The sequence below is a fragment of the Orcinus orca genome, chromosome 15 (assembly GCF_937001465.1).
Source record: "Orcinus orca chromosome 15, mOrcOrc1.1, whole genome shotgun sequence".
In the NCBI taxonomy this organism is placed as follows: Eukaryota; Metazoa; Chordata; class Mammalia; order Artiodactyla; family Delphinidae; genus Orcinus; species Orcinus orca.
The window spans coordinates 65,151,566-65,289,313 of record NC_064573.1 but is presented as its reverse complement, the minus strand read 5'-3'; the positions used below and the strand labels follow the sequence as shown (position 1 = coordinate 65,289,313).

At 47.6% G+C, this 137,748-nt stretch overlaps 3 protein-coding genes, 1 non-coding gene, 2 pseudogenes and 4 gene segments (V, D, J or C); 7 read left to right on the top strand and 3 right to left on the bottom strand.

The window, feature by feature from the left end:
* Window positions 1-17,878: 17,878 nt before the first annotated feature.
* On the top strand, window positions 17,879-18,986 carry LOC101274560 (probable non-functional immunoglobulin lambda variable 5-48). The segment is given in 2 exon segments: window positions 17,879-17,966; window positions 18,083-18,986. Coding segments are annotated over 2 exon segments (576 nt in total).
* Window positions 18,987-20,379: 1,393 nt separating this feature from the next.
* LOC101274311 (immunoglobulin lambda variable 1-40-like) lies at window positions 20,380-21,166 on the top strand. The segment is given in 2 exon segments: window positions 20,380-20,413; window positions 20,832-21,166. Coding segments are annotated over 2 exon segments (369 nt in total).
* Window positions 21,167-24,938: 3,772 nt separating this feature from the next.
* Window positions 24,939-25,978, top strand: LOC101274078 (immunoglobulin lambda variable 5-39-like; annotated as a pseudogene).
* A 9,614-nt stretch (window positions 25,979-35,592) lies between these two features.
* On the top strand, window positions 35,593-37,360 carry LOC101289368 (microspherule protein 1-like; annotated as a pseudogene).
* A 28,859-nt stretch (window positions 37,361-66,219) lies between these two features.
* ZNF280B (zinc finger protein 280B) lies at window positions 66,220-80,580 on the bottom strand. Of its 3 annotated transcripts, none has more exons than XM_049698052.1 (3): window positions 79,575-80,580; window positions 79,304-79,363; window positions 66,220-68,029 (listed from the first exon to the last, which is right to left on the bottom strand). In XM_049698052.1, exon 3 carries the CDS (start codon window positions 67,958-67,960, stop codon window positions 66,329-66,331), a length of 1,632 nt encoding a protein of 543 aa, XP_049554009.1. In that variant the 5' UTR covers window positions 67,961-68,029; window positions 79,304-79,363; window positions 79,575-80,580; the 3' UTR covers window positions 66,220-66,328. The 3 variants fall into 3 exon arrangements, with proteins under 3 accessions (XP_049554009.1, XP_012393680.2, XP_033268680.1); XM_012538226.3 differs by having other exon boundaries at window positions 79,914-80,580; XM_033412789.2 differs by having other exon boundaries at window positions 80,073-80,580.
* Window positions 78,021-78,093, top strand: TRNAQ-CUG (transfer RNA glutamine (anticodon CUG)). The gene has a single exon. It is a non-coding gene; the product is annotated as a tRNA-Gln (tRNA).
* Window positions 80,581-85,422: 4,842 nt separating the features above from the next.
* On the bottom strand, window positions 85,423-90,974 carry LOC101273075 (zinc finger protein 280A). Of its 2 annotated transcripts, none has more exons than XM_033412797.2 (2): window positions 90,781-90,974; window positions 85,423-87,615 (listed from the first exon to the last, which is right to left on the bottom strand). In XM_033412797.2, exon 2 carries the CDS (start codon window positions 87,549-87,551, stop codon window positions 85,863-85,865), a length of 1,689 nt encoding a protein of 562 aa, XP_033268688.1. In that variant the 5' UTR covers window positions 87,552-87,615; window positions 90,781-90,974; the 3' UTR covers window positions 85,423-85,862. The 2 variants fall into 2 exon arrangements, with proteins under 2 accessions (XP_033268688.1, XP_033268687.1); XM_033412796.2 differs by having other exon boundaries at window positions 90,798-90,974.
* Window positions 90,975-103,324: 12,350 nt separating this feature from the next.
* On the bottom strand, window positions 103,325-106,976 carry LOC125961205 (melanoma antigen preferentially expressed in tumors-like). The gene is made up of 4 exons (XM_049697693.1): window positions 106,884-106,976; window positions 106,459-106,778; window positions 105,506-106,114; window positions 103,325-104,023 (listed from the first exon to the last, which is right to left on the bottom strand). Exons 1-4 carry the CDS (start codon window positions 106,974-106,976, stop codon window positions 103,447-103,449), a joined length of 1,599 nt encoding a protein of 532 aa, XP_049553650.1. The 3' UTR covers window positions 103,325-103,446.
* Window positions 106,977-120,303: 13,327 nt separating this feature from the next.
* LOC125960285 (immunoglobulin lambda variable 2-18-like) lies at window positions 120,304-136,832 on the top strand. The segment is given in 3 exon segments: window positions 120,304-120,416; window positions 120,520-120,686; window positions 136,587-136,832. Coding segments are annotated over 3 exon segments (444 nt in total).
* Window positions 126,126-126,767, top strand: LOC125960284 (immunoglobulin lambda variable 2-18-like). The segment is given in 2 exon segments: window positions 126,126-126,237; window positions 126,355-126,767. Coding segments are annotated over 2 exon segments (444 nt in total).
* Window positions 136,833-137,748: the final 916 nt, after the last annotated feature.

Below are 137,748 nucleotides of genomic sequence, written 5' to 3'. Positions count from 1 at the left end.
TGAACAAGGGGTAAAATATTTTCTTACAGGAAAACACTGAGTAAGAATGTCAGAAGTGAGTAGATGGGTTATACAAGCACTTCTATTATTTATATTATTGCTTATTTATACATGTTTTCCCTTGAGAAGGTGCGTGGGTGGGTGTAAGCAGAGGTGACAGTGCAGAGCCCTCCGATGTCAGAAGGAGGGATGGGTAAGTGATCAATGTCAGTAACTGACACCACACAGGGGTTACTGTACCTTCTGGAATGTAAGTCCTAATAAAATTTTATTGTTTTTTAAAATTTATATTTTGTATGAATAATTATTGATTATCATCTTGTATACGGAAAATCTTTTCAAACATAATAACTTTATCAAATTCAAAAACTCTAAGTTTAACTTAGAGGGAAGATCCACCCTCATTACTCAGGACCGAAGGGTGTCCTGGGACATGGGACTTCCAGTGGTGAAACCAGGAACACCCAGGGTAAACAGGGATGAGTTATTTACCATATTATAATTGAACATGTGTAATAGATCTTCAAAATGCTTTTCCAGAAATTTCACTTCTGGATGGTGGAATAACTTATCTGATGAGAATGATAAGGTAGGTGACATATTACAAGTTACAATTAGTAAGTTATAATTCAAATTACACGATCATCTTTATAGGACATGAGAAAGATGCCAATATAATGGAAACTGAATTGGGCTAGTGCTCTGTGGGGAGAGCTATTATGCTCATCTCTGCAGGTGCTTATGCACGATGAGAATTTCCTGAATGAAAACTTTGCACCATCAGAGAGCCACTGTCCAGGTCTGAGAAAAGAGCAGAGATGTGGTAGATTAGATGGATTATGGAAGCCAAGTGAGTAACTAGAATAGACCTTAGGAATTTTAATTAAAAATGTGTAGGATGCCTGAGTTTTAACCTGGCAGAGTGGAGAGACCCTGTATAGCACATGGACTAAACTAGTAATAGAGCTAAACTAGTCATTTAGTAACTCTCATTCATTTCTGGTAGTCATGGAAAATGGTATTGGCCAACTATGGAAGACAGACGAGATTTTTTAGAAAGCTAAGCATACTCTCACCGTACGATCCAGCAGTTGAATTAGGTGTTTATCTACATGAGTTGAAAAGGTGTGTCCACGCAAGAAGCTGCACACAAATGTTTACAGCAGCTTTATTCATAGTTGTTACAATCTGGAATCAAGCAAAAGGGCCTCCAATAGCTGAAGGGATAAATAAACTGTGGTACATCCACCCAATGGGACATTATTCAGTGATTAAAAATAAATGAGTTATTGGGCCACAAAAAGAAAGGGCGATACAAAAAGTAAATGTATATTACTAAGTGAAAGAAGCCAAATCTGTAAAAAGTAAAATACAGTTACTGTGTGATTCCAACAATATGATACTACGGAAAAGGCACATTTACTGTCTAGAGACAGTAAAATGATCTAGAGTTGCCAGGAGTTCGGGGATAGGAAAAGGCTGAACAGGTGGAGCAAAAGGGATGTTTAGGGCAGCGAAAATATTCTGTATGTTAATGGGATAGTGGTTAGGTGACATTACGCACTTGGTAAAACCCATAAAACTGTGTGACACCAAGAGCGAACTCCAATGGAGTTTAGTTGATAATAATGTATCAGTATTGGTTTATGCAGTTTTACCAGTTGCCCGAAACCAATGCAAGATGTTAAAATGGTGGAAATGTGGAGGGAGTAGGAGGAATATGTGGGAATGCTCTATAGAACTGGATTTGTATCTGAAGGAATTACACATCTCCTTGTAATTAAAACCCAGACCAAAATTATGTCAACTGTGTATTTACAGCTCTAACCCTGCTCTTGGTTTCCAGCCCCGGAAGAGGTGAAAAACTAAAGAGTGAGGCGGGGCAGGGGCGGGGAGTTGGGCTAAAGAGGCCTAATCAATAGGAGCTGCATCTCATTTGGGATTTTCAAAATCCGAAAGGACTGAGACCGATGAGATGGTAGGAGTAGGGGGGAGGGACTGTAAGAGGTAAGAATTCAAAGAAGGAGATATTGGCCATTCAAGTAACTGAGAACAGTTGCTTTTAGCCTGTGCTGTGGGTTGTTGGGGGTAGGGAAGGCTCCTAGGAGGAGCTCCTTGGAAAGTGGCCAGAGAGCAGGAGAGGCAGGTAGAGACCAGACCACTGTAGTGACCTCAGGGGACGTAGGGTCATTGTTGGACTGTAAGGTGGGGGTGACACGCTCCCGTTGGCCTTTCTACACTAACTCTCCAGCTGCAATGGGGATAAAACACACAAGTCAGGGAGGTGGGTTTGTGGGTCTCATCCTGGGAGGAGAAGGTGGTGGCCAGAATCCAGGTTAGTTTGGGTGGAAACCGGGGTGTGTGAGGCGGGTCTAAAGGTGGTCTCACCCGCTGGGCTCAGCTCGGGAATGTCCATCCCAATCCTAAGGGAGCCTGGGTGTGGACCGCAGGGGACGCTGTGCATCTGTCCCTGAGGGTCTGTGGGGGGACTCTCAGCTGGGAATCCAGGCCCTGGAGTCCTGCCTTGTGCACTCTGCTCTGTGCTTACCGGTCGAGCCGCTGTGACCACGCAGGGCCCAGGGGAGGCTCCCCAGCCCCACTCCATGCTCAGGTCTCACCCAATTTCGGTCCAGTGTCCCCAGGGGAGGGGTCATTTGCATGGAGGGGTTCTCTGCTCTCCCATGAGGGACAAGGTAAGAGAGATTCTGTGCAGGTTCCCTGTGGGCTCAGAAGCAGAGCTGGGGTGTCTCCACCATGGCCTGGACCCTTCTCCTTCTCGGCCTCCTCGCTCACTGCACAGGTGAGAGGCGGTGGAAGCCGGGAGAAGGGATTCGGGGACACCTGGGCCGCTTTATTCCTTCTTGTGGAGAACATGCTGTGGACAATGGCCCAGACTCACTTCTCTGTGTGTCCCCTCCTCTGTTCCAGGGTCCTGGGCGCAGTCCAGGCTGACGCAGGAAGGCTCCATGTCAGGTTCTGTGGGACAGACGGTCACCCACTCCTGCACCGGAAATGGCAACAACGTTGGAGCTAATATCGTGAACTGGTACCAACAGATTTTTCACGGGGCCCCCAAAACGGCGATGCTCGCAGGTTCTCTACCCTCAGGGATCCCAGACCTGTGCTCTGGCTCAACGTCTGTCAACACGGCCTCTCTGACCATCTCCAGGCTCCAGCCTGAGGACAAGGCTGATTATTACTGTTCAACGTGGGATGACAGCATCAGTGGTAACACAGCGCATCTGACCCACCGGGAACTGAGACAAAAACCCACCCCCTCCCCCCGTGATCACCCCCGTGACTGCCTGTGACAAATAAGGAGGTGACCGTGGCCCATCTTACAGCGTGAGGGTCTGACTGTCCAGCACCCACCCACTTTAAAGGGTCAGTGACACAGGCTCCGTCTCACTGTTTTCATCATAGTTCCATTGAGATATACTGTGCATGCCAACAGGTTCACTGGTTTAATGTGCACAGTACAAGGGTGTTTAGCATATTCACAGAGTTGTGTAACTATCACTATATTCTATATTCTTTTTTTTGGCCTTGCAGCGCGGCATGCAGGATCTTAGTTCCCAAAGCAGGGATTGAACCCATACCCCCTGCAGTGGAAGCTCAGAGTCCTAACCACTGGACCACCAAGGAAGTTCCGGATCACCATATTCTAATTTTAGAACCTGCCCACATTCCTCAGAGAACGTCCCCACCCATTCGTGATCACACCTCATCACACCTCTGCTCAGTCCTAGGGAACCACTGCTCCACTTTCTGTCTTTACAGATTTGCCTATTCTGGACATTTCATATAGATGGAACCAGAAAATAGGTGTCCTTTGTGACTGTCTTAGTTCAGTTAATTCTTTTGCATAACATTTTGAAGTTCCAACCGTGTGAGTCAATATCCATTTTTTTATTGCCAAATAATACTCCATTGTATGAGCTGACCACCGTTTGTTTACCCTTCAGGGACATTTGAGTTGTTTTTTTCTTCTCTTGGCTATTATGCAAAATGCTGCCAGAAATATTTGTGTACAAGTAGTTAGGTGTTTTGTTTTTGGTGGAAGTATGTTTTCACTTCTCTTGGGTAGATACCTAGGAGTGGCATAGCTGAGTCCTATGGTAACTACGCTAACAGTACATTTTGAGATTTGAGGAACTGTCAGATGTTTTCCAACACGGCTGCCCTGGTTCGCATCTCTACCAGCAATGTATGTGGGTTCCAATTTCTCCCCGCCTTCACCAGCAACTGTTATTATCTCTCACTTTATTTTATAGCCCTTCTAGTCTGGGTGAAGCAATATGTCATTGTAGTTTGCATTCCCCTAATGACCCCTGATGCTGAGTCCCTTTTCATGCTCTGTAGGAGGCTCTGAGGCCCTCCCCAATGGATCACTGACCTTAAGAACCTTTAAAATGAGTCAGTGCTGAAATCACACGCTCAGCTTGTTCCCCTGGACTCAGCAGAAAGCCCTTGTTCAGGGATAGAATCGCTCTCAGAGACCAGGGAATGGGCGGCATGAGGCCCCCTCCCATGTGAGGACCACTAGGCAGGAGTGTTCTGGGATCTGCCTGGGGGGCACTGCAACTTCAGGCTCACACTTTCCACAGGGCTGTTCTGGAGCCTCCCCTCTGAGCACGACTCTCCCTGTCACCACTTCAGGAAAACACCAGCCCAGCAGGCGACTCCCTGAAGCCTCAACAGAGGCCCCTCCCCTGGGAACCAGGACTTGGACGCAGCTTGGATGCCCCTCACCTCCCCCACACAAGACCATTGTCAGGAGCCACTCAGTCCACACGGACTCCGACAACCTCCTGACAAAGAAAACGTACAGACATCCCAGAAAGATGAACATTCCATACAGGGGATAAAACAAGACTTGCATACATGTAGAAACAGATCCATTGATGCTTAGGATGGATTGCAATGAAAAAATCTGAAAATTATGCTTATTTAGCTTATCAATAGTTTCTATTTATTTTTAAAAATACCTGTCAGAATTTTGGAGAAATGAGACCTTTTTTCTAATATTTGTGTGAAAAAATTTAAATCCAGGAATAGTCTAGGACATTTTACAAATGAACAAAAATGAAGAGAGATATACATGACTAGATAGTGACACATATTTACAGCAAAAATAATTTAAAGATTGTGAGGCTACTATAGAAACCACACACAACAAACAGACAAACAAAAATCAATGTACACTGTGTGGGAATCCCAGGAACTGGGAACCACCCTGGATGTGTGAAAGGAGACAGGGACCAGGTGAGCTGCAGAACCTGCTGAGCCCTCAGGTCCTCAGGTCACCGCGAAGTTGTGCTCTGTGACCCGCAGGGGGCGCCATGGGACTGCCCTGGGGTCCCTGCACAGCTGCTCAGGGAGGACCTTTCGCTTCAGGAGCTGGGCCTGGGGGCGGGACCTGTGCTCCCTGTTGAGGACTCAGCAGTGTGTTCTCTCTGGCTGGCAGAGGCCCCTGAGCAGGGACCTGCGTGGTCTCAGCAGGTGCTTCCTCCCAGGGGGTCCCAAGGGGGAAGCCGCCCTCCATCGCCCTGAGTCTGGGCTGTGAGCTGAGCTCCAGCACCAGGGCTCAGGGAGGGGCTGGGTGGGCCCTGGGTGGACACCCATTTGCACGGGAGCCCCTCCTCTGGCAGAGGCTGGGGGAGAAAAGGAGGCCTGGGGCAGCCCAGCCCCACTGTGGGGACCGGGGGGCTGTGAGCACCATGGCCTAGACTCGTCTCCTGCTCGTGTTCCTCTCTCACTGCACAGGGAGGGCCAGGCCGCGGGGACCAGGTCTCAGTTCCCAGCCTGCATCAGCCCGTGTGGCTCAGACTCCTGGAATCTTTCCTCCAGCTCCTGCCCCATCTCCCCGCTGTGTCTGTGTCTGCAGGTTCCGTCTCCCAGCCTGTGCTGACTCAGCCTCCCTCCCTCTCTGCATCTCTGGGAGCATCAGCCAGCCTCACCAGGACCCTGAGCAGTGGGTACATTGTTGGCGGCTACCACATATCTGGTACCAGCAGAAGCCAGGGAGCTCTCCCCGGTACCTCCTGAGGTTCAAGTCAGACTCTAATAAGCACCAGGGCTCCGGGGTCCCCAGCCGCTTCTCTGGATCCAAAGAGGCCTCGGCCAATGCAGGCCTTCTGCTCATCGAGGAAGTGAGACAAAAACCCCTGGGCGCACAGACCTTGGCTCTGAGCCTCTTTTCAGTGAGAAGCTTCTGTGGAGGGATCTGCAAGGGAGGCTTCTCTGCACTGAGATCTCTGTGAATGGAGAGAGGAGAAACACAGGGTCGTGCCTGTGACCCAAGACAGCGCAGGTGTCCCAGGAACCCGCACAGAGCCCACCTGCCCCTCCTTCAGCGTCTGGAGTAAATTCACCAGAGTAGGTGCTGTGTCTGGACCCAGAAATGCTCCCAGCACAGCGACGTCCCTCCTCATTTCCTTCATCTCATCCCACAAATTGTGAGTCCCGGGCTGTACGGATGTCCCCACAGCTCAAATACTGACACGAGCTCTGCTTTCTGCTCCCTCCTCCCCCCTCAATCTCTTTACTGTGCTGTAAACAGGGCTGCATTTTCCTAAAACTCAGGGGTCATCCAGCCTCTGAGTAATTGCGTGGGGAAGCTATGGATTATTTCTTCCTTCAGAATTAACAGACCCCACACGAGGTGAGTCCTGAGGATTTAGCAGAGGAAGCCCTGGCTCCATCTCTCAAGACAGGCTGTGTTTTCTTCTGCCCCAGGTGATGTTTCCATGAATTCTCCGAAAGCACCTCAACTGCAGAAACATTTTCCTCAGGTCCCTGAAGTCCGAATCCTCCTCTCTTTTCCGAAATCAAACTAGACAATCTCCCCTGGTCCCCCAGCTGCAGACACCTGGACCCAGCAGGGCCCGCGAGCCTTGGCTCTGGTGAGGGCGCAGGAAGATGGGGCTGTGGCCCCCCTGCCCTGTGCTTCCTGGGCCTGCAGACCCACAGCTGTGGTGTCAGGGCTCCATCCTTCCCAGTCCTGCAGGGAGGACAAGGGACAGGCGTCTACACTCCACGTGACCCAGGCTTCTGTTCTGTGGAGTTGCTAACAGAAGTGTCACCCTGATTCCTCCTTCCATCTGAAGGAGATCCTGCTCCAGGGACGTGGCTTCCGGCCCATGTGGCTTCCTTCCTCAGCCCCAGCCCTGGAGCCTGGAGGCTCGTACAGAGAAGCCACCCCAGGGATGGGTTTGCTTGGAGATGCAACCTCAGGGGTGGAGAAGCCACAAGAGGGACAGGGGCCACTGGGGCTCAGGGTGGACTTTGAGGGAATGGCTTTCTGAGGACACACGGGCACAGCCTCTGTCTCTCACACACACACACACACACACACACACTGTCCTGGATTCTGCAGGTTCCAGGCTTCTCTGTCCCTCCAGGAATCAGGGGTCAGTCTGTGCTCACCCAGCCTTCTTTAGAGTCAGGCTCCCCAGGAGTCAGGATGTCCCTCCACAGAGAACCCCAGTGACAGTGACAGTGACAGAACCGGGTCCTGGGTCAGGGATAGCCAGGATGCCCGACCCCCTTCTCTGCTGGGATGAGTCTGACCCTCAGGATCCCAGGGCGAGTCTCTGCTCCCTGTCGGCCACTCACCCCCTGGACAGTCTCTGGGGTCCAGACGGTGCCTGAGGCTGATTGGGACAATTATTCTGGGACGGCGGCCTCAGAGCTGTGCTTCAGGCCCGAGGGGACATGAGGCACAACCCTCGCACCCTGTGCTGTCCAGCCCGGACGCTCACTCAGTCACCACCCCTGACACTCCCACCCAGGCGGAATCCCTGCTCACAAGGCTCCTGTCCCAGCCCAGAGTCACAGGGCCTGTCACCTCAGGGACATTGTCCACATTGTCTCCACTCCCCACGACTCAGACCTGGGACATCTGACAGAAATTCCTGGGTCCAGTGCGAGTGGGAAATAGAAATCCGTTCCTCTAGGGATCGGGTGTTTGGAGAAGGGAGTTCTGTCTCCCTCCTGACAGAGCTGGACACAGGGAGCAGGTGTCACAGATAAGAACAAACACAGTTCCATGCTGGATCTGGTCCTTTCGCTCGAAGGTCTGTGCTGTGTGGTCTGAGCATAGTCAGGCTGGCTCTGCATCTTGAAAAGGAATGCCACCTGCAGCCTAAAATATGCAGAATAGCCCTTTGTCAGGGCTCTGCCTCCCAGGCTTCACATGCGAGGTCAAGGTCTAACACTCTTCGTTCATATAGATACAGAAAGGTGCAGAACCAAGAATAACCTTTGTCTTGTTGGAGGTTTCCAGGAACATCCTGACCGGACCTGCGTGGACAGCTGCACAAAGGGTCATCGCATCGCCTCCGGGGTCTGGTCTCCACCAAGAAGTTTGCAACAAGCAGCCACACCCTCTCCCCTTTCAGTTTAAAAGAAGCCTGAATTTTAACTCGGGTAAATGTCTTTGGGGCACTAGACCGCCATCTCCTCTGTCTGCTGGCTTTCTAAGTAAAGTCATTATTCCTGGTCCCAAGACCTCGTCTCTCCATTCGTTGGCCTGTCCTGGGGTGAGCAGTATGAGTTTGACTGGGCACCAGTGCAAACAGAATCACCGGGTGCCCAGCTACGAACTATCCCTTGCCTGGTTGGTGGGATGACAGGGAAGTGGACATCCAGCACCTGTGACTGGGAGGCCCGCTGGTCCTCCAACTGCTCCCTGCAGGCCTCCTGCCCCTGGTCCAGAGTCTCTGATCTGTCCCTGATCTTGAAGGCTTAAGTGAGCTGAGCTGCTCTGTTTCTCTTGAGCTCTTGAGAAGCTCCTGATCTCCAGGCCCGGGAGACCCTCCTCAGTAAGGACGTGGCCTTCAGATCCTTCGCTTGCTACTTTCTCCAGTTTAACCCCACGACTTCAAATGCCATTCCCACTCTGTTGGGGATGATATTGGATAAATACCAGTTGTCCTGGCCTTGGACCTTATAAATCCAAACCACCATTAAATCCATGAAGCTTTAACAAAAATCATTGATCAGGGACTTCCCTGGTGGTCCAGTGGTTAAGAATACACCTTCCAATGCCAGGGACACAAGTTTGATCCCTAGTTGGGGAACTAAGATCCCACATGCCGCGGGGCAAACAAGCCCGCGCACTGCAACTACTGAGCAAGTGGGTCACAACCAGAGGGCCGTGCGCTACAACTAAGACCTGATGCAGCCAAAAATAATATAAATAAATGAATACACATTAAAAAAAATAATTGATCAGAGGATGACGCAGATTAGGGAGCGGATCATGAGGGTTCCTTAGGTCAGAAATGCAGGAAGAACTTCTTAAAAAGGGTGAGAGTTGCATTTACAATAATATTCTTTTTATGTCAACCTCTTCTTGACAGAAATTGTAAATAAATGTCTATAAATTGGAAATGTATACATTTAGTACATTAGAGAGTCAAAAGAAATTAAGTACTGCCAGAATAACAGTCACAGGCCAAGGAGAACCCACAGATGTAATAAAGAACAATAGACATTGTTCCCCTAACATTTTGATATTCTCTGGGCAAAGACATAAATAAAAGTCAAAGAATGTACAGTGGGGACTGGGTGACCAAAACAGGGAACTGTATAACAACAACAAACAAACAAACGTGCAATTGTGACCCACGTAGATTTCCTACCAGGTAGCTCCAGGCCTGCGGGAACTGAGACCAGGACTCCTTTCTCATCTGCAGAAGGTGGGGCCACCAGCAGCTTCCTGCTCAGGCTCTGGCTGGAGCTTCTGTTGCTGCTTCTGCTGCCACCCTGGGTCCACGTTCATCCCTGGGGGCCTGCTGGGGTGTGGAGGCTCCTCTTTCCCCTCTGTCCTCAAAGTCCCTTCAGCAGCCCATTCCTAGGAGAGGGTCTCAAAGGAAACAGAAAGACCATGTGCCCATCGCTGGGGATGCAGCATTCTTTGCCCTGAAGCTCAGGGGCTGAGGTGGGGGGTCGGTGGAGGTCATCTCCGACCTGAACTCTGACTCGGGAACCCTGAGCCTCCATCATTGGGGTCATCTGCCAATTCCCAGGAGTTTCTAGGGCTATGACCCCCTCTCATCAGCCCTCAGGATGAACGGCTGTGCTTTGCTCACAGGGGAGATTTCTTCGGACACTTTTGCACTGACACCAGAGCATCTAAGGTGCATCACACATTTGGGTCTTTTGGAACAACTACCTCTCCATGCCCCTCAGTGATCCAACCATTGATTCTTCCTGTTTAATTGCGGTGTCTAACACTTGCTGAATGGTGCTGAATAACAATGGAGCTAAAAGTCACATTGGCTGCTCCTGATTTGTGGCGTTTCCACAACTTATCACCATCAGGCACCAATCGGAGGATAGTGGGTGCTCTTACCATGTATGTTTCACAAATCACTACATAAGTTCTTGATACATTCATGATGTTTTTCTCAAACTGAAAAGAAAAAGTGTTTTATGCTTTTCCTTTCCCCCATAATTAGTGGAGGCAGCGCTGGGCCATTTCAGTTCCTTAGATGGTCACACGTCCAGGGCCGCCCCTTTGTGTGGCTCATCTTACTGTCCACGGGCGGCAGACCCCACCTCAATATTCCCTCCTCTCCATTGTTTGTTACCTGCCCTACAAAAAGGAGAAGAAACACTTATCACAAACCCTAACCGGACTCTATCTAGGGTCTCTCACAGGATTAAGAGGAGTAATGCCCTATAAAAAGCTGTTGGCTTTCTAGTTACTAAAAATGAAGAAGCACAAAGGATATTTTAAAAAATTCCATTCATGAGGGCATCAAAAAGAATAAAATACTTAGGACTAGGATTAGCTGAGTAGGTGAGAGGCTTACAAACTGAAAACTACAAAACATTGCTGAGAAAAATTAAAGCAGATGTAAATAAGTGAAAGGAGACCTGTTCATGGATTGGAGGACTTCATCCTGTGGAGGTGTTGATCAATCCTGCCCAATTGATCTGCGCGTTCAAAGCAACCCCATCATGTGCTTACTTCTCCCAGTTTAATCCCCAAAGGTCCACAGATCACCCCGCTCTGGTTCTTTGGGAGGAAGGTGGAAAAATGTTTGTTCTTTTGGACCTAGATATTAGATACCCAACCCCTGGAATTCTACTCCATGGCAAAGACAGGCATCAGAAGGCCTGTGCCGCCCTACAAATGACAGAAATATAGAGATCCACAGGCAGACACACTCCCAGTAGGGTGAAGAGCAGTCATGTCAAATTGGAGTAGCTGGTAGCCCTCCACCTCTGCACACACTTGGTGAGAGAAAGAGTTACCATGCTCACCCAGCCACATCTCCAGACCCCACCCATCCCCTTGGAGAAGTAAGTGTCCCAGGTGACTGACTACATTCACTAGGAACAGAAAGCCCCCAGACCCAGAAGAAAAACTGGTATACTCCCCCCAGCAACACAGCCTAGCCTCTCACAATCGCTGGGGTCTGGCTGCAGTAAAACACTTCAGCATTCACATAATATTAACAGCTAGTATTTATTAATAACAAACACTGCATTATTCTCATAACATTAAAAGCTAATACTCATTGAGTGCTAGGGATGGGTAATATGGTAGGCTGCATTCCAAAACTTGGCACATGTTAGCCATTTAAAAAAAAAAAGGCCTGTGCCAGGTGGGCTGAGGGGACCCAACAGGAGAATCTACAACAACCACCACAGTGACAACGTCAAACTGTAAGAGAACCACGGAGAATTAGGATGAGGTCTGAGCCACTTTGATACTCACAACCTTACACCTTTGACATGCCTTAAGGTGAAGGTGGACCCGTAATGACCCCAGACCCCCGGTAGGGGCAAACTCACCTGTCAGGTGATCCTGAAATATCTGAGAACAATCACTGTGCAATTATTCCTTCTAATTCTCCCTTTTTCTCTTACGTGTTAAATCCTCCTTATCTTCAAATCTAATGCACACAAAATTATATATCTTTCCCACTGTAGCAGAGGAACTTTGTTTAATAGGCATCAAAGCATCTAGTGTGGATCTCTGTCTGACAGGATTTGAGGCCTCAGACACAGATAATGAGAAAGGAACACAATTACCACGCACATTGTGTGAAACAGACACTGTAGCAGCAACTCTGAAATGAATATGAAATCACATTTCATATCACACTGTGAGAACAAGAATTTTGTGGCCGTACTTCAAAACTTAACTGGAGAATTTTTCTCTTCCCACACTCCTCTTTCATCCCAACCCCCCTCGCCTGCTCTTACCAGCCCTTCTGCTCCATATCAGACCGTTTAGGGAAATTCAGATAAAAAATGCTCCATGATGTTCACACCAACGTGTTCAGATACAGTATAATTTTAATTTCTGATTATGAGTCATATGTTTTCCTATTTTTATCTGATGTTTTGGAAGAATCTCAAACTTTAATGGTTGTATTATTACTTTTCTTCTAAAAAACTGCAGGTACATTGAAGCCACCCTAGTTCCTTGATGGCTTCTCAGAGAAAAGGGGAGCTGCCCCCCACGTCTGGTGCTGGTCTGGGTGTCAGCATGCCCAGCCTGGATGCACTGGACTGTTGTGACCAGCAATGGTGTCAAAGACTGTGTCGGCGGAGACCCCAGTCCCTCCACAGACCACACAGGACTCTGCGGGTCTGCACTGGGTTTCCTGCTGGAGGAAGCAGTGCTCACTGATCCTCCACAAGGAGCAAGAAGTGATTTCACTGGGGAGGGAGCGAAGGTCACAGTCACGGGATGAATGTGACGTTTGGGATGAACTAGATCCCTGGGGCCAGGAGGTGGAGAGCACATCCATTTATAACTCAGCCTTCAGGCTCTGCAGAGAAGAATTCAGGTTTGAGAAACGTAGGATGTGGGGGAGCTGATTAGGGGAAGGATGTCAAGCTCATCACTCAGTGTCTCATCCCTGTGCTGTCCCCGGTCTCTGTGAAGCCCCAGCATCTGCCTCCTTCGAGACCTCCCCCAGGGGACATCAGGTGACGCTGGTCACAGAGAGGCAGGAAGCTGATTTGCATGAGGCCCCTCCTCCTCCTAACAGGTCTGGGAGGTGTGAAAAGGCCCGAGGACCCCACACTCCAGCCCAGGAGGCTGAGGAGGCCGTGTCCTTGGAGTGTCCCCACCATGGCCTGGCCAGCGCTTCTGCTCGGGCTCCTCACTTATGGCTTAGGTCAGGCGCTGGGACTCTGCATCCTTGGGGGCACCTACAAGCAGGGCCTCAGGGGATACTGTCTCCATAACAAGCCCTGTCTCTCTCCTGTCAATTTTAGGGGTGGATTCTCAGACTGTCGTCCAGGAGCCGTCAGTGTCAGTGTCTTCAGGAGGGACGATCACTCTCACCTGTGGCCTTAGCTCCGGGTCAGTCACTACTGGTTACTATCCCACCTGGTACCAGCAGACCCCAGGCCAGGCTCCCAAAACTGTTATCTACAACACAAACAGCCGCCCCTCTGGGGTCCCTGGTCGCTTCTCTGGATCCATCATTGGGAACAAAGGCGCCCTCACCATCACAGGGGCCCAGCCTGAGGACGAGGCTGACTATTACTGTAATCTCTATGTGGGTGGTGGTAATTACTATTGCACAGTGATATAAACCCATGGGGAAGTGCTGCCAAAACCGACTCATGTGCTCAGAGGGCTCAGCCCTTAGAGGCAGGAGAGGCAGAGAGAGGGTGGAAATGGTCAGCACCCCGTGGGGAGTGAGGCTCTGGGGCCCCATCTCCTGTCCAGTGGTTCGTGGCCACATGCCTCCTCCAGTCTCTCCCAGGTGTGTCCATCTCTCCAAGGGGACCCCTCTCTGACTATAGATGGGGAGGGGGCCCAGCTCCCAATCATATCAACCAACAATGACACTGAGAGACCCCAGTATGACCAGCACGACTATTCTTGTCCAAAGAGAATTAACAGACATACCCAACTTCATTAATTTGATGATGCAGAATAAATTAATATTTATGATTTTTTCATATATGTGCAACAGCTAGATCCACAGCACATTTGCTGATCTGTTTATATGCCACATGCTTACAGTCATTGCATCGTGAAGCTAATGATGGAAAATAAGCATTTAAAAAATTCCATGTTCTGGGCTTCCCTGGTGGCGCAGTGGTTGAGAGTCCGCCTGCCGATACAGGGGACGCGGGTTCGTGCCCCGGTCCGGGAAGATCCCACATGCCGCGGAGTGGCTGGGCCCGTGAGCCATGGCCGCTGAGCCTGCGCGTCCGGAGCCTGTGCTCCGCAACGGGGGAGGCCACAACAGTGAGAGGCCCACGTACAGCAAAAAAAAAAAAAAAAAAAAAAAAAAAAAAAATTCCATGTTCGATGGTGTCCTAGAGACAGTTCCTGCTCTTTTATAGCCTTTTCCCACACTTTTTAGCTTTTCTGATTTTGAGCATCACTTAATTAAAGCTGACATAGTTTTATACGTAATTTTATATATAGTTCTATATTTTGTAATGTAATATTAAAATTCTTTTACATTTTACTGATGACTACATTGGTAGATTTTTAAATATGTGTATGTTTCATTTTGGAAAGTGTTGCTTTCTGAGAAATTGAACAATTAGTGTCTATCACTAACTGTGCTCACAGTACAGGGCGTGGTCGTGGATGTTCATGGACTGACAGTGACCAGTCATCAGCCCAGGGCCCCAGCATCACTTCCACCCAGAGCTGGACTTTGACCAGGAGCAGCAGGGGGCGCTGTTGGTCTCCCCAGGGGCTGCAAAATGGGCGCCCCCTGCTGTGTGACCCCCCCAAACTCCCAGGTCTGGGGCGTTGGGGCCTGTGTGTGTGATGGGGACTCAGCAGTGTGTCCTCTCTCTGCTGGGCAGGGTTCCCGCTTACAGGTCACTGTGGGTTCCGGTCACTGCTTCCTCCTGCTTCCTCCCAGGGGTCAAACTCTGAGTCTCACCCATCTCACCCCAATTTCCTAAACTCACCCATCAAAGGAAGGGAGTCGAAAGAGATCCTGTCGGTACGTTAGAAAAGCAATGACCACAACACAACAGGACTGAAAAAGGGGCTCTGAGGCCATGAGGGACAGTGTGGGACAATCCTGAGATGGCCCCTCCCCACTGGAAAACTGCTCAGGACTCCAGGGGGTCCGGCCACCCGTGTGCTCACTGGGCCACGCTGACCTGCCAGGAACCAGGGGTCACCAGGAGCCAGGCACCTCCCCCCGGTCCCTCCTTCTCCCTGTGGGCACCCAGGGCAGGGAGGCCAGGAGCACAGACAGCAGGTCTATGTGCAGATGTGACTCTGCCGCATGTGGATCTGGGGGATAGAAAGGGACTTCGGGGAGCACGGTCCCTACACCAGCGCTGAGGGCTCCGTGTCTGAGGCTTCACCGTGACCTGGGCGCCCCTCCTGCTCACCTCCTCTCTCCCCACATGGGGGGGACGACGTCACCTGGGGGTGGGCCGGGGACCCCCAGCTCTGCTCCTCAGCCCTCTCTCCTGCACAGGGAGCAGGGTCCTGCTCTCAGCCTCCTCTCTGTCCCCTCACAGCGACCGCGTCCCCGGGACAGATGGCCACACTCTCCTGCCCTGGAAACAGCAACAACGTTGGCAGCGAGGGGGCAGCTTGTGCAACAACAACCTGGCTGGGTCCCCAAAGTCCTGACCCACAGGAATCACAACCAGCGCCCAGGGTCTCAGAGAGGTTCTTGGGCTCCAGGTCAGGCGGCGGGGCCTCCCTGAGCATCTCTGGGCTCCAGGCCGAGGCTGAGGCTGATTATTCCTGCTCAGCCTGGGACGGCAGGCCGGCTCCTCACCCGGTGCTTCACGCCAGGTGGGCGGTGAGCCCCGAGCCCTGAGCTCCCGGCTTCACCGGGCACGTGGGGCTCACAGAGCACCAGTTACTGTCCCCGGACAAGACCGGGCTGGGTTCCCACGGACACTGATGGGTGCGATGCCGGTTATTAAAAGTAATAATGTCAGTGAATGGAGCTGAGGCTGTATAAACATATGCATCTTCACATGCACTAAGGCTTAGCAAAAACAGGATTTCAGGGTTTAATTAAGGGGATAATCTTTTCCCTGACTTTTCTTTCTGTTCCATTTGAAGGAGCTGGAGTCACAAGCTCAGAGGGTCCACTTCCCTGACCTCGAGTGAGCGTTCACCAGCCTCACCAGGAGCCACCCTCTCCCTTCTTCTGACCTTGGCACATGCCCTGACCTCTGGCCCGAGGGCTCTCCCTGTCTCTGCAGGGGGATCACCTGACTCCTCCCTCACATTCCTGCTGACCCATTACAGCTTTGTTCAGGCTCCTTTGTCCCCACCCCTGAGCACACCCCAACCTGCACACAGGACACGTCACCATGTGTGTGGCCTGCTGCTCCCTGTCACTGTCCTTTCATACACACGCGCCGTGTTTGCACAGCAGGCAGGGCTGGGCTGTGGGGCTACAGTTCACAGAGATGCACATTTTGGAAATATGGTCAGTTTCCATGGAGATGAGAGTCCCAGGGTGAGAGTATTCCTGTCTCCAGGGTGGACCTGGAAAGGCCCCGTCACCCGACTCTCCTGGGAGTAACATCAGCAAAGCCTGCTGTACAATGGGACACTCTTCAAGGGGGCTGGGACATCCCAGTGGCTGGAGGAGGTGCCTGTGGCCAGCAGGGGACGCAGTGCAGAGTCCCAGAGAGGGGGCTGGGCCAGACAGCGGGGAAACCACTCAGGGCTCCAGAGCGCTGGGCAAACTGTCCTCCCTGATGTGGGACCCTCCTTCCTGTGAGGCCCGGTCACCCAGGAGCTCCTGGTGGCCTCCCTGACCACAGGGTTCAGATTCGGGTCACCTCCTCCGAGTCCTCTGTGGGGTCTTTGCCACGTCTGGGTCAGAGAGGGGCTGTTAGAAGGTGAGGAGTCAGAAGGTGTCTCCAAGGAGGAGCGGGGCTCCTGGGAGCGCCTGTGCCGACGGTGAGACAAGCGTGGGGGGCAGAGGCCCCATAGGGTAACCTGTGTGCACTTAAGCATGTGTGAAGAGTGTGTATTAGCATATTACAAATGTGTTGTTTGATTCTATTTTATGTGGATTTGCTATTATTGGTGTTAAATTTATTTTTTAATGTCTTAATATAAAACACAAGTTGTATATTTGAAAAAATGACATTTAGATTCAGTATCGATTTACTAAACCAGTATAAATATTTCTTCGTTGACATTTTTTTTGGAACATTCGGATCGATATTCATTGATAGTGGTTTGTCAGTGTTCCTCTTTGGTGTTCAATTTATGTGCTGTATGTATAACTGTTTTAACTGCTATCTCAAAAGAACTAAGAAATTTTACATCTTTTTCAATGTTTTGTAATAAATACACAAAGCAAATCTATTGGAACCATATGATTGCTGAAGATTTCTTAGCTATTCCCAATAAAATGTATATATCATATCTTTCAGCAGAAGTTCAATAATAATTTTTTTACTTTGGAAAGTAGTGCATTTACGTATTTTCTCAAATAGAGCCAATGTTGTATCTTCATTGAAAAGCATGCATTTTAATCTCTTCTTTCCTACCAGTTATGTGTTATTTTTTCCATTTTCCACATGTTACAGCTGGCGGCACTGTGGGACTGCCCTGGGGTCCCTCACAGCTCAGGGAGGACCTTTCACTCCAGGAGCTGGGCCTGGGGGCGGGACCTGTGCTCCCTGTTGAGGACTCAGCAGTGTGTCCTCTCTGGCTGGCAGAGGCCCCTGAGCAGGGACCTGCGTGGTCTCAGCAGGTGCTTCCTCCCAGGGGGTCCCAAGGGGGAAGCTGCCCTCCATCCCCTTGAGTCTGGGCTGTGAGCTGAGCTCCAGCACCAGGGCTCATGGAGGGGCTGGGTGGGCCCTGGGTAGACACCCATTTGCATGGGAGCCCCTCCTCTGGCAGAGGCTAGGGGAGAAAAGGAGGCCTGGGGCAGCCCAGCCCCACTGTGGGGACCGGGGGGCTGTGAGCACCATGGCCTGGACTCCTCTCCTGCTCGTGTTCCTCTCTCTCTGCACAGGTAAGATAGGCCTCAGAGACCAGGGCCCATCCCAGCCTGAGGAATTCCTTCTGGCTCAGGTCCCCAAGTAGCTGCCTCCTGTCCCTTCTCCTCATCTGATGTGTCTGTGTCTGCAGGGTGCCTCTCCCAGCCTGTGCTGACTCAGCCTCCCTCCCTCTCTGCATCTCCTGGAGCATCAGCCAGACTCACCTGCACCCTGAGCAGTGGGTACATTGTTGGTGGCTACCACATAGTCTGGTACCAGCAGAAGCCAGGGAGCTCTCCCCGGTACCTCCTGAGGTTCAAGTCAGACTCTGATAAGCACCAGGGCTCCGGGGTCCCCAGCCGCTTCTCTGGATCCAAAGATGCCTCGGCCAACTCAGGGCTCCTGCTCATCTCTGCGCTGCAGCCCGAGGACGAGGCTGACTATTACTGTGCTACAGTTCACGGCAACACTGGTACTTACACTGTGCTCCAGACCCACAGGGAAGTGAGACTAAAAGCTCCCCTGTGCCCTCCCCCTGAGACAGTCACTGCTGCTCTGCCTGGACCACGTCTAACTCAGGGTGACCTTCTGTTGTCACTTCTGAATTTCCTGAGAATGACAAATCTGACCCTGTCATATGCTTTTCCTCCCCTCAAATCTGAGACTGACCCATTGCTCTGATACCTCAGCCGGCTCATGTTTTCACAGACAAAACTTCCATGCTCAGAGATAAAAATCTCCAAGTGGGGACTTCCCTGGTGGTGCAGTGGTTGAGAATCTGCCTGCCAATGCAGGGGACACGGGTTTGAGCCCTGTTCTTGGTAGATCCCACATGCCATGGAGCAACTAAGCCCGTGCGCCACAACTATTGAGCCTGTGCTTTAGAGCCTGTGAGCCACAACTACTGAGCCCACGGGCCACAACTACTGAGGCCCACGTGCCTAGAGCCCATGCTCTGCAACAAGAGAAGCCACCGCAATGAGAAGCCCGTGCACCGCAATGAAGAGTAGCCCCCGCTTGCCACAACTAGAGAAAGCCCACGCACAGCAACGAAGACCCAACAACGAAGACCCAATGCAGCCAAAAAAAAAAAAAAAAAAAAAAAATCTTCCAGTGGAGATGTTATGAGTGGCAGAGAGAGGTTGGTTCTGGCCCTGCCTCACTCAGACTCCTTTTTCACTTGATAATAAATAAAATTTCATAGGATACCTGTGTGTCATTTTATTAAAATGTCCTTGATAAAAATACAGTATTTACAAAGATAAATATAGTATTTCAGAAATGTTACACTTGTCAATGCAAAATTAAAATAGAACACAGGTTTTCCTTCAGTTAAATTCATGCACTAGGGCTTCCCTGGTGGTGCAGTGGTTGAGTCCGCCTGCCGATTGAGGGGACACGGGTTCATGCCCCGGTCCCACATGCCGCGGAGCGGGTAGGCCCGTGAGCCATGGCCGCTGAGCCTGCACGTCCGGAGCCTGTGCTCCGCAATGGGAGAGACCACAGCAGTGAGAGGCCCGTGTACCGCAAAAAAAAAAAAATCTTGCACTAATTTTAAGTAATGACCTTACATTTTGGCAACACATTTTGGTAAATTGAAAATCTCACAGTCACACACCATCTGTGTAACACACACACGCAGTGCTGGGCAAACTTCAGTCAGGCTGTTCTCTTCCAACCAAACACTCCCCTAACTATGTCTTTTCAAACCCACTATTGGGGCTCTGTTGATCCTAACAGCCCCACGTATCAGGCTCCCTGGGAACAGATGCTGCTCAAAGCCCTTCAGAGTCTCAATAAAAACTGCCAAGAACATCACTAGGCCCTGTTCACTGCAGCCTGTGACGTGTGCCTGCAAGAGAGATTCCCAGGAGGGAGTCACTTCGTAAGACACGACACGGGGGACGGTGGGTCTCGTGTGTGGAGAGCTTCACACACAATAAAGACTGAGGCATTTAGGAATTCAGGGTCACCCCCAGGCTTCTCCCCACACCCTCACCCCCTCCACAGAGAGGAGCTCCCTCCTCCTCAGGGCTGAGGGGACACACAGAGGAAGGGGGGCTCTGGCCACCAGGGACAAGTCACACAGAGGAGAGGACCCGCTGCCCTGCACAGAAGGGGACGGGCCTCCACGGGGCCAGCACTGCTCTCACTTGATCCTGATCTAAGAGGAATTTGGGTCACATACGCCCCCTCAATCCTGACCCCTGGGCAGCCAAGGGCGCTGTGGACACTCACCCTGAGGGGTCGGAGGGGAGCCCACAGATGGCTCTGAGGTCACGGGGGACACTGAAGGGGCACCTGGAATGGCCCTAAGGAGGGGACAGTGCACAGAGCAGGGGGCAGGAGCTGACCCTGAGGGGCTCTGGTCACCAGGGCACATGGTGTGTGTTTCAGGGCCTGGACACCAGGGGGCGCGCGGGGGCCATTCCTGAGGGTCTGGGGGGGATGAGAGCTGGGACCAGCCCCCCAGCACTGCCTGGTGGTCTCTGTTCAGGGCTGCCTGCTGTGACCTCCCACCCCTGGGCCCCACCCAGCCCCGCCCCTGCCCACCCCCTGGCCACGCTCAGCACGGAGACCTGACCCAGGGCTCAGGGAGGGACCAGAGAGCTGGTGGGGGGGGGGTGTCATTTGCATGAATGGACCCTCCCTCTCTCAGAGTATGAAGAGGGGAAGGAGAGACTTGGGGACGCTCTGCTTCAGCTGTGGGGACACAGAAGGCAGGACCCCGTTACCATGTCCACCATGGCCTGGTCCCCTCTGCTCCTCACCCTGGTCGCTCACTGCACAGATGACTGGATGTGGGGACAGGGGAAGGGACCCCGGGAAGACCATGGGCCCTGCTTCCTGCTCTTGTGTCTGGACCCCAGAATCACCATCTCTGTCTCTTCCACTTGCAGGATCCTGGGCCCAGGCTGTGCTGACTCAGCCGTGCTCTGTGTCTGGGGCCCTGGGCCAGAGGGTCACCATCTCTTGCACTGGAAGCAGCAGCAACATCGGGAGCAATTATGTGAGCTGGTACCAGCAGGACCCAGGAATGGCCCCCAGACTCCTGATCTATGACAATAGCAAACGACCCTCGGGGGTCCTGGATCGCTTCTCTGGCTCCAAGTCTGGCAACTCGGGTTCCCTGACCATCACTGGGCTCCAGGCTGAGGACGAGGCTGATTATTACTGCCAGTCTTATGATGACAGCCTGGATGGTCACACAGTGTGCAAGCCAGGGGGGAAGTGAGACAAAAACCTGCTGTCCCCCCAGCACTGGGGCTCCCGGGGCAGAACCATCCTCTACCAAGTCAGCTGCTTCCGTTGTTTGTTTGGCCTAAAACTGGGGTCTGAGACCCACACCAGAGAACTTGGTCCAGAAAATCTGTTTACATCTTAATTCTGTACCCCGCCCCCTCTGCCGCCCAGGCTTTTCCTAGGCAGCAAAACTGTCCAATTTTTCTCAAATTGAGCAGAATCCCTGGATGCCAGGGTAAGGTGCCCTGGGGACAGAGTCCATGATGGGTTAGGTCAGAACCAGGGGCCAGAGTCCAGCTGTGTCTGAATCAGGACACATCAGACTGTCCAGTACGTATCCTGGGACCAGCAGCTCCCAGGATTGGGCCCCAAGCTCCTCATCTCTGATGCTAGTGGGGGACAGACAGTGGTCCCTGATCAGTTCCCTGGTCCCAAGTCTGGCATTTGGCCTCCTTAGCCATCACTGGGCTGAGCTGATACCAGCCTGCTTCTCCCGCCTTTCCTGTGACAGCCTCTCAGGCTCACCCAGAGCTCCAGGTGAGCAGTAACCGAGACCAGGACTCCTTTCTCATCTGCGGGAGGTGGGGCCACCCAGCAGCTTCCTGCTCAGGCTCTGGCTGGAGCTTCTGTTGCTGCTTCTGCTGCCGCCCTGGGTCCACGTTCATCCCTGGGGGCCTGCTGGGGTGTGGAGGCTCCTCTTTCCCCTCTGTCCTCAAAGTCCCTTCAGCAGCCCATTCCTAGGAGGGGTCTCAAAGGAAACAGAAAGGCCATGTGCCCATCGCTGGGGATGCAGCATTCTTTGCCCTGAAGCTCAGGGGCTGAGGTGGGGGGTCGGTGGAGGTCATCTCCGACCTGAACTCTGACTCAGAAACCCTGAGCCTCCATCATTGGGGTCATCTGCCAATTCCCAGGAGTTTCTAGGGCTATGACCCCCTCTCATCAGCCCTCAGGATGAACGGCTGTGCTTTGCTCACAGGGGAGATTTCTTCGGACACTTTTGCACTGACACCAGAGCATCTAAGGTGCATCACACATTTGGGTCTTTTGGAACAACTACCTCTCCATGCCCCTCAGTGATCCAACCATTGATTCTTCCTGTTTAATTGCAGTGTCTAACACTTGCTGAACGGTGCTGAATAATAATGGAGCTAAAAGTCACATTGGCTGCTCCTGATTTGTGGCGTTTCCACAAATTATCATCATCAGGCCCAATCAGAGGACAGTGGGTGCTCTTACCATGTATGTTTCACAAATCACTACATAAGTTCTTGATACATTAATGATGTTTTTCTCAAACTGAAAAGAAAAAGTGTTTTATGCTTTTCCTTTCCCCCATAATTAGTGGAAGCAGCGCTGGGCCATTTCAGTTCCTTAGATGGTCACACCAGGGCCGCCCTTTTGTGTGGCTCATCTTACTGTCTACGGACGGCAGACCCCACCTCAATATTCCCACCTGCTCCATTGCTTGTTACCTGCCCTACAAACAGGAAAAACAACTCTTATCACAACCCCATACCGGGCTCTAACTAGAATCTTCCACAGTGTTATGAGGAGTAATGACCTACAAAAATTTCTTGGTTTTCTAGTTACTAAAAATGAAGAAGCAAAAGGATATTTTTAAAAATGCCATTCATGAGGGCATCAAAAAGAATAAAATACTTAGGACTAGGATTAGCCGAGTAGGTGAGAGGCTTACAAACTGAGCCAGAAGGAGTTCCTCAGGCTGGGATGGGCCCTGGTCTCTGAGGCCTGTCTTACCTGTGCAGAGAGAGGAGCATGAGGAGAGCAGGGGTCCAGGCCATGGTGCTCACAGCCGCTGCTCACGACACAGAGCTGGGGCTGGGCTGCCCCACTCCTCTCTTATGCCTCCCCACTGGCGCCACAGAGGAGGGGCTGTCACGCAAATGTGTCCCCACCCACTGCCTCTCCCGCATGACCCCTGACAGGGTCTGGGGCCCTTGCAATTTTTCTTTTTGCAGAGAAAAATTAAAGCAGATGAAGATAAGGGAAAGGAGACCCGTGTTCATAGATTGGATGACTTCTTACTGTGAAGGTGTCGATCAATCCTGCCCAGTTGATCTGCGCGTTCAAAGCAACCCCATCATATGTCCGCGGACACTCGGGGATGTGGCCTGTCCTGTGGGGTGATGTACTCTAGGCGTCATGAACGTTGGGAGATCTTGGAGTCTCTGACCTGTGCTTCCTTAACACTCTGACACCTCAGGGTCTTTGCGGGGACCCGGGGTTCAGACCCTAGCGTGTCCTCCGGGATCACCTTCACCCCTGCTGGCCTGGCTCCCCCGCTCCAGGGACCCGGCCCCTGTCCTCGATCCCCATCCTCCCCCTGTGTCTGGTACATGGGAGACAGTCCTTAAATATCCTCTAGAGAATGAATGGCTGGCTGGCTGGATGAATGAATGATGCAGCTAAGTCCCCCATCGGGTGGTGACTTACAGCCCCTGTGTCCTTCCTCTAGCGGAGGACATGAGTCCCTTGTCCTGAGTTTTACTAACATGTTTCCAGGCTTTCCTACCATGGGTCTTTATGTGACAAATGTGCACACACCCACCCCCCAGTCCCAACCCCTGCCCTTGCAGCTGCCCTCACCTGTGTCAGTCGGGCATCCACCTGACATCTGGACCACCCGTTTCTGTCCCACGGCCTGGGGTCAGCTGGTCACCACCCTGTGTCCCTCCTCAGGCCACGTGCCATGTCACCCCTTCCTGTTTCCTCTGTGTCCTGTTCGTCCAGTCTTCCCAAATGTCCCCTGGCTGGGTCTCTCTGTCCCAAGTTCTGTCCTAGAGTTTTACTCAGAGCTCGGTCTCTATCTGGCCCCACTGAGGACCAGCACCGCCGGGATTGAAGATCTCCCAGCACACGGGGAGGTGGCAGGACGGCCTGAGGGGGTCCCTGCTGGGTGCCCAGGCCCTGCTCCATCCCCAGCCCTGAGCCCCAGGGTGTGTGCAGTCTCCTCCCTGACTTGCTCTGGAAGGACCAGCGTCCCCTCCTTCTGGGTCCTCCTCTGTGAGCGTCCTTGTCCCCTGGAGCTCCTGCTCACAGCACCAGGGCCAGCCCGCCTCCTCTGAGCCCCCGCGTGGGCAGATCCGCTGTGCTCCCTGTTCCCTGAGTCCGGTCCTCAGCTCCGCAGCTGTTCCCACGCCCTCCTGGATCAGGATGTCGCGTGTGCCTCCCGCTAGACCGCCGCCCGCAGAGCAGGGACCCGAATCAGTGAGGCTACACCAGGACCACACCTGCCTCGTGCCCCGTAGGGAGGAGTCACGTGTGGGAAACGCAGGGGTCAGGGACACAGGTGACCGTGAGATTGTGGACCAGAGCGAGAGGAGGAGAGGTTGGCCCTGGGACCAGCAGGGGGCGCTGTGCGGCCATCTCTGGTGGATTGGGCAGGACAGGGGCGCCCAGCTGGGCAGACCTCCTCTGCTGGAGGCCCAGGGCAGGGCCCTCTGCTTCCTTTGGGGAGGGGGCAGCTGTGTCCTCTCTGGGCCTGGCCGAGTCCCCTGCACGTGGCCCGTGTGTGGTCCTGGAAGCTGCCTCCTCCCCGCCCCGACTCATGGGGGAAACTAGTGCATCAGGCAGGTTCCCTGGGTCCAAGGGCCCCAGACCTGTCAGGTGTCATGGGGGAGAGGCAGTGGGTGGGGACACATTTGCGTGACAGCCCCTCCTCTGTGGCGCCAGTGGGGAGGCATAAGAGAGGAGTTGGGCAGCCCAGCCCCAGCTCTGTGTCGTGAGCAGTGGCTGTGATCACCATGGCCTGGACCCCTGCCCTCCTCATGCTCCCCTCTCTCTGCACAGGTAAGACAGGCCTCAGAGACCAGGGCCCATCCCAGCCTGAGGAATTCCTTCTGGCTCAGGTCACCGAGTAGCTGCCTCCTGTCCCTTCTCCTCATCTGATGTGTCTGTGTCTGCAGGGTGCCTCTCCCAGCCTGTGCTGACTCAGCTGCCCTCCCTCTCTGCATCTCTGGGAGCATCAGCCAGCCTCACCTGCACCCTGAGCAGTGGGTACATTGTTGGCGGCTACCACATATTCTGGTACCAGCAGAAGCCAGGGAGCTCTCCCCGGTACCTCCTGAGGTTCAAGTCAGACTCTGATAAGCACCAGGGTCCCCAGATGCTTCTCTGGGTCCAAAGATGCCTCGGCCAACGCAGGGCTCCTGCTCATCTCTGGGCTGCAGCCCGAGGACGAGGCTGACTCTTACTGTCAAGTGTATACAAGTGGTGCTGAGCACCGTGACAGAGACAGATGGCGAATGGGACAAAAACCCTGGGCCCCTCGTTTCCAAGCTTTGACACGTTTATTGAGGTAGTTAATAGCTTTACTGATAAGATCAACAGAACATTTCTGATGTAGACCGGTGCCACACTAGAACTCTCTACTGTCTATGGAAAATGTCCGTGACAACTCTAGAAAGTTTAAACGAACATACTAAAATTTATACCAAAACTGATAATTGAAAAATGACAGTCACTTACATGCAGAATTCAGGACATGTTTCCAATAGTAAAGAGCAATGGAACAGAAGGTGAAACCCATCCAGAGGGCAATCCATGGTACCACACATTTCCTAGGAAAGATGTGTGTGTGTGTGTGTGTGTGTGTGTGTGTGTGTGTGTGTGTGTGTGTGTGTGTGTAGAGAGAGAGAGACAGAGAGACAGAGACAGAGAGAGACAGAGAGAGACAGAGAGTAACCCCGTGCTCATCCTGGCCCCCAGGCTGTGCTTTCAGCCTCCAAATGAGAAGGCCAACTGCAAACATAAGGCGTTTGACATGTCTCTACTGCAAGAGTGAGATTTCACCAGATATCAGTGTCAGCGCTGCAGGAACCAGCAATGAACCTGAATGTAGAGACTGCGTGGTGTGAATGTGTGGCTTTGAAAATAAAATGGCATCAATGGGTCAAACATGGATGTAGCCTTGGGACCTCTGTAGACGGGCACTCAGACATTTTTTTAAGTGTTGTATTCCTTCATTTTTTCAGAGTCCAGCAAAGTATCCGTGTTGGTAACAGAATTTTGATGGTTCACCCCAGTTGGAAATGTATGTATTTCTTGTAAAGAAATATTAGAAGGATTTTTAAGAGGCTTTTTTTGGACATTGCATCACTCTGGATCCCAAAATAAGTCTCCTTGTCCCTTATGAGAGCTTTCTGAATCATGATGTTAATTTCAAAATAAACTGTGCCAAAAACCTTAGAACGGGAGAAGAATAAAGTTTTATAAAATTTCTCGGTACCATAAAATGTGCTTGAAATGTTACACTCCTTTTAAAAGTTTTCCAGCTTAGTAATTCCAGAATCTTCCCTTGTGTTGAATTTAAAGGTGAGAGAGTTTGCGTGGCCGTTTCACCCTTTTTGAAGTGATTTTCCTTCAATAATCAGTATATAAACGTCATGATGCAGTGACCCACAGCGTGGCTCTAGCCAACTGTCAAAAAGATGCTCACTGAACGTGCATCTTTCAATCTGTGTTACTGCAGTTTCACATTCTGACTCCTATTTTGTTTCAAACAATTCACCAGTGTAGATGTACGACCCATGGAGGGAAATGGATTCAGTATTTGTTTATTTTCATACCAACACCACCATGGGAAATTACCCGTCGGGTATTTTTTTCACTTACTAGAATTTCATTTTAGCCACGCCCATAGATACGTAGGGGCATTTCATTGTTGTTGTAATACACATTCCCTAATGAGAAACAATGCTGAGCCTCCTTTCCTGTGCTGATTTGCCACCTGCATATTTGGTTGGCTGAACTATCCAATCTTGAGAGGCTGACTTCCTTTCCCCGCTCCCTCTGCTCATAGACAGAGGTGGGGACCAGTCTCATACACCAGGTCTGACACGGACCCCTCTTTCACTGTCTATTTCTCCACCACAGGCATCCTTCAGACCCTCAGGTGCTCTTGTTGGCTGATCTGATTCCAGGTTAGTCCTGAGACTGAAACCGTGTACAAGCCCCTGTGTCCATGTCTTTTGAAGTAAAATGCTGACTCAGGAGTGAATGATTGGGAAACGTGAAGATGGAGAGACAAAGAATAGCTGTTGGGCTGGGGAACTGGTATCAATTTAGACTATAATTCTGCCACATCACAGAATCACCAAACTCCCAGTTCCTGCAGAATCACCGAAATCCCAGTTCCCTGAAAGATGAAGGTAGATAAAGGCCTGACACACATTCCTAAGTTGTTTGTACAGGAAGCAGACCCCCACCAGATGAAAACTGCTGACCACAAGCACATAGACCCTAGACTGGTTGGAACCAGAAGGTTGATGATGCTTGAAACGTCACCTTGATGCCAACCAATCCGAGAATTGTCCACGAGCTGATTATGCCCTGATCCTTGAACACTATAAAACTCTTCACTATCCGCTCCAGGGTGGGTCACACAGTCTTGAGGGCATTAGCCCGCTGTGGCCTCCTTGCCTGGCAAAGCAATAAAAGCGACTCTTTTTTACTTCACCCAAAACTCTGTCTCCGCGTCTCTATTTGTCACTGGTGAACAGAGGCTGAGTTTCAGCAGCAAGACGTTGGCTCAAGACAAGTCGTCTGCTGTGTGTCACAGACCTTGTCTCCAGGGTCCAGAGTCCTGCACGGGGCAGAGTGAATCCCCAGCCTCTCCCCAGCGCCCCCGTCCATAGCCCCCCTGGGCCCATCACACCAGATGCCTCTTCTGGGGTCCTCGCTTTTCTGCGTCTGCAGAGATGTTCTCATTCTCTTCCCCCTTGAGGACCCCCCATAAAGTGAGGATTGACGTGACTCAGGATGCAGCCTGAGTGGGAGGCAAACTATGCTTCTCACCTTCCAAGGCTCTCTTCACCCTGGGCAGGTGGCCCAGACTCCCCTCTGCCCCCCTGGCTCCACCATCTCTACTTGGTCACCAGCTGTTACCTGTACTAGTCACAGTCGGCAGCTAGTCCCTCAGTGGGGAGACCTCTGCCATCACTTCTGCACCAGCACTGGCCTGTCTGAGGCTGAAATGTCCTTTTGGATCTTTAGGAAGAACTGCTGGTCCTTCCCATCAATGCTACGTCCTCACCATTGACATCATTTCATTCACTGACTTTCTACTATTTGCAGAATAATTGAATAATAATGGAGCTAAAGGTCACCCTCGCCTGTTCCTGATCTTTAACCACCCTAAAATCCTGGCTTAGGGACTATGTTATCTGTGTGTGTGTGAGATAGTGTGTATTATCATATTATAAAGGTATCTGTCTGTTTGTATTTTTATGTGGATTTTTTTAGGAATTGCTGTTAGGTTGGGTCAAAGTTTCTTTCGTGATCATTTAAGACAATAATATATTGTATTATTATTGGTATTATATTAAAGCATTTCATAATAGGGAACCCAACTTGTATCATGGGAGTAAAAGTATCAATTGATTAATCTAGTAAGAAATCTCTGTTCATATTTTATTTAGAACATTTTCATCAATATTTAATGTTACTATTCTGTAATAGTTTTGTGTAAGGAGTCAGGTGCTTTCATCACTGTTATATGTTTTCTATAAGAACTAGGAAATTGTATATTTTTTCAAACTTTGAGAAAAAATATGAAGCAAATAAGTCGGAACCATCTGATCTCTGAAGTTCTGTTCAATGTTTCCTGTGAAACTATCTGTATCTTATGTCATTCTTTGGAGCAGTTCCATAAAATTTTCTATTTTCTAAGGAAATCGGTCAGTTACTCATGTTATATCTGATATAGACAATGTTGTACCTTACTAGGCAATGATGCATTTTATAGGTGTTTTTACTTTACATTTTCTGGGATTCTTTTTCCCACATAAAACCAGCAGGGTGAGCTGTGGGACTGCCCTGGATCCCTGCACAGCTGCTCAGGGAGGATCTTTCACTCCAGGAGCTGGGTCTGGGGGCGGGGCTCTGGGTCTGCCCCCAGACAGAGCCCCTACCTCTGTGACCCAGGACACAGGTGAGTGACACTGGGGGTTCAGCGCTATTCTCTGGCTCCTGGCTTGTCCACACGGCCTCCTTGGTCACCTCTGGGCCCCGTCCTGATGAGGAGGCCGATTATCACATATCTAATCACTACCCACCACCACAAGGGACTCCTGTGCTCTGGGGAAGTGAGATAAAAATCTGCCCTCCACACCCCTGTCTGACCCTGACTGTGACCGACGCCAGCTCAGCTTTGGCCTCTGCTGTCACTTGTGCTGTTGAATCCCGAGACTCATGCTTTCATCCTGTCCATCTTTATGGCGTCAGTGAAAATGTCTCTATTCCTTACTGGTCTCTCAGTACAAACACAATGACTGTGGGCCCAGATACGAATGATCCACCACAGGTACGGGGCAGGATGACGAGGAAGCAGAGGTCCAGCATCTGTGCCCTGGGAGACCCAGGGGGCCTCTGCCAACCCCCTGCATGTCCCTCTCCTGGTCCAGGCTCTGTGCTCCTGCCCTGAACCCTGACACCTAAGCAAGCTGGGTTCCCCCCTTTCCTGGAGCTTTCACTCTGAGGAGCTCCTCGTCTCCAGGTCCTGGGAGACCCTCCGCATTAAGGACACGGCTTTCAGACCCGTCACTTGCTTACTTTCTCCTCTTTCGCTTCATGACCTGTCATACCTCTCCCCCTCTGGTCCTTTGTTTGGGGTGATATTGGATAAATATCACTATTTTGGACACAGACCTTATATACCCACCCCTATTAAATCTATGGAGTTTAACAAATGAACTTGACCCGGATCCAATAAGTTCAGGTAACAGGACATAAGGGTTTCTAAGTCCAGCAATGCAGGGGGAAGCCCTGGAAAGGATGAGAGTGCCATTTATAGTCACAATCTTTTTTTGGTTTTTTTGCGGTACGCGGGCCTCTCACTGCTGTGGCCTCTCCTGTTGCAGAGCACAGGCTCTGGACGCGCAGGCTCAGCGGTCATGGCTCACGGGCCCAGCCGCTCCACGGCATGTGGGATCTTCCCGGAGAAGGGCACGAACCTGTGTCCCCTGCATTGGCAGGCGGACTCTCAACCACTGCGCCACCAGGGAAGCCCTATAGTCACAATCTTTATATCAAACATTTTACTGAGAAAGATTATGAAACTAGACTAAAAATATCTTAAATACATCAGAGTCCCAAATAAATACTGTCAGTATCATTCAGCGGTTAACGAGACCCATGGAAGTAATCAAGAAAAAGACACGTTTTCCGCGAGAACATCATATTCTCACAGCAAAGGCAGAAATGAGAACAGAGACGTGCAATCAGGGCTGGGACGCTACCTGGAGACCTTACAAACACAACAGCAACCACATATCAACCTGGGAAGGTGATTCAGACAGAATCATGACCAGGTATGACCCACGGGTACTCTGGGAATTTTAAGCCTGACACTTGATTCAAGGTGGTTATGTTCTGGTAATGAATCCGGGAGCAGGTCAGATCAAACTCAGACATCAGGGAATCCTGAAATTCCTGGCACATCAGGATTCCATTTAGGGGTATGGAGGTCATTAGTGACCTGGAGAAATTAATATCTCAGCCCCAAACTACACAGAGGGGACACATTCTACTGCCCTGAAAGGTGACATCAGAAAGATCCAGCTGCCAGTGTCAGAAAGCCCTTCCAGGAGGCCGCATGTGTGAACTGGGGAGGATGTGGGTCTGAGTCCAGCAGCGGGCACTGCGGGCCTGGTCCTGAGAGCTCAGGGTCCTGGGCCAGGCAGGCTGGGAACACCCTCCACTGGCTCTTGCCCATGTGGGCAGCAGTGTCCTCACTGGAGGGTGACTTTCTTGCACCTGGGCCCCAAGGGGACATGAGGGCTCTCAGCTCTGAGTAACACGCTGGCCTCTTATTTCCTCCTCCTCCGTCATGCAGTCAGTGCCCAGACCTGACGTTCAGGCAAAGACAGACGGACAGTCACACAACAAAATAAACTTGACCTCCAGTGATACCTGGACAGAGGCTAAGAGACCCCTCGGGAGGGAACTGTCTCCGTGACAACATGACCCCCAGGGTGTTCACGGCAAAAGTGTGATGAACGCAGGGGCCCTTTGTCACTATTTATGTTTTTTTTTCATTTTTTCACTGTTGTGTTATTTTCAACATCTTAAGTGAATTTTGGAAACTGAAACTATTTGTGTTTTTGTTCCTAATTCTTTGTTTTTCTTTTGTGTTAATACTCCGCCTCTTTTAAAAAACATGATAGATATGAATTGCCTATTTTCCCTACGCTATCATCAATACATTGGTATAATAGCAAGATAATTTAGTATGAATATTTTTCTCCTCTATGAGTTGAGGTTCTCAAACACATGTGAAAACAAATCATGTGAATTTTATTAAACAGCTAATTTACCAGCAAACCTAATACGAATACCAAATAATAATTTTATTAACAGTGAGTTAAACATGATTTTTACATTCTCTTCCCCAAATACTTAAGAAATTTGAACTCCCTGTTCATCCTTCTTACATCCCAAATCGCTTCTCCACCCTTCCTAGTCCTTTGGCTCCACAGCAGAATGTAAAGGGAAGGGAGTTTTAAAACATCCCATGGTGCTCACACATACTTGTTCACACACAGCGTTATTTTTAGTTCTGGTTACGTGACATGTATTTCAACTCTGTTTTCTATCATGTTGTGAGTTATCTTAATTTCTATGTGACATTGTGAATTTTTCTCCTAAAATTGGCAGTTACATTGAAGGGATGTCATATAATATATGCTTCTTCAAAAAAGGAGGCTGTCATCCCAAACCTGGCTGTGCAGCTCTACGTGTTGGCCCTCCCAGCCCTGGTCCCCACACCACTGCTGCTAGGACAGGGTCCAGGGCTGAGTCAAGGGAGTCCCCTGTCCCCTCACACCCCAGACATGGGCTCTGTGATGTCACAGTGGACTCACTACTGGAGGAGGAGTGACTGCTAAGCTCCTCCAAAGAAGACAAGAAGGGGTTTCACTGAGGAAGGAAGAAATGACCCAGGAATGGGGTGAGATTTGGGATGGACTAGATTCTGGGCAGGACGTGAGGACACCACATCTCCTCCTTTAGCTCTCAGGCTCTCCAGGGAAGACATGGAGGACCAAGGTCACCAGGGTCTTGCGGAGAACATTTGGTGAAAGACGTCACCCCTATCACTCAGTGTCTCATCCCCACTCTGTCCCCGGTCTCTGTGAAGCCCCAGCATTTGCCTCCTTCGAGACCTCCCCCAGGGGACATCAGGGGACGCTGGGCATAGAGAGACAGGAAGCTGATTTGCATGAGGCCCCTCCTCCTCCTAATGGGTCGCAGAGGCATATAAAGGCCCGAGGACCCCACACTCCAGCCCAGGAAGCTGAAGAGCTGGCGTCCTGGGAGTGTCCCCACTATGGTCTGGATGATGTTTCTGCTCGGGCTCCTCACTTACAGCTCAGGTCAGGGGCCAGGGCTATGCATCCTTGGGGGCACCTACAAGTAGGGGCTCAGGGGACCTTGTCTCCATAACAAGCCCTGTCTCTCTCCTGTCAGTTTTAGGGGTGGATTCTCAGACTGTGGTCCAGGAGCCGTCACTTTCAGTGTCTCCAGGAGGGACAGTCACCCTCACCTGTGGCCATAGCTCTGGGTCAGTCTCTACCAGTTACCACCCCAGCTGGTACCAGCAGACCCCAGGCCAGGCTCCCCAAACTGTTATCTACAACACAAACAGCCACTCCTCTGGGGTCCCTGGTCACTTCTCTGGATCCGTCATTGGGAATAAAGCTGCCCTCACCATCACGGGGGTCCAGCCCAAGGACAAGAACAAGTATTATTGTGCTCTATATGTGGGTAGTATGTTCATGTAGTGATTTATATCCATGGGGAAGTGCGAAAAAAAATCCACATATGCTCATAGGGCTCAGCCCTTAGAGACAGGAGAGTTACGGATTAGAAAAAAAAAGAACAAACTAAACCCAAAGCTAACAGAAGGAAGGAAATAATAAATTTTAGGGCAGAGAAAAACCAAATAGAGAATACAAAAACAATAGAAAATCAAAACAAAACTGAGTAGGTTCCCTGAAAAGATTTTTTAAAAATTAGACAAACCTTTAGTCAAATTGACTAAGAAAAAATATAGATGACTCATATAACTAAAATCATAAAGAGTAAGCATTACTGCCAATTAAACAGAAATAAAAAGTGTTACATGAGAGTTCTATGAACAACTGTACACAAACAAATTAGATTCTGTAGATGAAATGGACAAAATTCCTAGAAATGTACAATCTACCAAGACTAAGTTATGAAGAAATAGAAAATGTGAATAGGCCTCAAACAGGTAGAGAGGTTAAATCAGTAATCAAAAACTTCCTAGGAAAGAAGAAACCAGAACAAGATGGCTTCACTGGTGAATTATACCAAAGATTTAAAAAAGAATTAACAAGTTCCTTCTTAGTGCAGTAAGCAGTGCATCAGTCTCATAAAAAAAGAATTAACAAAAATCCTTCAAAAACTCTTCCAAAAAGTTGAAGAAAAGTCCAAAACTACCTAGCTTAATCTATGAGACCAGCATTATCCTGATACCAAAGACCCTGCAAGAAAAGAAAACTACAGACCAATATACCTTATGAAAACTGATGTGCAAATTCTCAACAAAATACCAGCAAACTGAATTCAGTAGCATATTTAAAGGATTCTACCCCATCACCAAGTGAAATTTAGTCCTGGAATACAAGGATGGTTCAACACACAAAAATCAATCAATGCAATACACCATATTAACACAATACAGGAAAAAAAAAACCCCATAATCATCTCAATTGATGCAAAAAATCACTAACAAAATTCAATACCCTTGCATGATATAAACACTCAACAAACTATGAATAGAATAAGCTTACCTTAACATAACAAAGGCTACATATGAAAAACCTATAGCTAACCTTATATTCAATGGCGAAAGACAAAAAGCTTTTCCTGTACTCTCAGGAATAAGACAAGGATGCCAACTTAGAAATGAAGAAGTAAAATTATCTGTCTGCGGACAATACAATCTTATATGGAGAAAACCTTAATAATTCCACCAAAAAAAGTTAAAATATAATTCAGCAAAGTTGCAATGTACAAAACTTACAGACAAAAATCTGTTGCCTTTCTGTACACAAACAACAAATGTAACCAGAAAAGGAAATGAAGAAAGTAATTCAATTTACAACAGCATCAAAAGAATAAAATACTTAGGAATAAATTTAACCAAGTTGGTGAAAGACTTTTTCATGGAAAACTACACCACACTGCTGAAAGAAATTAAAGAACACACAAATAAATGGAAAGACATCCCATGTTCATGGACTGGAAGACTTAATATTGTTAAGATGTCAATATTACTCAAAGTAATATACAGATTACTTGCAATTCCTATCAAAATCCCAACAATGCATTTTGAAATGATAGAAATATGTGTCATAAAATTCATATACGATCTCAAGGGACACCTCAAATAGCCAAAACAATCTGGTAAAAGAAGAACAAAATTGGAGTTCTCGCATTTTCTGATTTCAAAATGTACTACAAAGCTACAGTAGTCAGGGGACTTCCTTGGCAGTCCAGTGGTTAAGACTCCATGCTTCCACTGCAGGGGGCACTTAGTTCCTGGTCTGGGAACTAAGATCCCGCATGCAGCACAGCACAGTCAAAAAAAAAAAAAATTTATAGTAGTAGGCCTATAGATAAATAGAATCAAATAAAGAGCCTGGAAATAAACCCTTACGTACATGGTCAAATGATTGTCAACAAGGGTGCTGAGGCCATTCAATCAGAATACGACAGTCTTTTCAACAAATTGTATTGGGAAAACTGGATATCTACATGCAAGAGAATGAAGTTAGACCCTTACCTTACACCAGATACAAAAAACTCAAAAGAAGATCAAAGACCTAAGATCTAAGAGCTAAAACAATAAAAATCTTAGGAAAAAAAATAGGAAAAGTTGTCACGATATTGGATTTGGCAATGGCTTCTTGGGTATGGAACCAAAAGCACAGGCAAAATTTAAAAATTAAAAATAGATAAATTGGGCTTCCCTGATGGCACAGTGGTTAAGAATCCGCCTGCCAATGCAGGGGACATGGGTTCGAGCCCTGGTCCGGGAAGATTCCACATGCCGCGGAGCAACTAAGCCCCTGTGCCACAACTACTAAGCCCCTGCACCATAACTACTGAGCCTGCGCTCTAGAGCCCTCGAGCCACAACTACTGAGCCTGAGGGCCACAACTACTGAAGCCCGCGTGCCAAGAGACCGTGCTCTGCAACAAGAGAAGTCACCCAATTAGACGCCCGGGCACCACAATGAAGAGTAGCGCCCGCTCGCTGCTTACCCTGCGCCCAGCAACAAAGACACAACACAGCCAAATAAATAAATAAATTTATTTTTAAAAAAATAGATAAATTGAACTTCATTAAAATTAAAAATGTATGTCAGGCCCTGCGGCTGCTGCCGTCGCCACAGAGAAACTGTTGGAGCTGGCGGCCTAGGAATGAATCTCTTCTCAGCCTCTAAGCTCACCTGGTCAGAATCCTTGGATGAGCCTGTGGGACCCTTCCCTCTAGCCCTGTGGTTTGGAACCAGTGGCTTTGGGACTGTAAGAGGATGGACAAAGACTTTCGGGGGCTGCTAGATTCATCCCTGATGGCATCAGGCACTGCCAGCCGCTCAGAGGATGAGGAGTCACTGGCAGGGCAGAAGCAGGCCTCCTCACAGGCTTTGGGCACCATCCCTAAATGGAGAAGCTCCTCCAGGTTCATCAAGAGAAAGAAGTTTGACGATGAGCTGGTGGAGAGCAGCCTGACTAAGTCCTCTACCCGGGCGAAGGGGGCCAGTGGGATGGAACCAGGGCACTGTTCGGGGAGTGAACCCTCCTCCAGTGAGAAGAAGGTGTCCAAGGCCCCCAGAACCCCTGTGCCACCCAGCCCAGCCCCAGCCCCTGGACTCATGAAGCGTGTGAAGAAGAGCAAACAGCCACTCCAGGTGGACGACCTCCTGCTCATCAATGCCGTGTTGCAGACCAATGACCTGACATCTGTCCACCTGGGCGTGAAGTTCAGCTGCCCCTTCATCCTGTGGGAAGTCTGGGAGTGCTGGTACACCCTGCTCTATGATCCTGTCATCTCCAAGCTGGCCTGCCAGGCCATGAGACAGCTGCACCCAGAGGCCATTGCCACCTTCCAGAGCAAGGCCCTGTTTAGCAAGGCTGAAGAGCAGCTGCTGAGCAAAGTGGGATCGACCAGCCAGCACACCTTGGAGACCTTCCAGGACCTGCTGCACAGACACCCTGATGCCTTCTACCTGGCCCATACTGCCAAGGCTCTGCAGGCCCACTGGCAGCTCGTGAAGCAGTATTACCTGTTGGAGGACCAGACAGTGCAGCCGCTGCCCAAGGGGGACCAAGTGCTGAACTTCTCCAATGCAGAGGACTTAATTGATGACAGTAAGCTCCAGGACATGTGAGATGAAGTCCTAGAACATGAGCTGACAGTGGCTGACCGGTGCCAGAAATGAGAGATTCGGCAGCTGGAACAGGAACTGCGTAAGTGGCAGGTGCTAGTAGATAGCATCACAGGCATGAGCTCTCCGGACTTTGACAACCAGACCCTGGCAGTGCTGCGGGGCTGCATGTTGCAGTACCTGTTGTGCTCAAGAGAGATCACCGTAGGCAGAGCAACCAAGGGTAATCAGACTGACATGGACCTGTCTCTGGAGGGTCCAGCCTGGAAGGTCTCCCAGAAACAAGATGTCATCAAGTTGAAGAACAACGGTAATTTCTTCATTGTCAGTGAGGGCCGGCGACCCATCTACATTGATGGATGGCCTGTGCTGTGTGGCTCTAAATGGCGCCTTAGAAACAACCCTGTGGTGGAGACTGCCAGCCTGTGATTCATCTTCCTCATCAACCAGGACCTCACTGCCCTTATTCGGGCTGAGGCTGCCAAGATCACGCCACAGTGAGAAGTGGTGGCAGGACCCATGGGCTCTCTCTGGCCTCAGTTTCCCCTGCCATCCCAGAGCCCTGGAGCTGGGAACTCAGGCTCCTGGAAAAACCAGAGGGGGCTGCGGGAGACTCAGCTCCTGGCCCCTTGATCTGAGCCTCTGCGGGAGGGTAGGGCTGGCCCTGGGGAAGCCCCTAGAGGCTGGGCCCCTCAGGCTTCCTTAGTGCCAGAGCCCCTCCCCTTCCCTCTCTGCAGAGGCCCCTCCCCTTCCCCCAGATTCCCACCTTTGCCCCGTGCCTACAGCTGATTAGCTTCAGACTTTTCCTTTATTATTTTTCTTTTGTAAATACAAAGCACTGAGTTCCACCCCCCCCAAAAAAAATGTATGTTCACTAAAGGACATTACCAACAGAGTGACAGGCAACTCACAATGGAAAAATACATATGTGTGTGTGAGTGTGTGTGTGTATAAAGCTTATATCTGATAAGGGATTAATATCCAGGCTATATAAAGAACTCAGCACCACCAACAAAATAAAATATGGGCAAAGACTTGAAGAGACATTTCTCCACACAAATGGGCAATAAGCATGTGATAAGATGCTGAACACCACAAATCATTCAGGGAATGCAAATCAAAACCACAGTGAGATACCACTTTATATTTACTTTTTATTTATGTATTTATTTTTTTTGCGGAGCACAGGCTCCGGACGTGCAGGCTCAGCGGCCATAGCTCACGGGCCCAGCTGCTCCGCGGCAGGTGGGATCTTCCCGGACCGGGGCAAGAACCCGTGTACCCTGCATTGGCAGGCGGACTCTCAACCACTGTGCCACCAGGGAAGCCCCCCACTTTATATTTAGAATGGTATTACCAAAAGCATAGAAAATAACAAGTTTTAGAAAGGATGTGCAGAAGCTGGAACTCTTGTGCATTGCTAGTGGGAATATAAAATGGTGTAGCCACTGTAGAAGACAGTATGGTGGTTTCTCAAAAAATTAAACCTAAAATTACTATATGATCCAAATTTCACTTCTGGGTAAGTGCCCGAAAGAATTAAAAGCAAGGTCATCAAGAAATATTTGTGCACCTATGTTAATAGCAGCATTATTTACAATAACTAAAGGGTGGAAGCAACCAAGTACCCATCAACGGATGGATGTATAAACAAAACGTCGTATATACAAACAATGGAATATTATTCAGCCTTAAAAAGGTAGGAAGTTCTGACACATCCTACAATGTGGATGAACCTTGAAGACATTCTTCTACGTGAAATAAGATGGTCCCAAAAAGAAAAATCTTGTATGATTCCCCTAAAAGAGGTACCTAAAGCAGTCAAATTCATAGACACACAAAGTAGAATGACGTTTTCCAGGTGCTGGGTGAGGGGACAATGGGCAGTTACTGTTTAGTGGGTATGGAGCTGCAGTTTGGAAAAAAAGAAGGTTCTGGAGATGGGTGGTAGTAATGGTTGTTCAATAATGTGAATTTACTCAATGCCACTGAACTGTGCACTTAGAAATGATTAAAATGGTAAATTTTATGTTATGAATATTTTACCACAATAAAAAATGAGGAAGGTTTCTATTGTGTGCAGTTTCCAAGATCAGTGGAAGAATACAGGACTGGGAAGGTGTGCATAAGTATCCAGGATATCCTTCCATTTATGCTGGCCCTGTGGTACCTTAACAGGCCAAGAGACTTGGAGTTGCCTCATTACAGGTGACTCAGAATGATGCCGTCAATGTGATAAACTGATGTGAGTTGGGATCCTGCAGAGTCTGAGGGTACCTAAGAACACCCTCAATTCTGACACCAATTGCAAGTTCAGTTTTGATAATTCCCTAGCATAACTCACTCAAACTCATATTTGTATTCATAAATATGGTTTATTACATCAAAAGGGTACAGATTAAACTCCATCAAAGGAAGAGGCACTTGGGCAGGGTCCAAGAGAATTCCAAGTTCAAGCTTCCAGTTATCTTCTCCCAGGGGAGTCAGAGACAGTGCTGGCTTCTCCCAGCACCAGTGTGTGGTCCTGTGCAGGGAGGACTGCAGACCAGGAAAGCTCACCCAAGCCTGGTGTCCAGAGCTTTTTGGTGGGTTGGTCAAGTATACTTTGTTGGCTTTAGTCTCCACTGAACTGGCAGAAAAACCTATAACCCTCAGGTTTTGGTCATTTTTAAAAATTCTCTAAAGTAAATTATTAAAATAATTCTGATTTAAGCCAGCTGTTTATTCAACTTGAGATTCTAAATTAATAACTCCAATAGAGTGAGTTGTTCATGAAACAATTCGTTTAGTCATTCAAAACACTTAGATAAGAAATTAAGATCGCGTAACGCTAAAATTAAATTACAGACGCTGGGGTGGGATTTCAACAACAGCTAGAAAAAAGAAGTATTTACAAACAGGACCGAGCAAAGAAGAGACAAGCAATGAATGTGGATTGGCCTGGGAAATACAGTTGCAATGTCAAAAATATAAATCAACAGTTACTAGTACTTGTTAAAGGAGACCACATGCCCTCAGCATGGGGAGGCCACTGGGAGGCGCTGTGAGTCTTCTCAGAGGACTTGAGAAAACCCCAGTGATTCAGATTTTTTTAAAAAACATTTTTTAAAATTTATTTATTTATTTTGTTTATCTATTTTTGGCTGCGTCGGGTCCTTGTTGCTGCGCGCGGGCTTTCTCTAGTTCCGGCAGGCGGGGGCTACTCTTTGTTGTGGTGCGCAGGCTTCTCATTGCAGTGGATTCTCTTGTTGCAGAGCACAGGCTCTAAGCGTGCGGGCTTCAGTAGTTGTGGCACACGGGCTCAGTAGTTATGGCTTGCGGGCTCTAGAGCGCAGCCTCAGTAGTTGTGGCGAATAGACTTAGCTGCTCCGCGGCATGTGGGATCTTCCCGGACCAGGGCTTGAGCCCGTGTCCCCTGCATTGGCAGGAGGATTCTTAACCACTGCACCACCAGGGAAGTCCCCCAGTGGTTCAGATTTAATGGGACCCTGAACCAATTGTTCACTGGCCCGGGGAATATCTTAGAGCAGCTGTTTCCTCTCACAGGGTAAATCCACAGCACACAGCCACCCCAGGCTACCCCTGACGGTGCAGCTGCTCTCAGGGCTGAGGACCTGGGTAGTGGAGAGGCTGGTAGAGGGCTCAGATTTGCATAATCACCACTCAAACACAACCGCTTCATGCAGGAAGCTCAGTAGGGGATAAGGAACCATCAGAGTCCAGTGCCCGCTCTGGGGCAGGGATCCTTCCAATGTCTGCACCATGGCCTGGATTCTTTTCTTCCTCCTTCTCCTCACTCACTGCCCAGGTCCACACAGATGCAGAGACCAGCCTTTGGAGGGATCCCTCTGCCTTTGTTCCTCACTCCTAACATGTGTCTGGTTTTGGTTTCAGGGTCCCAGGCTGTGGCGACTCAGGAGCCCTCAGTGATCGTGTCCTCAGGAGGGAGAGTCACTCTCACCTGTGGCTCCAGCACTGGAGCAGTGACCAACAGTCGCTATCCATGCCGGTTCCAGCAGAAACCTGGCCAAGCCCCCAGGACACTGATTTAGGACACAAGCAGTAACTCTCTTGGACCCCAGCCCGGTTCTCAGGTTCCCTCCTTGGGGGCAAAACTGCCCTCACCCTTTCGGGGGCTCAATCCGAGGACGAGGCTGAATACTGCTGTTGGCTGGTATACAGTGGTGCTCGCCGCACTGACAGACCCAAAGGAGGAACCAAGACGTTAACCAGCCCTTGTGGTAAGGTCTCAAGTACAGTATTCTTAACTTCACAGTGAATAGAACAGGAAACAGGGAGCTAACTGCAGCACACATTCGTTGGAGGCAGAACAGATTGAGGCATTTGGGACAATTCACATCCAAAATCACACCAGTGCTTTCGAGCATGCGTTAGACCAGTTTCTCTCAAACTTTAATGTGCACACGAATCATCTGAGCATCTCGTAAAATGTGCATTCTGATTCAGTGAGTCTGGAATGAGGGCAGATATTCTGTATTTCTAAATGCTCCTTGCCACACAAAATCCACATGTATGTTTTAGTAATAGCAAATCTGTAAGTACAGTATAAAATTAAAACAAGAATTGTTGGCAGGGGACTTCCTTGGTGGCGCAGTGGTTAAGAATCCGCCTGCCAATGCAGGGGACACGGGTTCTATCCCTAATCTGGGAAGATCCCACATGCCATGGAGCAACTAAGCCTGTGTGCCACAACTACTGAGCCTGTGCTCTAGAGCCCACGCACCACAACTACTAAGCCCACGTGCTCTAGGGCCCGCGTGCCGTGACTACTGATCCCGCGTGCTGCAACTACTGAAGCCTGTGCGCCTAGAGCCCGAGTTCTGCAACAAGAGAAGCCACTGCAATGAGAAGCCCACGCACTGCAACAAAGAGTAGCCCCCGCTCACTGAAGCTAGAGAAAGCCTGCGCATAGCAACGAAGACCCAACGCAGCCAAAAAATTTAAAAATAAATAAATAAATAAAAACTAAAAGAAAAAGAATTGTTGGCAGATGAGAACCTAAGAGAGGTCTCTGTCATCAAGAAGTGATGAGTTATGAGGATTACGGAAAAATGCCAAGCAAACACACATGAAAAGACCTCTTCTCACCTGCACTCCCCTCCAGCTCCTGCCCAGGCCCATAGGCGCAGAGCAGATATGCCCCAGGCCTATGGTCACTTGTCTGACATCCCAGTAGCCATTTCCTTTTCAAGTAACTAAATGTACTGGCCTGGGGAGATTATTTGCATAATTTCTCCTGTAGGGTTTAGGGACTGGCAATCCCTGGCCGGCCAGAGAGGTGTCAGGGCTCCGGAAGACACACCTCTTGGGGTGTATACCCCATGGTCCAGACAACTTTGCTCCTCTTCACACCCGTCGCTCACTCACAGGTCAGAGGGAGACCCTCTGAGCTTTGCTAGCAGAGGACCATGGAGGTAGTTCCTGTCCCATCGTGGCCCATGACTGCTCCCTGACATTTCCATCTCTGTCACTGCTTGTAGGACTCACTTTCCAGGCTGAGGTGATTCAGGAAACCTCACTGACCACAGTCGCTGGTGAGAAGTTCACACTCATCTGTGGCTCCAGTGCTGGGGTTGTCACCACCAGTAACTATGCAGATTGAGTCCAACGGAAGCCTTACCAGGGTCGTCTGATTGGTGACCACACTCACAGAGACCCAAGTGTCCTCAAGCTGTTCTCCTGTGCCTTCCTTGGAGGCAAGTCTGCGCTTACCATCACAAGAGCCCAGCCTGAAGATGAAGCATTTCACCACTGTGCAGCCTGGTTCACAGATTACCACCACCGTGACAGCTCAACAGAAAAGCAATACTCGAACCTCCTGGCTCAGCTCAGCGCCCTGCCCCGAGCCCCTTCCTTCTTCTTAGTTCAGAGGCTGGTTCTTGGTTTGGGGCCTCAGGATGGTCAATGGTCATGCCTCAAAAGAAGTGGGTCACACTTAGTGTTTGAGCTTCAAGGCTATAACTGCTGAACAGGGAGAACGGTGTCCCACTTCTTTTCTCTCTCTGGGTTGCAAGCACTATTCTCTTCCAACATTATTTCTCCCTCCTTCCTTAGCAAGGAAAGCTCAGTAAAGCTTTGACACAGACCTGTGGCTGCCTTTCCCTCTCCCGAGCTCTTGGTGGGCATGGAACAAAGCCCTAGTAAATAACATATAATCTAAACTCTGTTGCAGGACTTCTGGAAGTCTTCTTTGAAAAGACAGGATAGCTCTGCTTTGGGTATATCTGTATAGGCTCCTACTGAACAGAACCCTATGCAGATATCAACTACATATTCTGGACAAAGTATTGAAAAGCAACTATCTGAACGATCTGGACAGTGAAGAAAAGCAGGAAGATTCTGGTTGGAAACTGATACTTTGAAGAAGGGTATGGTGAAACAGTTTCCCAATTTTTATGGCTTTTAGACTAGAGTCAGCAGGAATTGCCATGGCTAAGCCCCTAAAGAAAACCCACAGTCTGTCTTTCTTGAAGACATAATCCACAGAGTCCGGAGAAACCACAGCCACCGGGAAAGGAGGAGGAAATCCTAAAAACAGAAGAGCCACGGAGGGGAAACCTGAAATTTTTGTATAATTTCTGCCTAACTCTCTGACTCATATCTGAACCGGGAGTGTGGTAGGCAGTTCCCAAGAAGCCTAAAGAAGAACAAAGGGATTGACTGGATTTGAACGACCTACTATCCAAGAGGCAGGGCTTCCAATGTGAACCCAGCAAAATTACTGCCTGCTTTAAAAAATCAAAATTACTAGGAGAAATATAATGGAACCCCAAATCAATATGATATAATATTCACAAAGTTCCAAATACAATCTCAAATTATTTAGCAGCAAAGAAATGTGAAAATGTGCCTATTTCCTATGAGACAAGATACTCAGGAGATAAATCTTGAGATGGCCCAGAGGTTGGAATTAGCAAACAAAAATTTTAAAGAAGCTATTATAATTACATCAAATGAAATAATGTTCCTTAATTATAAGAGGACCTCCGTGCATTGTAGAATTTCCCTGTAGCCCCTTCTTGTTTTTACCTAGTTACAATCTGTCCTCCAGCAGCTCTGACGCTCTGCCCCATCTCCTCCAGATACCCTGTTGGTCCTTCCGCCTCTGGCTGCAGGAGCCCCTGAGATGTGGAGCTACTGTTCTGTCTCCTAGTGACTCACCTTCCAGACCTGGGGCTCCTTGAGCAATGGTCATTTTGAGCATGGTGGGAGGTCCAGGATTCCTGACCCTGGGGGTCAGCAGTGAATGAGCTGTCAGGCAGTGCCCTGTTGAGCCCAGGCAGAAGCCTCTGGACCACCTGGACTCCTCTGCTGCACATGCAGAAGCTCAAAGAGCCTCAGAGGGGTGACAGGCTCAGCCCCACCTCTGGTGGTTCCTCCCACGCCATGGGGACCAAGAGATCTACCACAGCCTTCCTCGTGGAGAGGAGCGGGGTCCATCTACACATACAAAATTTGCAAGGAGCTCCCATTTTCTGATACTCATTCTTTTATGGATCCTGCCTGTCCCCAAGTGCCCTTGTACTTGGAAGGAAAAAAGCTCTGCCTTGTGCTTTTCCTCCAGGAACCTGATGTATGGGCTTGAAAATGTGTCACCCAGTGCCCTCCTTCAGAACCAAGACTCTCTTCCCTCCAACTTCCAGGAGTATTTGCTGCTGATAGCTAACAGCTATGTCTCTCTCTGGTAATTCCCTGGCATTAAATGAGCTGACCTGCATGAAATTACACCCCTCACCCAGGGGCACCCACGTCAAATGATTGCTTGTTGCAGGAGCACAGAGGCCCAGTCACCTGCCACAATTTGCAATAAGTCTGAAGGACCCTCCCACCTACACAAATCCGCACGGCACCAGTTGAGGCCTCTACTGCTACTCCAGTGCAGATCGGTTTCTTCTGCTGTGCCATCCCCTTCCCTCACTCCTTTATAGGTCACTTACAATAAAACCCTGCAGGAGAACCTTCAGCTCACAGATATTTTCCTGAGGAAGCCACCATAGAAGAGTTACATTTTACATTGCCATTGATCTGGTGAGTGCATACTTTTCCATTTCTATCAAGAAAAAAGATTGAAAGCAATCCATAGTCATAGGATGGACTAACAGTATAACATTGATGTTTTGTCCCAGAGCTACACTAATTCTTCTACTTTAAGTATCCCAAGGGACCTGGGCCATCTGGACATTCCACAGACCATCAGGCCAATCTGTTCTATTGAAGACATGGTATAAGATATGGCAAATACAGTAAAAACCTTGGTATAATAACTGCTCTAGACAAACCCTGTAAATTTTAGAGGTCCATCATTATCGATGAGCTTCCTAGGGGAGCATTAGTCTGTGACATGACAGGACATGCCCTCCAGAGTAAGACCAATTACTGCATCTCACAGTTGCCACCCTTAAAAGAGAAGTACACACTTAGCTGGCCACTTCAGCTTCTGGAAGTCTATATTCCACTGTTGGGAATACTGCTCCATCAGCTTACTGGGTTATACAGAGGCTACTAGGTTTAAGGTGGCCCAGAGCAGACAAGTGCTCTGAAGCTATGAGGCACACAGCCCTGCCGTTCGAGTCCTGTGACCCAGCCCCTCGACCCCAAACACACAAAGTATTTGGCAAGCCTAAAAGAAAAATCATAATGTAGCCGTCCAGTTTTCTGAAGCAGCAGAGAACTAAACACCATTCAGAAATCAATCCTGTCAACTCTACCTCAATTTTTAAGATGTTAATGTTTTTAAATTAAAAAATAATTTTAAAAAGAAATTGAAAATTCTGGTAAGAGAAAGAAAGAAAGAAGAAAGAAAGAAATCAGTTCTGAAATGCTACCAGGCCCTGGTAGAAACCAAGCATCTGACCACGGGACAGTCAGCTGCCTATGTACCCACGTTCCTGAGTGGGTCCCTGAGGAGTTGAGATAGCAGGAGAATCCAGGACCTCGGCTCCTGTACTCCACAAGCAAGTCTAATGTGTGTGAATTGGAGTAAAGAAGAAACAGAGGTGGTGATTCATTCAGGCCTCCTCTTCCTGAAATTCCCCCATCCAGTTCCTGCCTGGGGCATCCCAGGCACTGACCTCAAAGAGACCTGAAAACTCCAGACCTGAGGGAAGAGGGGTTGCGGAGAGGAGCGCATCCGTCAGTGATATTTTCAATATGGCCACTAGAGGGGGCTGTGATCCAGAGCCTGAGAAAGCCGACGGCTGTGAACCGGTCCTCCAGGCTCCCACTAACTCATGGTCACAGGTGGGGAGCAGATCAGCAGCTGTGAGCTGGCCGCCTTGCGGACTGTTCCCAGGAAGAAAGTGCATCTGCGCGAAGGCCCCGCCCCACAGGCTGGTGGGAGTTATAACAAGAGCTGTGGAGGCTGACTCTGCTGAGGGCTCTGGAGAAGCACAGCCCGGGGCATTTACACCATGGCCTGGGCTCCTCTCCTGTTCACACTTCTGGCTCACTGCACAGGTCAGGGGGACATTGGGCTTGGAGGAGGGGGTTGTAAGGTCGGATCTTAACAAACGGCACCGCGAAACAAAGGAAAGCTTCAAGTGAGCTTTATTAGGGAGCGCTCCCGGGCGAGGTTCACTGGTCCGAGAGAAAGGGGCCAGAGAAGTCGCGCCCAGTACTGGATGAGGGGGATTTTTATTGGGGTAAAAGCAGAAGGCGGCTTGCAAGGGGAGGGGGTGGTTTGCTATACAGGGTAATTCCTTATTTGGTGAGGATACAGCAGGGCCAGGTGTTGGTTGGTCTGTTGTGGGGCATAAGCCCATTTTCCCTTCCCGTCAGCCCCATTGTTTTCTGGGCAGGAAGTTAGAGTCTCTTGTTGATTCCCAGAACAGGTGAGGTCGTTATGTCCCAATGCCTCTCCTACCTCATACTGGTCGATGTTTTCTCTTACCCCCGGGGCCTCCTTTCACCCGGGCCAACGGACCTTACAGGGGTGGGGTTCACCTCCATGCCCCTGTCCCCTCTCCTGACTTTTGGTCTCTCACCTCTTTTCAGGGGCCACTTCCCAGGTGGTGACTCAGGAAACTTCACTGTCCACAACTCCTGGAGGGACAGTCACACTCATTTGTGGTTCCAGTTCTAGGGCCATCACCACCAGTAACTATGCCAGCTGGGTCTAACAGAAGCCGTGTCAGGCCCCCTAGGGTCTAATAGGTGGTAGCAGCACCCGGGTTCCGGGGGTCCCTGCCCAATTCTCCAGCTCCCTGCTTGGAGACAAGGCCGCCCTCACCATCTCGGAGGCCCAGTCCAAGGATAAGGCTGAGTATTACTGTGTTCTGTGGTTCAGCAACCATTTCCACAGTGACAGATGCAGGTGGGGAAGGGAGACATAAACCCCCGGGCTCAGCCTCACCCTCTGCTGTGTGCAAAGCTGAACACGGGAAATGTGTCTGGTGTGTGAGACGGACGTGAATCTTTGGCGGCCAGAGGGCAGACTGTGGGGGGCATCCACTGAGATGGCTGCAGTGATCCCCACTTCTGGTATTCCTGCCCTGTGTGATCCCCTCCCTCAAGTGGGGGCGTACCAAGTACTGGGCAGTGAGTTTGAGGATTTCAGGCTGATGAAGGAAAAAGACAAAAAGTATGGTTACAAGATGGCAGTAACACATAGAGAGCTCTGTTTGGGCGACACAGAGAGGTGGACCTTTCAGAAACAGTAAACCGTCCAGAAACGGTGGTGCAGGGCCAAAACTAGAAGAGGGCAAAGAACTCCCAGGTAGGAAAGGAATCAGAGAGGGACTTACAAATCTAGGATGAATCATTCAGCAGCACAGCCAGGAATCTCCTGGTCAGACAGCTACAAAGGGCAGAGCAGTTTGTGATCCTTTATAGCCCAAGGACTTCCCTCAGTTATGACAAGCAAATATTAAGTGCAATTTCATGGGGTATGCAAAGCAGGCAGGCTCTAAATGGCTATACATATGCTTATTGGGTCTATATTTAAAGGAAATGGGCAGGTGAAAATTTTATTTTGGTGCAGGCAGGCTTAAGCTCATGGCTACAGGCTTCCGTGAAGAAGTAAACAACGCAGGGACCAATGTACAGAGGCCATCTTTAACCATTATGTGTAACAACTGGATTCTAGCAAGTAGAACACAGAAATGATGGACGTCAGCTCTGATACTAGGTTACAGAAAGACAGGGGTCTGTCTTGGTTGCCCTCTCTTGCTTTCTCTTGGATCGCTGACCCTGGGGGAGCCTAATACAACCCCACAGAGAGGCCCACGTGGTGAGAAACCAAGGCTGCTCCAACCAAGCCTTCAGGTGTATGTAGCCCCTTACAGACAGCTCACCTGCAACTAAACACTAAGCGCTGTAGCAAGCTCTCAATCCTTTTTGGTCCCACTCCCAGTGCCCACTCCCCAGCATCCTCACTCCATCAATATCATTTATTATTTTAAGTCCAAGTTGATACGAATATGTTATTTTATTCTTCCTTTCTTCCCTCCTTTCCTTCTTCCTTTCCTCTCTCTCCTCCTTCCTTCCTTTTTACTGTTTGTCCTTGCTTCTTTAGATAATAAATCTATAGGTTAATTCCTTATCCGTAATTCCCATATCTCTTGTACTTCTTCATTTATTGATCTAGTTCAACAAGTATTGATTGATTCAATACCCACTGAGAGTTAGGCCTCATTCTAGGTGCTGAGGATCCAGACAAACGACCTCACAGAGAACTCACTGTAAGTGGGAGAAACAGACTAGAAAGATAAATTGTGTGGTGTGTTAGGTGATAAGTGCTGTGGATAAAAATAAAGCAGAGAGTAGGAATAAGGATTGGCATGGGGATACAATTTTAAATTATCTAGTCTGTTGGCCACATGAAGATGATATTTGTGCAAATATTTGAGGAGGTGAGGGAGCAAGCCATGCAGGGCACTGAGGACGACTGTAACTCGTTTGGTGCAAAAAATTCTCTTAATAGTTTATTACTGGGTTGGCCAAAATGTTCGTTCGGTTTTTTTCCGTACAATGGCTCTAGTAGCACTTCGTTGTCTTTAACTTCACTTGAAACAATTTTGTTAGATTGTATGTGACAGCTGTCATATCAGCGTGCATTTAAAAAAAGACATCAAAATAGGTGAATTTTTGTGTAGCCATTTTAATACTGAAGATGGAAGGGAAAAAGCAACACTTTTGGCATATTATGCTTTATTATTTCAAGAAAGGTAAAAATGCAACTGAAATGCACAAAAAGATTTGTGCGGTGTATGGAGAAGGCGCTGTGACTGATCAAATGTGTCCAAAGTGGTTTGCGAAGTTTCGTGCTGGGGATTTCTTGCTGGACGATGCTCCACGTTCAGGTAGACCAGTTGAAGTTGATAGTGATCAAACTGAGACATTAATTGAGAACAATCAACGTTATACCACGTGGGAGATAGCTGACATACTCAAAATATCCAAATCAAGCACTGAAAATCATTTGCACCAGCTTGGTTACATGAATCACTTTGATGTTTGGGTTCCACATAAGTTAAGTGAAAAAAACCTTCTTGACCATATTTCCACATGTGATTCTCTACTGAAATGTAATGAAAACGTTCCGTTTTTAAAACAAATTGTGACGGGCAATGAAAAGTGGATACTGTACAATAATATGGAACAGAAGAGATCGTGGGGCAAGTGAAATGAACCACCATCAACCACACCAAAGGCTGGTCTTCATCCAAAGAATGTGATGTGTATATGGTGGGATTGGAAGGGAGTCCTCTATTATGAGCTCCTTCTGGAAAACCAAATGATTAATTCCAACACGTACTGCTCCCAATTAGACCAGCTGAAAGTGGCACTTGACGAAAAGAGTCCAGAATTAGTCAACAGGAAATGCATAATCTTCCAGCAGGATAACGCCAGACCGCATGTTTCTTTGATGACCAGGCAAAAAGTGTTACAGCTTGGCTGGGAAGTTCTGATTCATCCGCTGTATTCACCAGATATTGCACCGTCAGACTTCCATTTATTTCGGTCTTTACTAAATTCTCTTAATGGAAAAAATTTCAATTCCCTGGAAGACTGTAAAAGGCACCTGGAACAGTTCTTTGCTCAAAAAGATAAAAAGTTTTGGGAAGATGGAATTATGAAGTTGCCTGAAAAATGGCAGAAGATAGTGGAACAAAACAGTGAATACGTTGTTCAATAAAGTTCTTGGTGAAAATGAAAAATGTGTCTTTTATTTTTACTTAAAAGACAAAGGCACTTTTTGGCCAACCCAATACCATTCTTCTTCTTTATATCTTTGATAACATTACACTTATGTAAATATTCATGTTCTGTCTCGTTGATTCTAATTCCTGTGGCTATAACGTTGAGTTGATGCCTTCTTACAGTGCGCTTCTCCTTGGGTACCTGTTCACTTTGTTACCATCCCACTGGTGTATCAGCTATTCAGGCTAGAAAGCACCAAGGAGAGGGCATTAAACTCTGAGGCCTAACCTGTGTTACTCCCACTGAATTTAAATGGAGAGGTGTGATCTGCCCAGGCTTTATAAATGCGGTTGAGTCCCTGCTCTTCTGTTGCTTTCCCCCTGCTAGGTGACTACAGCCCCACCACTTTATCTCCTCCTAAGATTGATTTTATCTTTTTTGTCCTGTAAATTTAGGGCCTAGAGGGGGTTGAGGAGTGAAGAAACACTCCCACAGTGGCCTGCTGTGCTGTTGATCCCTGCTGCCCTAATGTTAGACTGCAAAATTCAGTTTGGCGTGAGCTAGGTTTGTTTAGTTTTGTTTTTCAGTCTCTCAGTGGTGATAGCACAGGCAGCAATACAGCCAGGGCAGCAAGGGAGAGAGGAAAGAGCCAAACTCAAAAGCTCTTTTGCCAACTCTGGCCTCACAAAGAAGACTCTAGCCCTCCGCCCCAGGATGCTGCTTTCCACACATAAACAAGGTCTCTTCTGTGCTGCTTCCCCACCTGGCCCCGCTTCCCTTTTTTTTTTTTTTGCGGTACGCGGGCCTCTCACTGTTGTGGCCTCTCCCGCTGCGGAGCACAGGCTCCGGACGCGCAGGCTCAGCGGCCATGGCTCACGGGCCCAGCCGCTCCGCGGCATGTGGGATCTTCCCGGACCAGGGCACGAACCCGTGTCCCCTGTATCGGCAGGCGGACTCTCAACCACTGCGCCACCAGGGAAGCCCCCCATTCCCTTTATTTTAAACATAATTTGCACAGATCAGTTGCTTGCCTCTCTCCTCGGAGGATCTTCCACGGATGAGCTGGGGGTGTGGTTTGCTGCCCTAAGCCGGGCTCTCCCATTAGCCCCTCCAGTTCTGCAGGAGGACTTCCCTTTCCATCACCTCCTGAGGTGCTCTGCTTAATGTCAGGAAGGATCTTCCAATTGACAGCTTCATAGGTGCACAGTACTTTTCAAATAACTTTCCCCTCCCCATTAGTTCAAAGTACTGACGTCTTCCTTCTTGAAAATATCTTTTCATTAAGTCCCATGAGAGGCCTCTCCCCCGTTTCTCCCTGAACTATGGGCTCCACTTTCCTTTGCCTTTCCTTCTTTCCAGGCCCCTCCAATCCTATGTCATCTAGAGTGTTTTCCTAAACTACAAGTATGCTCCTGACCCTTTTCCCTTCAGAAGTCACACATACCATCTAAAACATCAAGTCCAAACTCCTAACTGACACATTCTCAGCCCTTTCAGTCTCGGTGACCCAAATTCTCAGCCCCACCCTGTGGCCCAGTCAAGTCAAGTTACTTTTAGGTATCAGACAACACTCTTCTTTCTTGTCTCTAATCTTTTATGTAGGATGATCTCTCGTCCAGAAAGCACCGTCTGACCAACTTCCCTCCCAGCATCCCCACTATGTCTAACTCCATCCTGGTCTTTCTCAAAGGTCAAATTTCAGATATTCTGTCCCCTGGAAAGCTTTCCTTGACCTCTCCAGGCAGATTTACCCCCCCCCCCCGCTCATTCATGTGTTACATTAACATATTTTCTGACCTATATATATTTTTTCAAGTCTCTTTTTTCAAATAGACTGTAAATTCTAAGAGGGTAGAATGTTTTCAATTCATCTTGTGTTTGATAAGTAAAAATAATTTTATAAAGTTGAATGTATAGATGAATGAATATTTAAATCCTTTAGTTTCCAAAGGCTCTATCAAATCGGCATCTCCATACCTGGAATCACCCTGAGGTACCCCAGGAAAATCCACACAATCATAACCTCTCGTCTCAGAGATATGCAGAGGCGGGCGGTTGTGCTGCTCGACAGTGAACCCAGTCATGGAAGGCTCTGCTGCCATTCTGGTCTGATGCATCCTCCCTGGCACCTGGAAGGATGCCTCCAACACAGCTGAGGAGTTTTCATGGAGTGAGTGGCCTCAGGCATGAACATCTGCTTGACCGGCTGGTTCCGCCCTCAGGGTATACCCATCAATTGTTCTATTTCAGTAGGCAGTTCTGCCCACGAGGGTGAAGAAAGAGTCCAGGACTAGGTGTGTGAATTCTGGGCCTAGGGAAGAATATTCGTTTTGTGCCACACTCAAAACATCTTACACCAACCAAGTCTTAAGAAGGCCTTATCAGACATGACAGTAGTCAGGGCCCATGAGTAGTTCCAAGTGTTTATTTCATTCCTTTAATCTTTCTGTATTTCTGTCACTGTCAGCAATAACAGTGTCAGCAATTTCTTTCATGGTGATAAAAATTTTTTGACAAAACTTTTTGTCAAAACAGAGATGGAGAGCACATTAGGGTTGCCAGGGGACAAGGATGGGAGGGGTGGGCAAATATAAAGGGGTAGCATGAGGTGATCCCCTTGTTATGCTGGAACAGTATCTTGACAGTGGGGATGGTTACACAAATGTAGACATGGGATAAAATTGCATAGAACTATACACATGCATACACACACACACACACACACACACACACACACAAATGAATGCATGTAAAATAGAGTGAAAACTGGATAAGGTCTGTAGTCTAGTTAACAATACTGTATCAATTTTGATATTGTTCTATAGATATAAGAGGTCACCATTGTGGGAAGCTGGATGAAGGGTACAGAGGACTGTATGTACTATTTTTGCAACTTCCTGTGAGTCTGGTTGTTTTAAAATAATTTTTAAATAAGTATTTTTCAGGAAAATATAATCCAAAATTTGGAAATACAACAAAATATAATTGGATGATCCTGGAACATCACACTAGAGATTTTTTTAAATAGTCCCATCTGACCTTATCAGAATTTGTGACTTTGTTTGTCTAAGAATTGATTCCGGTCCAGATATTTTATAATGGGTGAATTTAGGTTAACATGTAGAAAACAGATTAGAAGTAAGTAGAAAAGATAGGCCCAAGGATTATAATTTTAGAATTTTTAACCAGCTTTGTACTTAATTTAGCAATCTACTTTACCTATCTTATTTCAACATAAGATAGCTGACTACATAAATCCTACTTCTTTACATCCTTATTGAATCAGCTTTGCCAGCCTGGTTTCTTGGGAACCTGGTTTAATGGGATACTTAAATTTGGCATGTGCCACTATTTATATGATAATTAGTTTTCAATAATATAGGAATTATGCTTTCATGGTACTTGGAGGTACCACTGAAATGTGCTCAACTCATGTTCATTCCAACTGGAATAGGCTCTATGTCAAGGAACAACATGATAAGCATACTTTCAGGATCCTTTATGTTTCCCTGAACATAAAAAATTCATGAAGTTTTTACTGAAACATAAAGAATAGTTTTCATTTTCAGAGCTTGTACATGTCTAAGACATATGCCCTAACATATACCTACTATTCAACAGAAATGTATTTATATATGCTCTCCCAGAAAGTGCCAGCTTCTGTTGTCACAGTTTAATGACTTATTGCTACATAAAAAGTAAAATTTCTGTTACTAGAAACTTCCATCTTGAAAAACCATTAACATGTTACCAAGGAAAATCTATGAAATATTTTTATGTAAGGGACTAATTTCACCTAATATTCCTCAAGTTAAATCCTGAATTAAATCAGAGATTTAATTTTGGTTCCAAAAAATAGGGGGAGGGAGTATAAAAAATTGGAAAGGAACAAATAAAAACTGTCTCAATGCTTTTAAGATATTAAATATTTCCAAATTAGTATAGACATTCAAACCAATCCCAATCAAAATTCCAGTGGGTTGGCAGAAATTACTAAATGATTTAAAGTTACTTAGAAATGTAATGCACCTAGAATAGCCCTAGTAATCTTGAAACTTTCTACAAAGCCACAGTAATTAAGACCATGTGGTACTGGTGTAAGGATAGAAAAATAAATCAGTGGAATATAATAAACAGTTCAAAAATAAACCAACATTTTATACTGTATATTTTAAATTTTCTAAGAGAGTAGATAAGTATTTTCACCACACACACACACACACACACACACACACACACACAAAGGACACTATGTGAGATGATGGATGTGTTAATGAACTTAATTCCGGTAATCATTTCACAGTGTATACATACAGCAAGTCATCATGAATACTGTACAATTTATTTTCTTTATTTTTTTGTTTTTTTTGTTTTTGTATGTTTTAAATATATACAATTTTGTCAATTATACCTCACTAAAGCTGGAAAAAAAACCAAACACATTTATAGTCATTTGATTTTCAGCAAAGGTACCAATGAAAATCAATAGAGGAAAAAGTGCTTTTGATAAATGGTACTAGGACAACTTAATATTTATATTGGGGGAGAGCTCTGACTCCCTACCGCACACCACACACAAAATTAATTCAAGATGGTTATAGGGCTTCCCTGGTGGCGCAGTGGTTGAGAGTCCGCCTGCCAATGCAGCGGACACGGGTTCATGCCCCAGTCCGGGAGGATCTCACATGCCTCGGAGCGGCTGGGCCCGTGGGCCATGGCTGCTGGGGCTGCGCAGCCGGAGCCTGTGCTCCGCAATGGGAGGGGCGGCGGCGGTGAGAGGCCCGAAAAAGCTCTCTTTGGGCTTCCCTGGTGGCGCAGTGGTTGAGAATCTGCCTGCCAATGCAGGGACACGGGTTCGTGCCCCAGTCCGGGAAGATCCCACTTGCCGCGGAGCAACTGGGCCCGTGAGCCACAATTACTGAGCCTGCGCGTCTGGAGCCTGTGCTCCGCAACAAGAGAGGCAGTGATAAGGAGAGGCCCGCGCACCGCGATGAAGAGTGGCCCCCGCTTGCCACAACTAGAGAAAGCCCTCGCACAGAAACGAAGACCCAACACAGCCATAAATTAATTAATTAATTAAATTTTAAAAAAAGATGGTTATAGAATCAGTGAAACCAAAACAATAAATCTTCTAGAAAAAATAGCAATAAGAGAATAAAAATTAATAATATAATATTTCTATAATATTTGCATAGAAAAGGCACAAAAATACCAAGAATACAAGAAAAAAATTGATAAATTGGACTTCATATAATGTAAAAGCTTCTACTCATCAAAAGATACCAGTAAGAATGTGAAAGGCAAGCTACAAGTTGTAGGAAAAAATCAAAGGAATTAAAACAATATTTGTTAGTTGAATGAATGGATGATCACTCATTCTCACTAATCTCCCATTACCATTCACATTCTCTTGAAGAAGCCCCCACGAGGCACTATGCATTCCCTCAGAGGTGAGCACAGCCCGAAACAAACTCAACACTTCAAATTTAAGGGGCTCTGGACCCACTTGCTTCACCAGACAAACTTGTCTCCTGGCAAGGGAGCTGCTTTGAGAGCTGAGGACACGGTTGGGAGGAGAGTAAAGGGAGCAGATTTGCACAATGCACCACACACAGGAACTAAAGAGCCAACAGAGAGCTCAGCATCAGCTGTGGAGCCAGCAGATCCTTGGAGCATCTGCACCACGGCCTGGACCCCTCTCCTCCCATTGCTCACTCGCTACCCAGGTTCGTGGAGATTTCAGAGACTGGTCTTTGGAGTGATTCCTCTACTTTTGTTCCTCATTCCTAAAATGGGTCTGTTTTTGGTTTCAGGGGCTAGTTCTCAGCCTCTGGTGACTCAGGAGCCCTCACTCTGGACAGTCACTCTCACCTGTGCCTCCAGCACTGGAGTGGTCCCCGGTGGTCACTATCCATTCTGGTTCCAGCAGAAACCTGGCCAAGTTCCCAGAACGCTGATTTAGGACACAAACAACAAACATAGATTCCCACCCGGTTCTCAGGCTCCCTCCGCGGGGCAAAGCTGCCCTCACCCTCTCGGGGTCCCAGCCTATGGATGAGGTTGAGTACTACTGATGGCCGTACTAGTTAGTAGGTTTTTTATTATAAGTAGTATGAGTTAACAGTTCTGAATCTATGTAATGTGCTTTCTAGAACTGAGCAAATAAGAAAATATATTGTAGTTAATAGGAGCTAGTGTTCTCACTAAAACAGAAGGGAGATATAATATGGAAAAGTAGTCTAGACTGAATCTAGGAGTGCTGGAATTAAACAGGAGGTATCAGTATAAACTCTTCCAATAGACAGGTATGGAAATACCATATGTATAGTATAACTAAAATATTGAATACAATTTAAATTTTAAAGATTAAAAATGTATATTATTCTCCAAAGTTCTATCAGTCAAAGAAGATTGAAGAAAATTATAGGTGAGAGTTGAACTGTTATAAAAAGGAAAACTTTAAGAGCAAAAGAAAGAAATGAATAATTCACAAACATTGCATATGTTTTCTCTCCTCTTATTCTGCTATTTTGCCAAATTTTAAAGATGCCTCCTATTTATTTGCTTTCTTATCTCATTTCCTTTTGCTTTTGAGTTCTAGATCTCATTATCACATGAAGCCCCTATCTTTAAATATTTTAACCACAAAGTATTAGGGGAAAATTAATAATTGTTTAATCTAATACCCTCATTTTACAAATATATGTCTTGGGCTCAAACTTTCATCCATCTATTCATCTGCCCATGCATCAATTCATTTACTCAACCATTTATTAAGGGCTACTCCTTATAAGGGCTAAACAATGTATTAGGTTGGTCTGGGAGGGTGTAAATACAAAGACAAATAAGACAGGTTTCCTTCTGTGAAGAAGATTACCCTCAAAGATATTAGAAATAAATTATAAACTCATATGCTAATTACTATTACAGAGAATTAGCTAGGATCTTTGAAACTTAACTGATAAAGCAACTACCCTTTTTCTGGACAAATCAAAGAAGAGTCCACTTAGGTAAGACATGTACGCAGGGTCTTAGAAGAGGATGGGTAGGTGAATGTCGAGAGAGTAAGGGAATCTTCAGCAGAGGGACTGTGTGATGGCTATAGAATGTATCTCTCCAAAAATTCCTATGTTGAACCCTAACCCCTAATGTGGTGGTGTTCGGAGATGGGGACTTCAGTAAATAATTAGGCTTAGATGAGGGTAGAATCCCTATGATGGGATTAGTGTTCTTATAAGAAGAGAAAGTGACTAGAGCAAGTGCTCTCTCTCGCTCCCTCTGCCTGTGAGAGGATCCAGCCATGTGAGGCAGGCAGTCATCTGTAAGCAAGGAAGAGTGCCCTCACCAAGAACCAAATCTGCTGGCACCTTGATCTTGGAATTCCTAACCACCAGAACTGTGAGAAATAAATGTCTGTTGTTTAAATCACTCATTCTATGGTAATCTGTTATAAGCAGCCCAAGTTAAGACAGAAATTGGTACCAAGAAGTGGGTGCTGCTCTAACAAAGACCTAAAAATGTGTAAGTAGCTTTGGAACTAGGTTATGAGTAGAGGCTGGAAGAGTTTTTAAATGCATGCTAGATAAAATATTGACATGAAGGGACATGAAGCCCCTTTACTGAGGGCTCAGAAAAAAAAATAGAGCAGCTATAGAGGAGGCTTCCATCTTCTTAGAAAATACATAAATAGCCATATACAGAATGTTGGTAGAAATATGACAGTAAAGGTCATTCTGATGAGGTCTCAGGGGAAAATGAGGAACATGTTAGTGGACAATGGAGAAAAGATAATCCTTGTTATCAAGTGCCAAAAAACCTGGCTGAATTGTGTTTGTGTTCCAGTATTTTGTGGAAGATAAAACTTGCAAGTGATGAAATTGGATATTTAGCTGAGGAGATTTCCAAGCAGAGTATTGAAGAAGTGGCTTGGCTCCTCCTGACTACTTAAGGTAAAATGAGAGAAAAGAGAAATAATTTCTTTTCTTTTGGCCACACCATGTTGCATGCGGGATCTTAGTTCCGTGACCAGGGATGAAACCCGCACACCCTGCAGTGTCTTAACCACTGGACCACCAGGGAAGCCATGGAAAGAGAAATAATTGAACAAAGAATTGTTAAGCAAAAAGGAAACAGAACTTAAAGATTTGGATAATTCTCAGTCTATCTATGTTGCAAAAAATGAGAAAGCATACTCCAGAGAACACTAAGGGTGCGGCCGAGCAAACATTTGATAAAATTGGTTATCACTGACTTAGTCAGCCACCCCAGCAGGAACACTGAAGGGTATGGAGATGGGACAGAATGAAGGTGCAGAAAACTTGTAATATAAATCAGTTATATTAAAAAGAGAGAGAAAAACACTAGAAATTATATAGAAGGCTAAAAAAGAACCTGAGAATGGTAGTTATAGTTTTTGATGTTTGAACAATGTGAATATATTATGTATTCCAAGTTTTAAAAATAATGTACGTACTTCTAAAAAAAAATCTCATCTCAGATTGACCAGTGTCAGCCACAATGGCAAACTGGAGAGTGGGAAAGTAACAGCATGACCATTAACTCATTTTTATCTGCATTCCTTGTAGATTCTGTGTCATATATATTTCTATGTTCCATTCTCCCTGTGGTAGCCTCAAGATGGCCTGCAAGGATTCCCCACCCTCTGGCATTCCTGCCCATATATGGTCAACTTCCATATTATATCAAGTTTGGTCTGTGTCACCGACAGTAAACAACAGAAGTGGTGGTATTTCACCTCTAAGGCGAGATTACAGCTTCTCCCATGCTCTCTCTTGGATTAGTCACTCTGCCACAGCCAGCTGACATGACACGAGGAGCACGCGACAAGGAACTGAGGCCTCCTGCCAACAGCCATGTAAATTTAGAAGTTGATTGTTTTATTCTGTTCAAGCTATTATAACAAAACACCACAGACTTGGTAGCTTGTAAACAACAGAAATTTATTGCTCTGGAGGTTGGAAGTCCAAGATCAGGGTGCCAGCATGGTCAAGTTAGGGCCTTCTCCCAGGTCACAGACTTCTTGTTGTATCCTTACATGGTGGAAGGAGCTAGGGAACTCTGTAGGAACTCTTTTATAAGAGCATTAATCCCTCTCCTGAGGGCTGCCCCCTCACAACCTAATCACCTTTCAAAGCCCCCACCTACTCAACACTATCACTTCTGGGAGATAGGATTTCAACATGAATCTGGGGGGACAAAACACTTAGACCACAGCACTGATCCTCAGCCCCAGTCAAGCCTTCAGATGACTGGAGCTCCATTTTAACATCTTAACTGTGACCTTATGAAAGAAGCTGAGCCAGAACCACTCAACTAAGCTAATTCCAAATTCCTGACTCTTGGAAACCATAAGATAATAAATGTTTGTTGTTTTAAACTGATAAGTTTGGGGTAAAATTTTATACAGCAATAGGTTACTTGGAAGGGGAGCACTGCTGTAACAAATACCTAAAATATGAGAGTGGCTTTCAAACTGGGCAGCGGACAAAAGCTGGAAGGACTTTGAGGAGAGTGTTAGTGCAAGCCTTAGTAAAAAAACAAAAACCGAACAAAAACCCCTGGACTTTGAGAAGGCATGGGTTAAAAGGAAGTGAGGGACATGTTATTAGAAAACTGAGAAAGGGGGTATATAGCAGCAGAAAGTTTAGTAACACTACACATACAGTTCTATGACAAGTAGAAAATGTACCTACTGAGCTGAAAGGAGAAATTGTACCTAATTGAGTCATCTAGCTAAGGAGATTTCCAGCCAAACGGCTGAAAGTGCTGCCTGGTTTCTTGCTGACTATAGTATAATATGAAGGGAAATAAAAAAGCTAAGGGAAAGACTATTAAACAAAAAAGGAGACAGAACTTGCTGATTTTGAAATGTTCCAGTCTTTTAAGATGGCAAAAGATGCTAAAATTAATGGCTACCAAGCAAAGATCATATCCAGGGCCCTGAAGAAAGGTGGTCTAAATATAATATTGTACATCAACTATACTTCAAATTTTTTAAATTTAAAAATTTTTAAAAAAGGTGGCCTAAAGATGAGTGTGACTGTAAAATTTTTTTTTAATTTATTTTATTTATTTTGGATCCTACTTGGCAGATGGAGAAACTGATGCTCAGAGAAGGGACTGACCTGCCCTGAGCTAGAGGCAGACTTGGAACCTGGGTATCCAGGCTCCTGCTGGCTTCACTTCCCACTGCTCACATTTGGGTTGTTTTAGGTCTTCGTTGCTGCACGCGGGCTTTCTCTAGTTGTGGAGAGTGGGGGCTACTCTTCGTTGCGGTGCACAGGCTTCTCATTGCGGTGGCTTCTCTTGTTGCAGAGCACGGGCTCTAGGTGCACGGGCTTCAGTAGTTGCGGCACATGGGCTTCAGTAGTTGTGGCGCATGGGCTTAGTTGCTCAGCAGCATGTGAGATCTTCCAGGACCAGGGATTGAACCCGTGTCCCCTGCATTGGCAGGAGGTTTCTTAACCACTGCACCACCAGGGAAGCCCCAAAATAGCTTTTAACCAGAGGAAAGGGAGCCTGGCCTTCTTGGAGGAATGGAAGGAGAAGCAGATGGCTGGAACAGAGGTTCAAGGGAGAAGGTGGATTCTAAAATTCTTTGTTAAGCCTCAGAAAGATTGAAGGTGATGCTTCACAGCATCATTTAGTCAGGCCAAGGCCCTCCAAAGAGTTAGGGGTGTGACTCAGCAGTCATCTCAATCACACAATACGACTTCTACAAAGCTTAAGGGTGTTATCCCTCAGCTATCTCAGCAGAAAACTAAGATAGAGTAGGCCTTATCTTGAAGAGATGTGTGGTTGTGCTTTGGAGTGGAGTTCTTTGGCATGAACACCAATAAGATTAACAGGAGAAACACCAAGTTTTTAAGAGAATATATTTAAGAAATGCCTCTAGCTTGTACTGAAAGGACCAGAAATAGTACAAAATAGAGAGCTTTGGACTTCTGCCTTCTACAAGCAGGAACCAGGCTAGGCAAAGACTATTTCACTGTAACCATGTATTACCTACCTTTCATAAAATGGAAGCATGTCAGAGGGCAGAATCAAGAATCCAGAGATTGAAGCCCAGAAAGTTTCCAGGTCTTGAATCCTAGTCAATGAACTGCCAACATGTACCTGGTGGGATTTCAGAATTGCTACTGACTATTGACTCCCATCTCCCCTCCCCTTTTGGAACAGGAGTATCTATGAAGGTTATCTATGCCATCCCACCACTGTATGTTGGCTGTGGAAGTGGACAGATTAACTCATCTCTTTTGTTCACAGGTCTTCAGATCTAAAGGAACTATACTTGAGATGCTGCACAACTGGACCCTGATCCATATCTGGACCTGATTTAGATAAGATTTTGGACTTGAAGTTGGAGTCTTTGGGGGGAAAATGGATTTTGCACATAGGAGGTATGTAAACAATTTGTGGCCAAGTGTGTACCCTGGTGGTTTTAAATTATGTCCACAAATTCTTTCCTTCAAGGGTGGGCTGGATTTAGTGGCTCACTTCTAATGAATAGAATATTGTAGAAATGACAATGAAATGTCTGAGACTAGGTCATAAAAGGCATTTCAGCCTCCTTGCTCACTCTCTCTAGAAGCCAGCTTACTCATATCTTGAGAACACCCAGGTAGCCCAGTAGAGAGGCCCACATGAAATTATGGAGGCTTTCTCCCAACAGCCAGCAAGGAAACTGGAGTTTCAACAGCTATGTAAGTAAGCCATCTTGGAGGGAAAGCCACCAGCCCCTGTCAAGCCTTCAGATGACTGCAACCTCATGAAACCCTGAGCCAGAACCACCCAGCTGAATTGCTCCTGGATTCACAACTCTCAGAACCAGTGTGAGATAATAGTTTTTAAGCTGTTAGTTTTGTAGTAATCTCTTATGCACCAATAGTTAATTAATACACTGCCAACTTTGGGCTATGTCTTTATCCAGGGGCTCTGCCCATTTAGTCCAATTTTAGCAAGAATCCTGCTGAGTTAGTCCAGGAAAAATCCCCCACCCTTGATCTGACCACCCTTGATATCAAATTCCTCTCCCCTCACCTAAATATCTCATCACCCTGGCCTGGCCTCAGCAATGATCCCATCAGTGGGTTTAGCTAGAATCCACCCTTACCCCTGATGCTTCCTCTCAGCAAGTTTCCATGCACTGACACCCACTCTGATCCTTGGCTATAAATCCCAACTTTGTCCTTGCTGGAGTCAGAGTTAAGCTCAATCTCTCTCCCCTATTACAAAACCCCATTGTAGTAGTCTTCCCTTGAATAAAGGTTTTCTTACCACCTTTAATAGGGGTTATGAATAATTTTTAACATTTCCAAGTTTTGTTACTAGGAATTACTCTCAAATGAATATTTTCATGCCTTTACCTTTTATACTATATTCATTTAGGGGGAATAGATTTCTAGAATTAAAACATTTCACGTTTTTACCAAACAGAAAATATCTTTTTAAAAAATAACCCATATAGTAATCTGAAAAGGATGTGTATATAGACATGTCAGTGTACATACACACAAACACTCAGAGCTCCAAGGAAAACTTAATTCTCAGTAAACTATAAATTAAGACTAAAACATTCAGCCTGCAAATTCTGAAATCTTTGGAATTAACTTACAAAAAACATAGAGAATGAAAATTTTAATAAAAAAATATATATGCATCAAAATATTTGGGATTCAGACAAAACTGTTATTTAAATAAAGGTAGGTAAAGTCCTAATCCTTTATTAAATAAAAAAATACTCAATATCTTGTAATAACCTATAATGGAAAACTAAAAAAGGATATATACACATAACTGAATCACTTTGATGTACACCTGGAACTAACACAACATTGTAAATCAATTTTCATAAAAATTTTTAAAAAGAAAAAAAGAAAGCTTTTAAAATGCAAGGTTATAAAAAAGAACAATCATAAAGAAAGTAGAAGGTATATAATGAATTGAGACAAAAATAGATTACAGATAAAACTTGTTGGGATAATAAAGCAAGGGTTGCTTCTTGGAAAAAGTAAATCAGAAACATTGATAAAACTGTGGCAAATCTAGTAAGGGGAAGAGGAAATTAATTCCAATACTAGAAATGAGAAATGGAATGAGATTCTGAGAGGATACTATTCAACCCCAAGTGGAATTATTTTTGTTTCACGAAAGAAAGTTTCTAATAGAAAAGTTGTGAATCCAGCCAAGCAAAACCTTGGGTTAGTGAAAGAAAGGAAAGAAAGGGAAGGAAAGAAAGGCAGGGAAGGAAAGGAAAAGAAGGGAAGGGAAGGGAAGGGGAGGGGAGGGGAGGGAAGGAAGGAAGGAAAATGACTGTCTCAACGGATGTTGTAAACTATCCAATAAAACAATTCTCTTTAAATTTTAAAGATAGAAATAGAAATTCATTAAGCCATATACTCATTACCTCTGATGGTAAAGCATTTCTAATTAAACCAAGAAGAAGAAAGCCCATTTACACATCATTGTTTAGAAGTCCTGGCCAATGCAATAAGATTACAAATAAAACTAAAAATATGCCACATTACTGGTGAAAAGACAACATAGTGAAAACACTTTTTCAAAAAAACATTTTATTTCTATAATTGCTAATTTTACTTACAATTTTTGGCAACATTAATAAAATAATAAATTTTATCTGAAAGAACAAGCAAAATAGACAAGGAAATTCACAAAGGGCAATAACAAAATAGTAATCTTGACAGATATTCAATATATCTGTAAACAAAACAAAGTGACATTCCTTAAAAAAATATAGAGGTATCAATAGAAAAACAGAGAAAGTTCTTGAAAGAACTCAACTCACTATTAATTGTCTTCTATTTGCAGGCACAGAAACTGACTCAAGCAAACTCAATTCTAAGAGAGAAGCAAAGCCCTTGATAATTATCTCTTCCCAGCTTTTTGTGAAAACCTAGGAAATTTAGACTGATAGGGAAGAAGAGTGTGGAGACTTAAAGTGCGTTTAAGAGGAGGAAAAAAAGGGGGGTGGGTTGGAGACTTCACTGTGTGATTGTAACAACACTGGTGAAGCTCAATATACCAAAGGAAGTGTCAAACAATTAAGCGAGGTAGCAAGCCATGCAGGCCTAGGGGAAGAGCATTCCAAGAAGGAGAACAGCAGTTACAAGTCTTTGGATCGAGAAGAAATGGAATTTGCTTGAGGAAAAGCAAGGCCAGTGTGTCAAAAATAGTGCACCAGTGGGGAAAATGGCAGAGTAGCACGACAGAGAATGGAAGAGAGGAGGTAGTCAGGGGCCATATCACCAGAACCTTAGTTGGCAATAAATAACAACTTGTACTCCTTAGGAGCATACTTTAGAGCAAACAACAGTAACAGGGTTGATAACACTGAGCAACCACAAACACAAAGAACTAAAACATTTCATATTTTTACCACAGAAACAGAATAAGGGAGATAAGTATGCAAAAGTATGCACATTTATTTATATATAGAAGTTTCCACCTGAGACCAGAACACACACACACACACACACACACACACTCTTTCTACACCTAACGAAAGGGGTTCAACCTGAAATTTTACCAAAGTGCTTTGGCCCAAGCAAACTAACTGGAAAGGCCTAGTAAAATATTCAAAGTGCAAATCAATCAATCAAGCATTGAGCAAATAAATACAACAGAATCTACACTCAGGAAATTAAAATATGGATGATATACTCACAACAACTTTGTTATCTGTAGTCCTTCCTCCTCAATTCTAAGAGGGATGCTAACCCCTTGATGATTATACCTTTCCAGCATTTTGAGAAGGCTTAGAAAATTTAACTAGATTGAGGAGGGGGCAAAAGGAGTGGGGAGAGATAAAGTACCTTTAAAGAGGAGGAGAAAGCAACAGAAAAAGGGAGAGATTTCTCCTGGAACAGGTCTACAGCCAGGATCCCAGATTCCTTGAGTGGTGCACAGAGGCTGCTAGGTACCTGGGCTGGAGGTGGAGTGAGAAGGGATGGCACTTAAACATGCCTAGAGAGACTCAACTCCAGGAGCCCACAGAGGTAACCAAGGCTGCTGATGTTCAGGAACCAATACTTAGAGGGTACCCCAGTTCTGTGAAAGAGCCCTTGGAGATGGCAAGGAAAAAGGTTCCGGCAAGTATAATCACAGATTAGACAGTTGATAGATCAAATGAAGGATAATAACCCTATGACCTGATAATTACTGAAATAAATGAGACATTTCTGGCACATTGGAGTGTGTCAAGTAAGACCCAAACTCAGTATTAGTTTAAAAAATGGGAAATTATACACACAAAGAATTAACTGTTAACTGTAATACATTCATGTCCAAGGCAAGATACAAAATTGCAAACTTCACATGTTCAATTAGGGTAAGACATATGTAATTGGAAATGTTAGGAAAAGTCCTATAATGGGTTTAATCACTCTTAACTATTTTTATCCACTATTCCTACTTTTCTTGGACAACCCCATTCCAGCTTAAGGATAAGAGAACTAAACTTAGCTCAATTCATAAACTGGACAGATTCCATGTGTTTGGCCCTTTTCAGTTAAAACTATGGGTCCAGTACAGATCAAACTATGGATGTCAGGGATTTTTTTCCTTGGGAACGTTAACTTGCTTTACTGCTGTGACTGAGAGAGATATGGCTAGTTCATTCTGACTAAAGGCCAGCCAGATGGGAGAGGTGAGAGAACAAATTCCCCTTTTGATCAGTCAAAAGGAGGCCCCCTGGCACCAGGTCCCATTCTATTAATTATCTCTACTTCCCCATCTGAAGCCAATGATACACAGTACCTGCTTGATGCCTGCAGGGGCCCCTCACTAAACACAGGCATTTTATTTTAATGGTTTGGCTTCCTTGGATGTCCTTGGGCTAGGTAAGGACAGTCCGAGACAGTGTTCCTTCTGCCTTGGCTCCAAGCCTGGAGTGAACGTGTGCCCCTTCCTCAACTGGGACAAGCCACTGCTCTCCACTGACTGAATTCCCTGTTTCTGGTCCCCATTCACACCACAGGGTCTCCGTCAACTTCTCCACACCAAGGCTTTCAGAGCCAGGTTATTTTAGATCAGCACAACAGAGGCACTTCTGAGAGTTCAGCAGCAAACGGGACCATGCCATAACAAAGCCATTTCAGTCTGGCTATAGTTAATATTGAAATATTCAAGGCATGGAAAAAGTTGAAAATAAAATTAAGTTGTTAAAAAATTCTACAGATTATATGTATAGCAGAGCTTTCAAACTTACAAATAACACGAAATACCAAAATAATAGAGGTTTTCACTTTTCTTTCTCTCTCTTCCCCCCATTCACACACACACACACACCTTTTATGTAAGCCAGATAGTTATATGAAAATCAGGTAATATATTTTTTAATAATATCTCAAAATTCAGATCAAACAATATTGTACTTCATGAGTTTTTAGAAAAACCTCATAAATGATCCATTGGTTTCACTATATTTGATGTTATTGAATAATGTTATGATTTGGATTTTTTGTTTTTAGTGGGGTTTTTAACTTTGAAGTATTTGCTTCAGATTTACTGAAAGTAGAATTAATGGGGTCTTTTTGAAATTCTACTTTTAGACCTGGGGGGTGAAGGTTCAGAATCAGATGTGTTCACAGTAATGGATGCTAATTCCACTGATCCTGGTTTAAGAGGTCCCAGTGACACCTGGATAACAACTTTTGTTTCAGGAGGCAATCCTTCTAGTTGCTTAGGCTTCTTAAACATTTGATGACACTGGGTCTTGTGCTCCATTTTCTCCTTGAAAGTTAAAAACTGTAGCCGGCATTTGGAACACTGGTGAACATTCTTTTCCCAGTGTCCTCTATAATGACACATGTATGGTGTTGCAGTTTTGAAAATTTTGAGACAAAATGGGCAAAGCAAATTCTTAGTGTTTTTGTGGTATGTTCTGAAATGTGTTTCTACATCAGCAAAGGCTGACGATCTGTAATTGCAGACCTGGCACACATAGGGCATTTCGCCAGGCTTATGATTGTCCTTCATGTGCTGTAAGAGAACCTGATCTGTTTCAAAAGACAACTCACAGATTTTACAGACTGCAGAGGGCTCCTGGAAAGTATGGACACTTTCAATGTGACACTGCAGCTGGAAGGGAGTGGGAAACTGGCGGTGGCAGTGCTGGCAGGTAGTATGGTTTTTCCAGCTGTCACCCCTCTGCTTTTCAAGTTCCAAATGGTGCTTCATGTGATTCATAAACTTGACATTTTTTAGAACTTTCAAGCAGCTGAGGCATTTAAAGGCTGTGTGAGTCTTCTGTTCTGGCTGCCCATCTCCTGTATGCTGTCCATAGTAAAAGTCATGAAGTAACACGATCAGATTTCCTTTCGTGGGATCAACAGTCTTGTTTTGACTTGTTGGACTCGAAAAGTCTGTTTTTGCCAGTCCATTTTCCCCAAAAGGACTTATAGGCTTGCAATGAACACTGTCCTTTGGAAAAGCTGTTGGACAAGGTTCTCCATTCTGAACATGGCTTAATGAGGTATGAACACTGTCTGAGGGTGTGCTTTGCTGAGCTGTCATTGTATGAAAGATACCTGAAGGGGCCAGAGCTAAAGAGTGTCCCCCTATGATTCCATTACTGAGTTTAGGCCTTTGGGGATTTGTGCTATTTGTTTCAGAAGTGGAAAGTCGTTTTGTTACATGAGGACTTTTATTCATACCTCCTATAGAAAGTGCTGCTCCTACTGGATGCTGCAATGAACTTGTGAAGGTAATCAGAGGAGAACATGACTCTGAAGAGCTAATAGGCACGACTTGTAGTAAATTATTTTTATAATCAGGTTTAGACAAAGGCTCAATAATAATAGGACTATCTGTTGATCTTGACTCAGAGTCAGAAACTGGTAAGACAGTCATTGCTTCTGATGTAGGCATCACATGACTTACAGGCCGCAATTTGTGAGCATTATCTTTTCTGACGTGACCAGACTGTCTTCTCCTTGAACACGAACCTGGGGTAACTCTATTCAATATGTTTGAAACGACTGGTTTTGAATTTGAGGTCATCCCAACAAAGATCAGCTCAGCATCTTCATTTACATGTTCCACCCCAACGAAGATCAGTTCAGCATCTTCATCGTCTACCTGTTTGGTTTCTTGTATGCTTTTCTGCGGTTCTGACTCTTGTTCTTCACATAACATACATGGTGGTTCCATTTTCTAAATTTTTTTATTCTTGAAGGGTGTGGCCACAGGTCCCAGTGCTTCCTTTATATAAACTGCCACCTAAGTATAAACATACCACACATCAGTTAAGTACAGAAAAATACGTTACTTATTTCTCTCCAAAACTCTAGGGTATTTATAAACATCCTTATTTTACAGATAAGGACACCGAGAGTTAAAGAGGATAAATGACAGCTTAAAAACCTATGATTACAAGTCTGTACGACTCTAGAATCATAGCTTTGCCCTATGCTGATTTTGATCTCTCCTATTAAAAAAAGAAAACCCAAAACTCCAACAACTAATCACTAGGTGAAATCACATGTAAAGTATGAGTATTTTTACAAAAGCACCATTGTGCAGTGTTTAGAAACATGGGGTCCGGAGTCAAAGAAGATTAAGCTGGAATTCTAACCAGCTACATTTTTTTTTTTTGTGGTATGCGGGCCTCTCACTGTTGTGGCCTCTCCCGTTGCGGAGCACAGGCTCCGGACGCGCAGGCTCAGCGGCCATGGCTCACGGGCCCAGCAGCTCCGCGGCATGTGGGATCTTCCCGGACTGGGGCACGAACCCGTGTCCCCTGCATCGGCAGGCAGACACTCAACCACTGCGCCACCAGGGAAGCCCAGCTACATCTTTTTTGGAAAATTTATAACTTTTAAATGTGTTTCTGTATCTTAAAGGCAAAAATCCTTATTTCTTAGACTTAAAGTAACAGCTCTTTTTAAAAAGCATCGGGACTTCCGTGGTGGCGCAGTGGTTAAGAATCCGCCTGCCAACGCAGGGGACACGGGTTCAAGCCCTGGTCCAGGAAGATCCCACATGCCGCGGAGCAACTAAGCCTGTGTGCCACAACTACTGAGCCTGTGCTCTAGAGCCCGTGAGCCACAACTACTGAACCCACGTGTCACAACTACTGAAGCCCGTGTGCCTAGAGCCTATGCTCTGCAACAAGAGAAGTTACCTCATTGAGAAGCCTGCACACCGCAACAAAGAGTAGCCCCCCTTGACGCAACTAGAGAAAGCCGCGCAACAACAAAGACCCAACGTAGCCAAAAAATAAATAAATAAATTTAAAAAAAGAAAAAGCATCAAATATTCAATGGCATCTTGTTTTGTACTAGAATTGGAAGAAAATTTATATTAAATGCCCATATATAAATTGATTCACACATACTGATTTCATATATGTTAATATAGAAAAGAAGTGTCAACTTCAAAGAATAGAATAAGAGTATCTACATATGGTCAACAAATAGCATAATTCAATGTCAAGCGCTTAGCACAGGCCTAGCAAATTGGGAATGAACTCTCTTGATAATCTCACCCCAACTCAACACTGATGTCTCCTAAATTTCTTCCTCTAATCCTGACTTCCCTACTAAACTTAAATCCAACAGTGCTTTGTGCCTCACTCCACCTGTCTCTTCACATAGCAGGCAAAGTAATGCTGTTCAAACAAATTAGACTGCATCACTGCTCAGCTCAAAACCTTCCAATGCCTTTCTGGTTCACTCAGTAAAAGGCCAAGTCCTTCCAATGCCTGTAAGACCACACTTCCAACCCTACATACTGTCCCCTGCAATTATCTCATACTCCTCTCCCCCATCCACTTCACTTTAACCACACTAACCTCCTTGCTATTTCTTGAACAAACTAAACACTTTACCTTACTTAGAGTCTTTATATTTGTTGTCCCTCTAATATGAATGCTCATCATTCAGATACCTACATGGCTGGCCCCTCACCACCTTCAGGGCTCTGTTCCAAGCCTTCTTCTCAGAGAGGTTCTCAAATACTCCAATCAACCTCTAATTCACATTCCCAATTTCTCTTCCCTTCTCTTCCACCTATAAGCATTTATCACCACCTAATATATTATAAACATTATTTATCTTGATTATTTTCTATTGTCTATCCAGTAAAATATAAACTCCAAAGGGCAGGAATTGTCTTTTGTTGACTGCTGGATCACCAGCACAAAGAACATTGCCTAGCATAGCATGGGAGCTCAACAAATACAGAATTTGTTAAATGAATTAATAAATAGTAACTCTCATCAATATGAACCTTTATTTGTAGAGCAGAGTGTGCTCCATTAATTCCATGTTTTCTATCAATTTACTCTGAGAACCTTGTCTGAATCAGAAATTCACGTGTTGAAGCCCTAACCCCCAATGTGATGGTATTTGAAGATGGGGTCTTTGGGGGATAATTAGGTTTAGATAAGGTCATGAGGGCCCTCATGACTGGACTAGTGCCTAGAAGAGACATCACAGAGCTTGCTTTCTCTCTATGTCCCCCAACACCCCCCCAAATGTGAAGACACAGGAAGAAGGTGAAAGAAAGCCCTCAGTGGGGAACCAAATCAGCCAGCACCTTGATCTTGGACTTTCCAGCCTTCAAAACTGTGGGAATAAATTTGTTGTTTTTAAAAAATAAAAATAAACTGGGTTCCAATAACATTGTTGAACTTTCACCTAACTGATCTTCGTAGAATTTTTAGCTGTTGACCATACTGATTAACTTTTCATCCAACCAATCATCCGAGATGAAAAGTTAATTAAGAGTGGAGAAAGAATGATACATAAAACAAACAAGTTAATGAATGCGTTCATTTAGAACAAGAGTAACAACAGACCATGGGAATTTTCTTATCACTTCTCCTCTAGTGTCCTTATTTTCTACAATTACCAGAAACTTGAGAATTCGGGGTAGGGAGGTTGGACATGCCAAGACCTGCTAGATCTAAGGGATGAGTCCTCAAAAATCACTTCATTTCCCCCACCAACAAAGTTGCCAAGGGCTGTCCAAGGAGCCAATGAGAGGTTTCACTCCAAAAATAGCTGAGAGAACAGTGGGTGATGACCCACCTCCCAGGTTATTCCTGTGCATTTCAACAACGGCCCTTTAAATGGGTTTTGTTATAGCCACACAACAGATTTTTTCAGGCATCAGTCCCTCTTAAGTAACTTCCTGAGATTACACCACTAGGACTCCTCTGGTACCTACCCTCACCATTTTCCCTTGCCCGTGACTCTTTTCACCCATCACTGCTCCTCCAGATTCTTGTCCCAACCCTGTCACTCTCTCTCCACCACAGCACTCAAGTCCCTTCTCCACCACTCCTTCTTCCCGCTACTCCATTAACCCCACACAGTTGCTGCCTTAGAATTTAACATCCATTAAACACAGACCCTTGGGGGAAATGGGGGTTTCACAGGATCCTTAAAACTGCCATAAACATTTGGATTCTATCCTAGGGCAACTGAGCAAAACAAAAGTAATTTTTTCATAAATATTTTTTAACAAATATTTTTTCACAAATAAGCTCAGGATGATAAAGGAATGCAAAAATACAGTCTAATCTAGCCTGGGAGTCGAGGAGGAGAACAACTATTAAGCCAAGGTTGTTCATGGTCAAAAAAACAAGACTATTTCTATAGAATGGACTGAGAGAAAAAGTAAGGATTTACAGACCCTCACCACCACTTCCACTCTTCTTTTTTTACTTTATTTTTGAGGTCGCCCTGACATAAACCCCTTCCTTCGCCTGAGGGCTTCTCTCTTTCAAAAATTTTATTTATTTATGGCTGTGTTGGGTCTTCATTGCTGCACACAGGCTTTCTCTAGTTGCCGTGAGCGGGGGCTACTCTTCGTTGCGGTGCACATGCTCTTCATTGCGGTAGCTTCTCTTGTTGCGGAGCATGGGCTCTAGGAGCGCGGGCTTCAGTAGTTGTGGCATGCGGGCTCAGGAGTTGTGGCTCACGGGCTCTAGAGCACAGGCTCAGTAGTTGTGGTGCACAGGCTTAGTTGCTCCGTGGCATGTGGGATTTTCCCGAACCAGAGTTCGAACCCGTGTCCCCTGCATTGGCAGGTGGATTACTTAACCATTGTGCCACCAGGGAAGTCCCACCATTTCCACTCTTGCTACCTCTCTGACCTCTCCTCTCTCTACTCTAACATTCATTCACTCCAATCCAGCTACAGTGGCTTCCTTGCTGCTCCCTTTGAAGTCTCCACCTGAAATTCTTGTCTTCCAGATATCCCCATGGCTAACACTTCTACCTCCTTCAAGTCCATGTCCAAACCTACCTATTCCAAGAGACTTACTCTGACCACCTTATCTAAAATCACAACACTCCTACCTACCCAACATTCAATCCTATGACCCTACTCTATTATATTTTTCCTAATTTCATAACATCACCTTTTATTTCACAAGAGAATGTACATATTTATAATACTATCTTTCTTCTTCCACTGAACTGTTAGTTCCTTCCATGGGAGAAATTCTGTTTTGTTTTTTAGTTTGTTTTTGTCTGTTTTGTTCACTGATTTCTCCCAAGGGCCAAAAGCAGTCCTGGCATACAATAAGCACTCAAATATTCATTAAAAGAAAATAATTATCTCGAAGGGGATAAAAATAATTCAACAAAAGAAGGCAGGGTGATGGAAAAGGTAGGAAATGTTCAAACTTGGGATATAACCAATTTTCTTCAAGTCTGGGAGCCACTGAGGTGCACTGTTATACCAAATGTGAGAGCCCTGCAATCCTGGGATTCAGGAGGATGACTGGCCAGATCTCATCATGGGGACCAACAGTTTGGGGAAGCCTTTTCTTAGAACAGTATGGTTAGAGTACTACATTTCACCCAGGCAGGCAGGAGAGAAATTCAGCCACTTTCCCTTTTCCTTCCTTTCCTCCCAAGAGCAGCATCTTAGAAGAATCCACAAAGGAGATATGAGCAGGGTAGGAGTTCAACCTAAAAGTGGCCTGTTAGTTCTGAGGCAATTCCTTTCACTAAGACTAAGAATTTGGAGAGGGTTTGGAAGTATCAGGTGAGTGGAGAATGCTATAAAGAGAGGGGCTGTGGAGGACCACAAAAAAGACACCTTAAAAAAAAAATGGGGCTTCCCTGTTGGCGCAGTGGTTGAGAGTCCGCCTGTTGATGCAGGGGACACGGGTTCGTGCCCCAGTCCAGGAAGATCCCACGTGCCGTGGAGTGGCTGGGCCCGTGAGCCATGGCCGCTGAGCCTGCACGTCCGGAGCCTGTGCTCCGCAACGGGAGAGGCCACAACAGTGAGAGGCCCGTGTACCGCAAAAAAAAAAAAAAAGACACCTGCCTGCAGAAAAAGCATTTGACTAAATCTAGCACTTTTTCATGATGAAAAACAAACAAACAAAAAACCCTCAACAATTAGGAACAGAAGAGAACTTTCTCAAGCAAAGGGTACCTGTAAAACACCCACAGCTAGCATCATACTTAGTCGTGAAAGACTGAAAGCTTTCCCTCTAAGATTGGGAACAAGACAAGGATGTCTACTACTGTACTTTGAATCAATATTATACCTGAAGTTCTATAACCAGGACAATCAGGCAAGAAAAAGGAGTTAAAAAAAAAAAAAAAAAAAGAAGTAGCAGCATTCAGAATGGAAAAGGAAAAAGTAAAACTATATTGGAGATGACATGATTTTGTATATACAAAATCCTGAGGAATCCACATAACAAGTATTAGAATTAAAAGGTTGCAGAATACAAGATCAATATAAAAAAATCAATTATGTTTCTATATAGTAGCAATAAATGTTCTGAAAATGAACGTAAATAAACACTTCCATTTACACAGTTACAAAGAATACTTATCAGAAAGAGAAAGACAAATATCATTATGATAGTACTTATATGTGGAATCTAAAATAAGACACAATTGAACTTATCTATGAAACAGAAACAGACTCACAGACACAGAAAACAGACTTGTGGTTGCCAAGGATTGTGGGGAGGGATGGATTGGGAGTTTGGGATTAGCAGATGCAAACTATTACATATAGAACGGATAAACAACAAGATCCTACTGTATAGCACAGGGAACTATATTCAATATCTTGTGATAAACCATAATGGAAAAGAATATGAAAAAGAATGTATATGTACAACTGAATCACTCTGCTGTACAGAGGAAATTAACACAACACTGTAGATCAACTATACTTCAATAAAATAAATTTTTGAAAAAAGAATACTTAGGAATAAATTTAATAGAAATGCAGCACTTTTTTATTCTGAAAACATTGAATTATACTAAATACATTGTTGAAGCAATTAAAGACCTAAATAAATGTAAAGACATCCCACATTCATGGATCAGAAGATTTAATATTGTTAAAATGGCAAGACTCCCACAACTGATCTATCAAAATCTTGGCTAGCCTTCTCACAGAATTGAAACTCATATGAAAATTCAAGGAACTCAGAATAACCAAAACAATCTTGAAAAAGAAAAAACTGAAAGATTCAGACTTTCTGATTTCAAAACTTACTACAAAGCTATAGTAATCAAGAAATGTGGCACTGGCATAAGGATAGAAACAGATCAATGGAATAGATCAATGGAATAGAATTCAAGAGTCCAGAAAAAAACCCATGCATTAATGGTGAACTGATTTTCAGCAAGATTACCAAAATAATCAGTGGGGAACAGATAAATCTTTTCAACAAATGTTGATGGAACAACTGGACATCCATATGTCAAAGAATGAATGAAGTTGGGCCCCTGCTCACACCATACATATAAAAAATAACTCAAAATGGATTGTGAAACTAAAAGTACAGCTAAAACTAAAAAAAACTCTTTAAAGAAAATTGGAGTAAATGGTTTCTTAGAGAAGACACCAAAAGAATAAATGACAAAGGAAAAAATAACAGGACTTCATCAAATTGACAACTTTTGGACTTCAAAGGACACCGTCATGAAAGTAAAAAGATAACTCACAGAATGGGAGAAAAATATCTGTAAATCATATATGTGACTAGGAACACATATATATATGATACATATACATTGATATGTTACAAGGGACACATATAGATACTAACATATGTGATAAAAGAATATATAAAGATCTTTTATAACAGAAGAATAAAAAAACAGCTCAATTAAAAAATCAGCAGAGGACCTGAATAGATAATTCTCCAAAGATGATATAAAATGGCTAGCAAGTATATGAAAAGATGCTCAACATACTAATCATCAGAGAAATGTGAATGTAAACCACAGTGAAAGATCACCTAACACCCATCAGGATGGCTACTATAAGGAAGGAAGGAAGGAAGGAAGGAAGAAAGGGAGGGAAGGAGGGAAGGAAGGCAGGAGAAAGGAAGGGGAGGGGAGGGGAGGGAAACTGTTGGCAAGCATGTACACAAACTGTATCCTTGTGTGCTATGGATGGATTGTAAATAGTGCAAATGCTGTGGAAAACAGTATAAACGCTCCTCAAAAAGTTAAAAATAGAACTACCATATGATCCAGCAATTCCACTTTTGGATATAGATCCAAAAGAAATGAAAGTGGGGTCTCTAAGAGATATGTGCACATCCATGCTCACAGCAGCACTATTCACAATAACTAAGAGGTGGAAGCAACCTAAATGTCCATCAACTGATGAATGAATTTTTAAAATGTGATATACACATACAACGGAACATTATTTAGCCATAAAAAAGAAATTCTGCCACATGCTACAATATGCATGATCCTTGAAGACATCATACATCATGCTAAATGAAATAGCCAGTCATAAAGATAAGGTCATGAGGGCCCTCATGACTGGATTAGTGCCAAGAAGAGACATCACAGAGCTTGCTTACATACAAATACTGCATGCTTCCACTTATGTGAAGTATCCAAAGTAGTCAAAGCAATAGAAAAGAAACATAAAGGAGAATGGTGGATACTATGGTCTAGCAGGAGAGGGAAAAGTTTGTTGTTTAATGGGATGGGTAGTTTCAATTTTGCAAGATGAAAAAGTCTAGAGATCTAAAAGTCTAGAGATCATTTCAAAACAATGTAAATGGGGAATTCCCTGACGGTCCAGTTGTTAGGCGCTTTTACTGCAGGGAGCCTGGGTTCGATCCCTGGTCGGGAACTATCCTGCAAGCCGTGCAGCGTGGCAAAAACAAAAAAACAAAAAAGAAAAAAACAATGTGAATATACTTAACACTTAAAAATGGTTAAGATGGGGCTTCCCTGGTGGTGCAGTGGCTAAGAATCTGCCTGCCAATGCAGAAAACACGGTTCGAGCCCTGATCCGGGAAGATCCCACATGCCACAGAGCAACTAAGCCCGTGTGCCACAGCTACTGAGCCTGCGCTCTAAAGCCCGTGAGCCACAACTACTGAAGCCCACGTGCCTAGAGCCCGTGCTCCGCAACAAGAGAAGCCACTGCAGTGAGAAGCCCACACACCACAACAAAGAGTAGCCCCATTAGCTGCAACTAGAGAAAGCATGTGCCCAGCAACAAAGACCCAACGCAGCCAAAAATAAAATAAATGAATTTTTAAAAAATGGTTAAGATGGTAAAATTTATGTTATATGTTTTTTACAACAATAAAAAAACCTTTTTTAAACAGGCAAAGGATTCGGAGAGACATTTCACCAAAGAAGATGCTATACAAATGTCCAATAAGCACAGGAAATACTGCTTAACATGATTAGGAAAATGTAAATCAATCACAATGAGATACTCCTTCACACTCACTAGATTGGCTATAATCAAAAAGAGAAACAATAACAAGTGCTGCAGAGGATGTGGAGAAATTGGAATCCTCATATATTGCTGGTGCAATTGCTACAAAGTGCTACAACCACTTTGGAAAACAGTTTGGCAATACCTCAAAAATTAAATATAGAGTTACCATATGATCCAGCAACTTCACTCTTAGATATATACCCATAAAAACTGAAAACATTAAGTCCACGCAAAAACAATGTTAACAGCAGCATTCCTCACAATAGCCACAAAGAGCACACAATCCAAATGTCCACTAACTGATGAATGGATAAACAAAACTGTGGTGTATGCTTACAATGGAATACTATTCAGCCATAAAAACAAAGCACTGCTGTGTATCTATGACATGGATGAACCTGAAAACATGCTAATTGAATAAAGCCAGACACCAAAGGTCACATATTGTATGTGAGAGAATTGTATGTAGAGGAGAATCAAGAAAGAGAAGCATCCTGTAATCTAAATGAAAATTTTTTTCAGGGAGGAGGAAATGAACTACTTTGATAAATGCTGCCAATAAATCAAATAAAATAAAAACTAAAAATTGACCATTGAGTTAAACATTGTGGAATTCATTAGTGACCTTGACAAGAGTGGATTTAAAAGAAAACAAGAGACTTGGAGATAACAAGTATGGCCAACTCTGTAGAAGTTTTCCTATAACTAGCAAGTATGAAATAAAACAAGCAGAAGGGGGATGTGCCATCAAAAGATGGATTTTTTAATGAGAGATGACATTATAATCAGCCTGTCTGCTGATGGGAACCGTCCAGATAAACAGAAAACTTAATCCGAAGAAGAAACTTGCTAGAATATCCTTGAACAAACAGGAATTGATTGGATCTAGTATACAAGAAGTGTACACAAGCCAAATAATTCACTCATAGTAACAGACCTGAGACCATATGAAGAAAGGCTGGCATGGTGGATTAATGAGTATGGTAGCCAGCCTCCAAGATGGCCCCAAATGAATCCCGCCTCCTGGTATTCCCAATCCTGTGTAGCTCTCCCTCACACTATCACAGGGTTGACTGTGAGACTAAGCAAAGACAGAAGTGAAGGTGTGTAACTTCTGAAAAGACTCTGCACTTCATCTTGGGTGCAAATTCTCTCCTGAATCACTCGCTCTGGGGGAAGCCAGCAGCCATGACATGAGCAGCCCCATGGAGAGACTCAGAGAGGGAGGAACTGAGGCCCCTTGCTAACAGCCAAGTGAGTGAAGTTAGATTCAACAAAAGTCATGGAGAGACCCTGAGGCAAAACCACCCAGCTAAGCCACTCTTGGATTCTAGACCATGAGATAATATGTTTTTTCAAGCTATTAAGTTGTGAGATAATGTGTACAACACAGATATTTCAAGTTACCATATCACTCACATGTCGTACTTGCAACTCTGAACTGTCATACACAGAACAGCTCTCCTATAAGTACAGCAAAATTTTAAAAACAAGCAAACGAAAAAAACAAAACGGGAATTCCCTGGCAGTCCAGTGGTTAGGACTTAGCACTCTGACTGCTGGCGCCCCAGGTTCAATCCCTGGTTGGGGAACTAAAATCCCATAAGCCACGCGGCGCAGCCAAAACAAAACAAAACATGGCAAAATTGACATGCCATGAAGCTTGTATAGTCAAATCAAACTTGTATAGTCAAGCCAAGGACTCAAAGTTGTACCAGCGACAGATAAGTAACTATACAACAGAGCTGTATGCACAAGTTGCTAGGCATAAAAACTTGTTTACTGACATGAAGTGAACACAGATACCCCGCCCATCCAGTCATATTCAATTACTTCATGAAATAAAACCCTTAAGGAAAAGGGTACAGAAATGAACAAACTAATCCCATGGAATCATGTTAAATCACAACACATTTACTCTGAATGAACCACTTTATTTATTTATTTATTTGGCCGTGCCACGTGGCTTGTGGGATCCCAGTTCCTCGAACAGGGACTGAACCCGGGCTACTGCAGTGCAAGTCCAGAATCCTAACCCGGAGGCCACCAGGGGGCTCCCATCACTTTATTATTTTAATACATTAGCTGAAACCTTAGGCCACGTGCATCAGCCCACATTAGCCTCACTGCGTGGTAGAAGTCAGCTTTACACAACTTAAAAATCCATGGTGCTCTTACTTTTTTCCCTTTCAAAACAGCAGGTGAAAGCCGGCCCCCAGCCCCCTGCCCCTTTTTAAGGCCGCAACTTAGAGGTCTCCAGAATGAGCTGAACCAATGAGTGCCCTGAAGTCGTCACACACATTCTGGGTCGGCTCCCACCCGCGCAGGAGAACGCTCTCTGGGCAGCAACGTGTTAGCCCGGGAGAGAAGAAAAACGCTAAGGGTAAAAAAGATACCACTCTGGGGGCTTCCCTGGTGGTGCAGTGGTTAAGAATCCGCCTGCCAATGCAGGAGACACGGGTTCGAGCCCCGATCCAGGAAGATCCCACATGCCACGGAGCAACTATGCCCGTGCGCCACAGCTACTGAGTCTGTGCTCTAGGGCCCGAAAGCCACAGCTACTGAGCCCGTGCGCTGCAACTACTGAAGCCCGTGCACCCTAGAGCCCGTGCTCCACAACGAGAGGCCACCGCAATGAGAAGCCCGCGCACCACAACGAAGAGTAGCCCCCGCTCGCCACAACAAGAGAAAGCCCATGTGCAGCAACAAAGACCCAACACAGCCATAGATAGATAGATAGATACATAGATAGATAGATAGATACCACTCTGGTTCTCATTAGAAAGACGTCTGTCACCTTACCTCAGGCGCGCACTGAAAACCTGGGGGCTTGAGATTTTCCAGGCAGGAGCAGGTCGCATCCTAGAGACCAGCAGAGAAAAGGGTGAGGGTGAGTCACGTGTTACGGGATCATCCTATCCCCCAGGCCCTAGCCGGTCCTGCCCTGAGCATGTTTACCAGGCGTCTCACACTGAACCAGAGAACAGAATCTCGAACAAGCCTCCTCCTCCAACCTCCCCTCTCTCAGTAAAAACCACCTCATCTGCCACCTGCCCAAACCAAAAGCCTGGACCTCGGGCGCCCAGGGGGGCTCCCACAGGGGGCCCAGGCGCAGCGGCAGGGGAGAAGCCACCAGATCGATTTGTTTTTTGGTTTGTTTTAGCTGCGCCCTCCTGACAGCGCCTGGACCCACGGCTCTCCAGAACCCCGCCGGGCCTGCGTCACAGAACTGCCCTGACGTTGTTTTGTGCTGTAACGTATTAGGAGACCTCGGCGGGGGCCGGGGGCCTGATACGCCCTTCCCCCGAGGCCAGCTCGGCCCACCCCTGGGGGAGGGAGGCTGACGGAGAGCGGCGCCCGCCCAGATTGGGGAAGGGAGAGGGTGAAAGGGATGTCAGGGCCTGGGCCTCACCCTCCCTCCTGAGGGCCCGCGGCCCCACACACGCCGCCAGGGCCGTGCCAGGCCCGGCGCTCGTGAGGACCCGAGAAACCCTCCCCTCGGCCCTCAGGGACCGCTCCGGCCGCGCCACGGTCCCCGTCGACGGCGGGGCCAGAAAGTCCGGCGGCTCACCGGCCCCGAGGCTCTCCCCTGGCGAAGCCTGAGGCGACTACGCCTCCTCAGGCCCCGGGCGCCGCAGACGCCGCCAACGCCCACGCCCCGGCTCGCGCGCCCGCTGTCACCTGTGATTGGCTGCCAGGTGCCGGCGCGAGGTCGGGCGCTGTGGTCTGATTGGCAGCGAGTCCGGGTGGGCGCATGCGCGCTCTCTAGCGCCCCGGCAGTTGCAACCGTTGGGAGCGGGGTCAGGCTGAACCTGTGTCTCAAAGGTCTTGGGCTGGCAAGACGCCAGAGTTCGCCAGGGCTCAGGGTAAAGAGCGGGCTCCCAGTCCCTCAGGGGAGTCCAGCTCTTGCAATCCTCAGGTGTGATCCGTCTCCCATAAAAGCACTATCTGCCGGCCCCTTGCTTAAGGAACTTTGCAACTGGGTGTTGAAGCCCGTCTTCTTGGACTTGCATTTGGGGCCAATCCAGTGCAGCCTGCCTCCTGTTTTTGTACAGCCTGCAGCGAGCTAAAAAAAGAGCTTTACAATAAAAAAAAATTCTTTTTATTTTAGAGCTTTACATTTTTTAATGGCTGGGGAAAACCACAAAGAGAATATTATTTTGTGACAAGTGAAAATTATATGAAATTCAATTATCAGAGTCCTTAAAGTTGGAACAGGGACTTGCTTGTTCCTTTAGTTATCATCTATGGCTGCAAAGTAGATTAATTGCCAGAGATCATATTCGCAAGCCTAAAGTATTATTTGGTCCTTTACAGAATCTTTTTTTTGAAAATTTATTTATGGCTGTATTGGGTCTTCGTTTCTGTGCGAGGGCTTTCTCTAGTTGTGGCAAGCGGAGGCCACTCTTCATCGCGGTGCGCGGGCCTCTCACTATCGCGGCCTCTCTTGTTGCGGAGCACAGGCTCCAGACGCGCAGGCTCAGTAATGGTGGCTCACGGGCCCAGTTGCTCCGCGGCATATGGGATCTTCCCAGACCAGGGCTCGCACCCGTGTCCACTGAATTGGCAGGCAGATTCTCAACCACTGTGCCACCAGGGAAGCCCCTACAGAATCTTTTTTAAGTGCCCTGTTTTGCTGGAATCTCCTAGTAATCGTTTGAAAAAAAAAAAAGTTTTTGGTTTAATCTATAATGCTATTTTCTTCTCTATTATATTCATTTTCCATTCTTTATTATTTCCTTCCTTCTTATTACTATAGGTTTGTTCTGTTGCTCTCCTTTACAACTTTTTGAGATAAATGCCTAACTCATTTATTTGTAACTGATTTCTCTTGTATGTAATGCTATAAATTTACCTTAATTTACTAAAGTACAGATTTAACTGTGTCCCACAATTTTTGCTTAATAATGTGTTTGTTCATTATCATTCACTTCCAAGTATATCCTAATTTCCATGTATATCCTAATATCCTAATATTCTCTTCTTAAAACAAGGATTATGTATTATATACTAATATATTTATTTTCCAAATCTATGGGATTTTAAAAGCTGAATGAATTTTAAATGAATTTCTCATTTTGTTGCATTATGGTCAGATCACACAGTTTAAATATTATTGATCCTTTGAAGATTTCCATTCAGTGAAGTATACCATAGTCAAAATGAAGAGGATGTAATGTAGAGAAAATATTTGCAATGTCTAAAATGTGTATATGTGAAATGACCTCCTTTAGGCCTCACAATTACTCCAATACCTTTCAGTAAACTACCATCAACTAAGCTCCAGGCTTTATTCAAATTTCACTAGTTTTCCCACAAATGTCCTTTTTCTGTTCCAGATTGCCATATAGGATACCGAATCACATTTAATTGTAGCACCTCCTTAGCTTACTCTGGTCTATGGCAGTTTCTTAAACTTTCCTTGCTTTTCATGACTTTTGACAATTTTCAGGAATCCTTAAGTGTCGGGTATTTTGCCAAATGATTCTCGGTTTGAGTTTGATGTGTTTCTCCCGGTTACACGGGTTTATAGGTTTTTAGAACTATACCGCAGAGGTGAGGTATCCTTCTCATCACTTCCCATCAGGAATACATACTATCAATATGACTTACCACTAGTTTCTCCACTGTAAAGTTACTTTTCTCCCCCAGCCATATTCTATTCATTGGAAACAAGTCACTAAATCCAAACTACACTTAGGGAGGGGCAAGGAAGCTCATTGAGGGGAAACATCTATGAGAAACACAAATTATCAAGTACACAAATTAATTGGAACTCATTTGTAAGGAAGATCTGTTTCTTCTAGCTTTACCTTTTAATTTTAAATTAATCAAATTGAATAAAATTAAAAATTTAATATCTCAGTCTACACACTAGCTACATTTCACCAGCTCCGTAGTCACATGTGGCATATTGGACGGAGCAGATACAGAACATTTCCATCTGAAATTTCCAGTGGTTAGGACTCCACACTTCCATTGCAGGAAGTACAGATTCGATCCCTGGTCAGGGAGCTAAGATCCCACAAGCCTCGCAGCATGGCCAAAAAGAAAATTCTACAAGATGAATACTCCAACCAAAAAATGGGCAAATGATATGAACAGGTCACCTCACAGAAGAGAAAAATACACATTTATACATGTGAAAAGCTGATCATCCTTATTAGGAAATAAATGTTACATTACATTTTAGGAAATAAATGTAACAATAACATTAAAAAAAATTCCATCACTGCAGAAAGTTCTGTGGACAGCACTGACTTAGATCATTCTTCTTTTAAAACATAATGCACTTAAACATATGAATTTCTTCTAAGTACTGCTTTAGCTCTGTCCCATAAATTTTGCTGTTTTCAATATCATTCAATTCAAATATTTTCATTTTTTCCATAGTGATTTCTCATAGGAGCTACAAGTTATTTAGAATCAGAACCAGGACTAGGGTGAGCCTCAGACCACAACATTAAAGAGGCTTGTGAAACATAGGCATGGCACGTTTGCGCTTTGGGCTCCTGGCAACACTTACTCTGGCCCCAGCCCTGTTTGCTTCATTATATTGCTTCATTTCAAAATTTTGGGGTTTTTTTCCTTAATTATCTTTCTGGTTGGTTTTTTTGTTTGTTGTTTTGTTTTGGTTTTGGCCATGCCTCAAGACTTTTGGGATCTTAGTTCCCTGACCAGGGATTGAACCCTAGCCCTCAGCAGTGAAAGTGCCAAGTCCTAACCACTGGACTGCCAGGAATTCCCATATCTTTCTGTTATTGATTTGCAGCTCAATCTTCCTGCAATCAGTGGGTAGTTACAAAAAGCCCTATAACTCATGTCACAATTGATGAACTACAGTACACGATGAACTACAGTGTCTTGAGAACAAGATAAGAATGTTCACTATAACCACTGCAGTACAACAAAACACCTGGAATAGCCAAGATAATTTCAACACCAAAGCTGGAGAACTTAAACTCCCAGATATCTGTGTTAGGGTTCTCCAGAGAAATGCAACCAATAGGATATATACATGAGGAGGTATGTTATGGGAATTGGCTTATGTTAAGTCCCACCATATGCTGCCTGCAAACTGGAGAACCAGGAAAGCCAGTGATATAACTCAGTGCCAATCTGAAAGCCCAAGAACCAGGAGCCTTGATGTCCAAAGGAGAGATGGATGTCCCTTCCTTCCCCTTTGTTCTCTTAGCAATGAACCCACATCCCATCTTAGGGATCATCCACATTCTCCTGGATGATGCCAACCCACATTGCTGAGGATTTATATTTTTACTCATTCTACTGATTCAAATGCTAATCTCTTCTGAAAACACCTCACAGATATACCCAGAAATAATGTTTCACTAGCTATCTGAGCATCCCTTAGCCCAATCAAGTCGATAAAAAAAATTAACCATCACACAAACTTAGGCAGAACCCCAGTAATTAAGAGCTATAATAATTGTGGCATTAGCACAAGACTAGAGCACTGGACAAATGGAATGGAGTCCAGAAATACATATACAGCCATCTCCCTGATTTACACAGAGCTTCCACCGCAATACAGTGGCATGGTCTTTTTAGTAAATGGTGGTTCATTTGAATACACATATGAAAAAACTAACATTGATACCTTGATTTATCACACCATAAATAAAAAAAAAAAATACATTTGAGCTAGATCAGACCTAACTGTGAAAAGCTATACCGTAAAATTTCCAGAAGAAAACATGAGAGGAATATGTCCTTGGCAGACAATTTCTTAAACAGAACATTCCATGAAGCACCACTCTTTGTACATATGTACACCCATGAAATCACCATCGAGGCCAAAATAAGGGACGTTTTCAGGGTCCCAGAAGTTCCCTAATGCCCTTCCCAGTTGACAGTCTATAGTTTTGTTTTTTAAGAGGAGGAGCAAGGCTTGAATAGGCACTTAATAAAAGAGAGTAATATTCGAGTGGACAATAAGCATGTGAAAAAAATTCTCAAAATCATTACTCATCAGGGAAATGCAGATGAAACTACAATGCGATACCACTACAACGTCAAGAGAATAGCACTAATTGTTCCTGAACAAAACTTGAGTCTGCTTTACCGAGCACAGTAAAGCAAATCTACTAACACCATGTTGTGATGAAGGAAAGTACTGTGTTTATTGCAAGCCATCCAAAATGGGACCAAGCAAGAACAGGCAGCTCATGCTCAAAAGACCCAAACTCTGGGATGGCTTTCAGGGAAGGGTTTTTAAATACAACGTGAGGGAGAGGGTGGCAGGGTGTGTGATCGGCTCATGCACAATTATTATGACCATTGGTTGGTGTTGAGGTAACCAAGGTTGTATTTCAGGAGTCAACATCATCAACCTTCTGGTTCCAGCTGGTCTGGGGTCTACATGCTGGTGGACAGCATACAGTTAACTACTTCTGTCTTCTGGGGGTTTTAGTTTCTGCAAAACAACTCAAGGATATGGCTCAGGATATTATCTGTAGCCCCTGAGGAGAAATTAAAGATCCTTGACTTTGTTTTATGGCTAAACTATTATTGTTTTGTCTTGCTTGCTTGATTGTTTTCTTTTGTTTCTGCATTTTCTCACTTCTCTAGTTAAATTCGCTCTTTGGAACATGGGGAAGGCCTAGGACCTAAAGCTTTTCTACAAATAAGAGGCAGGGACATGGGGGTGGGGGTGGGGTCTGTCCCTGGGAAGGCCCTGCAGGGTCCTACTCAGTTATATACTGAAAAGGACTGACAGTACCAAGTGTTGGAGCTGTATAAATGGAATTCACAGTACTGTTGGTGGAAATACACATTGTTTCAATCACTTTGAAAAAGTGTTTGGCCAGAAAGCTAAATCTATGCAGTTTCAGAACTTCTCATATCTATATTTAGATGTATAGATATAGATATCCTAAAGAAATTACTATGAAAGACAGACACACGCTCATAGCAGCTTTATGCAAAATAGCAAAATTATGAGTCTCAAAGTTCAGGAACAATAAAATGGATACATAAACTGTGCCATATTCATTCAAGGGAATTCTACTCGGCAATGAAAAAGAATGTGCCACAGCGACACACAACAAGAATGTATCTCACTTATTTAAAAGAAAACAAAGACCAGACCAAAAAGAATCTATTGTGTGATTCCATTTACTTAAAATTTAGAAACAGGAAAAACTAATCCCTGGTGGTTGAAGTCAGAAAAGTGGTTACTTTGGGAAGGAGAGGGTGGCTGGGAAGGAGCATGGAGACTTCGGAGTTACTTGACAGTGGAGAGATGAAGCAGGTACAACCTCAGTCACTGTAAAGCCAGACAGGCGCTGACACTGCTTGCTGGCATCTACGAGCCACTACGTACAGCTGGCCTAGCCTCAATTCAGCTTTTTGGGATTTCTGGAGGTGGGTAATAATTTTTAGCCAGAACCCCTGCTGCAATACGTCTGGAATATCTCGTGTTCATAGCCATCCTCTTGGTAGTTTTTTCAGGTGACACTCGGGATTCAGTGCTGGTCACAATCATGGATGCTGCCTCTCTTGGTCCTGGTTGAACTGAAGTTTGGATCTTGACCTCTGTTTCAGGAGGCAGCCCTTCCAGTTGCTCTGGTTTTTTAAATGGTTGATGATTCTTGGTTTGGTGCTCCATTTTCTCCTTCAAAGTCAAAAACTGTAGCCGGCACTTGGAACATTGAAAGACCCTCTTGTTCCAGTGCCTCCAAGCATGATTTACGTAGGATGTCGTCACTTTGAAAATTTTGAGGCAAAACAGACAAAGCAAACTGTTTGTGTTTTCATGCCGTGTTCTGAAATGTGCTTCCACATCAGCAAAGGCTGACGATCTGTAATTGCAAACCTGGCACACATAGGGCATTTCGCCAGGTTTATGATTGACCTTCATGTGCTGTAAGAGAACCTGATCTGTTTCGAAGGACAATTCACAGATTTTACAGACCACAGAGGGCTCCTGGGAAGTGTGGACACTTTCAATGTGACACTGCAGCTGGAAGGGGGTGGGAAACTGGCGGTGGCAGTGCCGGCAGGTGGTGTGGATTTCCCAGCCGTCATCCCTCTGCTTCTCAAATTCCAAATGGTTCTTCACGTGGGTCATAAACTTGATATTTTTGAGGACTTTCAAGCAGCTGAGGCATTTGAAGGCTGTGTGGGTCTTCCATTCTGGCTGCCTGTCTCCTGGATGCCGTCCGTAGTAAAAATCATCAAGTAACATGATCAGATTTCCTTTCTTGGGATCAACAGTCTTGTTTTGAGTTGCTAGACTCGAATAGTCTGTTTTTGCCAGCCTTTCCAAGCTACGTGCTCCCTCTGGATCCATAACATGGTAACGTGCCTGGTTATATGCATGAGCCCGTGGAAATGATGCCCCATTGTGAACATGGCTTGACGAGGTCGGGACACCTTCCGGGGTCATACTCGTGTTCTTTGTAGGAAGGATACCTGGAGAGGCCACAGCTAAGGCCTGTCCCCCTGGGATTCCATGGCTGACTTTAGGTCTTTTGGGATTCCCACTGTATATATCCATATCTGAAGTGGGACGTCGCTTTGAATCACGAGGACTTTTATCCTTGCCTCCTACCGAGAATGCAGCTCCAGGTAGACAATGAGGCCATGGAGAGAGCAACTCTGAGGAATTGTGAAGCACGACTTGCAGAGAGCTCATTTTATAATCAGGTTTAGATGAAGGCTCAAAAATAATAGGACTATCTGCGTCTCCCCATTCAGATTGAAAAGCCGGTGAAATGGCTGCTGCCTTTGACATCGGGGTCCTGCAATTTGAAGGCTGCAATGTGTAAGTCGTATCTTGACTCACGTGACCCTTCTTTCTTGTTGAGGATGAGTCCCTGGTCACTCTGTTCAAAATGTTAGAAATGACCGGCTTTGAATTTGAAATCACTCTGACAAAGAGGGTTTCAGCATCTTCATTGACATGCTCCACTCCAACAAAGATCACCTCAGCACTGTCATCGTCCTCGTCTCTGGGTCTGGACCCTCCCATCTTCTTCTCTGGTCGTTCTGGTGCCTGTGCTTCCTCACACAGAAAGGCGTGTGCCATTTTACAACCGCTTTTTGCTTGAAGTGGTCCCTTCTTCTACTGCTTTCTTTTGGCAAACTCCCACCTAAAGGCAACCACATGACACGGTCAGTACAGTTGTCCCCCCAGATCCGAGTTTTCGCTCTCTGGGGTTTCAGTGAACTCTCGGTTGTTAACTGAAAATATTAAATGGAAAATTCCAGAAATAAATAACTCATAAGTTTTAAATTGCACACCATTCTGAGGAGTGTGATGGGAGTCTCGCACCGTCCTGCTTCCTCCCACCTGGGACACTCGGTTATCAGATTGTCAAGGTATCACAGTGCTCGTGTCCAAATCATGCTTATTTTACTTAATAATGGCTCCAAAGCACAAGCAGAGTGATGCTGGCAATTCAAATATGACAGAGAGAATCCATAAAATGCTACCTTTAGGTAAAAAGGCAAAAGTTCTCAGTTTGATTAAAAAAAAAGAAGAAAAAATTGTACGCTGATGTTGCTAAGGTCTATGGTAAGAATGAATCTTCTATCTGTGAAATTGTGAAGAAGGAAACGAATCTATGCTCGTATTGCTGTCACATTTCAAACTGCAAAAGTTATGGCCTCAGTGCATGGTAAGTGCTTAGCTGAGATGGAAGAAACATCAAATTAGTACAATAATATTTTTGACACAGAGACCACATTCACAAAACTTTTATAACAGTGTATTGTTATAATTGTTCTATTTTATTCTTAGTTACTGTTGTCAATCTCTTACTGTGCTTTTTTTTTTTTTTTTTTTTTTTTGTGGTACGCGGGCCTCTCACTGCTGTGGCCTCTCCTGCCGTGGAGCAGAGGCTCCGGACACGCAGGCTCAGCGGCCATGGCTCACGGGCCCAGCCGCTCGGCGGCACGTGGGATCCTCCCGGACCGGGGCACGAACCCGTGTCCCCTGCATCGGCAGGTGGACTCCCAACCACCGAGCCACCAGGGAAGCCCTCTTACTGTGCTTTTATAAATTAAACTGCATCGTAGGTACGTTTGCATAGGAAAAAACATTGTGTATATAGGGTTTGATACTATCCATGGTAGCAGACATCCACTGAGGGTCTTGGAACGCATCCCCCCCTCCCCATCGTGGATAAGGGGGGATTATTGTATTTATTTCAAAAGACAAAATTGGTGCCTTATTTAATCATCAGCTGAAACATTGAGATAACTATTAACACCCTTATTTTATACGTGAGGAAACAGGCTCAAACCCAGTTAAGTAACATGATAATTTTAAACTTACCTCTCTGGCCCCCAGCCCCCACTTTTGCCTTATCTCCCCAGGGCGGCCCCAATGCTCCCATTAAACTCTGCAGGAGAGAGCTGGTATGCACCCTTTTGCTTATAGATCTCCAATCTCACTCAGAAATGCCAACCAACATGAAAGGTCCAAAAGAGCCCTAGGCTATCGCCCGGGATGCCCCTCCCTCCCTCCACTCTGTGAGTCTGGAAGGCACCAGATCCTGTACACCGATCAAAAAAAATTTTTTATTTTGGTTGCACTGCGTGGCATGCCGGATCTTAGTTCACCGACCAGGGATGGAAACCTCGTCTCCTGCAGTGGAAGTCTTAACCATTGCACCGTCAGAGAAGGCCTCGGATCAAATTTTTTTTTTAAATTCCAGAAAGATCTTAAAAGCAAAAATTGAAGTTGCCTTGTGCTGGCAACTATATATATAGCATTACACTGTACTTAGAACTATTTACACAGCATCAACATTGTATTAGGTATTATAATGAATCCAGAGATGATTTAAAGCATATGGGAGGATCTACTCAGTTTATATGCAAATACTACACCATTTTATATAAGGGACTCGGGCATCCATGGCTTTTGGTATCTTCGGGGTGGGGAGTCCTGGATCCAATCTCCCACGGATACCGAGGAAGGACGGTACTTTCTCAGGACTTCTGTTGCTCCCCCTGCTTTGGATGCTCTTTCTCAGGTACCCTCATCCCAGCTCCTGACCTGCTTCAGGTCCACAGCTTCTCTGCAAGACTTCCCTGACCACACTGTCAAAAATCACAACCTCCCCCAACTCACATGCTATATTCAACTCCGAAGCTATTTTTCAACAGCGTTTATCACCTGCCTAACACACAAGTATAAAATACATCTTGCTTCTTTTGTCTCCACCCACTAGACTATGAGCTACATACACGAGGGCAGGGAGTTGTGTTTTGTTCACTGCTGTATTCTTTGTTTCTAGAGCAACATCTGGAATGCTGTCAATGCTACATGTTTGCTACATAAATATAAAGTAACTGTTAGTAATATGATCATTTACCTGTACAACAGGCCCAAACCCACTAATTCCAGGCTCCCCAAGCACTTACACTTGATCTTAGCCAAAAGGCTGAGAAGTGATTTTCCAAGCATTTAATTAAATCCAAATCCTAATGATTTAACAGCATCATACAAGGGAGGAAATCAGCCTGTATGTAGTTGGGTGTGGGGAGGGGTGACTATTGAAATAAAAGTTTTGTAACGTAGTTCTGTGCCTACAATAGATTTGCTGATAGCTGCCATGCCATTAACACATTCATTGACACTAAGGGACATTCTAATGTTGACATTTGACCATTTCTGTTATCTTGCATTTCATCAGTAGCACTTTATAAGTTTGTTTGGCTGTATATATATATATATATATATATATATATATATATATATATTATAGTGATGTCAGAAATAATGTTGTATCTTATAGCTGATGGCATCTTAGATTCAATGAAAAATTCTATTTCTTTTCATAAGCTGAATCCAGCCTACTAAATTGACTTCACAAGTCACTAATGGGATGCTAGCTGCATTCTATAGGCAAATGGTTTAAACAGGGATTGGCAAATTGGCTTGCCCCCTGTTTTTGTTTTTGTTTTTTTATTGCCCAGCCACCAAGCTAAGAATGTTTTTTATATTTTTTAAGGTTTTTTTTTAACTTTTAAGAATATATTTAATTTTTTTTTAATTTGGGGGAAAAAAACAAAGGAATATTTTGTGACATGTGAAAATTACATGATATTCAAATTTCAGTGTCCACAAATAAAGTTTACTGGAACACAGCCACGATCACTTGCTGTTGCTGGAGGCTGTTTTGCACTACTAGGGCAGAGTCAAGCCACTGCAAGAGACCACATGGCCCTTAATGCCTAGTTACTCTCTAGCCCTTTACAGAGAAAGTTTGCAGACTCATGGCTTCAGAGAACGAAATGAAGCATACCAAACTCCGTAGCTCACCAGCTCCTGAAGTCCAGATGATTCAGTGAACTCTGAGCCCCAGCGAAGGGTGAAGCTGGAACGTCCTGGTCTCCATATCCAGGAGAGATTTCTCTCAAGTTCAGCAGCGCTACTTCCTGAGTCCTCTGTCCGTGGAACTCCTACCTGGCTCTCCTCAGTGACGCTGAATCAGAAGATTCCATGCCTTTTAAAGCCCATTATAATCCAGTCCCTAGCATCCAAACAGGGCTCCAATCATGTCCCTGAACCAATTTATCCTGATTGGATATTCAGCTAGAAACCTTTCACCCAAATTGCCAGTGAAAGGAAAGAATGTGGGTGGGGCTTCAGGGCCAGGCCCAGAAGCTGCCTTCCTGGTCCCCATGGCAGGAGTCCCCACTCCTCTCTCTGGCGTCCACAGGCTCACCACCTCATCTCTAATTTACCTGCATTTTAAGCTATTGGGGGTCAGCAGGGGCAGGGGAATGTGGTCCACACAGATATTCCAACAGAACCCAGGCTGAGGTCAGGAACCTGAAAGGACAGAGGTCCTTTTCCAACGCCAGAAAATTCTCCATCTGCAGAGAGCAAAACCCTGCTCTCCTCCTGTCCCTGGGGCATCCAGGGGGCAGGGCTCACTCCCAAGTGGTCTGCACTTGAAGACTCAGCACCCATGGGACTCCCGGGGTCCTCATTGTAGGTCTTCAGGCTGAAGTCCAGGAGCTTTTTCTAAGCAGGGGCTCATTCTTTGTTAAACCAGTTCCAGGGGTGACAGCTCATACCCTGGTCTCGCTCTCTCTCCCCTCCTCCCTCCCTCCTCCTCCTTCACTCTCCCTTCCCTCCTCACCACCTAGATTATATCTGAAACTTGCCCTCCCACTGCCTTTACAGCCCTCTGCAGACAGATTCTCGGAGATAGGGAGGGCTTCTAACAACTCCTCACTGGCAAGAATTATTTGTATTTCCACTCCTAATGCAACAGAGTCACTGAATTAGAACAAAAATGAAGTTCACTAAAGAAAGCATACTGAAGTGCCATAACCTGATATAACATCAAAAATACCGTTCTGGGACTTCCCTGGCCGTCCGGTGGTTAAGACCTCGTGCTTCCACTGCAGGGGGTGCGTGTTTGATCCCTGGTTGGGGAACTAAGATCCCACATGTCAGGCAGAGCAGCAAAACAAACAAACAAAAACCTTTCTTGGGCTTCCCTGGTGGCCCAGAGGTTGAGAGTCTGCCTGCCGATGCAGGGGACACGGGTTCGTGCCCCAGTCCGGGAAGATCCCACATGCCGCGGAGCGGCTGGTCCCGTGAGCCATGGCTGCTGAGCCTGTGCGTCCGGAGCCTGTGCTCCGCAACGGGAGAGGCCACAACAGTGAGAGGCCCGCATACCACACAAAAAACAAAACAAAAGAAAAAAAACCTTTCTTATATAATCAACATGCTATACACCTTAAATTCACACCATATATGTCAATTATATCTCTCTGAAGCTGGAAAAATAAGTATAAATGATCTGACCATTAGAAAGAGCTCATTTTATACTTTTTCAAACGGATGGTGGTGAGTATCAAAACCCTATGCTATTTACATTCTTTTGGATACGTTTAAAAGCATGATAGTAACAGTTTTATTTCCTTTTTTTTTGGCCACGCTGTGCAGCTTCCTGTAGGATCTTATTTCCCTGACCAGGGATTGAACCCCGGCCCTTGGCAGTGAAATCGCCACCAGTTTTATTTACTTAAAGGGCCTATTTTTATTATACGCCAGAAGCTACATCCTTTGCAGTGTTTACACTTATGATGAAAAAAATTTTTTTTTTTTTTGCGGTACGCGGGCCTCTCACTGCTGTGGCCTCTCCCGTTGCGGAGCACAGGCTCCGGACGCGCAGGCTCACCGGCCATGGCTCACGGGCCCAGCCGCTCCGCGGCATGTGGGATCCTCCCGGACCGGGGCACGAACCCGTGTCCCCTGCATCGGCAGGCGGACTCCCAACCACTGCGCAACCAGGGAAGCCTTGATGAAAACATTTTTGATGTCAACTTTAAAATGTTTGCAAAAACTTAGGGGAAAAGAAGGAAAACTTTGACTATTTGATACGTTTATAAAGATTGCTCAACTCTCAGAATCACCTGGGACATTGTGAAACATACAGATTCCAGGGCTGCATCTCACACCTGGGAAACTCAAATTACCAGGGCAGGGGCCTGGGAATCTGAATGTTCAATGTTTGCCCCATTTGATTCTGAAGTGAGGGGTGGCCCAAGGTGGAAAATCCTCCAATACTTTGGGAAACACTGATCTCTCCTATGATTAAAATACCCACGAGTCCACTCCTTCAAGGGAGCCTGAGGATGGGTTGAGGGTCAGGAATTCATTTCTCTTTCATTTGACACACTGAGCACCTGCCTTGGGATGAGCATTTTATTGGTGACTCAACAAGCCAATCAGGGACTTACATGGTGGCCCAGTGGTTAAGACTCCACACTCCGAATGCTGGGGGCCCGCGTTCGATCCCTGGTCAGGCAACTAGATCCCGCATGCCGAAACTAAAAAATAAAATAAAATCAGAAACATCCCACATGCTGCAACTAAGACCCGGCACAGCCAAGTAAATGAATGAATGAATGAATGAATATTAGAAAAATATAAAAAATAAACCAATCAGAGGCTGGAGCTTGAGCTGGGTGCCTCCCCCTGCCCCTCAGAGATTCTAGGACCCCCACCTGGGATATGTAAGCAAAGCCCAGAGATCAGGAGTCAGTTCGGGCTGCACTTTTGAATCACCTGGATTGTGCTTCTTAACCCTCAGTGAATCTAAGGAATCACCTACACGGTCTTGTGAAAATGCACTTTGTGGTCCAGCAGTTCTGGGTAGAGCCTAAGAGTCTGAGTTTCTCACAAGCTCCAGGTGATGCCCAGGCCACTTGGCCAAGGACCAAATATTAACCAGTAAATACTAGGGAGCTATTGAAAAGTACTTATGTCCTGGTTGATTCTGCCCATCTTACTCCAAACCAACAGAATCAGTATCTTCAGAAATGGGACCAGGGAGTCTGTATTATTAAAGGTCCCAGGTCTTTCTAAGGAGCAGGTGGGGTACAAATCCCCTGCTTCAGATGATGACAGCACCTGTGCAGCATTCACCAGGTGATTACCCCTACCATCACTCCCTGTTTTAGGCTTCATTGTGTCCTGCAAAATTCATATGTTGAAGTCCTAACCCACTTCAGAATGTAACCGTATTTGGAGATAATACTCTTAAAGAGGTGATTAAGTTAAAACGAGGTTACTAGGGTGGCCCCTAATCCCATCTGATGGGTCTCTGTATAGAAAGAGGGAGGGGAATTCCCTGGCGGTCCAGTGGTTAGGGCTCCGTGCTTTCACTGCCGAGGACCTGGGTTCAATCCCTGGTTGGGGAACTAAGATCCCAGAAGCCACGCAGCGTGGCAAAAAGGGAATTGGGACACACAAGACATCAGGGATGCTTGGACATAGAGGAACACAAGGACACAACAAGAACACTCTCTCCATCTGCACGCCAAGGAGAGAGGCCTCAGGAGAAGCCACCCTGCCAACACGTTGATCTTGGACTTCTAGCCTCCAGAACTGGGAGAAAATAATTTCCTGTTGTTTAAGCTCTCCCCCACCCCCAGTCTGTGGTATTTGTTATGGCCGCCCTAGCACTCTTACACACTCTTTAGATCAGGAGCCCATGGAGAGGGCTCACCTCAGGTATAGGTAGGGGGTATGCAGGTGATAGCTCAGCTCCCAGGTGACTGCCGGCCATCAACAAATGCCCAACCACTCTGATTTTCCAGGAAGCAGTCTGTTCCTCTTGTGGATTCCTTCCTGAAGACCACTGCTGCTAGGGGCCCCACTCAATTCTCTTTCTGGCCCCAACTCTTTTACTTCTCACTCTAGACTGTGATGGACAGAACCTTGAGGACAGAGCGAGTCCCATTCTCATACCTTCCTGAATGTGAGGGGAAGTATCTGTTTTGGCCAAGAAAAGGAAGAAAAACAAATCACAGCTGTAGAACAGAATACTCTGGGACATCCCTGGCGGTCCAGTGGTTAAGACTCCACGCTTCCACAGCAGGGGACGTGGGTTCGATCCCTGGTGCGGGAACTAAGATCCCACGTGCTGCACAGCTAGGCAGAAAAAAAAAAAAAGGAAATGACCTGTTCTAACCTTTCCTTCCATGGACAGCCCCATGGCCAAGTCCAGCCCAGGCCCAGTGCTGTGGAGACAGCTCCCTGGGACTTGTGGTCATGATAGTGGAGTGATATGAGGTCAGCCTGATTATCTACCAACAGGGCTGGGCATCTCACACCATCTTAGAACTTTGTACCCAGGAGGAGATCAGGCCCTCAGGACCACAGGCTGTTCTCCTGACATGCAGACCAGAGCTGTGTGAAAAGTGGACTCTACTTTACAATGTGGCCCAGGAAGCACACCTGTTCCTGAGGACGCTAATCCAGATGGCCAGCCTCTACCCCTTCCTCCGCCTCCAGGGGAGAGCTTGGCTCTACCATTGTTCTCCAAGCTTTTTCCTCCTCCACTCTCCCTGGGAGAGCTTTATCTCAGGAGACTAGGGCTTTCATAATCAGTGGCAGAGCCTTTGGCTTCCTGCTGCTTCTGTGCTCAGCTCTAGGCTCTGAGTTAAATGTAAGGGTGTGGCAGAGAGGGACCAAAAGGCAAGGGACCAGGACACACTGAAAAATTCAATCAGTGATGACTTATACCACCTGCTTACCCAAAGCAAGGTGAGGTTAATTTCCAGGGCATTCCTAGATGAAAATTTCAGTGGCCCATGCTAGCCACAAAAAGGGTTTAGTGGGAGCCCCCAACTCTAAGGGATACCCCTAAGGAAGGGGACTTGGTCACAGAAAAGTGCTCTGATGGGCAAGGGGAATTAGTTAAAACCTTAGCTCTGCCAGGTTGGCAGAGAACCAGGATTCGGGGGAAATTCTGTCTGTACCACATGGATTAAGGTAAAAACTCCAAATTACAGATGAATCATGCCAAGGAGAAAAATGTCAAGTTACAACTAATGCTGAAATCCTGAAATCAGATGTGACTCTTTTTTTTTTTTTTGACAATTGAGAATGGATTTTGGTCAGCCTTTGAATAAAAATCATGTACAAGGTTTTATTCATTTAAAAACAAAACAAAATAAAACCTGCGGGGATATTAGTGGCATAAAAGCACAGTTAGACAGTGGATCCAGGGATAATGTATTGTCCCTTAGAAACTCCTTTTCTTTGGCCTAGCTCTGTGCCTTGAAGGATCTTAGTTCCCCAACCAGGGATTGAACCCCTGCCCCCTGCAGTGGAAGCTCAAAGTCCTAATCACTGGGCCCCCAGGGAATTCTCAGAAACTACTTTTCAATTAAAAATCATACTTATGCAGAGTTAACAATAAAACGTAACCACGCAAAAGAGCATTCACCCACTGTACAGCAAGTCTCACTCCTGCCCCAGACCACAGGTATCTGTCTCTGTTCCCCAAATAAACTGTTGTTGAGAATTTCTCAAGTGTCCTTCCTTGCATGTCTTCCTCATCCACAAGCACACACCCCTCTTCCCCTGCTTTTATGTAAATGGTGTATATTATTTGCATACTCCGCAAATTTAAGTTGTGTTTTATTAACATAATTTTACTGAGTGACTTTAACTTGGATGGGGAGAAATCGATCGGGGAGTTGGATGATTATTCTCATTTGATTTCAAATGATCAGAAGCAAACAAGAATGCACCTTCTGTGGAGGATGTGAGGGAAGGACCACAAAGGGAGGCATGAGTTGCTTCGTGAACACAAAGGCATGGGCGTCCCAAATTCAAAGTCGAAGCAACTTACAGATAAATGTCAGAGAGTGCTCTTTGGACATATCTGTGTTTTCTGGTTGTATGTTTCTACTAGAAAAGATCCCAAGCCTTTTCCAATGGTGGCTTAAAATGCCACTAGGTTCTATCTTTACCCTGAAAACGACTGAGTCACTGAAAGCCTCACCGGAAGCGGGAGCTATTGTTGGGAATAATAATACCAATAACAGCAATTAATGTTTATTTAGCACTGACGATGAGCCAGGCCCTGTTCCTGGAGCTCTATGTCTTTTATTGCATTTAATCAAAGTTATGGGACTTCCCTGGTGGCATACTGGTTAAGAATCTGCCTGTCAATGTAGGGGACACCGGTTCGATCCCTGGTCTGGGAAGATCCCACATGCCGCGCCACAACTACTGAGTCTGCGCTCTAGAGCCCACAAGCCACAAGTACTAAGCCCGAACGCCTAGAGCCCGTGCTCCACAACAAGAGAAGCCACCACAATGAGAAGCCTGCGCACTGCGTTGAAGAGTAGCTCCAACTAGAGAAAGCCCGCGTGCAGGAACGAAGATGCAACGAATCCAAAAATTAATTAATTAATTAATTTTAAAAAACCAAAGTTATGAGACGGTATGTATATATTATTATTATATCTAATTATTACAATATGATATACTATAGTACAGATTTTTTTTTCATGGAAAGGCATTTTCTTTTAAATACTGCAGTGTGTACATGTCAATTCCAAACTCCCAATCTATCCCTCCCCCCAGTCTTTCCCCCGGTAACCATAAGCTCGTTCTCCAGGTCTGTGAGTCTCTTTCTGTTTGGTAAATAAGTGCATTTGTATCTTTTTCTTAGATTCTGCACGTAAGCGATATCATATGATATTTGTCTTTCTCTGTCTGACTTACTTCACTTAGTGTGATAAACTCCAGGTCCATCCATGTTGCTGCAAATGGCATTATTTTATTCTTTTTAATGGCCGAGTAATATTTCATGGTATATATGTACTACATCTTCTTTAAGTTGTTTCCATGTCTTGGCTGTTGTAAACAGCACTGCAATAAACATTAGGGTGCATGTATCCTTTAGAACCACGTTTTTCACTGGATATATGCCCAAGAATGGGATTGCTGGATCATAAGGTAGCTCTATTTTTAGGTTTTGGGGTTTTTTTTAGCACCTTTATTGGAGTCTAATTGCTTTACAATGTTGTGTTAGTTTCTGCTGTATAACAAAGTGAATCAGCTATATGTACACATATATCCCCATATCCCCTCCCTCTTGAGCCTCCCTCCCACCCTCCCTATCCCACCCCTCTAGGTGGTCACAAAGCACGGAGCTGATCTCCCTGTGCTATGCAGCTGCTTCCCACTAGCTATTTTACATTTGGTAGTGTATATATGTCCATGCTGTTTTCTCGCTTCATCCCAGCTTACCCTTCTCCCTCCCCGTGTCCTAAAGTCCATTCTCTATGTCTGTGTCATTATTCCTGTCCTGCCCCTAGGTTCATCAGAACCATTTTTGTTTAGATTCCATATATACGTGTTAGCATGCGGTATTTGTTTTTCTCTTTCTGACTTACTTCACTCTGTATGACAGACTCTAGTTCCATCCACCTCACTACAAATAACTCAGTTTCGTTCCTTTTTATGGCTGAGTAATATTCCATTGTATATATGTGCCACATCTTCTTTATCCATTCATCTGTCAGTGGACACTTAGGTTGCTTCCATGTCCTGGCTATTGTAAATAGAGCTGCAATGAACATTGTGGTACATGACTCTCTTTAGATTATGGTTTTCTCAGGGTATATGCCCAGTAGTGGGATTGCTGGGTCATATGGTAGTTCTATTTTTAGATTTTTAAGCACATCCATACTGTTCTCCATAGTGGCTGTATTAATTTACATTCCCACCAACAGTGCAAGAGGGTTCCCTTTTCTCCACACCCTCTCCAGCATTTATTGTTTGCAGATCTTTTGATGATGGCCATTCTGACTGGTGTGAGGTGATACCTCATCGTAGTTTTGATTTGCATTTCTCTAACAATTAGTGATATTGAGCGTCTTTTCATGTGCCTCTTGGCCATCTGAGATATTAAGAAACTTGCTCACTGTCCCAAAATAAATCGCATCCCAGGCCTGGACCTTGGCAATGGGTCTATAGATCCTGAGCTCTTAATCCCTCACGTGCATCTCTCTTTCAATAAAGTCTCAAGTGTCCGGGGTCTGCCAGACATGACGCCAGGTTCTGGAGCACAGAAGTAAATGGTAACTACCTCCCTGGATCGTTATGACTGTTAAATAAAATAATGCCTGCAAATAATTTGGTACTATTGTGAAACCCAGCCTTCAAGATGGCCCTCGGTGATCCCTGCACCCTGGTCTTCACACCCTTGTATCGTGACCTCTCACAAGGAGCAGGGCACCAGCAGGATACTGTGGAGTGCTAGTGTGTGATTTCCAAGATTAGATCACAATGGACATTCTGCCTTGCTCTCTTGAATCACCCGCTCTGGCGGAAGCCAGCCAGCAGCCATGTCATGGGAACACTCCGGCAGCCCTCTGGGGAAGTCCACGTGGGGAGGCACTGAGGCCTCGAGCCAAAAGGCAAGGGAGACAGCCGTCCTGGGGGAGGATTCTCCAGCACAAGTCAAGTCTGTCAAGTCTTCAGACGAATAAGCCGATTAAGCCAGTATTTTGAGTCGACCCTCACAAGAGACTCTGAGCCAGAAACACCCGGCTAAGCCACAGTAACTGTGCAACAGGGAACAGTTATTGTTTTAAGCCCCTACGTTTTGGGATCATTTATTTTGTAGCCACATCATTGGCCATATGGGGGGTAAACTCAACCTCCAGCCCCTCTCTCCTCCCTGGAGGTCATCGGGCTGGGACTGATTGTTTCAACCCTCTAATCACAGGATTGGCCCCACTGACAACCACCCCCCAGCCTTAGGCACTTTCCTGAAGTCACCTCATTAACAAAAGACACCTTGATCACTCTCATCACTTAGGTAATGCCAAAGGTTTTAGGAGGCAGTCAGGTTTCATCTCTGTCCTGAACCGTTTTGGTCCATTTAAGGGATTGCGTGGAAGCACTTCTCTACCTGTCAACTAAAACACTGGGGGAACTGAGCTGGAAGAAAGAAGCAGGTGGAGCTGGATCTTCACCAACGAGTGAAGTGAGGAAAACATGGGTCCATCTCCTCAAAGGAAGATAAGATATTGAATATCCTGTGGACAAGAACAAAGCCATGCAGGTGCCCAACGGGGCCATGAGTGTGGGGAGTATGTAGAGGTCGGACCCCGGGCCCCCCCGGGCACTTGTGCTTCTCACACGAACCCCACTCTGGCACTTTTGGGTCCACATGGCACCCACCACTGCATTTCTGCAGTTCAAAGTATCCCACGACACAGACTCAGCGTCTCCAACTCCCCTCCAACTTTGTGTCAGCTGCAGAGTCTAGGCTATTTCTCTCGGAACCTAGTTGTATAAGCCCCCTTATTAGTACCTCAGTGTAGTTTTGATTTGCATTTCTCTAATAATTAGTGCTGTTGGGCATCTTTTCATGTACCTATCGGCCATCTGGATGTCTTCTTTGGAGAAATGTCTATTTAGCTCTTCTGCCCATTTTTCAATTGGGTTTTGTTTTGGTTAGTGAATTGTAGGAGCTGTTTGTATATTTGGGAAATTAAGCCCTTGTTGTTCGCATCATTTGCAAATATTTTCTCCCAGTCCGTAGGCTGTCTTTTCATTTTGTTTACGGTTTCCTTTGCTGTGCAAAAGTTTTGCTATGCAGTACTTTGATTAGGTCCTGTTTGTTTTTGTTTTTCTTTCTATTGCTTTGGGAGACTGACCTAAGAAAACGTTGGTACGAGACTTATGTCAGAGAATGTTTTGTGTGGCCTTTTTTATTTTGGCCGTGCTGCACAGTTTGCAGGATCTTAGTTCCCAGACCAGGGATGCAATCCAGGCCAAGGCAGTGAAAGCGCCGAGTCCTAATCACTGGACTGCCAGGGAGCTCCCATGTCAGGCCTTCTTTTGGTCTTGTTTCTGCCCGTGGCTATTTCCCTGTGTTAGATCGCTCTCTGGCTCTTTCCTATTCAGCTTCACCCCTCTCACATCCTATCCCTCAGCTGCCCTAACCCTCCTGCCTGTCCGACGTGCAGCTGGGGCTGCTCCTGGGTAAATGGTTACTTCCAATCATCCCACCCTATGTGCCATACTCTCCCTGCCTGCTTCCCAACAGCTGCAGACCCCGCTCCCCCCTGCCCACACACACACAGGGCCTCCATCCACACGGCCCCCGGGCCCCTGGGCCCCCAGCGGTCACTACCTCCCCATGCCCCATCCTTACGGATGAGCTTCCTCTCCAGCCAAACTTGACTTTGAGAACCTCACTGCATTGATAGCATATGCCTCTTTGAACATGTTGATGACAAAATCTAAATTCTGAACAAAGACTCTTGTAAGATTTCTTTCTCAAGTGTGGTCTCTGGGCCAAATAAAGTCCCAAGTGCAGGGCATCCTGCTTGAGAAGCAAGAAGCAGTGTTCACTTTTGCTTTTCTTCCTTTACTTGCATCGGGCAGCTAATAATCACCACTGTCCTATATGGGGCCATCCATGACCGGGGCAAGTGCCTTCCGTAGGTTAGCCCTGTGGGTGACCTCACTGCAATGTCACGAGGCCAGTGTGATTATCTGTCTTGCGGCTGAGGAATCTGGCACTGAGATCACACGATCTCTGCCTCTGTCCTTCCTCGTGGAGAACCTGCTCGTCCTGTATACTTTTCCTCATATCCCAGAGGTGCCAGTTCCCGTTCTGGAAAATATGCTCTGTAACTTAGGGATGCTTGGGGATGCTGAGACTGGGTGCGCACTGGGGAAAAGTAAGAGAGATCTTTTTCTGACTCCCTTCTTCCCAGCACACCATCACTTATACAGATGTCTGCATTCTCTCTTCTTTCAGAAATGGCAAAGCATGTCCACAAGCCGAGGGGTCCATTTCTTGTTCTTTCTTACGGGGCATAGGGTAGGAGGCTGGCAGGGGTGGGGCAGAAGAAAAGAGGGTGCCTGCTAGGGGAAGAGGATAGAGAAGGGCCAGTGGCTGTGCGGCAGGATAAGGGATTGCTGACAGTTGGCCACACTAGATAGGCAGTGGAGGATGGCTCATGGTCAGGGACATGCAGACGAGCCCTGCCCCGGCCTTGGTGTGTGGCCTCCTCCCCAGGTCGTGTGTGGGAAGCCAGGTAAGGCAGCCCAGGGCCACAGGGCGGACCCCACTGGATGACATGTCCCTTTTTTTTTTTTTGTAAATTTATTTATTTACTTATTTTTGGCTGCGTTGGATCTTTGTTGCTGCGCACAGACTCTCTAGTTGCGGCGAGCGGGGGCTGCCCTTCATTGTGGTGTACGGGCTTCTCACTGCGGTGGCTTCTCTGTTTCGGGGCATGGGCTCTAGGCACGCAGGCATCAGTAGCTGTAGCGTGCAGGCTCAGTAGTTGTGGCGCACGGGCTTAGTTGCGCTGCGGCATGCAGGATCTTCCCGGACCAGGGCTCGAACCCGTGTCCCCTGCATTGGTAGGTGGATTCTTAACCATTGCGCCGCCAGGGAAGCTCGTGTCCCTTTCATTTGGATGGGCTGTCTTGGGGGGTCGCACGGGGTGGCCCCACCACACCCCCAAACCAAATCTGACGTTCACCTGCTCTATCCGAGTGCTCCCAAGACCTGGCGTGGGTTTGTTCTCTCTTGGGACCCAGAATCCAGGGCATCAGAGCTGGCTTATCACCTCCTCGACAGGGAAGAAGGGGGGTCTTCCCGGAAGAAGGGCATTCTCACCCTGGTGTGACCTACCTCCGCACAAAACGATGAACTCTTTTCAATGTGGGAAACGAATAGTAAACAAATGTTATTTGTCTATGTGAGCTTACTAGTATTTTGCTAGCAGGAATTAGGATGTTTTTACAGGTCACAACTGACTGAATTCAAGGGGCTGGACGCAGTGGGAAGGCGGGTATGGGCTGGTGAGTCCCAGAGGCTCCAGATGGTCTGTGGGTGGATTTTCCTCCCAGGACTCGGGGCCTGACTTTGCACATTGAAGCCCTATCCTGGCACCACCCAGGGCCAGGGATGGAGGCTCTGCATCTGCTGGATCCACTGGGGAGGGTGCTAGAGTCCAGGGCCTGGGCGGAGCTGGCAGCGAGGGTCCCTTGGAAGAATGTTCCCTCCAATGGTGCTCACTATTGGACACTTAGTACCTTCCAGGCCCTGAGGACACACCTTGTGTGCAATAATAGACTGAACAGCCACAGAAGTAAGTGAGGAGCTAACAGGTGATCCAGAAACAAGACCAAAGGGAGGGAGAAATGGTGCTGTTAACTCTTGGGGCCGAACCTCGTCCAGCCTAGGCTGCCTGGGCCTCACACATGCTGGCTTCTTACTTAATCACTAACAGGAGATTACTGAGGTTTAAACGGGAGAATCACGGTCACAGATCACAGCGAACACCAGGTGAATGACACTGAGGTTCCCTTTATTTCTGACCATTTCTTTATAACTATCCACGTAGGGGTAACGCCCCCATCTACTTCTCAAGCCTGAATCCCCCTCTAGAAATTTAGATTCACATTTCTAACTCTACAAGATGCATCTCCCCGAAGATCCCATCAACCCCCCAAGTCACCATCCCCCCCGCCCAGCTCTGAATCACCTGTCCTTTTCCCGCTAACAATGAACAATTGTCTGAAACTATAGCTTGTGTTTCTTCGAGATGCGCTGACGTCTGAGCGGCAGTGTCCGCGTGCCCGCGACAAAGCCTGCGGCTCGTTCGCTGGGCTAGGCGGCCATGTAACAGGGGCACAGGATGGGCTCTGGGTTGTAGAAGGTCCTGTCGCCACAGTGCGGACAGGGGTCGCCGCTGAACCAGACCATACTGGGAAGCCCCAACTCCTGCAGCACCTGCTTGAGCCGGGCGTGCAGGTGCGCCAGGCGGCCCAGGTGGACGGTGCCGTGCACGTCCTCGTAGCTCTCCAAGGGCGCGGGGTACAGCACGAGGCTCAGCTTGCTCAGCCCCACGGTGTGGCGCAGCAGGCTCTCCAGCACAGCCATCGAGATGGGGTTGCCACAGAAGCTGAAGGTGGTGAGCTGGGAGCAGTGGCTCAGGGCGGGCAGGAGGGCGCTGAACTGGGAGTCCATGATGCCACACTCGTCCAGGTCCAGGTCCTGGAGGGTGGCCGAGGCCTTCTCGATCAGGACCCAGAGGGGCTTGGAGCTTATGCCGGTCAGGTTGACCCCGCTAAGGCTCAGATCCTTCAGCTGGCTGACGCTCGGGCACTGCGACAGATGCATCAGGTCTGCCTCTGAAATCAGGCACTTGGTAATCGACAAGGTCTCCAGGGGGTTCTTCAGACACCTGGAGAGAGACAGAGCAGTCAGTCCCGGGAGGATGGAGGTGCTGGGCGGAGGGATGTGGGGTGGCCCAGGCCTCAAGGGAAGAGAGGCCCATTTCACCAGATCCCAGTCTTCCGGAGGAGGCTGCATGGTCAAAGGAGAGGTGCCAGGTCAGCCCAAGGTTGAGCGGGGTCCTTCCCCATCCCTTATCTGTCGTGTGACGGGGTCGAGGGAAGGAATCCTCAAGTGCTCCCTGTGCTCACCCGTCAAGTGGGGGATGACATATCCCTGCCAGGTGTTGTGAGCACAGGTAAGGTAACAATGGCAGGTGCCCACCGGGGAGCCTGACCCCATGTCCCAAGTGAGAGAGGGGATCAGCAAACTACAGTATTGGGAGACATGACCTAAACTGCTTTTAACTCGGGCTTCCTTCCTGCCGCCTCCTGGACCCCATCACCTGTTTCTCTGTTCCCAGGGAGAGTACTGGGATCTGTGCTTAAAGGGCTAAGCCAGGCAAGGCCTGGCAACGGGCACAGGGTTCCAGCCGGCAGGGGCTAACTCTGGTCGCTGTATCAGCCACAAACCATCCCTCACTTTCCACAACTCTTTTGTCTGTCGTTGTCCTTGTGTGATGAACACGTTTATTCTTAATGCTTTGAGTTTGCAGTCGCCAGAAAGGAAATCAATCCAACTCTTTCACACAAATAAATCGGGCTGCATTCTCTCCTCTTTCATCATTGTGTTCCAGGTAAAGCTATGATTCTATTTTAAGAATGAAGAACACATTTCTAGAAGAAATCATCTGTTACTGAAGAATTCCTATATAATCAGAAGCCTGAGAAGCAAACAATAGTTGTAATTTGGACTCGAGATTGGAGCCACTTCAATAATGATACTCATTTGACTTTTTGTTTCTCTTCTCTGGACTATTTAGGAGCAATAACTGCTAACGTCCTGATGGACGCCACAACTCTTCACTCCTGCTCCCTCCCCGTCATTTCCACAATCACCCATTTCCCACATCACACCTCACCTGGAGCCTAAAGCAACCCGGGACAGACAGGAAAGTGGGATAGGTGGGAGGGACAGGCTCACGTGGACCAGCTGCTCAGCACAGAGCTTCCGATTTGAAACCTCACGTTGGATGGGCTTTCCCCTGGTTAATGTCCTCCTGCTTAGTTATTTTCCATCATCTCAGCTTAGACATCACTCTCTCAGGAAGAATTCCCAAAGCCACCCTCACCTGGCCCAAAGCCCCCACGATGCAGATTCCCAGCAAAGAGTCCCCTTTGACAGGCATCTAACTGAAGCCACACCTCTGACCCTAACCTGGGAGGCTATGTGACAAGATGCCGGGGGACGGACTGGTGGCATCGTGTGGACCTCTGAGTGGCCCGTGCACCCTGGCACCATCCATGGCAGGCAGACAGTAGACAGACACCCCACGGATAACGAAACGAGAGAGGCCTGCCCTGGTCTGCAGAGAGACAGCGCCACGCCTCACCTGAGCACCTGGTCCAGGCGGCCCTCAAGGAAGGAGATGGAATCCAGGTAGAGCTCCTGCAGGTGCTGCAGGCTGGAAAACTGGCAGGTGAGCTGGCTGACGCAACGCTCCTCCATGCCGGGAGCGGCGTGCGGTGTCATGTGGATGTGCGAGAGGAGCAGCCGGCGCAGGTTGACCATCTGGCCCAGGTGCGGCGCGAACCTGCCCAGGGTGGCCAGCTTCCAGGTGCAGTTCACCTCCAGGTCCTGGACAGAGTCGAGCTGCACCAGCTTCAGGATCTTCCTGATGTTCTGCATCGGCATGGAGAAGACCCTCAGCTTCTGACAGCACAGGCGGAGTGAGCCCCTCCTCTGCTTGACCTTCTTCAGGAGGTAGCTTAGGGACGCATCGGGGGTGCCCTCCTTGAGGCACAGGTCTATGAGCACCTCCACGGGGGCCGAGGTCTGCTTCGACCACGCCCTTGCACCTTCCACCCGGCGCCTCTTCCTCACGGGCCGGGCCACCTCAGGCTCCAGCAGTGAGCACACACCAGCCCTGGTGCCGGAACACACGGTCCAGAAGTCCTGGTGGGCGTTCCGGCGCAAATCCAGCACCTGCAGCTTCCACCGCCTGCGGGACAACGGGAGACACACTGAGCTGTGCGGAGACCCACGGGGACCAGGACCGCACGGCTCAGAACCCAGCCAAGGGTGCTACACCCCAGACACCAGCGGCTCCTCGAGCTTCCAGGGCCCCTCCTGGTCCCCACTTTAAGCGCCACGAGGAGGGGGTGAGCCCACGTGCCTTTTGTCACCTCTGCACCTTAAGTAGCCCTGCACGCCCGAAAGCCTATTCCCAGAGTGGCCCAGCCACGGCCCCAAGGCCTCCCCGTGGCCCCGCACCACACCCCACCCGATGCCAGCTGCGTCTTGCTCAGACCCCCAGGCCCCACCCGCCTGCTGGGGCGCCCTCACCTGGGGCGGACCTCCTGGGCAAGCAGGACATCCAGGCCGTCGATTGCAGCTTGGAAGGTCTCCAGGTGAGGCTTGTGCTCCTTCATCAGGGACCCCAGCGGGAGGCAGGGGAAGGGCCAGGCCTGCACCATCGCCTTCACGGCCTGGCTGTGCATCCCGGCAAAGGCCGCGGAGAACAGGGGTGGGAAGAGCTCAGCGGGCAGCTCCTCCAGAGCGGCGATGGCCAAGGCCTCATCCCTCAGCAGGCTCTGGACGGCCAGTTCCAGGAGTTTCGGTGGGGCCCGGATGCCCACCCTGAAGAATCTGCTCAAGAGTGAGTACTGGAGGGACACCAGAGAGCAAGGGGTGGGTCCTTCTCCGGCCAAGGACCGGCGACCCTGCCGTCCCTCCACCCTCTAGGGGACCCAACGCAGGGCCAAAGACACCCCTCTGGCCACAAAGCCATAGCTCTGGCCCTGCTGGCGCCAGCCCCAATGAGGGGACGAGGTGACCTCTCGCCCTATCCCATATCCACCCATGCTGCATTTAATCCCAGCCCCTCTGAAAGGTGGGTACCTAGAAGCCTGACAGCTGACCCCACCCTCTCCGGAGAAAAGCTTCTGATTATCACTCAAGGACTGAAAACAACAGGAATAAGGAGTTTAGCCCAACATGGTCTCTTCCTAAACTCCAACAAATAACCCAGATGGGAAAGGTGGAGGAGTACCACACAGTGGGTACTGTTACCCCATTTAAAAATCTTTAAATCAGAAACCATAAAGCAGCATGACAGTATTTGATAGCATGTGATGTTAGAGATTAAGAAAAATAAAAACTGATTCCAAGATGTACCTATGAGTATTATTATTATGGAATTTTTTTTTATTCCATGGAATTAAAAAAAAACCTTTTCATTTCTAAAATGAAAACAAACCAAAAAAGCCCTTTAAACTAGTAAAAATCACAAAACCATAAATGATATGAACTATAATTACTAGTCACAAACCAAATATGTAACATGTCATCCAAAAATTCCAACTAATTAGATGTCTTACATCAATAAAAGAAAAAAAATCTATTTGGTTAAGAAATACTGTAACTGTCTATGAGTGGCATAACCAGAGCCGAAATCAAAACGTTTGGGATTAAGGCAAAACTTCACATAGAAGCAAAAGCAAAGCCTGCTACTGCAAACGTGTACAGAAGGCGAAGAAAAATTCTCTACAGGACCTTGGCCTGCATGGCCTGTCCTGTGGAGACCCTGGTTGGGGCAGTGGTCAGGGCCCGAGGCCCCAGATGCCAGGGCGGGTGTGGTGCAAGGAGCAATGTGCTCAGGCCTCTGAGTCCCTCCTCTGGCTCCTGAGGAGCCATGAGAGGCCTTCCTGGCCACACTTTTCAGATCCCAGCTGAAATTTCCATTTCAAATGGAAAGCGGAATCTTATTACTGGAAATCCATCCAGCTAACGCTGATTTGACTTTCTCCTTACACACAACTGATAGGATCCTCTGTCCACTCGTGAAAGCGAAAGATAAAAGAAGAAAACCAACCTGCAAGCATATTTGTTCGAGGAGCATGGGCCACATCAAAACCATCCCAATGTCTGAGTTAAGACAGCTTTGTGCAGACCTAGTGGTGTCACCCTAAAGGAAAAAGAAATACAACACAATTCCTGAGAACCACACAGTCACTTATACGTAACCTACAACTGCAAAATGTGTGCCCGTTCATGGGGGAACAGAGGTAACACTGAGGGATGGCGGGTCCTCCAGATTTTGAGGCTTAAGGCTTCCCCAAAGGAGGTCAGGTCAAAATGACAACTAGGAGCTGGCTGGGAAGAGGGAGGGGCTGGGCGTTTATAATGAGACCAAGGAAATTACCCAAGACGAGGGAAAGTGTGTTGTGTTTGGAGGAATTCAGAGACCTTTGTCAGGATGGGCCTGAGAAATTGCCAGCAGGAGTGGCTACAGGGGGACCTGGTGGATCCCTTAAAGCCAAGGCAAACCCAAGACTCAATCTTCCTCCCTCTGTCCCTGGAGCAAAGGGTGTTTCCTCCCAGAAGCGGGGATATGCAAATTGGCTTGACAAGATGAAATGTAGGCATGTGGGCTGGGAGAGGCCGGAACTGTGCTGGTGGCCAAACCTGGGACACACCTTATTCAGCCTGAAAGCCACTGAGGGGGTCAGGGCTGTGGGCTCTTTGGGCTCTTGCAGGCAGGGAGGGAAATAAACGTGGGCCAAGCACACATATCGGTGTCAGCAAAGGGCTGCAACCAGAAGAGGACTTGCCCTGAGGCTCAGGCGTCCTCTTCCACATCCCAGCCCAGGCTCTGTCCAGCAGCTTCAACCCTCATCATGACCTTCAAAGGCCCCTTCCCAGTGTTTGTGGATAACTTAACATTTCCTCAATCCTAGGAAACAAGTAATGCAAAGCGGCTTCAAAAAGCCCCCCGACCCCTCCCCTAAGGCTTTCACTTACAGGGTTTCTGATGCGAGAGCACCATTAGGCCCACAAACAAAATTCAGCTTTTCTCTTGCTCTGCGTTAAGCACAGCTACTCTAACACCGAACTTCTCCTCAGGGGACGTGAAGCTGTGTTCGGTATTGAAGGGTTTGGGGGCGATGCCCCTGCTGGGCTGGCTCACACGTTGGTTCTGTTGAGGTTTCAGAATACAGGCTGACGGAACCTCTCCACCCCCTGCATTGTGACCCCCCGACAATTCTATTCTGTGGGCGAGGTGGCAGCATTCTCTGAAGGATGCTCTCTGGTTTGGTAATTTCCCAGAGACTGCTTTCTCCAAATTTCTACCGTCCCTATCAGCAGTTTGCCTAAAACAGGGTTAAGCTAGAATGTGCTCTATGGACACTCAACTCCCAGACCATCACCTGGACTGATCAGCTGCAGGAAGTCGAGATTAGTAAGTTAAGCAGAATGTTCCCGATTCTGGAGCAGCCACTGAGTGGTGCTCGCACTTGTCATCCAGCGCCTCAAATAACCTTCAGAGAAAAGCTGAAATTCAGTTAGTTTCCTTTTCAGCCTGGTGAGCCGGGGACTTGGCCAGGGGTGGACACTGCCATGCTCCACTCAGGGAGTAACCAGAAGACCTGCTTGGGGGAGGGGTGTGGATGGATCTGCCCCACAGAGCGTTAGGAAGAGATGACTGACTTCACGTGGACCTCGGGGAAACAGGAAATGGCAGACGTCCAAGCCTGGGATGTTTCCATGGGAACCCAGCAACCAGGAGATCCAAAGAGGCAGGAGGGACCACTGCCTTCGAATGATGTAAAAATGGGAAGTACAAGCCGAACATTCTTCCCCAGCGAGGCAGGGGACCCTCCTCTGTCCACCTCCACCTCCATGCAGAGCCTGTTTGTCCAGAGGCAGAAGGACCAGGGGCACAGCTGTAAGAAGACCTGTCCTCCCTGCCCAGTGCCAGGACTGGCCCAGGACGACTCCCAAGGCCCAGGCATGAGTCAATTGGGGGGACGTTTCTACCACATCCTGGTCACCTGTTCTCATGCTGCACAGGCCAGAGCAGCCTCTGAGCTTATGGTGGGGGTGTGTCCTGTCCCCCTTCCCGTCTCCAGTTACAGAATTTCTACTGGGAACGCAAAGCATCTGCCCCCAGGGCCTTCCTGGGGTCTTTAGAATGCATGTGTGTCCCCAGGTTCCTGCTCCTGGCCTGTGCTGATGGGGCAGCCCCCCCTTTCTGCATCCCTGGCAAGTCAGCCCACCTCTCCCAGAGCCTGGGGTGTGGCCACGATGCGGGGAGGGTGAGGGACCCGACATCCTTCCACTGGCATCAACAGAAATCACGGATTTCTCCCCAATTCTTCTGACATAACGAGTGTAGAAAAAGGTAAAGAAAAGGCCAGCTACTTTTCTGCATTCATAGAAGCACCAGAAATGCTGGAAGATGACACTTCCTGGCTTCCAGAGGAAGACCCCAACCCTGCTGGTCTTCAGAGGCGCCAGGCTGACAGACGCCCTGGGTGCCAGGCCGATGGTGGCTTCTCCTCCTTCGGCTCTCTTGACCCAGCCTCGAGCAGACAAGATCCTACCGAGGATCTGGTACGTCTCCTTTCCCTCTGCAGTCAGATCTCTTCTTGCCCTGGAACATTTTGCCCTCTGGGCCTTCTGAAAACTCGAAGGTCTCTGTCAGCCCTCTCTGCCTCTTCCTGCACTTGGCAAGATGTGGTTCCACTTCACATCCAATGACATCTAGACCGAAACAAGCAAGTCTCCCCACTTCTTCCTCCCCAGTGAGGACACGTCGGACATCCAGGTCACCCTGGGTCCAGCCAGTTAATCCTGAGGGAAGTGCTTCTAGAGGCAAGTAGGGGTGCGGGAGGCTGAGGGCCCACTCCAGGCTAGTTGGGCAGGGGATGGCCCAGGACGAGGGCGGAGGAGGGAAATGGCAGCAGAGCCGGGGGCCTGGTTTCCTGGCTCTCAGAAATGTGTCCCTTATATGCTGAAGCCATGTCTGGGACCACTAAGGGCACTTGGGGACTGGGAGTGTCCCCAGGATCTGGCTCTGTTTGCCTTGGCCTGGGGGAGGTGCCACTGGCTGTCCCCACTGCCAACTCCAAGGGACAGAGAGGGAGCACTGACCCTAGACACAAAGATGAGAGAGGTTCAGAGAGAAGGGGAGGCCCCAGTCTTGGCCTTTGGCCCCGGAGAGGATGCTTCTCAGGACTTTGCACGGTCAACCTCGCTATTGCCTGAGATGGTGGGAACTGTGCTTTTGGACAGAGGAGGAGAGAAGAGGGGTCTGGTGTTCATCCCTGTCATCCAACTGACCCCGACTCTCCAACACCAAGCCATAAGGTTACTGTGGCTCAGAGTGACACCAGGTGCGTTAGGCTGTCCGGCCCTTTGCACTGGACTGTTTTCCACTGGAGGAGGGTCAGTGAGCCTCAGGACTCGGGGAGCACTGGCTCCACCTTTGAGGGGACAGCCCACCCTGTGCTGAGGGCTGGCAGGAGGCACCAGGCAGAGGGGACGCGCTCACAGGGAGGTCTCCCGCCCAGCTGGTCCCCTCGCCCCCATACCCAGACTCCCCCTCTATCGGCAACCCTCGATTTACTCAAAACATTTACAGAGTGCCTGGAGCAGACCATCCACTGCTGTTCTGGGGAGGAACAGCCCAGTGAAAATGTCATGGTCGTCTTCTAGTTAGAAGTACATACTAGGGAGATGATATACAACAGGGTAAGTATAACTGACACTGTTGTAGGTTACGTATGAAAGTCATTGAGAGAGTAAATCCGAAGAGTTCTCATCACAGGGGAAAAACGTGTTTTCTGTATAATTTTGTATCCATATGAGATGATGCATGTTAAGTCAACTCATGATGCTGCACCCTTTAAACTTATACAGGGTTGTATGTCAATTCTATCTCAGTAAGACTGGAAGAAAGAAAATGTCATGGTCTTCCACTCAGGGTGTCTCTGAGGCACGGACCTTGCATTCAACTAAGCAGACAAATGAAAAACAAGCAAGTCGAAAAAATAATGACAGGCGGACGTGGCCTGCACGGTGGGCCAGGGCCACCAAGGCGACCAAAGCCAACCTTCATAATCTAAGGCAAAATATGACTTTTCCTGCAGCCGTTACATATGTTTTGAAAACGTTAAGAACCTTCTTAACACGATCCACTGTAATGTTTAGAAAAGTAAAAATAGTAAAGCTATTTTTTTTTTTTTTTTTTGCAGTACGCGGGCCTCTCACTGTTGTGGCCTCTCCCGTTGCAGAGCACAGGCTCCGGACGCGCAGGCTCAGCGGCCATGGCTCACGGGCCCAGCCGCTCCACAGAATGTGGGATCCTCCTGGACCCGGGCACGAACCCGTGTCCCCTGCATCGGCAGGCGGACTCTCAACCACTGCGCCACCAGGGAAGCCCAGTAAAGCTATTTTTTTTAGTACACTGTGATTTTAAGCACTGAGAAAAAGTGTTTTGTTTCTTTGCGAAAAACTCATCAAGAATCCTCTCAACACTGCTTCCCTGCTTCTCATCACATAACTTGCAGTCGGGGCTGAGTGTCCTTCCTAAGCCCGGACAACTTATCACTCTGCCTTTTTTTTTTTTTTTTTAATTTATTTATTTACTTTTGGCTGCATTGGGTTTTCGTTGCTGCATGCGGGCTTTCTCTAGGTGCATCGAGCGGGGGCTGCTTTTCGTTGTGGTGCGTGGGCTTCTCATTGCGGTGTCACTCTGCTTTCTAAGCCTGGATCTGCTTCCAACATTTCACCCTTTGTGTTTTCAGGGCCTGACATTATCTCCAAGTTCCTTTACTGTGAAGATGTTTGCTGGCATCACCGCCTCTGGGACATCTTCATTTTTTTGTCACAACCATGCCCTTCATTGAAGCTTCTCCAGGAGATGGGGACAAGGAGCCTGAAGCTGGATTCTGAATCAGAATGACGAGTCAGTCAACAATTCCTCGTGTTTGGTAGAGCTTAAATCACCAAAGCGTTTCACTCTCCTAGCCTCGGGTTCTCCCTCAAGATCTGAAATGTCGGCAGGGGCCTTAAATTGCTTTTTCCTTTCCCTGTGCAGTGGCTGAGGCTCAAAAGGGCGAGTCCTTTGCACCTGTGTCACAGAGCCAGCCACGAGAGGGTGACACGGGAACGAGGCCCCTGGCTCCTGGTCCAGGGCTCGCTAAGCCATCAACGTGCCAGCCCAGTGGGAGTGTGCCCGGGGAAGTCGCCTGCGGATGGGAACAGCCCACTCTGTTCGTGGACAGTGGACAAGGTCGGGGACGAGAGCGGAGGACAGGAGCCTCCATTCCGGGGACATCACCCACCACAGTCTAGGCACTCAGCAGCTCTGTGGGTCCTGCCAGGTCTTCCAGGAAGATGGGGGGAGGGGCGATATATCGGGGAGAAATCCAGAAAGGCCTGCACTCACTGGTACCTCGGCTCAGCAGCCGTACCCCGGGAGCTCAGGCTCCAGGAAACCTCCCAGCACTGCTTGCCCTCGGCAGGACGAAGGAAGCAGATTCGCTGATACGGTGTCGCCTGAAGGATTTGGGAAGCAGCTGTGCACAGAGGTCCCTCCCACACGTGAGGCAGGGGCTAAGAAAGGTGTGGGGAGCCCAGCCTGGCGCCATGGCTGCAGAAGAGCTCGTGGGGGTCTCCGCCATGGCCTGGGGTCTGCTCATGGTCTGTCTGCACAGGTGAGAGGCACTAAGGAGGGGACCGTCTGGCAGCCCAGGGCTGACCCTCTTTTCTCCCTCCACCCTGAACATCTCTGGAGTGATGACCTTGACCTCTCCGCTTTGCACATCCTGCTCCTCTCTGGGTCCCGAGCCCAGTCTGTCCTGACAACCACTCAGTGTCTGTGTTTAATACAGGGCTGTGGCTCTGGGACAGAGAGGCCACATTTCCTGCTCTGGAGGCAGCAGTGATACTGGGGGTTACAGCCCGGTGTGCTGGTATCAACAGCACCCATGTGCTGCCCAGCACCCCCAGTGCACGAGCTCGTCCTTGCTCCTGGGGTCCCTCTCCATCCTCCAGCTCCAGGTCCGCCTCCCTGGCCACCTTGGGCTGCAGCTGGAGGACTCGTTGTGCCCTCTGGGTGCTTTCTTTCCGGGACCGCCCCTAGGCCCAGGGGTCCCAGCCCACCGCTTAGGGAGACCAAAACCTCCCTGGGCTCACCCACCCTGCCCCTGCCCAACACCACACAGGACTCAAGTCTCTGGGGGCTGATGCCAGCCCTGCTCCTTCGCCCCAAGCACAGGTTCTGAATGTAACCGTGGCTTCGGGAATGGGACCCCAACACATTGCAGCTGCTTCTTCTAAGAAGGCAGCAGGATGAAAGCTCTCTTGGGAAAATGACTTGGAAAAATAAAGGCTGCTCATCCTCCTCCCGCTGTGAGGGCTTCAGGATGCAGATTGCATGCAGCTCCACGATTAACAGCACTGAGGGGGCAACAGGACATCCTGGGACATGATGAGGTGCAGGGGACCAGTTTACCTGAAGATGTCTTCCGCCACGCTGGTCCAGCTCACGCTGGCCTCAGGTCCTCCGACACCTGGTCTCCCTGGTTTCCTACCATCTCAGTCACCCGTCTCCACCCAAGTCTGAGAATAAGAACCCAAATTCTCGGGCTTCCCTGGTGGCGCAGTGGTTGAGAGTCCGCCTGCCGATGTAGGGGACATCGGCAGGGTTCGTGCCCCGGTCCGGGAAGAGCCCACATGCCGCGGAGCGGCTGGGCCTGTGAGCCATGGACGCTGAGCCTGCGCGTCCGGAGCCTGTGCTTCCCAATGGGAGAGGCCACAACAGTGAGAGGCCCACATACCGCAAAAAAAAACTCCCCCCAAAAAACCACAAAATACAAGAACCCAAATTCTCCAAAAAACAAAGACACGGTGTGTTCACACGTGTAGTTATGAAGCCACAGTGAGAACTCTGCTGGGCGAACTGAAAACCGGAGCCCCGACCCTGCCGTTTCAGTGAGAATCTCTTCGTATCTCCAAACCCGAGAAATTTCTCATCGGCTGAAGCAGCAGACAATCGAAGGAAAGACCTGATGCTCGGGTCAAAGGGATCTTCCTCTAAGGGCACTAACCGCCGTCCTGCAGCCCCAGTTCTGTCCCTTTCTCTGGCCCCCACACCCTGGCACCTCCCGAGGGAACCCCATTTCCAGCGCAAAGAGCGCCCAATGAGCTCCGGCCATCCCCGCAGACCCGGGTGCCCTGGATTATTACGTCCCCCACGCGGCGCTGCGGCCTCTTCACGGGGCACGTGGCCCGGGTAGGCCCAAGGCGGCCCCCCACCGCCTGTGGCCTCCGCTCCAGCCCCAGGTCGTGAGAGCTCGTTTTCGGCTGGAGAACAGGAGCGGGGGCCCGCTGGGGGCCCCGGGGACTAAATCAAGGTCACCCCACGGGAACGCGGGGGCACCAGGACGGGAACTTACCTTTCGTGCCGCAGCACCACGCCACACGATCCCCCGCTTGGGCTCTGCAGACAAAGAACCGCGAACTCAGCAGCGCCCCGCCTGGAAACCACGCGGCCCGACCAATCCTGCTTTCTGTTTCCTCCTGGGGCAAATCTCACGAGATCCTGGGATCGCGAGTGGGGTCTTCCAGGCAGTCTAGAAGGGGTTCCGTTTAGTAGGCGGGGAGGGAGTGCGGAGAGGGGGAGGGGTGGCGTCTGTGGCCATGCCCACTGGACGGCCGGGTGGTGAGAGTGGGGATGGGGTGGGTCAGGGGTGGGATGGGGGAAAGGTAGGGTTAGGGGGATGGGGAGGAGATGGGGGGATGGGTGAAGTGGGGGTAGGAGATGGGATGGAATGGAAGTGAGGTGGGGGAGGGAGGAATCGTGGAATGGGGGAAGGGAATGGGGTAGGATGGAGAACGGGGTGAGGTGGGGATGGGGTGGGGGTAGGTGGGGGGGTGGGGAGGGGTGGGCGTGGGCTGGGATGAAGGGGCTCTTGAGATCCGGAGGGAGGGGTCGAGGCTTAGAACCCCCCACCTCCAACTCCTCCCCCACCCCCACCTCTGGGCCTGTTCTTCCGCAACCCCTTCCTCTCTGTGGGGCGTGGGGTGCCAGGCCCGGCTCCGGGGCCCTCGCCCCACTCCCACCTCCCTCTTGTCGATAAGATGTCCCTGCCCTTGGCCAGGCCAGTGGCCCCTACTCTCTCGACTTTACCACTTATGTGACCCCTGGGGCAGCGGAGACCCCAGCCAGGGTTTGACTAGATAGTCCTCCCTCCAGACTGTGCTTCCCACCCCCCCACATGGTTTTTCAGAAGCCAAACAGTTGCTGTGTTTGCTCTCTTCACCTCCGTCTGACCTCCGCAGCCCCTCTGATGGCCTCAGCTTGTGCTGGTCCTGAGTGCAGGATTCACCTCTTTTCACCAACGGACCCCTTCGGACAAAATCAGGAAGGGGCCTGGAAAAGGAAGTGTGGGCGGGGCGGGGCGGGGCGGAGCGGGGCGGGACCCTCGCAAGCGGTACCCCTGAGCCCTGGGGATGTCGCGTCCGGGCCACCAGGGGGCACTGGAGACATGGAATCCAGGACGGTTTTGGCACCTCCTTCCTCCCAGCCCCTCTAGGGGAGAAAGTGGGGCTTCTGGAGAGATGGTGAGAGCCAGGTGGGTGAGGATTCTTGCCTGGAGGGGTTAAGAGCAAAGCGGAACTCCAGCCCTGTCACTAACGCTGGCCTGGGGGACCTCCTTTGGGTCCTTTGAATTCAGCTTCCTCACTCAAGCCCAGTAAGTGTGAGGCTGTGTCCTTGTGGTCCAGGTGACCCTAAATCTTTAACCACAGGCCACCAGAAGGTAGTGGTGGCCAAGAATAACAGGCAGGGCAGTAGTGATGGCTATCTTTGGTGGCTCAACCCTGCCATTCCCCCACACATCCCCCGCGCCTGTGAGCTAACAGAGCTTAAGGTATCGAGCTACACCCATGGTGGGATGGATGGATGAATGAATACATAGGTACATACAAATGAGGGAATTGTGTTGATCCCCCCGGACCTGGGATTGTCACCTGGAACAGGGCTGGTAAAACCTCAATTTTTTCACTTTGCAACTGGAGCCTCAGCCTCCCCCTCCTTCCTCTTGTCCAGACTCATTCAACAAACATTTGTCCTTGAGAGGCTGCTGATGCAACACTCAAGGAGATAGTGCTCATAAGTTTTAGGATGGAACCAGAAAAAAACCAAACCAAAACAAGAAGACCATTGTTTTAAAGTGGCAGGTTGTAACTAATTCTCGGAGAGGGCAAAGGATGCATCTGTGGGACTTGAAATGGAAAGGGGATCCCTTTGAAGATTGCCGAACGTTATTTTCATGATTCGATGGCTGATTTAAGGCCTGATTTCAGGTTGACACACTGAAAAGATGACGTCGGAGATATTTGAAAGCAAAGGTCACAGGATTGCTTATATTGTATGATATAGTCCTATTCATGTACAAGTAAACATGAAAGTAACATTGATTCATTTCATTGCTTCAAGCAATGCTCACAATGTTTACCATGTTCCTGGGGCTAGACTAGGCCTGGAGTAGAAGAAGCAGTGAAAGTTACAGGGACCCCCCCCCACCTCCTGGAATACATGTAATTCTTTTTCCTGAACATTGTACTTAAGCATGTCAAGATGTCCAGAAGGTGGTCACTAAAATGATAACGCTGGCCATGGTCAAATAATTTTCTATATTTTGGGGGTGTTTTAGCTTGTTTTTTGTGGTTTTATTTTGTTTTGTTTTTTGGCCTCGCCGCACAGCACGTGGGATCTTAGTTCCCTGCCACCCAGGGATCGAACCACGCCCCCTGCAGTGGAAGCACGGAGTTCTGACCACTAGACGGCCAGGGAATTCCCAACTTTTCTATATTTGGGAGTAAACTTTTCCATCATAAATGTTTTCCTTGACCAGTGATTTATTTTGGAGATATGAAGAAATTCAGCCACCCCACACAGCCCCTAGTCCCCCAGTCTGCTGCAAGATTAAGCTGAAAAGGAAGGTCTTGGAGAGAATCCAGGATGGCTGGTCTGCATTCCTAAGGCCGTATGTCCTGATTTGGGGGAACCACCACTTCTGAAAACCCTTTTGGGGGACTCTCCTGGCGGTACAGTGGTTAAGACTTTGCCTTCCAATGCAGGGGGTGTGGGTTTGATCCCTGGTTGGGGAGCTAAGATCCCACATGCCTCGTGGCCAAAAAACCAAAACATAGAACAGAAGCAGTGTTGTAACAAATTCAATAAAGACTTTAAGAATGGTCCACATGAAAAAAAAGAAAGAAAGAAAATCCTTTTGGGGTAGCTATGAATGAGCTCAGAGGGAAAGGCAGGAGCCTTCAGGTAGAGGGCAGCATCCTTCCATCCCAGACTCAAACTCAGGCCTCCTGCAGTCAAGGGCCTTGCAGATGCAGAGGGCAGGAAGCCCCTCCCCAGGTGTGTGTGTGGTGGAAGGGGGAGATCAGGTGTGTGGGGAGGGGAACTCATCAGAAGGCCAGGTGCTCCGTGTCCCTCAGAACCAGCTTCAGAACAACTTCTTGGGAAGAAAATATCCTCCCCCCTGCCCCTTCCTGGCTGGGCCAGGGCATCTACCCGCTCCCCTGCGTGTCAAGCCTCAGTGCTTGGAGCAAAGGAGGAACTGAGAAGCATCCAGTCCTTTGAGGGTCTGGATAGAACACGAGCAGAGGAAGGAGGAATTTGCCCCTTTCCTGTCTCGCTGTTGAGCGGGGACATCTCATCTCATTTTCCTCTGTCCTCAGCAACTTCGGTATCAGGTCTTAGGACTTGGTCTGAATCACACCAACAGCTTTCCTGAGTCTGCAACTTGCAGACTGTGGGACTAAGTCTTATCTTTAATAACAGACATTATTATTTTAACCAGTGTGTAAAATAAAAAAGCACAAACATGTTCAAAACACACTTAAGCAATAGTCATGAGTCAAAAATGATTGCTTCGCCCAAACATCTTTCTCCTTTTCCCTCAATCCCCAAGGCAAGCCTTTAGCTTTCCCCACCGTTGGCCATAGAGTCACCTCTCTTGGGCTCCTGAAATGTCTGTCACTTGGTATGAAGAGCTGCCTCACAGGCATAACCTGGTACCAAGGCTGTGGTGGGGTGGGCTAAATAGTCCTGGGGTGAGGGTCCAGGCCACCTGGTGTGGCAGGTGACACATCCCATCGTGGAGGGAGTTAATGGACAAAGGGAAATGAGGTTAGAGGGGATGGAAGGGATCGGAGGCCTGGTGCTGAGCTTGATGGGGAAGGAGGGAGGAGGGGAGGGCGATGCAAGAGGGATTTCCAGCCCCCACTCAGCTGCCTCCCAGGGGCTTGGTTGGCACCGTCTGCAGCCACCAGGGGGCAGCAAGGGCCAGGATTTGGGGAAGGTACTTGAGGGTTACACTGTCCTGCATGAAGTTTCAAGAGGGGCTCCCCACGGAACACTTCTTATGTCCCAAAGCATTTGTACCCCAACAAATCATCTTAAAAAGTGCTAATAAATGGCCCAGGGCTCAGGCTCGGGCCTCAGACTCAGAGCACTGCAGAGACAGAGGCTGGAGGGGAATGTGAGGACCCTCCAAACTGAGGGGGATAAGAAGGAGTTGGGGGTGGGGGAGGGATGGATTGGGAGCTTGGGACCAGCAGATACAAACTATTATATATAAGATGGATAAACATCAAGGACCTATGGTATAGCACAGGGGACTGTATTCAATATCCTCTGATGAACCATAATGGAAAAGAATATGAAAAAATGTATATAGAGTATAACTGACTCACTTTATTGAACAGCAGGAATTCACACAGCATTGTAACTCAAGCACACGTCAATAAGAATGTTCAGTTTCTTTGTTCTTTTCTTTCTTTTTTTCATTTTTCACAGCAGTATGCGGCATTCAGGATTGGAGCTCCCCGACCAGGGATCAAACCTGCACCCCCTGCAGTGGAAGCACAGAGTGTTAACCACTGGACTGCCATGGAAGTCCCTTCAATAAAATGTTTTTAAAAAAGAGGGAGTTGAGGGGTTACTGTCCCCAGCTCTGCCTCTGACTCCTGGAAAGTGGGGCAGATGTATCTTTCAGCCGCCTGGGCTCAGGGCCTCTCCTTTGTCCCAAGAGCACAGAGGGGACCTTCTGGGATTCCTCCCCCAGGAACCATGATGACTCTCACACCAGGAGAGACAGGAAATCCCGGGCTGGATTCCTTTCCCACATCCTGTCATGGACTCGTTCTGTCCTTACAAACCATGTGAAGGAGTTAATTCTCCAGGATTGTCTGCTGTCCAGGGATGTAGAAGAATCTAGAACAAACCATGTCAGGGGGATGAGAAGAAGGGGTGAGGACAGGCAGGTGCAGGAAGCAGATTTGCATGGAAGCCCCTCCCTCCTCTGGGGGGGAGAGGATAAGAGAGTTCTGGGGGACCAGGCTGAGGGCTGGGGGCTCAGAAGGCAGTGTCTGGGGCGTCTCCACCATGGCCTGGGCTCTGCTCCTTGTCACCCTCCTCACTCAGGACACAGGTGAGGCCTCCAGGGAAGGGACCCCGGGGACATCTGGCTGATCCTTTGTGTCTTTGTCCTCAGGGTGACAGAACTGACTAGAGTGTGTTTCTCCTCTTTCCAGGGTCCTGGGCCCAGTCTGGCCTGACTCAGCCTCCCTCAGTGTCCGGGAATCTGGGACAGACGGTCACCATCTCTTGTGCTGGAACCAGCAGTGACATAGGGAAATATAACTATGTCAGCTGGTACCAACAGCTCCCAGGCACGGCCCCCAAAACCTTGATTTATGATGTCAATAAACGACCCTCAGGGATCCCTGATCGCTTCTCTGGCTCCAAGTCTGGCAACACGGCCTCCCTGACCATCTCTGGGCTCCAGGCTGAGGACGAGGCTGATTATTACTGTAGCTCAGATTCAAGTAGTAGCCCTTGGCACAGTGGTCCAAGGTCACAGGGAAGTGAGACCAAAACCTCCCTTTAGCTCCCTCCAGCCCCTTCACTCTTAAATACAGGATTTCAGTTGTTGCTTGTTTGTTATTATTTTATTCGCCAATAATTACAAACTTAAATGAATTTGAAGATTTCATAAAGAACTGCTTCATACCTTTTTCCCAGATCCATCATTTTTCACTATTGCCATCTTCGCTTTTCATTATATCAGCTTATCTCTCGTTTTCTCTCTCTGCCTATATGTGTGTGTGTGTGTGTGTGTGTGTGTGTGTGTATGTATTTGGATGTGTATCCATATATAAACATCGATAAATATACATACTCAACACACACACACACATAAACAAAACATTCATTTTCTGAACCACTGGGAATAGGTTTCATTCATCAGCATCTAAGACTTAATACATTTCTTTTAGACAGAGTTCACATGAAGTCACAGTCATCATTTAAGGTGTAGAATCAGGGTTTTTAATGTATTGACAAGTTAGTCCATCCATGATCACTCCAGCGTCCAGATGCTTTCTGCCCCTCAAGACACACGTCATCCACCTGCAGTCATTCCCTGTCCCCCTCGGACCTTTGTGCCAGGATCCCCCCACATAGCCTAATGTTTCCAGGCTCATTCCTGTGGAAGCATTTTCACTACTTCCCCATTCTTACAGCCGAATAATACTACATTATAAGGATGTACTTCATCTGATGGATCAAGTAATCAAGTCACAGATTCACATTCATTTTTTCTCTCTCCTGTCACAACCCATTACAGAGTGATCCTTTCGGGGCCTAGAGAATGAAAATTCTAGGTTCACCTCACTTCCCGAGATGAAATGAAATCAGGACATTCCCCTCAGGGACGTCTTCAGGAGGCAGTCAAGGCTTCCTCTTCTCTCCTTCTCAGAGCCTCCTAAGGATCGCGGGTGGGGGCGTCTCCCCTTCCCTCTAGGTGCTGTTTGCATGTGTCCTGGATGAGCTGGAGGGGCAGGGAGGGGGCACGGTCTCAGCTGCATCAAACAGCCTGAGACGGTCTTTGTCCCGACGATGACTCTCGTTTGTTTTCCACTTTGTTCAAACGTTCCAGGTGCCTGTTTCTACCATCAGCAAGGCTTCAAGGGCAGGTTTGCATCTTACACCTGCAGTTTTTCGTGAAAATTTCCTCCATGTCTGAGTCCTGGTCTATGTAGCTAAGGAGAGGAAAAGTAGTCATGTCTCTTTCAGCGTATTTTGCACAATTCCTTTGATTATGAAATGCAGCATTCCTGAAGAAGAATGTGTCAAATGCACATTCACAATTTAAGGAGGAATCATAAACAGAAACCACATAACCCCAGAGGAAATCTGCCCCCCAAGGCACATCTGTCTACCCCACTCCCCGATTAGCTGGTTTGCTGACTCCAGGGTTAATCATTCCATGGCCTTTCTTTACATTCCTGCCCCAGCCTTCCTCGATATGCATCCCCCAAACAACATAGTTTGAAACAGTGGGTACAAGCATCCAACCCACTGAGTGAGGAAAGGGTAGTGTGTCTACAGGTGAGGCCCCAAGAGACATGGACCCTAACAGAGGCTCAGCTTGGTCCTGGGCGGGGCTTCCCTGGATTTCCTGGAGCCCGTCCTGAAGATGGCAGACAGGGTCCCAGAGGAAAGACAAGGAAGCCTAGAGTAAGGCATCTGGCCTTGTGGGATTCGGGTGGGTCCTGTATTTCTAAGGCGAATATTGTCAGGGTATCAGCTGTCCCACGTTTCCTGCTATTCAGCGGGACGTGGACTCCAGGAGTTGTCTGAGATCACTTCACTGGGAGGAAGCGAGAGAGATTGTTCCTGGCTGATCAAGATCCTAGAAAATTGTTCATGTCACGACAATCCTAGCCAGCCATACAGTACAAATCAGAATCCGGGCGACGCGCATCCAACTTTACAGGATGGTGTCAGGTATGTCAGCACCTGGATGATGTCAGCTATTTCTGCCGGTTGCCCATTGGAGAAAGGTCTCCATGGGAGATGGCCATTCCAGAGAGGTGGGCAGAGGCTACAAAACTCTGGAGGCACACAGGCTTCTCCTCCTGAGCCCCACAGAGTCAGCTCTGCCGTGCCCCCTTATCCAGGACATGTGGTTCACCCTCTCCCTAGAGCAAATCTGTTGGTGGGGTTAGCGGGCAGTGGTCTACCAGCCTCACGACTAAAAGGAGAGAAAATCTGCAGATCTACCTGCATCTGTAAGGACTCACACTCATTATAATTGTTAAGTTACGTCAGCTCATCACGACGATACTCACCACCGACCACGACCTAAGGAATGACAGGTCTGCTTAGCACCACTGCAGACCTGGGACTGGCCTTTCTCAGGAAAAAGTCAGTAAACGCTTGTCGACATGCATCTTGGCTTCCATATTTGTGCTTTTCTGTACTCCTATGTTCTTTGGACTCTTCCTAAACTCTGATATATGACTCTGACTATCAGTATTGCTTGACTTGGGTTTAAAAGAAACAATCAGAGTTGTGCATGTGCTCCATGCACCCACAATGGCCAGAGTGAAGAACTCTGGGACAGGCGTTTGTGTTGTGAGGTTGGGGAGAGGGAGAGAGAGGAGGAAACATTGTGGTACAATCTGCAGGGAACTGGGTTTTCTTTTTTTTTTGACCCCACCAAGTGGCATGTGGGATCTTAGCTCCCCGAACAAGGATGGAAACCGTGTCCCCTGCATTGGAAGCACTGCATCTTAACCACTGGGCCACCAGGAACGTCCTGGAACTAGTTCTTTAGCTGACATTTTCCTAACATACCAATAGTGAACCAACCTGAAGAGGGGTCTCAAAATTGTCCACAGCTCAAGATGTCATTACAATGAAACTCGATGTGGTTGCCCTCACGTTTCTACACCCTGAGGCGTGTCAGGATTCTGGATGTGAGGGTTTCTCTGTGTCTCTCTGTCTCCTCTCCTTTGGGAACTCCAATTATTTGTGTATTAGGTCAATTGAAGTTCCATAATTTGTGGATACTACTTCATTCTTTTAAATTCATATTCCCCCCTTCTGTTCAACAAGGGACTGTTTCCATTGCATGACTTCAAGTCAGAAATCTTTCATTATCCAGTGCTCTGCCTGTCGTTAATCCCATCTGCTGGAATTTTCTCTGTAGTAGATTCACTGTGTTTTTCCACCTTCTATTGCTTAGCTGAGACTTTCTTTCTTAAAAACATTTTATTGGAGTATAGCAGATTTACACTGTTGTGTTGGCTTCTGCTGTCCAGCAAACTGAATCAGTTATACATATACACACATCACTCTTCGTTAGATTTTTCTCCCGTATATTGGCTGACACTCTGTATCTGTCTATTGACTTCAGTAGGTTCTGTCCTTGTTTCTCGCATCATTTTTCACAAACTGGATGAATATCTTTGTGACATAATTCCAGCAGATCTGTTAACAGAGACACGCTCTGTTAACTTTCCCTTCCATACAGTTGAGCTGTTCTGGTTTTCCATATGCCAAGTGATTTCAGTCTATCGTGGTGTGGCCAATATTATGGGGTGGAACTATAGGTCTTTAAATCCCATGCTGGCATTTTGGTTTAATCAGACTTTCTGCCCTGTTGAGTCCAGGTTGTTAATTCTATCCAGCTTTTTGTGAACTATGCTTTCCATGTCAGTTCATTTACACAAACTTCGACCTGATCTTCGGACACGTCCTACAATGAGCTGCACATCAGCCAGTCTGGGGACCGGGTTGTTTTCTGTCCCTCAGGTTCCTGGGCGTTGGTTGGCACCATCTGAAGCCACCAGGGGGCAGCAAGGGCCAGGATTTAGGGAAGGTACCTGTGGCTTATACTGTCCTGTATGAAATTTCAAGAGCTGCTTCCTGCGTAACCCCTCTTAGTCCCAAAGCATCTGGGCCCCAAGAAATCATCTTCAAAAGTGCTAATAGGGCTTCACTGGTGGCTCAGTGGTTGAGAGTCCGCCTGTCGATGCAGGGAACTCGGGTTCGTGCCCCGGTCCGGGAAGATCCCACATGCCGCGGAGCGGCTGGGCCCGTGAGCCATGGCCGCTGAGCCAGTGCGTCCGGAGCCTGTGCTCCGCAACGGGAGGAGACACAACAGTGAGAGGCCGGTGGACCGCAAAAAAAAAAAAAAAAGTGGTATTAAATGGCCCAGGGCTCTGGCTTGGGCCTCAGACTCAGAGCACTTTGGAAACAGAGGCTGGAGGGAAATCTGAGGACCCTCCCAACTGAGGGGGATGAGAGGGAGTTGGGGGTGGGGAAGGGATGGGCTGGGAGTTTGGGACCAGCAGATACAAACTACTATATATAGGATGGATAGACAACAAGGTCCTACTGTATAGTACAGGGAACTCTTTTCAATATCTTATGACAAACCATAATGGAAAAGAATAAGAAAGAGAATGTATATATAAATGAATAAGTGAGTCACTTTGCTGTACAGCAGAGATTCACACAACATTGTAATCCAACTATACTTCAATAGAATTTTTTTGTTCCTTTTTTCTCTTTTTTTTAATTTTTAAAAATTCTTTAGTTGCACCGCGCGACATGCAGCACCTTAGTCCTCCGACCATTGATCAAACCCACACCGCCTGCAGTGGAAGTGTGGAGCCTTAACCACTGGACCGCCAGGGAAGTCCCTTCAATAAATTATTTATTATTTTTTTCTTTTGCAGTACGTGGGCATCTCACTGCTGTGGCCTCTGCCGTTGCGGAGCACAGGCTCCAGACGCGCAGGCTCAGCGGCCATGGCTCATGGGCCCAGCCACTCCGCAGCATGTGGGATCCTCCCAGATCGGGTCGCGAACCTGTGTCCCTTGCGTCGGCAGGTGGACTCTCAACCACTGCGCCACCAGGAAAGCCCTTCAATAAATATTTTTAAAACAGAAGTAGTTGAGGGGATACTGGTGCGCAGCTCTGCCTTTAACTCTCAGAAAGCGGGGCAGTTGGATTTTTCAGCCGCCTGGGCTCAGGGCCTCTTCTTTGTCCCAAGAGCACAGAGAGGACCTTCTGGGATTCCTCCCCCAGGAAGCACCATGACTCTCACACCAGGAGAGACAGGAAATCCCAGGCTGGATCCCTTTCCCACATCCTGTCATGGACTCGTTCTGTCCTCACACACCATGTGAAGGAGTTAAATCTCCAATAATCTCTGCTGTGCAGGGATGCAGAAGAATCTGGAACAAACCACGTCAGAGGGGGTGAGCAGAGGGGGAGAGGATGGGCAGGTGCAGGAAGCAGATTTGCATGGAGGCCCCTCCCTCCTCTAAGGGGTTAGGGGATAAGAGAGGTCTGGGGGAGCAGGCCCAGGGCTGGGGGCTCAGAAGGCAGCGTCTGGGGCGTCTCCACCATGGCCTGGGCTCTGCTCCTTGTCACCCTCCTCACTCAGGACACAGGTGAGGCCTCCAGGGAAGGGACCCCAGGGACATCTGGCTGATCCTTTGTGTCTTTGTCCCTAGGGTGACCTGGGCCCCAGGACTGAACTGACCAGAGTGTGTTTCTCTTCGTTCCAGGGTCCTGGGCCCAGTCGGGCCTGACTCAGCCTCCCTCAGTGTCCGGGAATCTGGGACAGACGGTCACCATCTCCTGTGCTGGAACCAGCAGTGACATAGGGAAATATAACCAAGTCGGCTGGTACCAACAGCTCCCAGGCATGGCCCCCAAAACCTTGATTTATGAGGTCAATAAACGACCCTCAGGGATCCCTGATCGCTTCTCTGGCTCCAAGTCTGGGAACACGGCCTCCCTGACCATCTCTGGGCTCCAGGCTGAGGACGAGGCTGATTATTACTGTAGCTCAGGTACAAGTAGTAGCACTTTGCACAGTGGTCCAAGGTCAAGGGGAACTGAGACCAAAACATCCCTGAGCTCACAGTCTCCCTATTGCTCTGCAGATGCTTCTCCTCCCTGAGCTGCCAGCCTCATGCAGCTCGGCCGTGAGAGGTCAGTGGTCTCTGAGCTCCTCCCTCTGCCTACAGTGGAGGCGGTGGGAAATATGATCTTGGGGTTATTGTCTTGGGATGGTAACCACTTCCTCATCCTGTGTGATGTGCCACTCTTGCCAGCTCTTCCACAGCAGTGTGATGGTTAATTTTATGTGTCTATTTGCCTGAGATAAGAGATGCCCATACTGCGGTTAAAACATTATTTCTTGGTGTCTGTGAGGATGTCTCAGGAGGAGGATGTTGGCATTTGAGTCCACAGACTGAGTAGAGAAGATCACTGGTGTGGTGCAGTGGGCACTGTCCTTGAGTTGAGGGCCTGAATAGAACAAAAAGGGAGAGGAAGGGGACGTTTGCTCTCTCCTCGTCATCAGAGGCATCACCTTCTCCTGACCCTGGACATTGGCACTGCTGCTTCTTCAGCTTTCAATCTCGGACCAGGACTTACGTCCTCAACCCCAATTCACAGGCATCTAGACTCAGACTGAATTATATCACTGGCTTTCCTGGTCCCTCAGCTTGCTGATAGATTGTGAGACACCTTCAACTTCCATTATGGTGTGAATCAATTCCTATAACAAATTATATATGTTTTTTCCTGTTTCTCTGGAGCCATGTGACTAATCCCGATTTTGGTACCCGGAGTGCTTCGAGAACAATAGAATTTTAAGGATGATTTTTCTCAACTGATTCTGAGATTTCTGGAATTGGCTGTCTAATCTGGTTCTGCTGAATGGTGCTAATAGCTATTTCCATTAGTACAGAGAGCACAGCTAGTGTATGTCATGAACTGTTCATTGGAATGAGAAAAATCCCTGCCTTGGATTCTTCTAAGCAACCACTTGTAAGAATCGAGGAGCTGAGTGACCCTGTATATGATATTTTGGAACGTTCTGGGAACGCTGCAGAATATCATGACGAGGTATCTGCTCGGAATGTTGCTGGATAGAGTAGGGAGAGAAAAAGATGAGCTTAGTGATTCAAGATCCCATCCCAAGGGCCGCACAAGGGACATGCGAGCTTTCCGGAGTGCCCTGGAGGCTCTCGTGCAGCACCTGGACTGAAATAGCTGAAAAGCCAACCCAGACCCTCCTCCTTCAATTGGCTACATTCCAGCAAAGTTGAGTCCCAGCCTTGTAGTGAAGAAGGTGGTTGGGAAAGAACCGGATCCTGCAGCTTGGGTGGGGATGTGTGGGAGGACCTGAGGGACCTGGGGACATTGAGCCCCTCAATTCTCATGTGTCTTCTTTGCCTGTGGAAGATGCCTCCCCACCCCCAGCGGTACAGGTCTTTCCATATCTGTCTGGGGAGATTTGCCCTGCATTGCCCAAGGAAAAGGTCACGGCTGCCCTGAGGAAGCTGCCACGTGAGGCTGTGCTGATTCTCCTCAGGACCCCCCGCCCCCATTGCCCCTCTTTGCTTCTGGACCAACAATTAGCCTCGGGTCCCAGCAGTTTGCTAACATGAGAATAGAGTGTGAGCCTCGAGAGGGGCACTGCACTCCAAGAACTGCTTGGTTCTCCTAATTCACACAGACAGAAATCCCCAGAACACGTTGGGAAGGGATTCGAGGGTGGGGGGCAGTGGTGGGAGAAACATCAAGCCGGGTCAGCTGGATTTGTGATCTGGGCTCACTCCACAGAGACTCTGCGTTTCATGTTCCCTGCAGCTCGGGGAGGTAGAAAGAGCCTCAGCACTTTGCAGGTTGGCTGGTGGACGCAGAATCCAAGATGGCCTCTAGTGAGTGAACTAGAGAAGCCAGACCTGCCTGGAGACAAAGGGATTCAAAACGTAATGAGATTGGAGCATCCTTGAATGGCTCTGTGCTCACTCTTCTCCAAGCCAGAACTTAGAGTGGGACCTGCAGCCCCCTTAGCTGCAAATCCTAAAGGCATCGGGAGGAGCTGGATCCTGGGTGGCCGGGGCCAAGGGGTGGGCCTCCCCTACCAAGGGCAAGGCTACCGTCATGGCCAATGGAGTCAAGCAGCAACGAGAAGAGTCTGATGTGTGCAGATCTCTGTCACTGGCTTGTTAATCGTGGTATTTCTGGAACTGAAAAAGGTAGAAGCCTGCTAAATTCCTACTTGGTCAAAAACAATTCTAGGTCAAGGGAAAAAATTATAAAAATGTTTTCAAATTATTAAAATTCCCCCACTGAGAAAACTCTCGGGACTCAGTAGGGAGTCAACCTCATGGCTGTGATTTCCTTCAGTGAGAGGAGACAAAGGAAAATCAGCAAAGGGCAATGGTGGATGAGGTCAAGTCCGAGGGCACCAGGAGAATCTTCCCGGACGCCTTTCCGAGGGACGGGCTTCAACTCCAGCGTCAAATGGTGACCATGTGTGTGAAGAACTGTATCATGGGGAGACTCATCAGACCAACAAGGCCCTTACCAGAGGCTGGTTTCCTAGGCATCTCCTGTCTGGCATCTGCGGACCTTCTAGACCCTTGAGGGTTTCAGCAAAGCGTTTTTAAAGGCCAGGAGAGAGGTGGTCACAGGGTACATGATCAGCGTGTGCACAGTTCTCTGATTGGGTGATGGTGAAGCAGCACGGTGGAGTCACAGGGCTTAACATTATCCGTCCTTAGGCTCCTGGGGGCTGGGGCTATGTGCTCATGGTCACCAAGTAGTTCTTCCATCTGGTGGGCATTGCGGGGATTTCACATCTGCAAAACAACTCAGGAAATTTCCATCAAATACTATTATCCAGGTACTTCAGAGAAGAGCTAAAGCAGAGGATATTGGGGATGGCCTGTCCCTGGAAGGCTCCATAGGGGTCTTGTTCGGTTACACACACACACACACACACCCAGCACCATCACTCCTGGGTGCCCCCGCCCCATTGTACCCGGGAAGGATGCGGGGCTCTGCTCTGTGGGGACCGGGTATTCCATCTGCATCACCCGCGGGGCCCTGTACCCAGAGGCAGGAGCATAAACCCTGGGATGCAGAGGGAAATTATACCAACTCATAATCAGGAACTAGACATTTCAGATACGGAGACAGTGATAATCTTGGGAAAGACCAGTCAGTCCACCCTGATTCTCTGTCTAGAAAACACACAAAACACACTAGGTCCAGCGTCTCTGTAGACAGAGGAGCCTGACCTCAGCGAGACACCAGCTCTGGGGTGAGGACCTCCCGCTGAGGACAGAGGAGAATCCTCACTTGCACCATGTGGCAGATAGACCTGCCTGAGGAGAGGTCCCTGCGGCTGGGCCCTGAGGTGAACTCTGACCCAGCCCCTCCTCCCAGCCCCTTAAACCCTGGCATCTTCCCTCATTTCCATTAGGGCTCCCTCCATCCTGGCGGGCTCTAACTCCTTCTTACATTATTCCTTTTTTCGAACGCTTTTGAGAATTCAGCTTCATCTCATGGGCCCATATTTCCCATCAGTGTACCTATGGGGTTGGTCATTTATCACGTAGGTTCCCCTGCCCTGGGCTGAGATCTCCTCAAGGTCACTGTCCCTGAGACAAGGTCATGCTGAGACAAGATTAGAGACCCTGCAGGGGTGGGTCTGAGTCACCTGGGGAGGCAGGTGACAATTCCATCCTGATGAGGCTGCAGGACAAAGGACAGGGGCAGGGACGGGATGAGGAGGGACAGGGTGGCTGGCGCTGAGCTGGGAGGACGAGGAGGAGGAACAAGTGGGGGGTCCCAGGGCTCCTCCTCCGAGCCCTGCAGAGGCAGGGGACGGGGGGGCAGGGGCCCCGTCCTGCTGACGGGACAGGTGAGGGAGGGGGATGCACACCCCCAGCTCCCCTGTGGTGCCGGGAGGAGACTTGATGGAATGTCTAAGTCACCCCAGCCCCTCGGGCCCCTGTCCTCACCTTCCACCCACAAAACCCAAAGAGTGGTTATCGGGATTATTGGCCAACGACGTCTTGACTCAAATAGTGGATGACAGGGACATCCCAGGATGGCCCCATTTCCTGGGCCCTGTAATGGTCAGTGTCCTGACTAAGCACAACGTGTCACAGAGTTTTCATCTTGTCAGAAGAGCCCTGCTGTACAGGGACGCAGAGACTCTAGGTTCCAGGGCCAGTCTGGGACCTGGGGTGGGGGGCTGGGTGTCAACGACCTGCTCGTGGATTCGATGTGCAGATGCTTCAGAACAAAGAGGTGGGGGCGGGGATGGGACAAGGCTGCAGCTGGGGCTCCCCACAGCCACCCAGCAAACAGCAGGTGTTTCCCCTGGTGGGCCTGTCTCTTTCCCAAACATAGAGACCTTGGCGATAGACATCCAGCAGAGGGCGCTGCGGAATGTCCCCTGCACTGTGGTTCCCAGAGACATAGTCCTGCCCCAGCAGAGACCCTGAAGGTCCAGGAGCTCTTTGCCTGAGGGACTTCATCTGCTCTTTCTCTCCCTGCACACCAGCTACAAACAATTCATGCTCCTGTATATACATGTCATCTATGTGTCAAAACGTTTACATCCCTGAGCTATATTCTCCCCCCAGGATGCAGAACATCTAGTGTCCAGGGCCAGGGCAGAGGGGTGAGGAGCATCAGGTACAGGGAGCTGATCTGCATGGAGGCCCCTCCCTCCTCTGGGGGGAGGGGATAAAAGAGGTCTGGGGGAGCAGGCCCAGGGCTGGGGCTCAGAAGGCAGCGTCTGGGGCGTCTCCACCATGGCCTGGGCTCTGCTCCTTGTCACCCTCCTCACTCAGGGCACAGGTGAGGCCTCCAGGGAATGGACCCCAGGGACGTCTGGCTGATCCTGTGTGTCTTTGTTCTCAAGGTGACCTGGGCCCCAGAACGGGATTTACCAGAGTGTGTTTCTCCCCTTTCCAGGGCATTGGGCCCAGTCTGGCCTGACTCAGCCTCCCTCATTGTCTGGCAATCCGGGACAGACGGTAACCATCTCCTGTTGCTGGAACCAGCAATGACATCGGGAAATATAATGCTGTTGGCTGGTACCAACTGCGCCCAGGCACGGCCTCCAAAACCCTAATTTATGAGGTGAATAAAGGGCCCTCAGGGATCCCTGACCGCTTCTCTGGATCCAAGTCTGGGAACACGGCCTCCCTGACCATCCCTGAGCTCCAGGCTGAGGACGAGGCTGATTATTACTGCACCTCATATACAAGTAGTAGCACTGTGCACAGTGGTCCCAGTTCATGAGGAAGCGGGACTAAAACGTCCTCTGAGCTCATTCATCCCTTCACTCCTAAACTGAGTCTTTCATTTGTTTTTGTTATTATTTTGTAGTAATTAAAAACTTAAATAAAACTTTAAAGGTTTATAAGGAAGTCTTGCAGAACCTTTTCCCAGATTCACTATTTTTTAATACTTTGCAAGATTTGCCTTTCTCATATCCCGTTGTCTCTCATTCTCTCCCTGCCTTTGTACGTCTATACGCACACACAGCACACACTCAGGAACACAAAACATTTATTTTCTGAATCATTTGAGTGTAATTTGTATCTATCAGTAACCAAGCCTTCATGTTCTTTCTACCATAGGCTTCACAATCCATCACATACATCATTTTAAGGTGATGGATCCAGTGGTGTTTAATGTATTCACAAGTTTGAACATCCACTAACACTCAATCTTCCAGGGTATTTTCATCCCCGGAAAAGGAACTCCTCATCTATCACCAGGCAATCCCCTTTCCCTGTCACTCCAGCCCTCCAAACATTAAGGTACTTCCTGCCTGTTCCAGATTTTCCATATAAATGCCATGATACCCTATGTGGCTCTTTATGTCTGGCTTCTCTCATTCTTTAAAATGTTTTCAATGTTCTTTCCCCTTGAAGCACATATGAGTACTTGATTCCTTCTTATGGCCGAATAATACTGCATCGTCAGCATCGACCTCCTGGTTTGAACATCTGGGTGGATCCAAGCATAAGCACCAGAACTGGGCCATGACCAAGTCTCCTGATTGCCAGAAATTTCCCAGTTTTACCACTGAAACTGCCGTGTCCTGGCTGGCCCTCATTGTGGGGCTAATCAGCGTGGATGGTCACTGAGATGGTTAAATTTATGTGTCACTTTGACTGGTCACAGGGGACTCAGATGAAGCATCATTTCTGGATGGGGCCGGGCAGGTGTTCCTGGATGAGATGAGCATTTGAATCTGGGGACTCAGTAAATACATTGCCCTCCCCAGTGTGGGTGGGCATCGCCCAATCTGTTGAGGGTCTGTGCAGAGCAAAAGGAAAAGGAAAAAGAACACGTCTGTGTTCTCTTCTCACTGCACGAGCTGGGACATTTCACCTCAACTTCCCCAGCCCTCAGACTGGCATTTACATCACTGGCTCCCCTGGTTCCCAAATCTTTGGACAGAAACTGAATTACATCACCAGCGTTCCCAGCTTTCAGGCTGAAGAGATCAGCTCCTGGGAGTTCCGTGCTCAATAATCAATAATAATGTCTCTCTCTCAGTATATATATATAACTTACATAAAATTCTTCGTTATCTATATGTATATATTTCTTTTGTTTTGTTTCCCTAGAGAACCCTGACTAATACAATCCTCTTACCAGGAAGCTCAATCTTCTCATAACGTTCTCATCATCACTATTTTTTCTAAGCTTTTACCTGTTACCTTCTTTCTTTACTTATAAACACATAGGTCAGTATCATCATGCTTGAATCACCTAGGTTTGAACAGGGTCATACAGGAACCCCCAGCAGCACTGGGTCACAGCACAGGGGGAAGGGGTCTCAGTTACTAGACACTGAACCGTGTCCTGAGTCAGGGTCCCTTGTGTGTAAGGCTGGTGAGACGCTGCAGCTGCCCGACAGGTGTGTGTCCTGGTGGAGACGACAGAGGTGGCACAGAGGCCACTGTTCCGGGATCCCCTGTGGCACCTGTGGGGAGACTTGCTCCCTGAGTGTAAGGGCACCAGCTGGATCTTTACCAAGAGTCAGCTGTGCAAAGGGGGTCGGGAGCCACCATGGCCTCTCTGAGTGTCTGCTGTAAAGGTGGGATACAATCTCCTGATGCGAAATTAGTTACTGTTTTTACAACGGGGAAAATTCCCAACAAAGCAGAGGATGCTTCAGTAGGAGCTTCTGGAGCCATCACTGTCCTGGTGTGCAGTGCGTGGAGTCTCAGGCTACAGCGGCAGCTTCCTGTGGTGCTTCAAATAATTTAACTATATATGAATATAATTTTACAATGATGCGAGAAAAGCCCCTTTGGGTGGAGGTAACATGAAATGGCTTAGCTTTCTCTATGGTCAGGATATCTGCCACTGTTGTTGTTATTCACCGCAACGAGGGATCAGCGTCGCTGGGCTGTTACCTTTATGTGTCCATTGAATTTCTGGGTTAGGTGTCATTAAACTTTTCGGGATATTTTATCTTTCTGTTCTTAAACTGTTGGTATTTAATGAATCCCATATTTAATTTTTCCAGAAAGGTAAGAATCCAGTCATTGATTTTAGTGATTCTTAATAGGTATATGCTTTTACTTTATTGCCTATCACTCCTATTATGTGTTAGTAGTAATTTCCCTCCTTTAGAGGCAGTCATTCTTATTATATTTCCGTCATGTCTTATTGAGTGGGCGCAAACATCTCAGGAATTTTTAATTCAACCGTGACGCCCGAATCATGAGGGGCCCTGAGTTGCTGCTTGTATGAACAAACGTGCAGCAGAGGCAAGACAGCTCCCGTGACCGCGGGGTTTGCTTCTTGCAGGAAGCACTGGACACCTGGAGTGATCACAGGAGGCCTGTCCACAGCAGTCCCCAGATATAAAGATCCAAACCGCTGGGCTCTGACCTGGTGTCAGATGCCTGACTGATTGACTTGTGAGAAGGTCCTGAACCAGTCCCCCCTTTATTATAATCTCAAAAAAAGACATCATTAAGTGAATGTCTACATAGTACAGCACATACCTCTGTGAAACACACGCCAAAAATTGTCTCAAATCCAGGGCTAACACCTCCTCGCACACTTTTCCTTTCCCGCCCCCAGAGGCTCCCCTTCACCCACCCCAAGCTTGGCCAGGGCCTCACCCCCTTAGCTCATGGAATGTGGTCGTGTGATATGAACAGTGACACTGAAAACCTTCATCAAAGTATTTGTGTTTCATAAACTCCTGGTCCATTGCCTGAGGGCTCATGTCCATTTCCAACCAGAAATGACCCGTCATCCTGAGTGTAATGTATACTGCAAACTCAGCTCTTTCTGGAAAAACACCCTTGGGGAAGTGTGTCTGTGATGAAGAGCCTTGACCTCAGGAAGGTGCCAGGCTCTGAGGTGAGGGCGTCTCAAAGGCACAAAGGGGAACACAGGGCAAGTCTCTGTCCCCATGACCCCCGCCCCCAAGGATAGGACCCAGAGCTGGACCCCCAGGCCCCTCCTGACCCGGTCCCTCCTCCAGAGCCCCAGCCCCAGAATCTGCCCCTTGATTCCCTGGGTCATTCTCTGTCTGGACAGAGCTCTCTCTGTGTCTCCCATTATCCTTTTTTCTATATTTGAGGATTCAGGCATTTCTCGGGGGCCCGTTTCTCTCCTCGGCATCCTTAACGAGATAGGATTAACTTATATCTCAGGTTCTCTCGGTCCTGAGCCCACTTCCATCCCCCATCACCAACCCTGTGACAAGGCCTTCCTGGGACGAGCAAGATGACCCCGAGGGGGGCATCTGGGCCTCCTGATTTTGCAGGTGACGTACTTCATTCTGGTGGAAGTCGAGGGAAGGTGAGGCTTGTCTGCAGGGATGGGGGCCTAGCACTGAGCTGGGGAGGGGGAGACCTGGGTGTCCAGCCCTACTCAGCTGTCTCCCTGGGCTCAGCTCTCACAACTGAGGCCACTGGGGGGCAGCAGGGCCCGGATTTGGGGGAGGTTGTCTGTGTTGTCATTCTGTCCTGTTCAAAATCTCAGCAGCTGCTCCCGAGCCAGGCCTAAGGAGGTCACGAGGGAGGGCTGTCCAATGTCTACCATATCCCATAATTCCTATAGTGGACATGTCAGGGAGCATCTCCAATCTCCAACCACCACAGAGCAGCGGAGAGAGTGACGCCTGAGCACCTTAGCCTAGGGGACTGGGGAGGGCATGAGGGACAAGGAGAGGGTCCCCGGCTCTCCCTGAGTCCCTGGAAGAGGGGTCACGGGATGCCCTCTCCTCCCCAGCATAGATGCCCTGCTCTCCTCCTCCTTGCAAAAGGAGGGGAGTCCTAGGATCCCTCTGCATCCAACATGATCCCCCACAGGAGGAGAGGACACAGCCAGCTGGGCTCCGGGTCCCGGCCTCCGTCACCTTCTCAGTCTGTCCTGAATCAGACAATACATGATAACCTGTTTTAATCTCTCAGGCAGCTCTGCTGTCCAGAGACGCAGACGTTACCAGAATCAAGGGCTAGAGCAGAGGTGGTGAGGACAGGCAGTGCAGGGAGCAGATTTGCATGGAGGCCCCTCCCTCCTCTGGGGGGAGGGGATAAGAGAGGTCTGGGGGACCAGGCCCAGGACTGGGGGCTCAGAAGGCAGCGTCTGGGGCGTCTCCACCATGGCCTGGGCTCTGCTCCTTGTCACCCTCCTCACTCAGGACACAGGTGAGGCCTCCAGGGAAGGGACCCCAGGGACATCTGACTGATCCTTTGTGTCTTTGTCCTCAGGGTGACCTGGGCCCCAGCACTGAACTGACCAGAGTGTGTTTCTCTTCTTTCCAGGGTCCTGGGCCCAGTCGGGCCTGACTCAGCCTCCCTCAGTGTCCGGGAATCTGGGACAGACGGTCACCATCTCTTGTGCTGGAACCAGCAGTGACATAGGGAAATATAACGCTGTCGGCTGGTACCAACAGCTCCCAGGCACGGCCCCCAAAACCCTGATTTATCAGGTCAATAAACGACCCTCAGGGATCCCTGATCGCTTCTCTGGATCCAAGTCTGGCAACACGGCCTCCCTGACCATCTCTGGGCTCCAGGCTGAGGACGAGGCTGATTATTACTGTAGCTCAGAAACAAGTAGTAGCACTTTGCACAGTGGTCCAAGGTCAAGGGGAACTGAGACCAAAACATCCCTGAGCTCACAGGCTCCCTATTGCTCTGCAGATGCTTCTCCTCCCTGAGCTGCCAGCCTCATGCAGCTCGGCCGTGAGAGGTCAGTGGTCTCTGAGCTCCTCCCTCTGCCTACAGTGGAGGCGGTGGGAAATATGATCTTGGGGTTATTGTCTTGGGATGGTAACCACTTCCTCATCCTGTGTGATGTGCCACTCTTGCCAGCTCTTCCACAGCAGTGTGATGGTTAATTTTATGTGTCTATTTGCCTGAGATAAGAGATGCCCATACTGCGGTTAAAACATTATTTCTTGGTGTCTGTGAGGATGTCTCAGGAGGAGGATGTTGGCATTTGAGTCCACAGACTGAGTAGAGAAGATCACTGGTGTGGTGCAGTGGGCACTGTCCTTGAGTTGAAGGCCTGAATAGAACAAAAAGGGAGAGGAAGGGGACGTTTGCTCTCTCCTCGTCATCAGAGGCATCACCTTCTCCTGACCCTGGACATTGGCACTGCTGCTTCTTCATCTTTCAATCTCCGACCAGGACTTATGTCCTCAACCCCGATTCACAGGCCTCTGGACTCAGACTGAATTATATCGCTGGCTTTCCTGGTTCCTCAGCTTGCTGTTAGATTGTGAGACACCTTCAACTTCCATTATGGTGTGAATCAATTCCTATAATAAATTATATATATATTTTCCTGTTTCTCTGGAGCCATGTGACTAATCCCGATTTTGGTACCCGGAATGCTTCGAGAACAATAGAATTTTAAGGATGATTTTTCTCAATTGATTCTGAGGTTTCTAGAATTGACTGCCTAATCTGGTTCTACTGAATGGTGCTAATGGCTATTTTCATTAGTACAGAGAGCACAGCTAGTGTATGTCACGACCTGTTCATTAGAATGAGAAAAATCCCTGCCTTGGATTCTTCTAAGCAACCACTTGTAAGAATCGAGGAGCTGATGACCCTGTATATGATATTTTGGAAGGTTCTGGGAAC

Coding starts and splice junctions, on each gene's coding strand:
- ZNF280B (XM_049698052.1), bottom strand. CDS start 67,960: ATGGAACCACCATGTATGTTATGTGAAGAACAAGAGTCAGAACCGCAG.
- LOC101273075 (XM_033412797.2), bottom strand. CDS start 87,551: ATGGCACACGCCTTTCTGTGTGAGGAAGCACAGGCACCAGAACGACCA.
- LOC125961205 (XM_049697693.1), bottom strand. CDS start 106,976: ATGGGTGGATATGGGATAGGGCGAGAGGTCACCTCGTCCCCTCATTGG. Junction 106,779..106,883: donor ATGGCTTTGTGGCCAGAGGG/GTGTCTTTGGCC, acceptor GTGTCCCTCCAG/TACTCACTCTTGAGCAGATT. Junction 104,024..105,505: donor CGCCTGGACCAGGTGCTCAG/GTGAGGCGTGGC, acceptor GTCTCTCTCCAG/GTGTCTGAAGAACCCCCTGG.